At 44.5% G+C, this 140,868-nt stretch overlaps 14 protein-coding genes across 26 annotated transcripts; 7 read left to right on the plus strand and 7 right to left on the minus strand.

Moving 5' to 3' along the window:
* Window positions 1-3,085: 3,085 nt before the first annotated feature.
* On the minus strand, window positions 3,086-18,462 carry sirt3 (sirtuin 3). 6 transcript variants are annotated; one of them, XR_013844075.1, is made up of 10 exons: window positions 18,415-18,449; window positions 18,176-18,300; window positions 18,036-18,093; window positions 16,349-16,531; window positions 15,984-16,216; window positions 15,733-15,833; window positions 15,460-15,621; window positions 15,026-15,238; window positions 13,475-13,527; window positions 3,086-3,185 (listed from the first exon to the last, which is right to left on the minus strand). XR_013844075.1 is itself a non-coding variant. In XM_079997786.1 (9 exons), exons 2-9 carry the CDS (start codon window positions 18,291-18,293, stop codon window positions 13,525-13,527), a joined length of 1,071 nt encoding a protein of 356 aa, XP_079853912.1. In that variant the 5' UTR covers window positions 18,294-18,300; window positions 18,415-18,449; the 3' UTR covers window positions 12,284-13,524. The 6 variants fall into 6 exon arrangements, 5 of the variants coding, with proteins under 5 accessions (XP_079853912.1, XP_079853911.1, XP_079853909.1 ...); XM_079997786.1 differs by lacking the exon at window positions 3,086-3,185 and having other exon boundaries at window positions 12,284-13,527; XM_079997785.1 differs by lacking the exons at window positions 3,086-3,185; window positions 13,475-13,527 and adding an exon at window positions 13,962-14,810 and having other exon boundaries at window positions 18,194-18,300; window positions 18,415-18,462.
* On the plus strand, window positions 4,238-8,108 carry LOC307228211 (D(4) dopamine receptor-like; the record flags this gene model as incomplete). The annotated part of the gene is made up of 3 exons (XM_079997788.1): window positions 4,238-4,338; window positions 4,722-5,320; window positions 7,906-8,108. Exons 1-3 carry the CDS (start codon window positions 4,253-4,255, stop codon window positions 8,106-8,108), a joined length of 888 nt encoding a protein of 295 aa, XP_079853914.1. The 5' UTR covers window positions 4,238-4,252.
* Window positions 18,463-18,704: 242 nt separating the features above from the next.
* On the plus strand, window positions 18,705-26,651 carry psmd13 (proteasome 26S subunit, non-ATPase 13). The gene is made up of 13 exons (XM_079997026.1): window positions 18,705-18,926; window positions 19,508-19,586; window positions 20,916-20,950; window positions 21,054-21,109; window positions 21,204-21,247; window positions 21,379-21,465; window positions 21,778-21,949; window positions 22,569-22,648; window positions 22,792-22,917; window positions 23,436-23,498; window positions 24,465-24,545; window positions 25,029-25,145; window positions 26,271-26,651. The coding sequence occupies exons 1-13, from the start codon at window positions 18,826-18,828 to the stop codon at window positions 26,364-26,366; spliced, it is 1,137 nt and encodes a 378-aa protein (XP_079853152.1). The 5' UTR covers window positions 18,705-18,825; the 3' UTR covers window positions 26,367-26,651.
* A 3,242-nt stretch (window positions 26,652-29,893) lies between these two features.
* On the plus strand, window positions 29,894-39,510 carry jph3a (junctophilin 3a; the record flags this gene model as incomplete). Of its 2 annotated transcripts, none has more annotated exons than XM_079998120.1 (5): window positions 29,894-30,275; window positions 35,727-36,507; window positions 36,896-37,053; window positions 37,925-39,192; window positions 39,430-39,510. In XM_079998120.1, 5 exons carry the CDS (start codon window positions 29,894-29,896, stop codon window positions 39,508-39,510), a joined length of 2,670 nt encoding a protein of 889 aa, XP_079854246.1. The 2 variants fall into 2 exon arrangements, with proteins under 2 accessions (XP_079854246.1, XP_079854247.1); XM_079998121.1 differs by having other exon boundaries at window positions 36,896-37,020.
* Window positions 39,511-45,741: 6,231 nt separating this feature from the next.
* Window positions 45,742-50,010, plus strand: znf319a (zinc finger protein 319a). The gene is made up of 2 exons (XM_079997405.1): window positions 45,742-45,861; window positions 46,845-50,010. Exon 2 carries the CDS (start codon window positions 46,964-46,966, stop codon window positions 48,743-48,745), a length of 1,782 nt encoding a protein of 593 aa, XP_079853531.1. The 5' UTR covers window positions 45,742-45,861; window positions 46,845-46,963; the 3' UTR covers window positions 48,746-50,010.
* Window positions 50,011-51,041: 1,031 nt separating this feature from the next.
* LOC307228075 (casein kinase II subunit alpha'-like) lies at window positions 51,042-59,037 on the plus strand. 2 transcript variants are annotated; one of them, XM_079997578.1, is made up of 13 exons: window positions 51,042-51,685; window positions 52,083-52,232; window positions 52,996-53,107; window positions 53,425-53,526; window positions 53,682-53,732; window positions 53,963-54,022; window positions 54,136-54,219; window positions 54,946-55,056; window positions 55,146-55,247; window positions 56,370-56,470; window positions 57,033-57,181; window positions 57,720-57,807; window positions 58,565-59,037. In XM_079997578.1, exons 2-12 carry the CDS (start codon window positions 52,129-52,131, stop codon window positions 57,791-57,793), a joined length of 1,050 nt encoding a protein of 349 aa, XP_079853704.1. In that variant the 5' UTR covers window positions 51,042-51,685; window positions 52,083-52,128; the 3' UTR covers window positions 57,794-57,807; window positions 58,565-59,037. The 2 variants fall into 2 exon arrangements, with proteins under 2 accessions (XP_079853704.1, XP_079853705.1); XM_079997579.1 differs by lacking the exon at window positions 53,682-53,732 and having other exon boundaries at window positions 52,081-52,232.
* A 2,495-nt stretch (window positions 59,038-61,532) lies between these two features.
* On the minus strand, window positions 61,533-64,461 carry kiaa0895l (the record flags this gene model as incomplete). The annotated part of the gene is made up of 6 exons (XM_079997974.1): window positions 61,533-61,694; window positions 62,048-62,145; window positions 62,315-62,620; window positions 62,760-62,892; window positions 63,452-63,595; window positions 63,691-64,461. 6 exons carry the CDS (start codon window positions 64,459-64,461, stop codon window positions 61,533-61,535), a joined length of 1,614 nt encoding a protein of 537 aa, XP_079854100.1.
* Window positions 64,462-73,426: 8,965 nt separating this feature from the next.
* Window positions 73,427-76,333, minus strand: LOC307227658 (gamma-aminobutyric acid receptor-associated protein-like 2). Its single transcript, XM_079997047.1, has 4 exons — window positions 76,133-76,333; window positions 75,110-75,165; window positions 74,822-74,994; window positions 73,427-74,073 (listed from the first exon to the last, which is right to left on the minus strand). Exons 1-4 carry the CDS (start codon window positions 76,164-76,166, stop codon window positions 73,983-73,985), a joined length of 354 nt encoding a protein of 117 aa, XP_079853173.1. The 5' UTR covers window positions 76,167-76,333; the 3' UTR covers window positions 73,427-73,982.
* A 5,843-nt stretch (window positions 76,334-82,176) lies between these two features.
* Window positions 82,177-87,536, minus strand: LOC307228253 (NAD(P)H dehydrogenase [quinone] 1-like). 4 transcript variants are annotated; one of them, XM_079997871.1, is made up of 7 exons: window positions 87,277-87,536; window positions 86,852-87,056; window positions 85,060-85,227; window positions 83,839-83,969; window positions 83,338-83,361; window positions 83,086-83,187; window positions 82,177-82,615 (listed from the first exon to the last, which is right to left on the minus strand). In XM_079997871.1, exons 2-7 carry the CDS (start codon window positions 87,024-87,026, stop codon window positions 82,274-82,276), a joined length of 942 nt encoding a protein of 313 aa, XP_079853997.1. In that variant the 5' UTR covers window positions 87,027-87,056; window positions 87,277-87,536; the 3' UTR covers window positions 82,177-82,273. The 4 variants fall into 4 exon arrangements, with proteins under 4 accessions (XP_079853997.1, XP_079853994.1, XP_079853995.1 ...); XM_079997868.1 differs by having other exon boundaries at window positions 83,338-83,451; XM_079997869.1 differs by lacking the exon at window positions 86,852-87,056 and having other exon boundaries at window positions 83,338-83,451; window positions 85,060-85,583.
* Window positions 87,537-94,494: 6,958 nt separating this feature from the next.
* Window positions 94,495-98,580, plus strand: LOC307228288 (beta-1,3-galactosyltransferase 1-like). 2 transcript variants are annotated; one of them, XM_079997925.1, is made up of 3 exons: window positions 94,495-94,604; window positions 95,370-95,508; window positions 95,793-98,580. In XM_079997925.1, the coding sequence occupies exons 2-3, from the start codon at window positions 95,438-95,440 to the stop codon at window positions 96,823-96,825; spliced, it is 1,104 nt and encodes a 367-aa protein (XP_079854051.1). In that variant the 5' UTR covers window positions 94,495-94,604; window positions 95,370-95,437; the 3' UTR covers window positions 96,826-98,580. The 2 variants fall into 2 exon arrangements, with proteins under 2 accessions (XP_079854051.1, XP_079854052.1); XM_079997926.1 differs by having other exon boundaries at window positions 95,796-98,580.
* A 1,385-nt stretch (window positions 98,581-99,965) lies between these two features.
* Window positions 99,966-102,517, minus strand: paqr8 (progestin and adipoQ receptor family member VIII; the record flags this gene model as incomplete). Its single annotated transcript, XM_079997975.1, has 5 exons — window positions 99,966-100,277; window positions 100,796-101,011; window positions 101,255-101,411; window positions 101,597-101,709; window positions 102,227-102,517. The coding sequence occupies 5 exons, from the start codon at window positions 102,515-102,517 to the stop codon at window positions 99,966-99,968; spliced, it is 1,089 nt and encodes a 362-aa protein (XP_079854101.1).
* Window positions 102,518-111,967: 9,450 nt separating this feature from the next.
* LOC307228338 (interleukin-17F-like) lies at window positions 111,968-112,833 on the plus strand (the record flags this gene model as incomplete). Its single annotated transcript, XM_079997976.1, has 2 exons — window positions 111,968-112,122; window positions 112,590-112,833. 2 exons carry the CDS (start codon window positions 111,968-111,970, stop codon window positions 112,831-112,833), a joined length of 399 nt encoding a protein of 132 aa, XP_079854102.1.
* A 2,000-nt stretch (window positions 112,834-114,833) lies between these two features.
* stmn4l (stathmin-like 4, like) lies at window positions 114,834-117,283 on the minus strand (the record flags this gene model as incomplete). The annotated part of the gene is made up of 5 exons (XM_079997978.1): window positions 117,190-117,283; window positions 116,851-117,056; window positions 115,983-116,174; window positions 115,397-115,585; window positions 114,834-114,860 (listed from the first exon to the last, which is right to left on the minus strand). Exons 1-5 carry the CDS (start codon window positions 117,266-117,268, stop codon window positions 114,834-114,836), a joined length of 693 nt encoding a protein of 230 aa, XP_079854104.1. The 5' UTR covers window positions 117,269-117,283.
* Window positions 117,284-129,449: 12,166 nt separating this feature from the next.
* Window positions 129,450-138,082, minus strand: gpn1 (GPN-loop GTPase 1). Of its 2 annotated transcripts, none has more exons than XM_079997639.1 (13): window positions 137,902-138,082; window positions 137,689-137,782; window positions 136,791-136,897; window positions 136,393-136,430; window positions 136,035-136,113; window positions 135,647-135,741; window positions 135,288-135,333; window positions 134,609-134,755; window positions 134,375-134,457; window positions 133,834-133,873; window positions 133,505-133,595; window positions 131,914-132,015; window positions 129,450-130,191 (listed from the first exon to the last, which is right to left on the minus strand). In XM_079997639.1, the coding sequence occupies exons 1-13, from the start codon at window positions 138,079-138,081 to the stop codon at window positions 130,085-130,087; spliced, it is 1,209 nt and encodes a 402-aa protein (XP_079853765.1). In that variant the 5' UTR covers window position 138,082; the 3' UTR covers window positions 129,450-130,084. The 2 variants fall into 2 exon arrangements, with proteins under 2 accessions (XP_079853765.1, XP_079853764.1); XM_079997638.1 differs by having other exon boundaries at window positions 131,914-132,018.
* Window positions 138,083-140,868: the final 2,786 nt, after the last annotated feature.

A 140,868-nucleotide genomic window follows, 5' to 3' on the forward strand; every position in this document is an offset into this window, starting at 1 on the left:
AGAGACTGATCGTTGATCTGCATACTTCTGTACTGTTCCGCAGTTCCAACCTGCTTCCATTAAAGAGACCCAAAGGCAGCTCCTGTCTCCCCGTACTTTTTTGGAGAGTGTTTAGCACGCTGCGTCCGTAAGTCTTCACATCTTTGGTTTAATACCGGTCATTAATCTAATTTTAGCCTTATTCCTATTGCTGGTGCCCATGACTATTATGACTTTTCACGTTATAAACATTCCCATTTATTTCTGTCAACGTTACGTCAGGAATCTTTAGCTTCGTTAATATAATCCCACGCTTACGCACATCAAGGCTTTGGTTCAGATGTGCTGAACTCAGGGGACGTTGGTGGGAGTTTTACAAAACTTTTAATTGTGGCACAGTCACTAAACAGCGTACCACAGAGCTCCACAAGCCGAGGACTCGTCTATGTGAATAAATCAAAGTGGGCCATACAGAGGTTCATGTTTATTTGACAAAAGCTTGGTATAGGATTCGTTTTCCTTCTTTTTACCATGAGGAGCTACTGCCATTAACTGTAATGTTATTGACAGCTAAAGGTAATAGAATGCTAATGCAGGTACCCATGTGCTGGTGTTGTTGTGACAGTGAAAAGGAAAGGTGTACGCAGCCAGATTTTAATTTGAGGATAATTAGTGTGGTGGCCTAATTCAGTGCTTCGGTGCTTTGACTGAAGTTGTCAGATTGTAATTAATATTTTAGTTTAGTTTCCTAATTGCCGGGACTAGGCTGGAGGATCGCTGCGACTTGGCATTGAAGAGGTAAAGTAATGACACATTGACTGGTCTCATTTAAATAACGCTGGATTTTCTTTACCCGTTGCACCGCCACACCGTTTGAATACCCTGAAAGTCAGCGATGCTGCAGCCTTATTGGAGTTCCAGCCCAGGAGTTTCTCTGACTCCACCTCGCCGCCCCAACGAGGATTTTCTGGGGGCACTGCTGAGGGTAATGGAGTGGGATGGAGCGGACGGTACCAAATTGAACTGAAATTAGTAACAAGAGAAGAGTCTCAAAAATACACAATATTATACAGTGTAGGGATGATCTGGAGGAGTACGGTGTGGTTGTTTTGCTTTAGGGAGCTCATTCAGACCCAGGAAGAGGGTGAATATTACATTAACGTTATAGGTTCCTGCATGATATCGTAATGGAGATTGTTTGCGTTGCAGCTTTGAAGAAATGTTGCATCCCAGTTATGTGACTTTGTAAGGATTTTTAAGAGACTCGTGTGGTTTGATTTGGAGCAGAGGAGGATTTCATGGTTTAAGTATAGTATAGTATATAGTATAGTATAGTATATCTATATCTATATAGTAGTATATATGTAGTACATCAAAAGCTAAACTGGTGTCTTTGGCATTATAGTTCTTCTTACAAAATATCTCCAGCGTGGGAAACATACAGACATTTCAACAGAAGGGGTTAGAGAGCTACATGCTGCTCCAAATTCTAATAAAAATACCAACATAATAGAAACCAATAACTAAAACTGTTGTAAACTGTTGTTTTTACTGTTGTAAATACTGTATATTGCAGAAGCAAAAACAATTGTACACAATTTAATTCAAGAATTTACCGCAAATGGCATCATTTACATATTTTGTCATGTTTTTCTTCTGCAACAGAGACAATAGAACATACTGAATTTAGCTCAGAAATTGGGCATTAAATTCGTTGCAATACAAGTCCGAGCCACTGTGGCAGCACTGAGCGCTTTCTATGGGATTTAATGGTTTGTGGAGTATTATTCTCCCAAAAGCGTTCCAAATACATTTCTGAACCTTCTATTAAAAATAAAAATGGAAACTATATGTATATCAAAATATTAATGAACAGTTACTCTAGTGAACCAATCGAAGTCCAGCAAAAAATCGCGCTAGGCCCTTACTACCCAAGGGCCATGAGCAATATGCGCCAAAATGATCTTTTTTTTAATTGGATTTTGGCCTGAACAGTGTCTGTATCAACTGTCATTGAGAGGTTTTCCTCAAATAATGACAACATTCCCCAGCCAACACCACTCCCAGCACCAGAGCCGCGCCTGGTGCCGCACGCGTTATGTCATTGAAATTCCTCTGGTGACGCCCTTGCGCAGCTGTGGACGCGCAAAACTTATTGGGGGAGACACGCAGGTGACCGTTCTGACCGTGGCCGTGGGAAGGCATGGTCAGGTCGGGAGCTCCACAAACCAGGAGACCGGTTCTCCTGCCTCGTCATAAGCGGCTTGCAGCGGGTTTAGGATTTCTCACTTCACTTCCCCTTCAGCAAGCAGAAGGCAAGCTGTCCACAGCGGTGCGGGACATGGACCTCTGTGAAATATATTCATTTGGGATATTACCCGATCGATTAAGAAAAGCCAATTAGTCGACATTTTTTTTAATGTATTTTAAGGTTTATGGGTAATTCAGGGGGCCCCTGCTGCCCCCCCTCCTTGAAGAGAAGCGCACGGTGCGCTCCGTGCGCGGAGCTGTCCACTGATCCGGTGCTGATCCCTGCGGAGCGTCTGGGATGCGCTCCCACCACCGACCATCGGTGCCGAATCTGTAGACTTTAGACTTTAGTAAGAAGGAGTAGAAGGAGCAGGAGAAAGAGAAGGAGAAGGAGAAAGAGAAGGAGAAGGAGAAGAAAACGTATTACACATGCCTGCCGGACACAACACATCGATGAAAACTTTGGCTGAAGTCGGAGGAAGACGGCGCTTCTCACTCTGCGGCGCAGGCGGAGCGCAAAACTGGCGACGATGACGGGGAAGTCCACGAAGTTCGGCACCAACGTCACGGGGTTCGACACCAACGTCACGGAGTTCGGCATCGACATCACGGAGTTCGGCGCCAACGTCACGGAGTTCGGCACCAACGTCACGGAGTTCGGCACCAACATCACGGGATCCGCTGTTTTGGACACCGCACACAACTTCCCAGCCCTCATATTCGGAATACTGCTGATTATCACCATCACCGCCGGCAACGTGCTGGTGTGCCTGAGCGTTTACCTGGAGAAGGCGCTGAAAACCACCACGAACTACTTCATAGTCAGTCTTGCCTTCTCGGACCTGCTGCTGGCTCTGCTGGTTCTGCCCCTGTTCGTCTACGCGGAGGTAAGCACAAGCCACCCGGCCTTGGAAACTTGGATCTGTGTGATCATCATGTAACTGCATCATATTGCCCTGTCAGAACAATAATAAAATAAATAAATAAAAATAATAAATAAAATAGAACAAGTACCACGGCTACAATCTGGGGAATTGTTGATAGAGGATGTGGGTGGAGGGTTCTATCCATTTAATCCCATTTATTCAAAGTGTAATAGGTGAAGTTCACCACACAGAGAACATCCTGTCTATCTATCTATCTATCTATCTATCTATCTATCTATGTCTGTCTGTCTGTCTGTCTGTCTGTCTGTCTGTCTGTCTGTCTGTCTGTCTGTCTGTCTGTCTGTCTGTCTGTCTGTCTGTCTGTCTGTCTGTCTGTCTGTCATCTATCTGTGTCTGCCTGTCAGTCCGCCTGTCTGTCCATCTATCGGTCTGTCTGTCCGTCCGTCCGTCCATCCGTCTATCTATCTATCTATCTATCATCTATCTATCTATGTGTCTGTCTGTCTGTTGTCTGTCTGTCTGTATCTATCTATCTATCTATCTATCTATCTATCTATCTATCTATCTGCCTGCCTGCCTGTCTGTCCGTCATCTATCTATCTATGCGTCTGCCTGTCAGTCCGCCCGTCTGTCTGTCCATCTATCTGTCTGTCTGTCCGTCCATCCGTCCGTCCGTCTATCTATCTATCTGTCTATCTGTCTATGTGTCTGTCTGTCTGTCTGTTGGTCCATCCACCAATTTGAATTCTCAAGAGATTCCTTCAGTCAGTGCTGGTCTACGTGTCTTCATAATTAGCTTACACTTGTGATCTCACTATCTGAGAGATTTTCTCCTGAAAGTTAATCTGGTGTCCACTCCAGCGTCTGTGTTGGGTTATGGAGGGCGCTCTGCGTTTCCAACATTCCAAACATGCTGCATTCCTCCCATCCAAAGGTCAGGCAGAGAGAAATTAGTCAGGCTGACTAAATCAAGCAAGAGGAATGTATTTCTCCTGGATGCTGTAGGGTGACTCAAGTGCAAGAGGATTAAGAATGTTAGCGACAGATTTGGCAAGCTTAATGAGTTTGAGCAAATGTTTGCGTGTGTGTGTGTGTGTGTGTGTGTCCAGTTCCAGGGCGGAGTGTGGTCCCTGAATATGCTGGTGTGTGATGGGTTGATGACCATGGATGTAATGCTGTGCACCGCATCCATATTCAACCTGTGCGCCATCAGCGTTGACAGGTCTGTAGTTTTCCAACACTGTTTCCAACAGTTTTCAGTGTTCAGTTATACGTTCTTTCTTCGACTTACTACGCAGGTCAACACATACTTGGTTGACTATTTTAATACAAACTGCTGAGTAAAATCACAGCCGGGGTCAAGCCCACCTCAAATGTAGACATGAAAATTGAATGAACGATATGGTCTCACATGGAGAATAACTGTAATGGAGAATATGAGGAAAGAATGAAAATTGATCTGAAGGCTGTGCACAATTATGTGCACGGTGCTCTCTGAAAGAATGAAAATAACTCAGCTCTTATTTAACTCAAACCTAATTTAACCTGTGTATACTCATTCACAATGTTTTTATTTATCCCTTCATCTCCTTCTCGTTTTTCCAGGTTTATTGCAGTGGTTATACCCCTGAATTACAACCGTAAGCACGTGGACCACCGCCAGATAATCTTGCTGTCGGCCACCTGGCTGCTGGCTCTGGCCGTGGCCTCCCCTGTTATGTTCGGCATCAACAACGTGCCTCAGCGGGACACCAGCGAGTGCAAGTTGGAGGACAACAACTACGTGGTCTATTCCTCGGTCTGCTCCTTCTTCATCCCGTGCCCCATCATGCTCCTGCTCTACTGTGGAATGTTCCGCGGCCTGAAGAACTGGGAGGAGGCGCGCAAGGCCAAGCTGAGGAGCAGCATCGAGGCGTGCAGGAAGCTGCAGCACGCGGCGGCGGTCACCATCACCATGCCCACGCTGGCGGGCACCATCCCCGGCCCCCTCCCCATGCCGCTGCCCCGGATCATCGAGAGAGACTTAGCCCAGTCGCGGCTGGGGGAGACGGAGGACTATATGCCGCCCGAGATCCCTTACCCACGGCAGTACAGAGAGAACTCCGTCCCCACGGTGACCTACAACCAGCTGCAGCACAGGAGAAAGAGGGCAAAGATTAACGGCAGGGAGAGGAAAGCTATGAGGGTCCTCCCAGTCGTGGTGGGTAAGTGGCACTACACTCGTCCCGCTTGCTCTCGTGAAAGCTCATAGAACTCCTTGTAAAAAAGGTCCGTGGCGATACCCTTAATGCTAATTGGGCTTCCAAGCGTGTGCAGGAGATAGAGGCTTAAGTTTGAGGAGTAGAGCCGATTGTTGTACGTGAGTCGGTGATTCGATGACACCTAGAATAACTGAGGGACTTAAAGCAATATGGATGTTTTGTGGAAAATCTGGCTGTCTTTATTCGACATGAGTCACTTTTAACGTCAGCTTCTGTCGTCACTGTGTGTAGAGTGAACATTTCCTTTTTTCCTGTTGTCCGTAGACATTTATTGCTTTTACAAATGTGAAATGTTGACCATTTGTACATGCAATGACAAATAGTCAGAGGTGTGGGGAGTTGGGAGTGTCTGAGAAGTCTGGGTGTAAAACAATATATCAAAGTCTCTGTGGCTGTTATCCAAATAATGGTTCAGGCTGTTGTTTTTATATTCTAGTTCTATTCTATTTCTCTTTGTAGTTTATTTGTTTGGTTGTAGATTGTTGCCATGTAATGCAGGGTTTTTCCTACCTGAAGGGCTCCTGCCGTTTCTACCATTTAAACTATAAAGCAAGCTATAAACCCTAAAGTGGGTCTGGATTTGACTTTTAAAGCATTTAAGCAGTCTAGTCACAAGTCAACAGTCAACATAAAAGGATTAAATGGCCTAAATTTGTTGGTAGAATTTTATGTTGGGAAATTAGTCTCATCATTTATGAATAATTAGGGGGCTGAGTCATCTACTCTTCGTCATGGCTGATGTAGGGAATTTCTAAGGAATACTATTCTGGTGGTATACATTGTTTTTTTCCTTTATATATACTGTATATACTGTATATACTGTATATATATATATATATATAAGGCTTGTGCCTCTGGGTCGGCTATTCCACATAATCCTGACTTCATTTATTGTTTTCAAAAATATGATTCGTATGTATAAAGCTGCTATTAAGTATGAAATAGATAGAACATCTACTTCTGTGTGGTGTGTAAATGTAAGTTCAGATTGAAAAAAAAATCTATTAATTTTAAACTGGTGAGTATTTTGTTGAATCAATTAATTAAATATTCTACAAATTAGTAATATTTTCCAACATTTACATCGCTGACAGATGGGAGATAATTCATTTTTATGTCCTTTTTTTAATCGCGCAATCCAAAGAAGTGAATGAAGTTGTGCCCGACTATTCAACCTGTACTGAGGAAGGAGTTTGCGCGCTTAAGTGGTCGGATAAAACTGTCACTTTAACTGAGCATTTCTCGTGAACCAGCGTCATTATAGTGTAAAGCTCTTTCAATCCAATTATGTAACACTTGATCCTCCGCCAGTCGAGGCATCCCCTGCCTACCAGCGCTCCGACTGGGACCAGAGGTGGAGGCCTTCCCGAAACGGGTCCATCCACTCTTCACAGTGTATGTGAATGGTGTCTCGCCCATGGAAGTTGCGTTCATTTGAAAAAGAGCGTCAAATTCCTCCATATTTAGCGGCAGACTTTGGCCTTTTTGGTGCCGTGCGGTTGTAAGAAATACTCCCAAGTTGGCCGCGCCAATGAGTGGGAGTTGCAAAGACTGTAAGCGTGCACGGAGAGACCTCAGTGGCAAAGGACAAGCTTATGCCATGCAATACCGACCGACTGGGAAGTTTGTTAGAGCTTATTGTTAATTCTACCGTCCAGAAACAGCTGACCTGTAGTTTTTAAACTGGTCACTGAAATCCTAACGATGTAATACTCAGCGACCAACTTGCCCGGAATGCATCTTATGCATAGGGATGAGGACGCGCCGCCCTACTGAAAATAGGTTTTTGTGGCATATTATGCAAAGTCTGCTCAACCCCACTGGAAGAAAAGACATGAATCTCATCCGTCTACCTCTGGAAAACCAAGCTAATAAATCACGTCTGCGGGAAGCACTTCATCAGTAACGTGAGAGGACAAGTGAGGAAAAAGTGGTGGCTTATGAATAAGTGGTGTGGATGTACGCTCTGACAAGTTGTTAAAAAATAACAAGCCTCGAAAATACAGATAAATACAATCAAATACCATGGCTCTACAATATAACAGGCAATGCCTTTAAATGTAATTTCTCATATTTTCTTTTTTTTTTTTCAAGATTATATTGAAAATAACCATAAGTGCAAGTTAGCCTGGAGGAAAGGAGGACCAGCCAAATTATTTTCACAGCTGACAGTTCACTTGTTTAAGCGTTTGTCTTGATTTATAATAACAGAGTATTTATCATGATTAAGTAGAATCTTTTCTTCTAGACTATATATACAGTATATAATTTTCTTCCTTTTTTACATGTGATATAAACATATATAATATATGTTGTTATATTAAACAGTAGTTCCCTTCCAATTCAGGAAATTTGAAATTTCAGCTGTTATCAGCTGCATGTTATCGATATCTTCAATGAGTGGACTCTTCTGTTCATCTGGATTGGGTTTTCAGTACATTTTGCCATTTACAGACAACAATTCCCAGATGGGATGCGTTGATGCGGCCTGCCACTTTTCTTCAACCCAGTGATGTACTCCCCTGCAGGTTGCTTCCTGTTCTGCTGGACACCGTTCTTCGTGGTGCACACCACCCGGGCGGTGTGCATGACGTGCGACGTGCCGTCCAGCCTGATGAGCATCGTCACCTGGCTGGGCTACGTCAACAGCGCCCTCAACCCCATCATCTACACCGTCTTCAACACGGAGTTCAGGAACTTCTTCAAGAAGTTCCTCGGCAGCTGCTGCTGACGCGACGCTTTCCCCTCTGCGGACGAGAGACCCCCGAGGAGCCCCGAGGCGAATTGGTGAGGGGGGAGGGGGGACGCCCGGTCCCGCGATGAATGGTTGCGCAGCGAGCCCTGCGCTGCGTTCGAATGTACGACGGGACCGGCAGGCCCCGGCCGGAGGGCGGACGACGTTCGCCACCTCGATTAAAGAGCTGCGCTGGAACCCGCACGAAACGAGACGTCTGAAAAGATCGGCCGAATACAAAACCGCCCTGTCTCATCCTGCAAAGCATGTTAATCCCTTCTCGTAAATCAAACTGACCATATCATCTAGAATCAGAGTAGGAATACCAACAGGAGTACGGCCATCAACATTGAACTGTGTTTAGATTCCTGTGTGTGAACGTTGTATTACAAGGTTTACAGTCAAAGCCGTCCATAGGTGGAAAATCAGATCGTGTGGTTATTGTAATAGGTATTATTTTCATTTTTTGACCATATTTATTATGTCAGTGGTTGCTGAATATATGAATACATGCCTTCAAGGAAGTCTGTTTTTGTGGAAAACAAATCTGAGCCAACAGCAGAGGCTTCCATTTGTAAAAAAAAAAAAAAAAAGATGTAAACAAAAAATAGTTGAAATCACAAACTTTGGCAAATAACAGTAACGTAACACAGAAGTAAACCTTCATTATGCTTTTGTTGAGAATAAGAAAGACCCTGCCAGTCATCTATCATGTTAAACCAAGAAACAAGATGGCAAATGCTAAAGCACACCATGGGGAGTAATGGTGTGAAGTTTGCATCGTTAAAATTAGAGTGTTTGTATTTATATTGCAAAAAAACGCTTCCACCATTTTAAAGCTTGAGGATTTTTGAATGGCTGCCAACGATACAGAACTGAACATGAATAAAGCTATTTATTGTCTTGAACCAACCACTCAAACTCTGAAGAGCATTTAGTAATGATCTGTGTGGATAGATAGCACCACATAAAACATATTCAACTAATAAAGTAGGCTAAACAGCTCACTGTTACTATTTACTATAATACATTAAATTCTAGGCTCTACATTAGAGTAGTGGTGCAGATGTATTTTTTATAAACTGTGTTGTCAGCATGCTGGGCATCCAACAGAGAGTATTTGTATGCCATTGCATCTAGGACAGAGTTAATCTGCAAGTGGATCTCAACCTGCAATGCCACTTTCTATTGGAACTTTAATCATTACGAAATTGCTGCAATAACTCTGTCCCGTGGACGACCTGTGGGATGATGAGAGCACAGCTTTTTGGTTACACAAGACCCAGTGGCGGTGCAGCTGGAGACTGCATCTTAATGACGTCACACATTAGAGTCAGGGTCCGTTGTTTTCACTTTGTTGTTGTTGTTTTTTTTTTTTTTATATAATTCATGAGTTGTCCAAGCTATCAATTGACGACAGGATTTATTACATTGAGGGGCATCGCCCTCTAAGCCAACACTTTTCCTGTGACAGCAATATGTATATCCGGTTGTTGACAGTGCCTACTGTATACCATGTCCACGTTTTATGTGGAAAGCTTTCTAATAAAGAGTATCATGTTTTAAAACACTGAACACATGTCACTAATATTCCATTATCCCCAATTAAAAGCTGGTGTAAAGCAAGACGTTTGGAGTCAGTGGCATTCCTGTGGTGGAAACCTGTCTTGTGTTTTTAGAACCAAGCATTTGATGTGCATGGACACCTCCAGCAAGGCAAGAGACTGGATATTTTGTTAAACCTCAAATAGTTATTTTTAAACGTCTCGCATCGAGGCAAATTGGCCCGAGATACAGTTGGTTGTGAAATTCCTTTTCACAGTTGGGCGCCCATTGTGAAAATCCCATTAACACGGACAAAACTTGGGAGATTTATGTGTTTTTCAGAAACACTGGGGAAATGATTGCCTATCAAATAATAAATTGTCTTGAAAATAGCATTATGAATGACCACATTGTTCTGTGGAATACAAGCTGCAATTAATTGAAACTCCAAAACTAGCTCTAACAAGCCCGGAGTGCCTGCACAAAACATCTCATCTCTGGTGAGGAACCACAATTTGTATGGATTTACACTGTCTGAGCTGCTGCTCTGGGTCCAGGCGTCCCAATCTACACATTTAAATGAGAGAGAGAGAGAGAGAGAGAGAGAGAGAGAGAGAGAGAGAGAGGGGGGGGGAGCGAGCAAGAGAGATTCTCAGAGCCGTGTCATTTATACTCTCAATTTATATATTTTTTTTAGCGTGCTGTATTGTGACGAGTTTACAGAAGAAGAATTGTCAACCCTCGCTGTGGTAGATTGAATTGAGTGTGACTTGTAATTGGTTGGACAATTACCATGTCTGCTTTATTATTTTCCATTATATGTTGAGGACAACAATTTAATAGTTTTGTACCCCATTGACGGAACATTTTGTTGTAATACGTGTATTGCTGTAATACGTGTATTACGTATATCGTTGAGACGTGTAAATAATGCATTTGTGGTCTGAATCGGGGTAGGGAGTGGGGTAAGGACAGGTAAAGGAGAGTGTCATCTGCATAACTGTGATGGGAGAACGGCGAGTGTGTTCAGGGTAGAACCATAAGGCCCCCAAGATCGAGACATGGGGGACACCACTCGGTATTTTTAAGTGAGAGACAACCTGCCCAGTTTTAATTGTGAAGGGGTTTATTGGATTTATATGACTTTGCTTTTCTCATTTCTTTCCGTTTGATCAGTGAGCTTGATCGCATGTTCATTCAATTTCACATAGCAGGACAATAAAATCATTACGTTTCCATACAGCCTATACAAGGCTATATACAGTAGATGTATGTACGTGACCCATAAGATGAATTGGGAACTGTTTGTTAACGTCACACCAAAGGACTTTTATATTGTGGATATGCTGATTGGTATATCAACTAACATAAAAATACATTTCAAAATTAAACTATAATATCTTGTTCCCTGGATCAAATGGTAAAGCCAAATTAGACTAGCCTATATATTTTAGAAAACGCTACGTCCAATATCCCATCTTTTAACCAGACAGATTAAGGATGGTAAGATGGAGGATATCAATGATTAAAGTATTTTTTCCTCCTGTCACAGAGATTAGTTAATTCATTCATGTCAGTCTCATAAGGCTTGCACAAAAAATGAAACCCACAGAGATATCCAACATCGGGATTTGGATTTATACGAAGGCCTTTAATTATTTGAGAATATAGCAGATAAAAACATATTAAGATTTTATGTAGAATCAAAAAATTGGGAAAAGTCTAACGCTAGTGGTTACCAGTGGGATCAACAGTGGGTAGAGTTCAGCTCTGTGATCTATTCTGAGTTGAACTTGTTAGAGCCAGGCACATAAAAAAAAAAAAAGGAGTTTCTCCTACTCAATGGCCTTGCCACCAATCCTGGTCCAGCTTGGCTTTTGCTCCAGTGATACTATTATCAGATGGGAAATTATGTGTGTAATATGTTCTATAAATTTTGTTATAGTTCCCTGAAAGTTGGGAAAAAAATGTGAAGTGTCTGTACACAGAAGCAAAGTAAAACAAAACAAAACAAAACAAAACAACACAATTAATAAAACCATATTTAGAGGTATTTAAAATGAAAAATGATAATGTTTTGCCTTCATAGACGTCCTTAAGGCGAGCAATGCATAACATGTCCCAGAGCACAAAGGTCGTGTCGAGAATAGAGGAAGAAAAAGAATAGCTGTTATTAATAGATCCCCAGAATAGAAGTAGAGTTTAATTTAAACTGGTGATTGAAGTGAATAAAACTCTTTAAGGCAGGATTTGAACAGTAACAGGAGCTGGAAATGGGTGAGACTACAGCAATTTTGGGATGGTCATTGACAGGAATGAACCAACAAGAACCTGTTAGGTTTGATGAATTTGTTTGTTAACCTTTTTTTTTTTTTTCCAAACAGGGTGTCCAACAGAGAGCAGTAGCGGATAGTTACAATACAATACATGTAAAAAAATACATAATAAAACACATATCTAAAAAGCCATTTTAGCCAGGATATTTTTTTAATTGTTACCATCCTCCGTAATTGGTTTGGTAACCTGGACCGTTCAGTCAGTGAATTGCAATACTCGTTCTTTTGTTTTTTAAAGCCAAAACACTAAATGCATCATTAGAAGCAAGTGTCGTGCCATCTAGTGAAAACTTTAAATCATCAAGGACATTTTAGCACATTCAAATTTGTCAAGTCATGTTCATGTAAAATTCTATCGTGAATTCTATATTACCTTTCAACCTCAAACAAGAGTAGTAACGCCGTTGTTAAGGTTACAGTTGGAGTTTCTAAATTTTCTTCACTCACCTTTATATTGTTGTCATTCATGTTGTTAATAACAGAGAAAATACTATGGGTGATCATTGCATTTATTGTTATTATTTGCAAGAATTTCACTGTGTGAAAGCGAGAGAACACATTTTATACAAAAACAGGGGAAAAAAACGTGACAAAGTTTGCTGAATTCACACGCTAATGAGCAACGGTGGCATTTGGAAGCGATAACCTTTAACCGCAGTAACAGAACTTGTGTAAAGTTCCGATACGATCAGTGTTGGAGTGAAGAACCATTTTATTCACCGGAATAACAATACCTTGGCCCCTTGTATTGAGATCTGTGGGCAGCATGTTGTTAATCCACGACTTGCATAACCTTGTCTAAGCTGCCTTTTTAAGTGGGTTACTGGAGAAATGCAATGCCAGCCTTTTGGCTCTCAAGGTCACTGAAGTTCCTACTCGTTCGACTGGGAACTGCTGGAACTTTGTGTAAAATAAAATGGATCTAAATTAGATCTCACAGAGGAAGTGTATGTATATGCAGTATACAGTGTGAATACAGTATACACAGAACTTTGGATACTTTAAAATGTTCTCCAATAAGGTGCAGGGTTAGGGAGTATTATTGTTGCGCAAAAACACATGATGAGAAAATCATTTTATGGATAAGGAACCCCAAATAACAAATTGATAAAATATATGTAATTAGCTGTTGGTAGAAAATGTTGTTCTTATGAACTTTATATAATAAATTAGAATATAATAAATAAATTACCATATATAATAATAATAATAATATAACGTATCATAACGGTAGATGTCAACATAAATCTGCAGCTATAAAAACATTACTGGAAAAATCTGATCCGCTATGATCAAATACGCAATTACAAAATATTGTATTTGGTCCTTTATCTATTTAATGGATCGGATAAAGCCAAAAGCTGTCTTTCCTGAGGAACTATACATACATTTTAAAATAACACTACGTGCTCACAGATCCTCGAGTCACCAATTAAAAGTGTGTGAAGTCACATATACTAAATACTCTCTTGAGCTTGTTACCTTTTTCGATAGCCAGATATACAGTGACGGAAGCACGGATCGCAAGAGGTTCACTAGGGTAGAAGAAACAGAAACACAGATGAACAGTTACAAAATGTCAGGTGCATTTTAAAACTGGAGGGGACACAATACACGGGGGAAAAAATAACATATTTTGGCTTTCCGCGTTTATGAGGCCAATCAACATCAGAGGTGTTCAGTGGCCTTTACCACACGTCCGGACTGTGCAGGAACTGTCAGCAAGCGTGAGTGATAGCGAGAGGTTTGTCCATTTTTCAGATAAGCTACAGCAGCTCCCGTAACCAGGTATCTCACAGAAGACAATCATAACTGATTAGCAATTTATGATCCATAATGACTTGGCTTCGGGCTGCAGTGGGAGGTGCGGGAATCTCTCCCCCAGTAGACTACCCATTAACTCCCACAAATTGATGGGCAGATGAATGGATCGATGGATAAGACGGCCAGAGAGATATACACGACTGCATACAGACTGATAGAGAGATTGATTGATTTATTTTATGAGACAATGTCATTGAAAATACAGCTCTACTGCAACAACCAAAAGCCGTACATAGCCAAAAAAGTAACTGTTCCCCGGGTGTTAACACATGATTCATCTCCACAGAGACTGGTCTGTTGGTTTTGGGTCATTGTCTGCAACAGAACCATAGAGCATCTTATAATAACAATGGAGTCTGTATCCCACCTATGGGAGCTACACAGCGGCACCGGGGAAGGATAGGGTATTGAGGTGGATGATACATGCTTGTTTTCTTTGGCTCCCTCATGTGGTGGTTGGTAGCAACAACACAAACAACACCAAGTTGTCTCGATCCTTCACGTTGATATGGAATTTATAAGAAAAAAAAAAGCCCAGGTGAGAGTACCTACGTATAAAATTAAGCGATCCTTTCACGCTAAATAATTTGGGAAGTTGCAATTCATTTCAGATATACTTTTTTGGTGAGGGTGCCATGCCATGGCGTTTGGACATAAGGTGTATGGGGTTCCATCAGTCCAGCTATTTCTACATCATGTTGGGTTACACCAGTGCCTCTCTCCTTGAGCAAAACACAAAACACAAATAGGCAAACGTGCTACTGTACACATTACAGCTTGCAAATTAAATTATTCTAATAATATATTAGTTAATAACAGTCCTCCCTGTTTGAGAAAATGAGTTGTAATTCAATATTTTACTTCTTACTTTCAGAGGCAGAGAAAATTAATTTACTATTCTGAAATGAAATTATGTATTAGGTGAAGAACAGGTGTCGGTCAAACTCCAGATCAGATACAGGAGTTGTTCTCATTCTTCAATCTTCCAATCACCCTTTAGATAAAATAAACACATTCAACTCTTTGGTCATTTCTAAAATAGAGGGGAAAAAAAGTTTTGCTTTATTTGTGCAATCAACAATAAATTACTATCAGAACAAACCCTTACTTTCAATCAAAATCAAATGTGTGCATTACTCCATGTCCAACCTACTTTCACTACTGGTTCACGTGCAGTTGAAGTGTTGAGTTGTGCACCAGGACACTCACTTTTTTAGCGCAGTCTGTCATTAGAGCGTCCAACTCCTGAGTCCAGCCGAGAGCCTCGGCTAGAGCTCGAACCCCGCCGACCACATCCCCCAGCTGAGCAACATCGGTGGGCCGTGGCGACCCCCAGGCAAACGGCCCGACCAGATCCCTGTTGATGAGCAGCCGAGGAACAGAAGCGCGCACAGCTCCTGCTAGACTAGCAAATGGCTCCACCTACAGAACAAAAATACAACAACAGCAAGTCAGGGTTGCAGACAAAAATAGACTGACACACATAACATAGGTGATACACATAAATTTAATCTGAACACAATACATTTGTTGTTATAATTTACATTGCTGTATAATCCATGACATTTTAAATGAACAATAATAATAATCAATAATAAAAAGGAGTATTGCTACCTCAGCTCATTGAACCCAGTGACTCTCACCTCCAGTGAAGTTCCCATGACGATCAGGAGGTCTGCTCTGGGGAAATCGGTAATGTACTTGAAAAAGTTCTGTGGGAGTTCCTCTCCAAAGAACACTATATCCGGCTTCACCACGCCTTTACATGTTGGGCACTTGGGGACCGTTCCCCTCATCACATCTGCCTAACCATGGACATGAAAAAAAAGGAAGCAAAAGAAACAGAGATAATGTGAGTGGACAGAGCACGATCCCAGCGTCGCGTGTAACTGCAGGTCAGTGTGCCGGTAACTCACACGAAGGTCCTGTCCCTTGTAGTTCCTACGGCAAACAGTGCAAGTAGCAGTGGCGAATGTACCATGAGCCTCGACCAACATCTCAGGAGGAATCCCTGCCACTTGACACATGCAGGTAAACAGGGAAACGAGCATGAATACCTGCACATGCTGGTTATTTCTGTTCTACACAAAATGTGTCCTAGTTTGTTATTTATTTGCTAAAATTTGAAGTTTATAACATAAAATAGAACTACTAGTATTTAACTTACATCTTTCCAAGCCGTCAATATTCTGTGTGTACATTCTGAGGAGCTGGCCCTTGTCATGCAGGAGACGCACAAAATAGTGGGTCAAGTTGGGCTGGTAATTCCCCGGGTACAGCTCCTTGGCCAGAGCAAAAAAGGGGTTGGGGTTGTGATGGAAAAAGTTGATCTCAAATATGGCCTCCGCATAAGGCAAGTCGTACTGTTGGAGGTTGTCATAGAGACCACTGCCTGGGGATCTGGGAGGTAAAAAAATTAAGTCATCGGAGACATTTGGCAGAGAAAAAAATACAGGGTACTTTTGACCTTAAATATGTTTCCATAGAAATATGAATCATCACTTATGACGGAAGGAAAGATTCAAACATTACCTGAAGTCTGGGATGCCACTGGGGGTGCTGATCCCAGCGCCGGCCATCACCACGACTCTGTTGTATGTTTTCTCCTGGATGTTCTTAGCGACGTCCTCCAGGGTCTGCTGCTTGACGTCTGCACCCCCCCCTCTGGAGAACAGCCCTCGGACCCCATTCCACCTGGGAGACTGCAGACTGCGACTAAACAAAACAGCTTTACTACTCCTTTCCCTCTGGGGGGGAACGCGACAGCACATGCGACAAGACTGTTTGTCTTGTCGCATGGGTGGCTGTTCGTACCCTAGGGGTACGAGTGGGTGCGTGGGTTGCACCTGTCACGTCCCAAATGTGCAACAGGCTCCCAAATGTTAGTGTTCGAGATTGTGAAATGTGTCTCCAAGACACCGATTTCAATAACAATCTGATGAATTAAGAGCAGGAACAGCAGCCAGTACTGGATGTGTGCCTTAAACCTACTGCATCGAAATTCTAAGAATTCAACCGAAATAATGGTTCACATCTCTGTGCAAACATTTTGGAATTAACTGTGATCTCACCATCACAGGTCTTTCTTTCGACCGCTTTCAATTTACACCTCGTGTCGTTTGCACCATTGGTAGATCCAAGTGTAATGTCATTGCCACCTCCTTGTTATGTCAAGGTGTTGTTTCTAAAAACTGCACCGCTCAAGCCGTTTTCATTCAAACAGCATTAGAAGTCTGTATATGAATCGACAGTTTATTGATTAATATTTATTGACATTCTAGGCACAACTCAGGATTTGTGGTTTTGGAATAAAAGAACCGGCAATTGGTTCACACCGAATTGTATTATACTAAAATAATTAATAAAAAAAACAGCAATGTACATATTTACACTTCTTTTAAATCACTTCTCAAAACCCATGTATCATAGATCTGCTTTAATGTGATGTCACCCCCTTTCTTTATCTATTTTATCTTTTACTTATTTATTTATTTGTATTTTTTCCTTCTATTTCTTATTATCATATTGTATTTATCTATTTTTTGTCATTTTATCGGCTTTTACTATTGAATGAATTAATTGACTTCACGTGTGCCTTTGCCTTTTAAATTCATGATCTGAACACGCTGCTTTTATTTCATCTGTCAAAGCACTTTGTAAACTGTGTTTTTAAAGGCACTATATAAACACAGCTATTATTGTTATTATTATTATTATTATTATTATTATTAATAATAATAATAATAATAATAATATTATTATTATTTAAGACCAAGATTGTATAGGAGGAAGTGTAAGAGAAAGGGCAAACAATGACAGCATGAGAAACACACAATAAACAGTACAGTCCGTAAACCAATGTTTTCTTCACAGTGGGTTTCACTGATGTGCGAGTAGGGGGGTCCAATTGTCACGGCGGAAGGTATGATGACTTCCTAAAGTTCTGATGACAGTTTCAATAGGTCAAAGCAACACAATAGATAAAAATACCACGGGCCTCTCTTTAACTTTTGGTTTCCTATAGGAAATCTTAAAGAAAATACCAATCAGACAACAGACAATAAAGCAGGCTTTGATTTGCATTTACAGAGCTGTAGCCCAAATGTGCATGGGCTACATCACACCCCAAAGCCAATGTAAACATCTGCATTATCTACAGACCATGCTTTCTCTACAATAACAACAACAGCAACAACAGTCCAGTGTTATTGTGTCATACAAGTTCCTGAGGAGAGCTTGCTTCAGGGCTTGGGGTTCACAGGTGACACCAGGTCGCTCTGGGAAGTAAAAATAAACGTGTCACCTCCATGTATTTTAGTAAAGTCACCCAGTATTAAGTAAGTAATAATCAATAATCACCCCATTGTTGTTGCTGACCTGCAGCAGGGAAAGGCCAAACTCCTCTTGACGTCAGAGTGCGACGTAAACAAGGTCTGCAACAGCCGGGAGGGAATCTTAACACTGACGAAGAAGCCATAGCTTACCTAAAATCCATTAATTTAAAAAAAAAAAACGAAATCATAGCTATTTCAAATGCAGAAGGACGTTGCACTTTAGAATTGGAGAGAAACCTGGCAGTGACATTTAACACAGCAAACCTGCTTCGTCTCCCTTTGACCTCGTGACAAAACCGCGCATGCCCAGACTGTATCGCTCTCATTCATCTGACCGCGGCGTAGCACCGCCAGTCCATAATAATAATAATTTAAAAAAAAAAAAAAAAAACTAGAAAAAAACCGTAAAAAATTTGTTTTTATCGCGAAAGCAAATTTTAATAAATATACACGTAAAATAAATGGACAATTCAAACGACACAAATGAAAATAAAAACGAAACAAAACCAAATACGCCCACTTCGTTTCCCGTCATCCCTTGCGTCCAACCGAGCGAGCAGGGGAGCGTCGGAGCACAAGCCGCCCCGCATTAGCTTAGCCAGCGCCTCGTACGGAGCCCAGGCGGACGGACGGACACCAGCACACCACACCACACCACACCACACCGCGGCCACGATGAAGGACGTCAGCGGCTTCCTCAAGCAGCAGCAGAGCGCCAGCTCCACTCCGGAGATGGCGTCCGAGTGGCACACGCTGGAGGAGCTGTACAACAAAAAGTAAAGCGTGCAGGCTGCTAGCCGTTAGCCGTTTAGCTTCGGTTAGCCCTTTCATTGGAATTGCACGCTGAGTCACTCACAGAGCTAACGCTAACGCTAGCGTAGGGGCTGCTAGCCTCCGACACTGTGGCTACCAGTCAGTGTTTGGATGTTATGGTCGTGGTGAAAAGTTGGGGGCGACGGGGCGCATTAGCTTGTGACAGTGTTTTCTTGCTAATAATTGGTTTCCATTTGTTTCATAGTTTGTGCGCCAGGCCACAGGAGTATGAACAGATTCATGAGCAGTTGACAGGGTGTCAGTTGTTTTTACATCACAACACTGTCTGCAGACTCCTTCTATGCGTATACCATAAACAATTATGTGACTTCATTTCTGAATCCTATCAAATCGGAATCATCTACAGTCGAATCTGATATATCTAATATAAACTGTCCGTTGATTAATTTGGGCAAATATGACGGGACAGATTAAGCATACTGCTTTTTGCCCTTGTGCGCATCCTGTGGTTTTTGGGTGGTTGATTATGTTTGATAAGTGACCAAAGACACCAGCTTAACACAATCTTTGTTTTCCTTCACAGGTTGTGGCATCAGTTAACACTGAGGGTGACAGACTTTGTGAAAGATCCTTGCTTCAAATCAGGGGATGGCCTCATACAGGTAATTGCTGCAAGATGAATGTAGTGCATGTTTGTTCGTTTTGTACAAATACAATTGAAACAACATAATACCGAACACGTATTTCCAGCTTTTCGTTTATTTATTTTACCCTCTAAAGTCAGTATAATTAGTCCCCATTTTCAGCATCCCCTGATGGGTTAGTTTGGAACAAATGCTGGTCAAATTTACTTGGGTCGGGATTGGCATTGGCTAAACAACAAGGCTAACATATCTAACACTTTTCACTTGCTGCAATTTGCACATTGATGTCGTCATATGTCACCGGAATGATTCAAATGGAATGCATTATATAGTTGAAAGTAGCTGAAAATATCCTGAAGATTCATAAGAACTTATCTTATTAACCCTCAGGGATTCTCTCCACTACACCTTGAGTGTAATTTGTCATCCACATTCACGTATTGCTAATAATCTGAGTCAGTTATTGGTTATTGTAGATAAGGAATTGATTGATTAGTCAACAGCTGTTAATCAATGTGATCACTTTAGAAAAAAATAGTATAATAAGTAGCCTGGGAACCAGACAAGTCTGTGAGCTGATGTTTTATTTGCTCTGCGCAGTACGTCTGACCACCCTTCCATTCAAACAGATTTTCACCTGACCGTGCCAGGGTCGGGCCAATCACAACCGTTTCCAATATCACAACCATCTAATATGGGGCGTTTGATACAATGACGATACAGAGGAGCGCCATTGGTGCATTTTTGTAAACAACCAAGATGGCTGCTGCTGACGTGGAGCTGTCTGTTGAATCCGCTATCGCGAAAGTATTAAACGAACTGGACGGTACACTTCCTCTCTAAAGCTTTGCGTATAAGAAAGATGCCTTTACCGTTCTTCTGACAGGATTTGGTAAAATTTCATTTACTAACTCACTCGCTCAGTGCTACGTCACAGGTTTTGTTGCTGTGATTGGTTGTAGGCCTAATCAATTGCGTCTAGAGACATTTTTTGTCTGCGCCCCTTGGTAACACCCATAGAAAATACAAAATGAACGGAGAGATTCCATACAAATACGCATTTGCGAATTAGTCTGGTGATGACAGGTTATAAAATAGGCTTATAAGGAACAAAATGACAGTGCTAACACAGACAACTTGGAAGTACTCAATATATTCAAGCACCAATATTTTGACATGGTAAAAAACAAAAAAAAAGCACATCAGATGATATGGAACTGATTGATTCTTTTTTGATAGTCAAATAATCCCCCCCCCCCCCCCCCCCATTCATAAAATTGCTGATTTTCTAACATTAACTCATTGCAGCCTAGTTGTGACCAGAGATTTCTTGTTTCACTTTTTCAGCTCTATGACAATTTTCTCAGTGACTTCGAACACAGGTGTGGTGAATTCAGTCTGACCTTGTAACAATTCACAAACAATATTGACTTGTTTGTTTTCTTTGATGTTGATGCTAATGTAGTTATTTTCATCTCTTAACAGAATCAATCCGTTGTCCTTAGTGGAGATTATACTCTATGTAGCCAGACAGATGTCAGGTAAGAACACCTTAGTGTAACAAGAAGTGGATCGCTTCTTTTCCCCCCGTTTTTCATATTTTTAGTAGTTACACTTAAATGATTTTGATTTCAGATCCTAAAGATGCCATCACTTTCCTCGAGAAGACCAGGGAAAAAGTAAGCTAAGATACTCATATTGTCACAAGTGTATAGCAGTATTAGATTTTGAAGCTGCCAGCAAATCATTTTATAAACTACAATAGTTGAAAGTTAGAGATGTTATATGCATGACTTTCTATCAACTCCAGGTTAAAAGCAGCGAAGAGGCGGTCATTCTCTGCAAGACGTCTATCGGCAGTCTCAAATTAGAGATCAATGACCTTCCAGCCACAAAGGTAAAAAACCCCTAAAGAGGAAACAAAACACACTGGGTTTGGAAGGGTGGGAGAGTGAAACCCCACACAGTCTGAGGAGAGACCTGCCAATCAAGGCAATAGCGCCCCTAGATATACCCCCTTATCAGCCTCAACATCCTCTTCATGGAACAACAATTTTCAAATATAGAAAAAAGGGAAAAAGCATTTGAAAAAGTAAACTTAGATATTGAGACCCTGTGGTCTTGTGGAAATGCTCTTGAAAGGCTTCTTCTAATCCTTACAAGACTAATATATTGTTGTTTTTTCCCCCTTTGCCTCATTATTTTTTAGAAACTGATTGAAGAGGTTGAGGAAATGTTGAACAACCTGCCTGGGGTAACATCGGTCCACGGACGCTTTTACGACCTGTCTAGCAAATACTACCGCATCATCGGGAACCACGCCTCCTACTACAAGGACGCGCTGCGCTACCTGGGATGTGTGGATATCAAGGACTTGCCCGGTAGGAGAAGCTTCGTACGCCTGCTCCGCTCCGTTAAGGATCACAGTCCAAAGCGCCAATGTTCTGGAACATTCTCCCACCCTCTATTACAGTGGTGGGGAACCTTTTTCATGTTTGGGGCCGGATTAATAATTACATATATGATAGTGGGCCATAGACTACTGACAACTATTGAAGAAGGGGGGAAAAAACTAATAATGTTACTATGAAATATCAAGAAAAAGTTTGATCGTTTTGTTTTTTGAATTTTTTATTGAATAAGAAACAATATAAATAGCTATTTTTTTTTTTTTGTTTGTTTTGTTTTGTTTTTAAACAGAGAAAACATATGGACAGATGTTCTCCAACCCTGCTCTCTAAAATCTGCTACATCTGTTTTTTTGCATTTTAAAGAGCTCTTAGAAAGTATTTTGTTTGAATGAGCTTCTTCAGTTCTGTTCTAGGTTTTATCATTTTATGTGACTATTATGTTCTTGAGTTGTTTTACATGTGCGTTTTATTTCTGATTTCTTTGACACCTTGATACTGTGAAACTATGTTTTTATTTTTTTGTGAAACACTTTGTAAGTTATGCTTTTAAAAAGTGCTATGTAAATAAAGTTTATTTTAAATCCAACAGAGACAGAGAAGCAGGAGAGGGCATTCACATTAGGTCTGGCTGGACTCTTGGGAGAAGGAGTTTACAACTTTGGAGAGCTGGTAGGTTCTTTCGGGCTTCTGAGCTCCCCGCCGCCAGCTTTTCTTTTCTATATTTGTAAACGGATATGCTGTGTTCAGTTCATGTCCAGATATCTCGTTTTAGCTCTGAGGTGCTGAAAGTTGCTCTCGGTGTGTCTTTCCAGCTGATGCATCCGGTGCTGGAGTCCCTGAGGAACACGGACAAGCAGTGGCTCATTGATACTCTCTATGCCTTCAATGGAGGAAATGTGGAGAAATTCCAGGGTTTCAAGTCTGCCTGGGGCCAACAGGTGAGCAATATTTACATAAATATCTATAGAAACATCCTTCTAGAGAAACAGTTCTACAGATGGAAAACAATGACGAACGACAGAATAAACATTTGTAAGAGTTACTTTATCAATGACAGACATAAATGAGTTGCATTTTAATGATTAAGTTAACCCTTCCATTTATTTACTCAGCTGACTTCTTGTCAACTTTCTATAGCTAAACAATAATATTTGTTCATATTGATGCAGTCTTACAGTATATAGGCAAATGTTCAAACAACTTATTCAGATGTAAACTTTTTACTTATGAAAGCAAAGTTTCCCTGCTAAAACCTGATGTCTGACAGGGACCGGCTATGACATCAACATAAGTGCTATTCAGTGAACACAACCTATTTTAATGACAAGTAAAAAACAAGCCTTAATGAGCTGAGGAGGAGGGAAGATTATTAGTTTCAGATTAATTGAGAATGCAGAATTTAAATGGTTCATTTACATATTAATCATATTTATCACACGTTCCCTCTCTGTCCTAGCCTGACCTTGCAGCACATGAGCCGAAGCTTATGCAGAAGATCCAGCTGCTCTGTGTGATGGAGGTAAAACAGCATGGCTAGTTTCCTTCCTATCTATATATATTTTTTCCCCGATTGTACATTCGCTGAACTGTAAGACGACGAGTGTATTTGTTTTTAAATTGTTGGCATGTGCACAGTGACATCGAGTGTCCCTTCTGCTCAGGAGGCAAAGAAGCCCTGACGAGAAATACCAGCAAAATGGGCTGCGGTCTATTTTTACAAAGGCGTTGATTAGCAACGTCATGTGACACAGTTGACTACAACAGATTGTCTTTCCACTTCAAGAACAGTTGTTTTTCTAAAGCCAGGCCCTATAAAAACTGTTTTATTTGCATTTCAGTCAACAGAAATTTATTAATTTCTATAAAGTTACGGTCTCCGAAAGTGCGTTTTCAAAACCCTGTTTGACTGCCAGAAAGTGGTCTTCATGATTCTACCATTCAAATCTGGTCTGTGTGACTATAGCTGAGTTCATGTTTTAAAGAGGGCCTTAAGAGCACCAATTGCATCATCATGCACCTTATTAAGACTTTCGGATTTCTGCTCAATCTTTCATTTTATTCTGGCGTTGTGTTATGGGTCTTGTAAATGTTCACTTCTACGTTTTGAGATAACAGCCTCGCCAGATTGGTGAATTCACAGTTTGATCATGCGTCACAGCTCATACATATTAGGAGAAGAATCATTCATTCTTCATCATTCTTCCTCAGAAGGGCACAGTATCGTCTCCTGCTTTCTAGCTAAACATGTCAAAGGGGAGCGGTTGTGTTCAACTGTAAAATAAGTAACAATTGGAATACTAAAGAGGGTTTTTGACTCATCATTTTGTCCTCGACGGAGGAAACCTCTGGCGCTCAGTGATCTCACTGGCTTTTCATAATTGCTCTAATGCAAGTAGACTCGGCAATTGAATTATTGCCGTAACCCGATTATTCCCATTAGTATTGGCATCCATCTATGTAAACGTGCTCACTGTTCCCGCTCCAGATGACGTTTACCCGACCAGCCAACCACCGGCAACTGACCTTCACTGAAATTTCCCAGAGTGCTCAAGTCCCTGTCAACGAGGTCAGTGGGTATTTATAATCTGTACCAATCAGTGATTTTCAGTGATTAGCGTGGCAGAGTTCAGTCATGGGACAAAAGCCCTCCCTGCGTGTCATTTACAATGTTGTATTTACAGACTGCAAATCAGTGTAGATGTAAATTATTACAAGACCTGTTGGAACAATACACATTATGGAAGTAATTGCCTTTTGCCATATGTCGTCTCTAGAAACAAGATATGTAATTTAAAATCTATTTATCAATGCTACGCCCGATGAGTGCTTTAAAAAAAAAAAAAAGAAATGTATGTACGATTAGAATTTACATTATCAGTTAATAATTGAATTAATTTACCCTACTTTACCCGCCCGGCCAAGATGCATCCATTAAATCCCAAGAAAATATGGAACGCTCAAACGTCTCCAGTGTCCAGACAAGGCAGGGAGCTCCCACTCTACAGCTGGTGTCGTCAAATTTTACCGGTGGACTTATTTTGCGCTGCAGGTGGAGCTTCTGGTGATGAAGGCCCTCTCGGTGGGCCTGATAAAAGGGAACATTGATGAGGTGGACCAGAAGGTGCAGATGACCTGGGTGCAGCCCAGAGTGCTGGACCTGCAGCAGGTAAACACCAACAAGAGGAACATGTCTGAACTCCTGTAATTGTTTACATTCAGTTCTGCTAAGGAGATGTACTTGTTAATTACTGTTTTTGCTCAAAACATACGAGACGAGAAAACTTGGGTCGAGCACAGTTGGGAATGGCTCTCGCCGCCGAGGAACTCTCTCAGGTTCCTGTGTAATGACAACAATATCTGCCGGAGTTAAAGGAGCTTGACAGGACAGAGTTGATTATGTGCGGCTTTGCCGATGCATTTTCTATTGTAAGCAAAGACGCCTGTAGGACCTCTGTGGTTCAACTCCACTCTGTAATGACATGACGAGGAGCTCTTAAATGTTAGAGCAGAAATAAAAAATCTAAAGGCTGCGGCATGGAGCACCGGGTGCCTTTCATCACGTTTTGTTGTTTGAGTGGTGCTATCAGACTTGGATTCAACAATTCCACACGGCGGAAGGGGGAGAAGAGCCTTCAAAGGAAACATTTTTTGGGGGGGGGATAAAATTGAAAAAACATTTCACGGTTGCGGCGCTGTTCTATGTTGATTTAATTCGTCAGTATTTATTGTCTTGTTGTCATTTTAATCGTGCATTGAATTGCCATCTGCCGGTACAGTGGTGCCAGATGTTGTCGTTAAATGAGTTGTTTTCATCAGAGGCGTTGTTTGTGTGCCAAGCTCGTCTTCCCTTCCTGAGGTCCGAGCGAAAACCTCTCTTCCTCAAACACTGGTGTCACGTTGAGTTTTAGGCTTTTTACTCATCAGCGCACACATACTTTACATACACCCCTGACCCTTTTCCTCGTAGGTTACATTTGCTAATATTGTCTGTTTCCGGAAAATGTGAACGATTATTATCTCCTGTTCTCAGTGACAATTACGGCAAGAATTGTCATATTTCTGACAAATTTTCAAATGGAATAAACAAATACAAAATACTGGAAAATTGAGTAACTTAGACAAAAATACATCCTCTTTTAAAGAAAAAAAAAAAACATGTTTAACTAAAGGAAAACTACACTCCACATTTAGTGTTGCTTAATATTTTATTTTTGGCTGGCTCGCGTTGAAGCGGGGTGGTGTTGTGATTTGTGGCGGTTCACAAGCCTCACCTTCTGGGATGTGCTTTCAGATCAAGGGCATGAAGGAGCGGCTGGACTTCTGGTGCGGCGACGTGAAAAACATGGCCATGTTGGTGGAGCAACAGGCCCACGACATCCTCACCTAAAGAGGATCCCCCCCCCGGTGTCCTTACTCCACCCCGCGTCCTTACTCCACCCCCCCGCCTCCTTCCCTTCCTCACCTTGGTTCTCTTCTCCCTTCAATCCCTCTGTTCGCATGTGCAGCGAGAATACAAATGTCTGCTTTCCTCCTCCACGGGAGGAATCTGGTTCCCCAAAATTTCAGTTTTATATTTTGGTTGTTGTTCATTCTTGCCCTGTTGCTGTAACCATTTATATCCGAGCAGTAAATTACACTGTATTTTACAAATAAATCTGGTATGAAAACATAATCACATAATTGACTGAAATCCTTGCTTTGAAGTTATTTCCAGACATTCTGCATTTACTTGACCCGATGCCGTTGTAAATCTTTCCTCTTCACTGTGAATAAGCTCTTAATTTTAACATTTTTTAAAAATGTCTTTCAAGGAATTAGTTGTTGTAGGGATTTTGAAGCTCTGCTCCAGTGGGTTCTTGACTAATTTAAATGTATGATGTGGTGAAAATAGCGGCAGCAGGTGGCAAAGTAAGATGAATAGTACCTGAGTTTCGGGGATGCTTTAGCGTTCACTTGCAGTAGCCATTTTGAAATTAGAATATTCTTTGTATTTCCATTTAGGGGTTGACTCGACATGGAAATCTGGAAATTGCTCGTGTCTCAAAACAACCACCAAATTATTATCACGAGGACTATTAATTAAATGATTATGGCCCTGGATTTGAAGGAAGAAGCCATCACTAAAGTAGTATTATATATGTTTATATAAAAAGTTAAGATGTCCCTTTCCTCCAATGTTTTGGAATTTCTAAATCAGTTGACATTTAAACAAGATTACATACTTTTTTTTTGTGTTTTGTCAGCTTGTCAAAAAGTGTTTTGCTAGCTTGGTCTGCACTGCAACATAGAGCTCTATCCTACAGACAGGGCTAAATCCTTTGAATAACTATTGAGTTTTAATAATAAATATATAAATAAAATATTTTACAATAATTTACTGTTTACAGTTATTCCGTTTTTTTTCCTTTTCCCTTGGCCCACACATGCCCTCCCACACAATTGGTCTGTTTGATTGGACACTTGTTAGTTTATTGGCTTTTTGGAGCTACTTTTCCTCTAATGTAATAAACTAATGGCTCAAAAGTGATAGACTTTAAAAGAGTATATGAAGTCTTATCTCTTATTTTCTAAAGGGGACATCACAGATTAGTCTTTTTTTCATTTTGGATACTTAGCAAACTATTTTAGAATAGAATTACCTATTTTAATGTTTCCCTTCAAACAATGAAAATGATTGAGTTCTTTGGCATATCAGTGGGACACATCAATTCTGAACTTGTTTACCAATGGAATACTAACATAGCAGCGTGTGTGAGTGTCCCTGCGATGATCTCATCGAGGTGTTCCAATCCTTCGCGGCCTCAGGGATCTGAGAGGATTCTGATGGATGAGAAGATGGTAAAGAAAATATAAATGGCCAAAATCATTTCTCTTTATAAATAACACGCCATGCGGGGCTTCAGGTCTGATCTCTCATTTCAGCAGTTTAATTGAGAGCATTTTGCTCGTCCAAGCATCCTGATGGGCCTTAGTGAGTTAGTGATGAGCTAGTTTCATTTCAGTGTAATGTTTCATATTTCATAATATCTCACTGTTTTAGGTCGAAATACCTTTGGCCCGTGTCACTGTGTCATCGGGCCAATGCCTACAGTACCCAAAAAGCATCACCTAGTCACAGCACCATGAGAGCCAACGGATCAGTCGTTCAATAAGAAAAGGATTTCCAATACCGTCACTTCGCTCATTTTCTCTCTATTTCTTAGTTATCTCCCGTGGGGATCGATCACGTCCACGAACTCCCCCCCGCAAACGAAGGCGACCGTGGGCAATCTGTAATTCTGTAATTGTCGTACACGTCCCATGTCATGGCAGCAGATGGGGTGGACTTTGATAGAACACGTAGACATTGGCCTGTGGGTTATGAGCTACATCACCAGATGTAAGCCGGACGATGCGTTGTGACCGACGTGGGGCAGGAAATGTTCTGTCTGAAGATCAACCCGAGTGACCGCTGCGGCTGATTGGTTTGCTTATCAGACAACAATCGGAAAGGCTGACATCGATCCGACCGAGCGAGGCCTTCCCGAAGGGATCGATAGACGCAAAAAAAAACAAAAAAACGCTACTTATCCAGGAACAGAATGCTGACTTCCGAGGGTTTTTTCCTCTCTGGGAGGTGGAGTTATAAAGAGAGAGCGCAAAACGAGGCTGGATAATTAGGAAAAAGCAGGCTGTGTCCCCCAAAGGGAGAGAGCGGCGAGCTCTACGCATGCCGTTCCCTCCTCTCCCTCCCTCTCTATCGCTTTAAGAGCCGAGAGAAGGAGTGTGCATGTGGGGGAGGGGTATTGGCTGGGGTGGAACGGTCCTGTAATGAGCGGATTTTAGAGAGAGTGGGTGAGAGAGATAGGAGGGGAGCGAGGGAGGGAAAAAAAAGGGCAGAGCAAGAGAGAGGCGGAAAAACGAGCGAGCACATACAGTATGATTTGGTGGAAATGGGCTGTCTTAGCCGTCCGACTCTAGGCAAGCCCCGTAATGGAGAAAACAAAGGGACGAGAAATGGAATAACAGAGCTGTTGTTTTGCACGTCTGCCCGCTGCATCCTCGTCTCCAGGAGAGAGCCTCGTCTTCGGATCTGAGCAGGGCTGCAAAGGGAAAAAGGAGAAGGAACGAGAAGAGCATCGGGAATATTCATACACAGTCATTTATTCCAAGGTGTGTGTGTGTGTGTGCGTGCGTGCATGCGCGAGTCAACGTCTGTGTGTGTGTGTGCATGTTCATGGATGTGTGTGTGTTTGATAGCTGCCAGGATCGCTTGTTTCCAGGCCATGCTATAGAAATATCCTCAACTTCTCTGCTACTCTGTGTATTTGTGGCGTACCGGTGCAGTATATTGCCATCCTTATCCTCTATTTCTCTCTCCATTTGTGTGTGTCGGTGCAGCAGGAAAGTAGGGATGGTGTAATGTCTAATTGAGCTGAGCGCGGTCGCTGCCGCCACCACTGCGCGGGCCGCTGGGACTACAGGAAGGAGCCTGGGCCTAGCGTGTCTGGAGCATCGCACCACACGGCCGAGGCAGCGGATAGGTGAGCTCCCCGGCTGCGAGGCTGTGAGGAGCCGGAGCGTGGAGGAGGAAGAGGAGGAGGAGGAGGAGAATGAGCATGAGAGGCACTCTGAGCCTGCATGCCCATGGGAAGTAGCTTGGCCAACAGTTGCCTCCGTCACAGCAGACCCGATGCTGAGGCTTAGATTGCTTCTCCGGCACGAGGTGAAGCTCTTGGGACCCCGTCCTGCCCTTTTCGAGACCCACCGCTGGTGTTTCACATCCTAAACGGACAGAAGAAGGAAGCACGAGGGCTCCACTGCTCCATGCCAGCGCATACAGACGAGGCCTCTCCCCACTCTGCTCTTTCTGTGTAAATCCAAGGCTCTTTCTTTTCTTGACATTCTGAGGATTTGCCTAAACCTGTTTCATGCATGTCCACTGGAGGCAGGTTTGACTTTGATGATGGGGGGTCGTACTGTGGGGGGTGGGAGCAGGGCAAGGCTCATGGTCGTGGGGTCTGCACGGGGCCCCAAGGCCAGGGTGAGTATGCAGGGGCCTGGAGCCACGGTTTTGAGGTCCTGGGCGTCTACACCTGGCCCAGCGGGAACAGCTATCAGGGCACCTGGGCACAAGGCAAGCGCCACGGTGTGGGAGTGGAGAGCAAGGGCCGCTGGGAGTACAGAGGCGAGTGGACCCAGGGATTCAAGGGCCGCTACGGGCAGCTGGAGAGCACAGCGAGCGGAGCTCGGTACGAGGGCACCTGGAGCAACGGCCTCCAGGATGGATATGGTACTGAAACCTACTCCGATGGAGGTAAGGACACCATATTCATGCTCTTTGCACCAGTAGCATGTGATGTTCTTTAACTTCTGTTTTCTCTCCATTGTAGCTATAAGGAAGACACAAACATTCGCTGTAACTTTAATACTTTGTCACTACATACAAACACAGGCTTGTGATTGGACCTGCTTGACCTGGCTAAAACACTACTGCTTCTCATCTCAACCTGGTTTATGTCTTTGTCTATTCGGAGGCCAATTCAACTAATAAGTAATTACATTTTATTTATAATAGCACCTCTCTAGACACGGTCACTAAGTGCACTTCACAATAAACAACATAAATATATAAAAGTAGTCACTTACAAAACAAATATAGACACAATCCAAAGACAAGTGACACAGTGTAAGTTAAAAGACTTGTTAGGAACACATCTTCAACACTAACAAATATCATCTCGGGATAAATTAAAAGAGGTTTTAATAATAAGGCTAATAGCACATTAATTATCTCTATAACAAAGTGTGGACATTATGGGCAGCCCAGGCATCCCTGTTGTGAGCCTAATATTAGGTCCTGTACCAGCATCTCCTCCCTTCAGAGGCACGCATGCTCCCTTCCTCCATCCCCAACCTGCATTCAACCACAGCCCGTACACTGTATATCTCCATGGCAACGGAGAGACAGCGGGTCAGAATTTCACCAGAGACCGTCTCTGCTCCTTTTCCCTGATTGGCGCGTTGTGTTGTCGCCGACGCTCTGTGTGACTTGGCCTTTCCGGGGCGGTTGACCAGACCCGGGTGAGAGGGGGACGGACCGAGGTCGGTGGGCGAGGCAGGGAACCATGGCAACGGTGTGTCGGCGCTGCTGCATTGAGGAAAAAAGCTTTTACGAGCGCCAACCACATTTGAATGGCGGCTTACCTCTCTGAACCCCCGGCACGGTTTAATTTGGGAGTCAGCTCGTACTCCAAACTAAAGTGCAGGAGAAGAAAAAAGACTGCGTCACGCGATCGCTCCCCGCTGGCTCACGTGGGAAACGGACAGATGAATTCCTCACGCACGAGCTGATGCATTTGGCACAACCCAGTAAATGTGCAGTTTATCAAGCACATACTCCAGCCTTCAATCAAGCCAAGGTGAAAACAACTATTATTATAGCTGCCACTCAGTGCGGCCTCATACCTCCAGGCCTGGGCTGCTGCTACTGAGCACAGGCCCGCACTTCAGCACTTCAGCACCACGGACAGCTCCTCCACTCTGAGCCCAAAGGTTATGTCCTACTATTAAAGTTAGTTATGAAGCTTCACCCGCCCATTTTCAGCGAGGAGTAGGACTTCTTTCCAGTGTAATAAAAAAAAAAATAATAATTATAATAATAATGATGATAAAGATGTCTGAACACCATCCGGTGGAACTCCTGACAGGTTAGGACAGCTCCTGGGAGTAGTTTCCGGGTTAAGACGGTTGTTAAAATGCTTTTATGCTTCTTATTGCGTCTTGCTTCTTAATGCTTCTTATGTCTAAAAGTAGGACCACACTTGTGTCACTCTGAGAATTTGTAGCCAGTTACGGAGCGAGCGAGTTGAGTCGCTTGGTAAATACGGGCCCTGGAGCTGCTTCTACATTGTTCCAGGACCTTGGAATCCTGCACAAGGCTAATGCCAACTGACTGGCGCGACACAAAAACACATCTCACTTCAGTAGGATGCAATAAAGGTACAATACACAATACTATAAGTCAAGGCACGTTTACGTACAAGTTTAAAATGTAATCACATTATGTTTGCGGAAATTGCTGAAGTATTTTTATGTTCTTCGTAGCACTTAGATCATATATGCCAAACTGTTTTGCTTTGAAGCCATAGAGCATAGTTCAAATTCAAGGTTTTTATCATACGCATAACAAAACATCTTATATATGTGGAAAAAAAACTAAGAATAGTATATATTGTAGAATATTAAGAATATAAATGTCGGTGCAGCTGAGTAAAAATAATATATTTACAGTGCAGGGTATATACATTACATTACATTACATTTTGTCATTTAGCAGACGCTTTTATCCAAAGCGACTTACAATTATTCAAACACCGACGGACGCAGCCATCAGGAGCAATGAGGGGTTAAGTGTCTTGCTCAAGGACACTACAGCATGCTAGCAGGAGCCTGGGATCGAACCAGCAACCTTTAGATCACTAGACCACCAGCTCTACCTCCTGAGCTACCACCCCCATATACAACATGGTGTAAAATGAAGACTGAGGTAGAATGGAGATAAAAGTGGCAGTGCAACATAACAGTAAAGTGCAGTGGGATTGTTACTATCTTAGATTTCTATCATATTTACTATCTTAGAGTGGTTACTCTCCAGCCTGCCAGGAAAGCCAAAAAACTGAATCAAATGTATGACATAGCAAATGGATAGAGGGAGAGAATGGGCAGAATGCAACAAGCTCTTGGGAGTAATTCAATGAGTTCAATATATACTGTGTGTGTATGTGTGTGTGTGGGTGTGTGTGTATATGTATATGTATATATATATTATAATTTTTTTTCCCTTCACTATCCCACAGCCAGCTTAAATAAACCTCATGTCCAAGTTCAAGAGAATATTTGTCACATACGTACACATTATATTGTGTCTGAGTCTGCAGATAAGAGGTCGCCCTTAGAAGGGGGGGTCACCATACACTCCTAATCTTTACTAAAATAGTGATATTAATTTACTTTATAAGTGGAACTTATGCCAGGGAATCAACAAGGTAAGAAAGATAATGTGTTGTGTTGTGTTTGTATATTCATGGTTAGTTACAGTATGTAGGCCACCTTTGTAATGCTATTGGAGCCTCTGAGGAATTATTAGATGACTTCCTGCTTTTCTATTTCCATCCCATAGTAACAGTAGACTCATACATACTGTAAATGTGAGGCAGAATCTATAGCAAGTAGCAAAACTACTTTTAAAAACCACAAAGGAGTGTTTTTCTACCCCATCAATGTCAAGATGTCAAGATTATTTTAAACAGATTGTACTGAATAACTCCAAGTCGTGTACTAGAATTTGTTTACTGTGGAAGTATCTGTGAAGGATGAATGAAAATGATAATGAAGCAACACAATTCAATTCAAGCCCTCATGGCACCGTATGAATTAGCATATATTTTCTTCTCAACTCTGTGATTGTTTTCCTGTCATGCGTTGCTTATGGGGCCGTACCTTCCCAACATGAATTTATGAAGAAAGTATTCAGGAAAAACACAACTTGAATGAATGATGCTGGTGGTTGTGTTTCAATTGGGACAGTATGAACCTTACAAGCATATTGGAGGAGAGTTTGTCAAAATGCTATCCATGACATTTAAAGTTCCCAGCCTCTTCGGCAGGAATTTCTGTTGATGGTCCCTCATCAACATCGACCTGCGGCTCCTTGGATGCAGGGGTCTGGTTGTATTGTCGTTTATTTGGTTTGAGTGGTGTCTGTGGAAGAAGGGATTAGGGTGAGGACACATTCCCGTGGGGAGCGGTTTGTTTGAAACTAGGTTGATAGATTTAACTTCTTCCAAAACAGTGGGTGTTATTATTTTTTAAAGGTACAGTGTGTAGAATTTACCGAACGGACTTGCCAGAAATGGAATATAATATTCAAAGTGCATTTTAATTTGTGTATAACCACGAAAATAAGAATCGTTGTGCTGTCGTTACCTTAGAATGAGCCGTGTTTTATCTACATAGTGATAAGGTACGCTTCCATGGAAACCGCCATGTTGCACCGCCATGCTGACTTCAGGAGCCCAGAACGGACAAACCAAACACTTTTTTGGGCCGCCATCTCTTCCACGGAGGCCGCCGTCTTGCGCCGCCATGGGGAGGGGTATTCAGTTGGTTGCGATCTGCAACCTCCCCGCTAGATGCCACTAAATTCTACACACCGCACCTTTAATTATAATTTGCCGTGCTTTTCCGGTGAGCTCACAGCGGGGGTTTGAAGAGACGGGTCTCTCCGGAGCTCCAATTTGAGATGCACATGCAGACAGAGGGGAAAAAATAGCAGTTATCGCAGAGAAGATGGATTACAAGAGTTATTTTCCATTCAACTTTTTCCGCTATGGCAGCAAACTACTATATTGGCAAAGGGCGATACCTTGTATGTTTAATAAACAAAGAGGAACACATCTGATATGTATTTGACCCTGTCTGAAAAAAATCAGTTAATGCGTTATAGACCAAACAACTTTACTCAAAGAAACGTATTTCATTGTTTTACCAGCATGTTACGACATTTCAAAACACTGTAAACACTTTCTCACACGGCACCGTCCAGATGTGTCTTCTGCCCTTTAGCTGTGGTGTGTAAATGAATGTGTTATATTTAGTAAAAAAAGCAAACTACTGAATGTACGGGCAAAGATTTGATCGCTTTGATATAGTGTTCAGGATTCAGGCTCTGTTCTAACCTATTTGCAACTCAAGGATTTATAACGACATTTAAGTGACATTTTATTAGTGGACATAATTGTTAGACAATTAGACTATGTTTATCATTGAAGCAAAGGCAAATGCATTCTTTCAAAAAGGTTTAACAAAAGATGATGGAATTCTGCATATAGGTAAGTACATGGGTCAGAAGAGCACAGGGCCCTTCTGTTTAGAAAAACTGGAGTGGCTCTCGTTTTTCACTAAATAATCACTATAGACCACAGGATCCCAAACCTTAAGTTATGACCCCCCACACATATTTGTGAACCAAAAAAATGGATCTTAAATGAGCTTAAGTTTGACCTCTGTTTACTATATGACACTGTTCTGTTACTCATTTGAGCAGGCCAGATGTTATAGATGGAGCGTTTCATCTCGTGACCCACCTGGCTGTACACGATCCACCAGAGCAGGGGTTTCAATCTGTAATCTAAAAACTATGCTCATAATTACTATAACCCGCTTTAACCTCCACAGGCTTAGTTCGCAGGGATGAAATGTGTGTGAAAGTTGCAGACTTTCCTTCTTGTATTTAAGGACATTGTTTACTTGTGGCCAAAGCCTGGAGGGAGATGACAACAAGAATAGCTGTGTCAGTTAATTCTCCTGTAAGACACATTCAGCGTATCCCCCAAACGCTCTGGTGCCTAAGCAGCCTTCTGGGATCTTACCGTCACCATGTTGGGACCTTGTTGCAAGAACGTCCCCTGCAACGCCCGGCTCTACAGTTTGATAGTGGGCTGTCATCTCTGAAATATCTCTTTTCTTCAGTTTCAAAAAACTATTTTGACAAGGACAGCTAAAGTAAAGTCATTTTGAAAACACAATTGGGCACCTCTTTTATGTACTTTATTTATTCATGAGTAATTTAGTAAACAATCTGGGGAAATTTCGATGGAATCATGTTTTAAAACCACATTGTCATGGCTGTGCTAAACCTCGTTGTCGGGAACTTCATTATTTTCTTTGTCTCTAACCGTGATGTTGTCGTCTCTCTTTCTCTCAGGGACCTACCAGGGCCAGTGGCTGGGGGGGATGCGTCATGGCTATGGCGTGCGGCAGAGTGTACCGTACGGTATGGCCGCTGTCATCCTCTTCCCCCTGCGCACGTCTATAAACTCTCTCCGCTCCGAGCACAGCCACGGTGCCCCCGCTGTGCTGGAGGATGGCACCACCACAACGCCCACAGATGGGGTGGTGGCTGGGCTGGCCGGCAGCCCGGTGGGCCGAGGGGGGTTCGCTCTGACTGCGCCGAGTGAGGCGGACCGCCAGAGGAAGAGGAAAGGCCGCTTTCGCCAGTCCATCCTGAGCGGCCTGAAGCTGCGGCGCTCTGAGTCCAAAAGCTCCCTGGCCAGCCAGCTCAGCAAGCAGAGCTCCTTCTGCAGCGAGGCTGGCATGAGCACCGTCAGCTCCGCCGCTTCTGACATCCACTCCAACGCCAGCGAGAATGAGCAGGGTGCCCCCGTGGATGCCACTGTCACTGAGACCTATGCCGGCGAGTGGCGGAGCGACCAGAGGGCCGGCTGGGGTGTCAGCCGCCGCTCGGACGGCCTTCACTATGAGGGCGAATGGGTGGGGAACAAGAGGCACGGCTACGGATGCACCACCTTTCCCGACGGCACCAAAGAGGAGGGCAAGTACAAACAGAATGTCCTGGTGAGCGGAAAACGCAAGAACCTGATTCCACTAAGAGCTAGTAAGATCAGAGAGAAGGTGGACCGGGCGGTGGAGGCTGCCGAGAAGGCGGCAGACATTGCCAAACAGAAGGCAGAGATCGCCATGTCTAGGTAAGACAATCACTCAAAATATCGGACAAAGGGGGCGGGGGACACATTGAGGTTGGCTGTGAAGGGCAATGCCTGCTCCAGTCTTCAGGAATCAACTTGTATGCAGACAAAATAACACAGAATGCATTGAAGACTAGCTGGGAGCATGCGCTGTTTGTTATTACTCCCAAAATCTATAAAATGTTTAATTTCTGTAAATAATTGATTTCTTGCGCTGAACTTATGATCCCACCAGTCATCACAAATAACATGGATGATTGGTGGCAGTCAAAGCAGGACTACAGAACCAACCTACTCACTCAAACATTCAGATGGTTACAGCATGATTGATCTACATGGACTGACTAATGACTTATTGATGACTTATATTTCCACCTGTCACTGTTAGGATGAGCCACGCCCGCGGAAAGGCCGAGGCCGCTGATGGAGTTGCACAGAAAGCCATGGAGGAGTGTCGACTCGCCCGGATCGCTGCTAAAGAGCTCTCTCCCTCTTTTCACATCTACGGGAATGGTGAGTTGAAGAGAGAGGGGAAATCATATCAAAGTGAAGTTCTTCTTGATTTTGGTATTCACGTATTCCGCAAAGACTTTTGTGATCACAGGAAAGATCATTTTTAATCATTTTTTCACCACTCGCTTCTGTACTGTATTCTTCATTGTGAAGCTCCAGGTGAATGTTCGCAGCTGTGAGAATAATTGTAAACCTTTGTGGTGGTTTTGACAGAGGAGTTGAAAAGTTTTTTCTAAAAACTAAAACAAATTTAGTTTCCAAATTTCAAACACCATTTTTTGTCTTACCCATTGTAATTGATTTCTGAATACTGAAAAACTTGCTTTTTGTATTATATATTCAAGTCATTAATATGAAGGTTCGTTTTTAATATGAAGCTTTCTAATGTACCTGTTCCCACTTGAACTTCAATAGCCAGGGTGCCCAAACATTTTCCCTGGATGGGACAAAAATGGCACAACATCGGAAGATTTAATCTTCCTCAAGCATTTTTCATAATAATGTCAAACTTTATTATCAATAAAACAAATAACCAATATTGGGCGATTAAAAGTGCAAAATAGAAAAAAATGTGAGATGTATAAACAGATTATTATTATTATTGCCTTTTTTAAACACCTCTTGCCATCCAAAATAAAGGGTTCTGGCAGACCAGGGTATGCAAATTGTTGCTCCTAACTCCTAAATAGAGAGGATAAGCCTTTAACAAATATTAAGTGCATCCTTTTGTTAAATCCTCTTTCACATTCCTTTTACCACTGGAATTGTCTATCCAAGATGAAAATGCACTGATTTTTATTTGTACATACTGGTGAAATGGAGACATGCAGTGTTCGTATGCTGCACTTGGTGTGGCTTGGTGCCAAATCACTTCATTGGTGCTATTCTCTCACTGTGTTTCTAGGGCTTGAATGTCAAAGGCCCAAGCACCAGGACGCCAAGGACAAAGACCATGAGGTCATCTCCACGGGAACAGACAGTCCTGAGCTGTGCACTCCGGACACCACGCCGCCTGTAATAACACCTGATCTCAGCCCTGTGCTGACCGTGCCCACCTCGCCCCCCCGCACCCCACCCAAGCACACCCACCGCCCCCGAAACGCCTGCTTCATGCGGCAGAGTGCTGTGGATGACCAGAGCGGGGCAGAGATCCAGGTGCTGGTGGAGGGGCGTGGCATGGATCTTCCCAGGGGCGGGGCCAACACTTGGACGGATGACGTGTATCCAGACAGAGGAGGCAGCAGCCGCTCCACCACGCCCTCCCTCCTGGAGGAGCAGGAGGGCCAGATGAACGGCCACGAGCAAGCCCCTAATCACAAACCGCGGGAGAAATCCTTGCCTAACCACAAGTCCCGGGAGCACTCTTCTTCCTACAGAGGGTGGGAGCACTCTTCATCCGGCCAAAAACCCTCAAAGCATGCCTCTTCCAATCACAAGTCCAGGGAGTACTCCTCCTCCAATCACAAAACATGGGATCATTCTTCAACCAATCACAAAGCCTGCGAGCATGCCTCTTCCAATTACAAGCCGCAGGTGCACATTTTATCCAATCACAAGGCCTTGGAGCATAACATGTCCAATCACAAGACTTCCGAGCATGCTTCCAATCACAAGCCCCAAGATTATATCTGCTCTAATCACAATGCAAAAGACCACATCTCTTCTAACTACAATCCTCGAGAGCATGTGTACTCCAACCACCACCCAACAGAGCATGTCTACTCCAACCACCATCCAAAGCAGCACATCTCCTCCAACCACAAGCTTAGCGAGCATGCATCGGTCGACCAAAAGCTTGACGGCCTCGCCGGGGGCTGGACTGCCGAAAGCACCCTGAGGTGGAGCCCCGCCCACTCGCGCCTAACGGAGCAGGACGAAGAGCGACTAACTGACTACACGGTCGACATGAGGCTTCAGTCCTCGGACTCCTACCCGCCGCGCGGCCTGGGCCAGGAGTCCCCGGCCCCCAAAAGCAACAGGCTGCGGTCTCGGGGCCTGCGACTCGTGCGGGACGGATCCATGGACTCTGTACAGATGCTGGACAACCTGAATGTGGGGGCAGAGTTGGAGGAATGGCCGCTGCACAGGGACCTCACCCTCTCCCCGCCCCTCAAGTCTCAGCCTATCATCCTGGAGCAGGAAGGAGAGCATCTCACCCTCAAATCAAACTCAGTGAGCGGTTACAATACATATGTTCCTTTTTCTGTTTTGTTCCACATATATGTCATATAAAATATAACATTTCTTTGTCCTTCTGTGTAATTTCTAAATCTGCACAACAGTACTTAATGCAGCATATGCGACACATGAACTGAGCGCTTATATTTATTCTATTTTCAATTAAATATACTCAATTAACTGTGTGATTTGTGTCATCTAACCCCCCTTTCCTCCTGTGTTTTCTTCCAGGGCTCCAGCTCTATTCTGGTGGTTATGGTCATTTTGCTCAATATTGGAGTAGCCATTCTTTTCATTCACTTCTTTATTTAAGCTTCTACAGGTACGATCTATTAAGACTTATTGTTACCTACAGTATACTATATTATTACCTGCTGAGACGGACATTATGCCAATTCAACTGGAGCCCACAGCCCATGTGACGGACACAGCAAAGCCTTTTTATCGTTGCGACTGGTCTTTTAACCTTTGTTGAAGCCCATTTGAGTTTCTCTGATACCATTATTTATTTTGAAAGGCGTGAGGTCACAACCATAGCGAGAGGTATTTGTTTAGTGTCACGAGAGAGCAAAGTGTGCAGATCAGAAATAGCGCGGCACAGCGGGACACGCGTGCACGTGTGTCGATCACCTGCTGTGAGACGGACCGGTGACGGTGCAGACAGTCCTACCGTTTGTTGCCACTCTGGGTGACGATCCAGCATCCCGGTGCCCCACTTGTCACGACTTCCATTGAAAAACATTCTGGCTCACAGCGTGGCCAACGCACATCAATAATCCTTTTCGTTGCCTTTTAGTCTTTTCCGTTTGGCCCCATCCACCAATCCCAACCCCTATTAGCACTATGCGCTACAGAACTATGCTGCAAGAGTAGATCCATTTTAAAGGGCTCCGTCATTGTTTTTTTCCTTTCGACACACAAACATTGCATGAGGGTACATAGGTAAGAAAGTGCATTTTCTATCCCTTTAACATTATTGTTTTGTCTTCATTTGTACACACGCCATTCAGATTACAAATTCCGGCCACCCCGATCTGTCGACGGAGGTTCGGCGACGGCGCCATTTCACGTCTGATGAAATCACAGAATCTCAAATTCATATTCGATTCATGAATTGAACAATAGTCGGATCCATGAATCTAATATTAAGTAATAAGAAGCATTATCCTGGATTTATTGTAAATTAGGTGGAATTTATGTCGACCCTGCCACTCACACATTGACACACGTCCAGTCTCGATGCCACACACGTGCACACATAGACATGGAAAACACTTCTATCTACTGACATATTAAGGAGATTTCAGCCTTGCCCCTTTGTACAGCTTTGAGACTGTTATGTTATAACCACTAATTCTGATATACAGTATATGTGTATGTGTCATTATTATTCAAGTTTGTTACTTTTTGCAATTTGCAAGACAGAGAGAATGCTGAGTGCCTCGTATTTATTCATTTTTTGTCTGAACTTAATTTCCCACCTCTCGTGGTCTGGCAAAGGGGAGATGAGTAACCTCCAATATTAGAACGGGTGAGCCCACTCCCACCACCCCTCAAATGGCATGCACTGTTTTGTCTCTCTCTCTCTCCCAGTCCCTCTTTTGGACCAGACGATAAAGGGAAGACGGGGTTTCTATGGTGTCACTTCCAGACACTTTGGGCCAGATGAGATTTTTTTAGCATGTTTGTTTCGCCTGCTCAATCTGGTGTCGGTTTGTGAGTTTCTGCCGCGTGTCTCCTTATCCAGCAACACAAGCTACATGAGACATGGAGAGCAGTGTAAAATAAACGCTAGCTTTTAACTCTCAGTGGATACTGAAATGTCATGAGTTTATGAATGATATAAAATGAAACTCTCTGCTACTGTATGTTTTATACTTCGCACTCGGTGGCATCATCATGTTGTGACATCATTGCATGCCCAAGCATGCTCTTTCTTACTCTTTGGTTTATGAGGTTGTTTCGAAGTTAATGTGGAGAAAATAATGAAATGTTTGAAATTATGAGCTTGGTGTGGTTATTACTGCTTTTACACATACTGAAACAAAATTTCAGATTTCCAAAATAAAATATTTTCATGTTATTAATATGTAATAGGTGGGTAGGTATAACACGAGAAGAAAACATATATAGAACCAAAGCATATTTGCTTGATGAACAGTCAACGTATGTATAAAGACTGGACCTCCTGTTTCTCATGTTTTTACATTTTGTATACCAAGCCCACAATGTACAAATGTCATCTGTGAAATTCTGAAGAACAGAGCCCTTCTGAGGTGAGCATTGGCCCCTGGAATGAGAGTGGTGGACTGGGACATGTCATCCAGGAGACATCTTTATGCACTCTGTCTATGCACTAGGATGAGCTAACATAAAGCAAGTAAGTTCTCCATGCTTCCTGCTCATGGTGTGTTTTCCATTAAATTCTGAAGGGAAGCGGGCCCACTGTTTTTAATGACGCCCAATATGCACACACACGTGTGTGTGTGTGTGTGTGTGTGTGTGTGTGTGTGTGTGTGTGTGTGTGTGTATATATATATGCTATGAGAGTAAAACTTTTCATATCCAGTGCCCTAATATAACAGAGCCTACATATAATACTACATAAAGCCCTGCTGTAGTCTTTCTTCTGCAGATCATGCATCCTGGTTGGAATTTACAAAATAAATAATATAACAATGTAGACCTAATGAATCACTAATGAGCAATCCTAAATCAGCAGGTCGATAGACCTTGATATATATATCAGGACAGACAGACAGACAGACAGATAGATAAGCTAGGGGGGTTAATAAATAGATAGATTGATAGATTGATAGAGCGATAGATAGATTAAAAGATATAATATATATATTAATAGATAGATAGATACAGATGGACAGATAGATCGATAGATAGTGTTGGAGAATATAATCCTCGAGGATCACCTAGTTGTTCCGTTGTAGAAAACCTGTTTCAATCAATTACTCTATTCTATTGATTGAACAATTAAAACCTGTTTTGATCAATTACTCTATTCTGTTGGTCAATTCAAGTATGATAACTATTAAGACCTGTTTTAATCAATTACTAAACTTCTGTTGATCAATTCAAGTATTACAATTACCTTCGAGGTTCTCCGAGTGGTCGTTGATGGGTTGGAGCGTCAATCAGAAGACGTAACACAAATTTAGAGTTGGTCATATTTATTGTCAGGCAGAATCAGGAAGTGCAGCAGGCTCAGTTCACGAAGTCTGAGCCCGGGCTACAGCAGCCAAGCTCAGCCAAGCCCGTGGAAAACCCTGGAAGCCCGGATCCTTCTTCCCTGGGTCCTTATATAGTCTTATCTAAGCAAGTGGTCACAAAAGGACATATGGATCACAAAGAACTGACTCCAACCAGAGGCGGCCAACATGAACAACATCTATACAAACGGAAAAGTACAGGAGCAACATGTGCGCGACTGGTCACAAAGAACGGTTTTCAACCAGAGGCGCCATATTATTTTAACAAGCGCCATATTATTTCTAACAATCCCCCTTTACATGAGGTCAATCTAAAACAGTAATCAAAAAGTACAATACAGTGACAATGCATGGCTCCAGGAGTGATTGGCAAGGAAAACCCCATTTGTCTTAGCGGGAAAACCTGCCAACATCCGTATTATTGAACGTGCGGATGGCATTCACTCACCACCTGGACCATGTACGATAAAAGAGCAAACAAAAGTACATAGTAATTTCTTAGGAACAATGTCTCCCTGGTTGTGATACTGGATCTCGCAGCTTTTTAGCTTTTAACCTCACGCGAGGTGTGCTGACTTCGCTGTTTAGATCTTTCTCTCTTGAACCCTGGTCAACGAGATGCAGTCGTCGTGGACGAGCAAAGCAACACATTGGTTAATCATAACGGTCCGGTCCACCTGGCCTCCGTTCACTTCCTTTTCACTCCTTACATCTGGAGTTTTCTCTATCCATGGCCACGGCTGTCCCTCCAGGGCGTGCCACTTAGGAATCGGTCCTGTATTTTTGAGGAGAGAGGCTACCAGAACAGTTAGGATACCATAGTACAATGCGTGATCCACGCGGGTGAGGTCTACGGGCAGTAAAGAGAGAGTTTAGGGTGAGGTCCAGCAGGTGAGGTCCAGGGTAAGTAAAGGGAAATCAAAAAGTACAAGAGACAATGCATGGCTCCAGGAGTGACTGGCAGGGAAAACCCCATTTGTCTTCGCGGGAAAACCTGCCAACATCCGTATTATTGAACGTGCGGATGGCATTCACTCACCACCTGGACCATTTACAATAAAAGAGACACAGTCATTTACACATAACTAACTATGACAGACAGATGACAGTCCTGTAGAGACTGTCTAAAGTTAAGAGAGCCAGGAGAGAGAGAAGGGTAATGGATAAGTTGAGGAGGGGGAGAGAAAAACATTTATGCCGTTTTTGATTCTGCTTTTATTTAAAAACATCTGTTCCTTATCCAGACATCAATAATTTGATGACAGTCCTGTACAGGCTGTCTAATACTTACCTAAAATTTATACCTGTCTCATTTACCCAACCATGACAACCTGGCCTATTGAACACCTAAAATGTAGTATTCTTGTACCCAAAATCTAGCGTTTCCTTGAATACCCAAAATCTAGCATTCTTGTACGTTTCTTTCACCTGGCGTCATTTACCTATGACAGTTATTTGATATAGTCAATATGCACAGTTCTGTTTAAAAGGTTTGTGCTTACCTTGTTTTTATGAGGCGTCTCTCGGTGTCTGGACAGATCTGGATGTTGTTTAGGGAACTTCCAATATCCCCATAACTTTCTTTTGTTTAAAACAAATTGTAATTATTTCATTGTATATAATTAATTTTGTAGTTACGACCTCTGATTTAAACTCCTTCCCATCACGTCGGGGTCACCAATTGTTGGAGAATATAATCCTTGAGGATCACCCAGTTGTTCCGTTGTAGAAAACCTGTTTCAATCAATTACTCTATTCTGGTGATTGAACAATTAAAATGTGTTTTGATCAATTACTCTACAATAGATAGATAGATAGATAGATAGATAGATAGATAGATAGATAGATAGATAGATAGATAGATAGACAGACAGACGGATAGACAGACGGATAGACAGATTAATAGATATAATATATATTAATAGATAGATAGACAGATGGACAGATAGATAGATAGATAGATAGATAGATAGATAGATAGATAGATAGATAGATAGATAGATAGATAGATAGATGGATAATAAAGCAACAAAGCAACACAATACAAATATAAAAAAGGAGAATAAGAATACATGGAAAGTACGCAATCAACCTAACAGTTAACTCTACACGCATTGGGCAAAAAATAAAGTAACGTTACTGACTGTGTTCGAAATGCAGCAGAGTGAGAAACAGAGATTTATTTGACATAGTAGTTGAGCAAAACACCAAAGTCTCCAAAACGGAATAAACTTCAGTAACTGCTTGAAAGATGTGCAGATAGCTCCAACTTCCACCACTGCCAGTCTGGAGTGAAATGACGTTATTGCTGTATATTTGTATATGTACTTTTGTTTTGTTGTTGTTGTTGTTTTTGTTGGGGGGGGTCAATCGGGTATCAAACCATATCATCTGTTTCACCTTGTGTTTGCCTCTAATTGGACTTTTAATGAGCTGCTCTGGGTCCGCGACGCGCCGGCTCACCGCGCCCTCTGGCGGCCGCCCACGGTGTGTGTTTTCGGGCACCGGCGGAGAGGGCACTCGGAAGGAACCGACCTGAAATCTCCCCAAATGCCGGAGGCATATCCACCCTCCACCCTCCGCCCTCCGCCCTCCACCCTCCACCCTCCGCCCTCCGCCCTCCGCCCCCCGCCGGTGCGTGTGCGCTGCCCCCTCTCTCCGCCGTGTAGCCGTAGAGCGAGAGGAAGGCGCTTTCGTCTCAGGGTTTTCCGTCGCGACCCGTTCGCAGGGCTCGGACCGGGGGGGGATCCAGGCGGGCTGCACCGGGCTGCACCGGGCTGCACCGGGCGGCACCGGGCTGCACCGGGCTGCACCGGGCCGTGGCGGCCGCGGCGGGCGGCGTGGGCGGCTTCCGGTGTCCGCGGCGCCGGAGCCAGGTCCGTTCTGGTGAGGCGAGCCGCGCGAACGATCCGTCCCAAGCGAACGGATCTTCCGAGGGACTCGGGAGGCGGTCGTCATTCCGCCAGGAGCGTGGGCGAGCGAGTTACTGTTCGACTTAGAAACTGAAAATTACGACCGGGGACTTGGTTAAAGTGCAACGCAAGACGCGTTTGAGCATTTCCTATAGTTTGTGCTGAGCGTGACTGATTTACACTTTCTTAAATTCTTTGAACTTTTTAATTCAATGATATAATTGTGTGATTCTTGTGAGGTTTATATTCACAACCCCGCACAGTCAACTCAGCCCCCCCCCCCCCCCCCACTTCATTACACCAATTTTACCAAACGAACGAAGAGTCGACAGATTAGAACGAATCTTTTTTTTTTTTACTGGGTGACTCGCCGAGGACCGAATCCCCAAAAAGACACTCGAACCTCTCATCGCTAGTCCATCGCATCTCTCCCATCGTTCGTTGATCTCCAAGGGCCAAAAAAGCTCCGGGGTGGTCGACTCCACGTCCGGGGAGGACGGCGATAAAAACACCCACGGTCCGATTGTGTAAGTTTGCGCGTTGTATTGCCACGCCTTTAGGGCACGGGGTCTGTGTTTCACGGGAGTGAGAGGCTCGGCTCGGCTCGCTCGCTCGCTCGCTAGGGCAGGGCAGGGGAGGCGGAGGCCCGGACCCTGGGACCCGGAGCTGGGCTGCTCACTGCGGCCCAGCGGCTCCCAAAGCGGGTGGTGTGGGCGAACTGTCATTCGTTCTCTCGAGAGGACACGCCCGGGCGTATTCTCGGCGTTACGACACCTGTTCTAATGTCGGTGTTAATTCTAACACTAACTAGCTGCCTGCTGGAATAGAAGCTAGCCATGCTAGCACCGCAGCCACAGGGCTCAGACTATCACCTGGAGGTGTTTCTACGGATTACTAAATACCAATTTTCTCTCTACCCTTATCAGTTTTTATTTTATTATTTTACGTGCACGTAGGATGACGCACATCTGCTCATTGGTGCATGAACGTAGCACAATTGTAGTGAGAAAATCGACATTTATGCTATTAAGTTTCTCCGGGAATTAGACGGATTCGATGTCTCAATACGAAGCGCTGCCTGTTTGCAGCTCTGTCAAACACCAGATGATTTACCTTCTGAAAAGCCTTATGTACATGATGCTTTCCACGGACATACTGCAATATAATACGTTTTGCAATTTTCGCGATAATTTTATAGCAAACGGCATATAACTATGGATATTAATACTATCGAAATGACGCTTTAAAATAAGTTCTCATTTGATTGGAATGCAGCTGATGAATGTCTAGCGCTGTTGTGCCTTTTCCCACCTAAAACCCTTCTATGCTATTCCATACTGTTGTTTCCTATACTATTTACCATGCTTGTGCTCTTGAAGTCCATTGATTGAACTGTTAGTCTACAGCTCAATGAAATCAGGAATGTTTCATTGATTGTTTTTTCTAATATGATAATGATAATTGGTTACTTACAATAAATTAATGTATTTGTTTCTACCTTTTCATCCAGGTAACCTCCACCAATATTAAAGGAAGCTTGTAATCTGGGATATTACGCTTGGGCCCTGACAATTATCTGATTAAAGAAACTCGGAAATAATATTGTTCGGTTCTAAACTGAATCCATACATGCGAAGCGGAAGGATGACAGAGGCGTGGCAGCAGCAGCATGCGGTGGCTCCACCCTCTGTAGTGCACACCCTTCCCCAAGGTGCCGACAACCCTCTTGGCTGTGCTGTGTATGGAGTAGTCCTGCAGCCAGAGTCGGCCCTTCAGCAGCCCCAGCATAGCCAGCATGGTCAACAGCATGCGGTCCCGGCCCAGCAGCCCTCGTTGCAGGTCGGGGGTGAGAGAGGGCATAAGTGCGGTGCCTGTGGCCATGATATATCCCACTTGGCCAACCCTCATGAGCACCAGTGCATGGTGAGCCAAGATAGATCCTTCCAGTGCACTCAGTGCATGAAAATCTTTAGCCAGGCCACGGATCTCCTGGAGCATCAATGTGTGCAAGTGGAACAGAAACCTTTTGTGTGTGGTGTATGCAAGATGGGCTTCTCGCTTCTAACCTCACTGGCCCAACATCACAACTCGCATGGCAATGGAAACAACCCGATGAAATGCTCAATCTGCGAGAAGACCTATCGTCCAGGGTCAGGAAATGTTACTCCCACCTCCTCGGCCGCCAACCCTCAACAGCCCTCCACTGGCGAGACCTCTGGTGGTGGTGCAGCAATTAGCGGTTCGTCTCCCCCAGCATTTGAGGCTTCTGCACCCGACAGGCCCTATAAGTGCTCAGTGTGCCATAAGGCTTTTCGACATTTGTCAGAGTTGACCCGCCATGAAAGAGTACACACAGGTGAGAAGCCATACAAATGTGACACGTGTGATAAAAGCTTCAGCCAGTCTTCTCATCTGGCCCACCACCAGCGCACTCACAGTTCTGAGCGGCCATACAAGTGTGCGGTCTGTGAGAAAAGCTTCAAGCACCGCTCTCACCTCGTGCGCCACATGTACGCCCATTCGGGTGAGCACCTTTTCAAGTGCAATTTGTGTGAGATGCACTTTAAGGAGTCGTCTGAGCTCCTGCACCACCAGTGCCAGCCTATAGGGGAGAGGCCCTTCCGCTGTGGCTCTTGTGGAAAAAGCTTCAAACGTCCATCTGACTTGCGGCAGCATGAACGCACCCACTCGGAGGAACGGCCTTTTCAATGCGAGGAATGCCAGATGAGCTTCAAACAGCAGTACGCCCTGGTGCGCCACCGTCGCACGCACAAAAATCCCGCCGATCGTCCCTTCAAGTGTAACCTGTGTGATAAGGGATTCCTGCAGCCGTCCCACCTGCTTTACCACCAACAGGTCCACGGCATGGAAAGTCTGTTTAAGTGTGCGTCTTGTCAAAAGTCCTTCAGCCAATCGGGAGAGTTGCTGAGGCACAAATGTGGCGGGGAAGTGGAGAAGCCGTACAAGTGTGATGTGTGTGGCAAGGGTTACAAGAAGAATTCAACACTGCAACGGCACCAGAACTCGCATTGCACAGAGAAGCCACTGAAATGCTCCCTGTGTGACAGGCGCTTTGTTTCGTCCTCAGAGTTTGTTCAGCACCGCTGTGACCCAACTCGTGAGAAGCCCCTGAAATGCCCCGACTGTGAAAAGCGTTTCAAGTACTCCTCCGAGCTGCAACGCCATCGCCGCGTTCACACCGGAGAGAAACCTTTTAAGTGTGCCAGCTGTGATAAGAGCTTCAAGCAGCGCGAGCACCTGGCCAAGCACCAGAGCGTGCACTCCAGGGAAACCCAATTCAAGTGTGTTTGGTGCGGGGAGCGATTTGTTGACCTGACTGCCCTGCAGGAGCATACAGTCCAGCACACGGCGGAAGGAGATGGTTTCCCTGCGGCTCCCTGCATCCCCTGAATTAAAGTCAAAAGAAAGTGTTGATCCCCTGGTGGTAACATGCAGTGTTGCCCGTCGGGTGTAGCGTTCTCCCCTCCGCCGACCCCATTTATAGCTTATAACATGCACCTATTATTTGAATTTTTAATATTTATTGTCACCTAATGTTTTAAAGATCAAATCCTTCCTATGCCACAAACCGTAGATTCCTTGGGCGTATTAGCTACATCTTGTCCATATCCCTTTGTTGGGAACTCGACGATAACCTTGAAATACAACAACGTAAAAGTAAACACCTGTCGAGTGAAGGCATGTTACGTTAAAGGAAGGAAGATCTTATTTTGTTTTTGTAGTTAAGCGTGGGACCTTTTTCTGTGATTGCATGTGATTGTCTGTTTTGTGATTGGTGATTTGTTTATTCAGTAAAAGAGCAAGAACATTTTAGACTGTAGAAGGCGATCTCTGCCCACGTATGAGCTCTTAAAATTTTCATGTGCCTTTTACTGATTGATCTGTTTGTATTTGATTACTTAACATTTTCACGTCTGCTACAGCCGAAACAACCCTCAAAATATAGTGGTTGGCTTGTATAACAGTATCCTTTCACATAGGCCTAGATAGTATCATCTGTTTGTGCATGAATATTTATCATACTTTAACATAACTGCTGTATTATAAGTTTCCTTCAATTGAGGAACCCTAGGAAGAAGGTAAAAGTCCAATTGTTAAACTGTATAGCCTGTGTCCTATGAAATGTGTGTTGTTGCATCTTTGTATTAAAATAAATGGCATCTAGGTAACTAACCCTTACATATCATGTCGTACAGACACTTCACATGTGCAATAGATAATGCACAATGTAATATTTATGACTACTGAATCATGGTATGGTCTACTCTATTTCAAAATACTATAGATTGTGTGTATAAGATAATGTAAACATTGCAACATGTATAGTGCTTCTGTTACTTGCTTTTCTATTCACTATGTACAAGCTTGCTATATTTTGCGAGCATATCGGAGTTGGGATTTCAAATGAACTATCGCACGAGTATATCACGAGTTGAATGGTTATTTTTGCCCACCTGCCACAAGTTAGTTACCGTTGGTTACCGTGCGACAAAAAGTAATGCTGGTTATGCATAATAAAAGTACATAATGCCACATTTTTTAAGACCTGGCCTTGGTTTGAAGAATATTCTCACAGGATCACAGCCTCATTTTGGCTTAGAATAGGAAGTTTTTTCTTTTTTTCTTTTAAGTTGATTTGATTCTCAGTTGCCTAAAAGTTGTGACTTTTGTGTGGTGGCTTATGCTGGGGGGGGGGGGGGGGGTCAAGGTTTGTATTTCTGTTAATTATGTACATTTCTCAATTTAAAGCAGTCCCATTACACATTTAAAAGACATTAAAGCAATTGACAATAAAGGAGAGCGGTAGTAAATGAGACTGTTAAACCTGCTCCAACGCTTTCTCTTGTGGGAGAGTAAAGTGGGTGAACGTATTAAAGCTTTGACTATATACATATATATATCAATATAAATAGAGACCACATTATCTTCATACTGTATACAGACCATTAAATAAACCACACTATCAAAACAAAGATGTCCAATTGTTTTCATCCATGAAAATACAGATGTTTGTGACTCAAACTGAGAGCCAGTGTTTTAATACTCGTGGCCATGACAAATAAAACCGAGACATTGGTCCTAGGAAGGTGAAGCGTGACGAGGCCTCTGGGTGAAGGCTGCAGTAGAATATCAAAGATTCATTTTTTTTTTCCTGGGGGAAACTTGGGTGATTCTATCAATCAAAACTTTTGGTTCGCCAAGTGGGAGCGTGTTCGGCTGGCAGGGCGCACATATCACAGCAGCTGCATTAATAATGCATCCATAAAACAAGGTCAGAGTGGCTCAGACAATACGAGCTGGCTAAACTGAATAACTTCCTAAAAATACAAGTCAAGAACGTTCATGGCTGTGTATTGGTGTTGTGATTAATTGTGTTGAAAAGGACAAACAACCATGATATTATTACTGTTATAATGTACAGTATTATCATCTCACGTCGAATCATTTGACTTCAAAGTTCAAAGCGTTGCGTTCATTGTGTGCAGCTGGGGGAATAATTACAATTTAACGAAATGTATTTCCAAGGCAGAACATATATGTATTATTATTTAAAAAGTTTTTTTTAATCGTTTATAATAATAATAATAACAATAATAGATTTATTTTTGTAAAAAAAAAAAAAAAAAGAATAGACGGTTGTGGCTCGACCGCGCCACCGAGTACTTCCGGGTGATGTTTACCGCAACAGAGACCATCATCCCGGACTATGGCTCTGGAGAAATAACCCGCTTTTAAAATCCACTCGCCCGCCCGCAGGAGCGTATTAACGCAGTTATATTACCTGATTCACACGCACCAACCAAATCACCTCGTACCTGGCGCGACTACCGCGGCGGACGGCGAGCTACGCATTAGAGAAATACAAGTTGTGAGCCAGCAGAAGGCTAAGCTAACGCTACATGTCGGCTGGACTTCCAGCGGCGGGCTAAGCTAAGCTAAGGCTACATGTCGGGCGGGTACTGCAGCGAGGTAGCGTTAGCTAGCTAACAACATCGGCTGTACGGATCCCAGTCGGCGGTTTTGGCCCCACGCCTTTTAATACGACCGTATTCTCGTGTAAAAAAACAAAAACAAACAAAAAAAGAAAAATGACGAGATTCGACGTGTCGGTGAACACAATTCGTTAATCCTAAACTGGCGGGCCACCACCACCTACTTCCCAACAGGCTGATCCGGGCGCTCAGACACTCCCTCATCATAGCTCTGTCCATCCGCACCGCAGTCACTTCGGATCGGCCTGATCTGACGGCGGGCTCCTGTCGGCGAAGGGCGGACTCAGCCCAAACCCATGCGACGTTCTACTCGGAGGTCATAACAGCGTGCATCCCAGTGAGTCGTCCCCTGGCCGCCTCAGACAGGGGGATGTTAAAACACTCCGCTTTTCTGAACAGTATATATGTTCTATTGGCAAAACCATTTGGTTTCCCACCCTGGTACATACAGTGTATGTACAGATTTTATTTTACGTATAAATTCATGCACACTTCCATAGTTTCCTATTTTGGACGGTGTGAATTAGTGATACAGAGGTTCATTGTTCATTTTTAGGTTTGTTATGTATTGCAATTTTTTTTTTTTTGTTAGTTTCCTATCCCTTTGTGAGCTGTTGTTAAACCGCAATTTTCCCCCTGGGTACGAGTAAACTATCTGTCTCTCTCTCTCTCTCTCTCTCTCTCTATCTCTCTCTATCTCTCTCGCTTTTTTCTTTTCAACCCCCCAATAAGAGGACTGTAGCGGAAGGTGAACCTCGACATCGAGCGCCCAAGCTCGCCATGCCCGGTTCCACGGCCAGCAGCAAAGCTCGGGTGTACACCGATGTCAACACTCAGAAGAGCAGAGAGTACTGGGACTACGATGCACACGTGCCAAGCTGGAGGTACAGTCACACATTGTTCTGTTGGAGGAGTTATGCGTGGAATGTAGAGTTTCGGGTTTTGGTTGGGAAATCTGTGTCGTTTTGGTGGAAAAATGATTTGTAGCGTCACAATTGTGAGGGGTACCTAATACAGATGCAGGTGTCGGGTCTTGGTCCAGTACCAGGCTGAATTCTCAATTGAAGAATATACAAATATTCAATCTTGCACGAAAATCTGAGCTTTCGAGGTTTTAAAAAATTGTGTTGACATTTCACATCAAACACGCCTTTCTTATTTTGAGTGGGAGACCTCAGTGGGTTCAGGACATCCTCTTCCAGAAATGTATGAATTTCAGAGACTTTTGATTGATTGATCGAATCTGTAGTTTGTATTGGCCAAAAGAGATTATTTAGGATTCAGAATTGGCATAGCAAACAAAAAAAAGGGGCATCAGTCCACCCCTATATGGGAACAAACGTTGTCTAGTCATGAAGGGGGAGCAGAGACTAGCCCTCGGGTTGTGTTGCATGTGAGGACTAAGTCTGTTTTTATGAGCAGGATTTGGGATTTGGATCTACGCCCGCTGTATGGAATACAGCTTCCTCTTTTAACTTAAGATACCTTTTTCATTTTGACCTAATTATAATCTGGCCAGTGGTACTGGAGAAAGAGGCCTCTATTTGGAGCTCCTTATGCACAAGTTTAATTGTGACAAATATATTCTCTATTCAAAGTTGATATCCTTTTTTCAGTGCTCATGAATTACTCCACTTTTCTCTACAGCAATCAAGACAATTATCAGTTGGTGCGTAAATTGGGTAGAGGGAAGTACAGTGAAGTATTTGAAGCCATCAATGTGAGCAACAACGAGAAAGTGGTGGTGAAAATCCTTAAGGTAAGCCTCTATCATTGTTTATTATTGTGATTAGTAATGTGGCGATCATAACCAAGCAGGTAGAGGCATTGATAAGAGAAATCTGAAGTTCTGGAAATGGCAATGCGTTACTGTTATACAACCTTAAAGATAGCGTTTTACTACATCGCCATATTACAGTAACCAAAATCCCAGATGATATCTCATCTCACATCACAATGATAATACTACAACCTCAAACCAATACATTGCTCAGCGATGTCAAAGTTTAGCTTCTGCAAATCTTTATCCAATTGCTTTGTGGATTCTAAAATTCGACAAATTCTCCTCCTTCGCAGCCTGTCAAGAAAAAGAAGATCAAACGGGAAATCAAAATCCTTGAAAATTTGCGTGGAGGAACTAACATCATCCGTCTAGTTGATACAGTTAAGGATCCCGTGGTAAGTCGACATCTTCGCATCTCCTCGCTACAGGTTGGCAGTTCTTGCAATGTAACGCAGGCCATGCTTGTGACCGTTTTGTGACGATGACCCCGTCCATCTGCTATTTTCATAAAAAAAAAAATTGTAAGCATTCTGCTATCCTCTCTTTGCAGTCCAGAACACCAGCGCTTGTGTTTGAGTGCATCAATAACACAGATTTTAAGGTACTTATGTTTGGCTGACTGTACATGTGAAACCACTAGAAGGTTTACCTCCCATATAACACACTGATCTCCATCATTAGTAACTTGCATGACCTTTTAAGTTGTTGTTTGATTTACGTAGCAGCACCATGAATAATGCTGGCATCATGTAAACAATAGCCTACCATTCACCACGACCTAAATGCACGGATATTTTGTGTGTTGTTCTTACTTTTGTCTTTTTTTCCTAGGAGCTTTACCAGAAGCTGACAGACTTTGATATCCGTTACTACATGTATGAGCTTCTTAAGGTTTGTTTATTTTAATCTATTGAAATTAAATTGCCGGGGCTGGAAATGAACTGAGAACCGACGATAGAATCAGTTTATTCAAAGTTAAGCGTATGTTTGCCCCCCCCCCCAAGGCTCTGGACTACTGCCACAGTATGGGGATCATGCACAGGGACGTGAAGCCCCACAACGTCATGATCGATCACCAGCTAAGAAAGGTACCGCCCATACACACCAGCTTCATTCTCTCTTTAATCACTCCATCAAGCATTACAATAAATGGAAACATTTGTTTTTGTTAATATTGACTCTTATTTACTCAGTTCATCGTTTATAATTCATGATGGGTAAGATAATATACAGTTTAATCCAAATACACTACACATTTTATGATATGCAACAAATGCTGACATTGAACATATTGTGTTTTTGTGTTTTTAGGTATTGCCATGATTTTCTTAAATATCGCTTAAAGGCAGAGGTCAAAAAAAAAATTTGATACACTTTATTGATTCCCAAGGGGGAAACTGGGTTGGTCACCCACACATAAATTATGAAATGCAGTTCCTACTCACATAGAGTGAAAGTGTTTCCAAAGAGGACATAAATACTGCTTAGGAATCAGCCTCGCCAATGTAAACTGACAGGAATAAAATAACCAATACAAGACCCCACGGGGTCCGTACAAAGTTTGGGGTCGTTGGGCCCAGCGGCGTCAGGGGGGCATGGTCCTGGACCTACGCCGGCTTTGACCGGATGCTGTGTCCCGGCCTGAGGGTCTACACCCACCAGACTAGGAGCACCTAATAAATAAAAAATGTGTTGTTGCGCTGGTATGGCTGACTTTTTGGGGCAAAAATGTTCTCATGCTTATTGGGGGAATTGCATCAGCGAGAACATTCTTCTTGTAATAATTACTTCTTCCTTTCCTTCCTTTACCACAGTTGCGTCTCATAGATTGGGGGCTGGCAGAGTTCTACCATCCAGCTCAGGAATACAACGTCAGGGTGGCTTCTCGCTATTTCAAAGGCCCTGAGCTGCTAGTGGACTATCAGGTAAAAGGCAACAAACAACAACCACAACAGGAAAATATCAACAACACACGATCCTGTTTCTGACTCACTGATTTTTGTCTCGTCACCAGATGTATGACTATAGTTTGGATATGTGGAGTCTAGGCTGTATGTTGGCAAGCATGATCTTCCTGAAGGAGCCTTTCTTTCACGGCCAGGACAACTACGATCAGGTAACGCAGCCGCATGGGAGTCCCAGTGAGTCCCCTTGTACACACTCCACTTTCAGGAAGGTTAATGTAATCCACTTGGAATCTAAAAGCACTGACAATGTCATGACCGGCTTCTCTTTACCCTTGATCCGCTTGGAGATGGATGCAGTGCCGTCTTATTTGTATTTTTTCACGGCATTTAAACGAGGGCCATCGCAACAGAGGGGTTTTGGTTTGTGATTTATTGCAATCACCCATTGCGATGAACAATTTGGCTTTTTTTGTTCATTTCATGCCACTATCGTAGTATAAGCTTATAATAATTGGATAATGTATGTCTACCTATTGCAGAATAGCCATATATATTTACTATGAACATTGGAGGATAACATTTTGAGGAGACAGTTAATTTGCCTTAACCCTTAAATTTGTGTAGAAACCTGATTGTGGAATCTAAAGATTTTCCAAAAAAGATGGTCAGCTCAAATGTGTCTTCATTTGTTGGTTTGTTTGTTTGTCTGTTTATTTGTTTATTTATTTAGAAGCTTAAAGGATACTAGGTGTTTGCATTTACATGTTCATCTTGTTGCAGAATGTGCATTTGACTATCAAAATTAATATTATAATATTGAAAATGTCAAATCAAAGTATGCAAACAAAGATGAGAAATGGGGGGGAAAAGGCTTTATTTGTGTTAGATCCAACTTTCCATATAAAATACCCTTTTAAAGTACGAGCATGTGCACCTCAGCATTCAGTACAGTCGCCTGCACAGCTTAGAATGTCTGACATTTTCATTTAGATTTCCCAATTTTAATTATCATTTGAAGTAAAGCTCCATAAATGTGTCCTCATATCAATCAAAGTACTTTTATGAAGAACAAATTGGTACAAGTGTTCAAAGCAACTTACAATAACATTTTATTTATTTATGTTAAGTAAAAAGCTCCCTGCCATTCCTCATATTCCATAGAGTTTTGCTTTGGTGTACCTTTGTGTGACATAATTCCGTCTTACAATTTAGTATTCGTGTTTGGTTTCCGTATGAATAAGTTACAATATCCGCATTTATGTGATTTTATTTTAATCCCATTTAAACGTGAGGGGAGTTTTCTTACATTGTTGTTGTTGTTGTTTTTGCAGCTGGTTCGCATCGCTAAAGTCCTTGGGACTGATGAGCTCTTTGGTTACCTGCACAAGTATCACATAGAACTGGACACTCGTTTCAAGGACCTACTTGGACAGTAAGTAGTAGGACCGCCGTCAGTGGTAACAGTGAAATTTGTAGGTTGGTAGAAAATAAACGGATACCTGAACGGCCTTTCAATAGCTGATCCTTTTTCAAAACTATTTTAACCAAAACATCGGAAGAAATTTGGAACGGTTGATCGGTCATCAGAGGTTCAAACATCCTCTTCAGTCGAATGTGGTGCGGCAAATCATGAATAAGAAGCTCTAGTAAATATTGTAAATTCCACGCTCCTCTGAAATTGTTTCAATGAACAAAAGTGACTTTCTATAGCACTATATCTGATGAAGAGCTGGTGAGAGAAATGCCGGATTAAGGAATCTATTATTAGTTTCCAGATACAGACACACTTTTTGCTTCCAAACTTCTTAAGATGTTGTGCTTCTTTTCACTTTCCATCATATCAAGTAAAAACCATACTTAATTTCTCTGATTTAACATTTCATTTCACTTAACTGGCATGTGACATTTTTGTGCCGGTGTCACTTTTGCGATAACGACAAACCAGAGCGTCCGCGTTGATCTCAATCACCTGAAGTGGCGGTTGTATTTCCCAGGCAGACGAGGAAGCGTTGGGAGCAGTTTGTCCAGACGGAGAACCAGCACTTAGTGAGCCCCGAAGCCCTGGACCTGCTGGACAAGCTGCTGCGCTACGACCACCAGCAGAGACTGACCGCTGCTGAGGCCATGCAGCACCCATACTTCTGTTAGTACCTCTAGCGTCTTTAGGGATGATGCAGGGATGATGAAAACAATATGGAGATAAATCAATATTGATTATCTGTGAACATGAACAGCAGCATCTGTAGCTACAAATGGTTATGTCAACACGGGACTGGGATGCACCTTGCTTTTATTTCCATAATGAAATGGCTGTATAGATGAATTGCCATAAATGTGCCTTATTCTTGCGATTGGCATGTTTCCACTGCAAATATGGTATTAAATTAATTTGAAATGGCGAGAAGGTCTTTAAAAGATCTCAAAATGAACATGAGGGTGGGAGGGTTTGCTGCTGTTTACAGTGAGAATAATTGTCATAAAAGCAATTTGGTGCAGAAACCATATTGTTAAATCATCTTGATAGAAAGTAGAAACTGAAAAGCGTGTAATCATCATGAACTGACCTGTAAATAGACACAGTAAGAAAAACCAAACAACAACATATTTGCACATTTGACTTGAAAGGTGTTCAGAGATGATTACGACTGAACGTGTTGTGATGCGGTTTTTGTTTCCCTTAGATCCTGTTCTGAAGGAACAAGCAAACACCAACACGGATGGCACAAAGGCAATAAGTGGCTCCAATGCAACATGATAAGCAGAAAGGAGGTACCACACCTGTTGTTTATTCATTTTATTTTTTATTTATTTTTATTTTCTCCTTTTATTTCTATTTCTTGTATCTGTGTGTTTGTTTTTTTGTCTCTATCCGCTTTTACAATTTAATGAGTGAATTAAATTCCTCTTTATTGATGTTCCTTTGCCTTTTAATTTCATGGTCTTATTTCATTTACCAAGGCATTTTGTAAACGCTTGTTTTTAAAGCTACTATTTTTATTATTATACATTAGGAGGAAAACCTCAAATATTGTAAAGGCAGGATCACAATTAAATTATATACACATCTCTGGTATATTCTCTATTATGTGTGCGGCACAGCATTAGTTGGGTTGTTTTAAGCCGTTCAATGTCTCTGAGAGAGGTTTGGAAAATTTGTAGATGGGACTTAAGTGTTGTCCAAAACATATAATATGCCATTATTAAACAAATTGAATTTGGTGTGTTTTTACTCTTTAGCTAAGGCTTGTGTGAGATATGACACATTAACACCCAGTTGAAACCACTTCTTATTACTGATGACCAGTGATCAGCACAGAGATGAGTGCGGAGGGAAGTTAATGACATTATTTGTGTATTTCTATTGCTTCAAAAACATGCACAGTAAAAAGGTTTCAAGGCTGTCAGTGAACCACGATGCCAGTCAAAAAGTGTATTTTAACAAAATACATCCAAGTTTGCATTTTGAAATGCTGTTAATAGATGTGTACCCGATGACCTGATTCTTTTCATTCCTCATCCATTCCAGGAAGAACCTTTTGTTACCTCAACGTGACCTTTTTGCGGCAGAGCCCTCTGCCTCCACAACAACAGCCATACTGGAGCAAGATGTCAATTTGCAACACACACAAAACACACATGGACAAAACCCTGACACCCCCCTCGCTGAAACAAAAAAAAAAAAAACGGGGTGGATACGGCTTTGTCCATGCCAAAAATGCATCAGATATGAGTTTTGAAGTGCCCCCACCTCCTCCCTTTCCCGCCCTCCTAAAAACCTGTTTTTAAAGCAAAGTTGTTGGACTGTCGACTGATGTTGGTTCTGTATCAAACCAGTGTTGTACCGTAGGGTGTGTGTGTGTGTGTGTTGGTCATTTTGACGCTGTGGTGACCTGAGATCCGTTCCAGGTAATAGCACTGACTGGCATGGAGGCTCTTTTCTGCTATGGATAGAATATATGCTATATTGAAAGAGAATAAACCATTTTTATTTAAATGCAAGCTGGTGTGACTGGTGTTTTGGCTGAACTTGAATGAGCACTTTGAAGCATCCAGAACGATATGGCAAGAAGAGATGTTTTTTTTTTATTATGGGATATTAATCAGAACTTTTTTAGAAGGGAAAACTTCAAAGCAAATAAATAAATGGATTTATAGCGGGAGTTGACAATAAAATAATCTTTGACTGGTTAAATTGTTTGGGTGAAGCCAACTGTTTTTTTTGGGGGGGGGGGGGGTTGTTTTGTTTTTTTGCCTTTGTTTTTAATGACCTGCAGTCTCCATCATCCTGTTTCAAATGCATTTAGAAAGTAAAAATAACTTGAGTTCGTAGGTCAATCCATCGGTCTTGTTCAGGTCTGCGGTCTGTTCCCAAACTGGTCTCCAGGACGTCTTGAATGGCCGGAAGGTAGGACCTCATTTTCTGAAGTCATTTATTTTCACTGTTATATCTTCATGGGCCGGTCAATGTACGATTTTTGTTCATTTGACGATGTATTGACGTGTTTGACGTGTGAGGAGTCTGTAACCGATACTCATGATTCAATCTGTAAGAGGATCAACGCTGATTTGTTGTCGGTGGAATGAGAAAAGGAGCAGTTTAATGACAACCTCCAGAAGTACAGTTTTCTTTTTAATAAATAATTTGGAAAATCACGGCAATTTCCCAAACAAACAAAACAAAACAAAAGTTGTTGTGCATCATACGTGCAATACAAACGGGTGCATTCATTTAGATAAAACTGGGCTGAGGTTTGTTCACTGTTGGGTCCAAGCCAGTGAGGTCCTTGGTCAAATTTAAAATACATCGGCTTACCAAAAGAGATTGATTACAAACAAAGCTCCCCGTGTATTTTAAAACGGCACATCAATATTTCAAATGCAAATATTCAAAATGTCTAACAGATGTGAATTTCACATGTGCTACCTGTTGCTGCATATCAAAACCTAATCGGACAATTACACTTTGCATGCATCCATTTGAAGAGAAACAAGGTCTCCACGTGTGCCTCCCGCCTCATTAATAATACAATATTTATACGTAGCGTCTCCTCGTAGACGGCCTGGCCCCAGCCACTAAACGAACGCATTGACATAGAAGAGAAAATACCTTACGAAAGCAGCCTACGATTACAAATACTAGCTACAGCGGATGAGTCGTAAACCCATCAAAGGCACGCCCACAGCTCCTCCTCGGCCGTAACAAACACATCTGACACGGGTGGGAGGTTTACAGCGACTCGGGCCGCCTGCTGTCGGGGCTGACGGTGTGTCGGTAGCAGCGGTGGCTCATTAAGCTGCTCCGTCCACACAAGCGCTCCAACAGAAAGTTTGGTTGCTGCGCATGGAAGCTTGGTCACATCACAGTAGCGTTAATATCAAAGACCACCAAGGACCCTCTTAAGACAGCTGCAGTGCAGTTGATTGTGTGTTTTTTTTTTTTTTTTTTTTTTTGCAACACGCAAAGCTATTGAAAAATTAACCCAGGGATATTTTAATACCCAACTGAGGCCACTGGCACTTCACATTTGAGAGATTCTGGATCTCAGCTCTTACTTTCGCGGGGTTCTGTGACTGAGACGTCCTTGGTGCCCTTTTTGCAGATTCAGACAATCTAAGGCAGTGGTGGCCAACCTGCTTTGAACCTCCTGCATTCCTAGCTCACAGCATACCAAAATACAGGTACACAAGCTTCATATTTATTTAATCTATTTGACCAATATGATCTTCACATGAAGAAAATCTGAAATGAACGCTTAATTTAAGAAAATATATTTTCGTAAAAAAAGAAAAGTAAATCAAAATTTTTTTTTTAATTAATTTTGAATAAATCTCAATTTCTTTATCATCTGTTGGCAGGCCGCACCACGGCGGTCCACAGGCCGCATGTGGCCCCTCGAGCCGCAGGTTTGCCACCACTGATCTAAGGCATAAAACAATCGACTCGACAAAAGACCAGGTATAAAGCTAATACCATCGACATTCAATTTGTTTTCTGGTAAGAAATGAAGAAAAATAAATAATTGCATAAATTAATGACACAATGAATATGAATGCTAAAAATGGTACAGACACACTCGCCTTGTGCTGTACAGGCGTTGAATGCGTTGATACCATGTTCACAAAGTCTCCATATATAGTGTTACATAGTGGTGCAGCTCTGAGGTAACTTCATGGTGAGAATACAGGCAGGGCAGGGGGCGGGGCACTTGGCGAATACTTATACGCATGTGGAAAAGCAATACTGACATGCATGAGACACGTGATATTAATATGAAATGTGATATAGAGGTGATCGTGTACGTCCCGTAGCTCCTATCGTTCAAGTTTGTTTTTTTCTTTCCTTCGATTTCATCATATAACTTACAAAATAAGCGCTAATCGGTTGCATGTGTTAATGATATTCCCGAGCTCCGATACAATCCACATGCTGTTACCTTCCTGTGGCAGCAGTGATGCGATGAGGTCGGGGGTCGGGGGGGGGGGGGGGGGGGGGGTTAGGGCAGGAGATGCTGTAGACTCTCGTCGTCCAGCTGGTTGACAGCCACGATGTGGTCCAGGTGCTGCAGGTAGCGCTCCGGGTCCTGCATGAAGTGCGGGATCCGGGTTTTGCGGAGGACGGCGCGGGGCCGCAGCCGGTCGACGTCCTCGTAGGAGACCTGCGGCGAGAAAGGGGGAGGGAACGTCGGCGAGGGAACGGACACGCACGTCACACAGGTACCGCTGTCGTTAAAATCTCACCGAGCAGTTAACCCGGCGGAATAACACTCATGAAGAGGAGCCGTGACGGGACATAAAACTTAGGGGAGACGGTTAATGTGCCGAGACCGATGAAATGCACCAAGTTAGCGTTTCATTTGTACACAATTTCTAACATTGAATTAGGATTCCCCTGGAATTGGGATGGAAACACGTGACTGTGGAATCTCACCGTTTCACACAACGTTCCGGGATCAGGCGTTCATGCGATAATTGTGAGAGCTCAACTTCAAAAGCCGGAAAACAGACTGACCTTGCCCAGAGAGGTCAACATTTTGAAGTCGATGGTCCGCCGATGTCGGAGGATCCTGAGAATCCCGTCCAGGTAGACCTGGTCTTTGCTGAAACAACCTAGGTGTCCCCATAACGAAGGTAAGTAAGGTGTGTGTGTGTGTGTGTGTGTGTGTGTGTGTGTGTGTGTGTGTGTGTGTGTGTGTGTGTGTGTGTGTGTGTGTGTGTGTGTGTGTGTGTGTGTGTGTGTGTGTGTGTGTGTGTGTGTGTGTGTGTGTGTGTGTGTCACCTGGCCTGGAGGTGTCCGTCTGCCCCCGTTTGGCTCGCAGGCAGTACTCCCAGCGCACGGACGGGTCCTGGACGAAGCGGGCGATGTGGCTGAAGAGGCGGCCGAAGCTCATGCTGCCCGCGTGGTAGACGGTGTAGTACAGCAGCGCCGCCCGCCAAAGGTAGGGCTGTTTCCGTAGCAACACGCTGTGCAGGCTGGCCAGGCCCTCCTCCGTGGGGTTGGCCGGTTTGAGGCCGAACTGCTTCCGCCCGGCCGCCGTGGCCCACGGCTGCAGGTTGTTGTTGACGCCGCGCAGATAGTGGGTTCCTGAGACGAGGGGGGACGGAGACGGCACCGGTCAGTATTTTCTGGTATTCTTTTTTTCCCCCACACTTGGGGCACCCCATCATGCACGCGGCACCACACGGTGATGGAAACAGCTGTGAGGCGGAGCGCTGTCGTGCACCTATCTCATGCCTCAGCATCCCCTCCAGCCAGTGCTGCCGAGCGCCGGCCAGGTTGATGGTCAGAGTGGGGCGGCAGCTCTCCACCATCATCACGGCCTGGGACAGCAGCTCCTCAGACAGACACACCACCACCTGCGACGGGGTTCCCATCCACAAACACATATTTGTCTATGGATTACAATCGCACACACCGTAGTGGATGTGTGGTTAGAAGGAAGACACTTGTAATGTTTACATCATGTCATTAAAATATTAAATGTGATTGTCAGTGGCAGTCAAACCAATTGTGTATTTACGAGTTAGAGAAACTTTGTGTTTATGGATTTTATATTGACTCATATTTGTTATTATATTAAATAGCATATTTATACCTTAAAATACCACGTGCTACTAGTACTATCATTGCATATTATTGCCACATACTCTTGTTATGTACTTATTATGTAACATAGTTGTACTTTAGCGTACTGCCACCTGTCACATAGTCAGTTGTACCAATACTACTTCCTGTTAACTTCTGTTTGTATGTACATAAGATTTTATTTTCTCTCTTTTTTTTTTTTGATTTGCTGTTCCGTAAACTTCCGATGCCAAAACACCCGCATTTGTGCGCAGTGATGTGCGTATTATTAAAATATCAATGAGTTATATTATTAATATATGAATACTTAACAGGTGATCCATAACTCACCTCCCCCACGCAGCCCTCCTTCTGCAGGTACTTGCGCACCGACGCCCACACCCGGCTCTTGGGCAGCACGCTCCCCCCCGTGACCTCCTCAAAGTTCTCGTAGGAGCCAAACTTCCTGAGTACACATTCCATGATTCCGACGGCCTGGAATCGGAGACGGGAAGGCGTGGGTTAGTTTGAGTGGGAAACCCACGGGGAATCGCATATTTTTCACTGTGAAACCTCCGACCCGCTCCTACCTGCTCCAGAAAAAGACCCGAACCCTCCTTGTACTTCTCCAGGACGCTGCTCGGCTCGGGCTGCGCGTACTCAAACTGGGGTTCGTACTTGTAGTCGGACTGGAAGAATCTCTGCCTCTCCTGCTCCAGGTTGAGGGGCCGCAGGGCCACCAGCAAGCAGGGCCTGGCGGACGAGGGCATCGAACCGCCCCCCGCCCCCTTGGCGATGTGTGGCAGGGAGGTGGCCGGTCTCATTTGCCCTCGGCTCGCCCGGGCTCCCAGCGAGTAGTTGACGGAGCAGGAGCTCTCGCTGCGCCGCATCCAGCCGCCGGGGCTGAGGCTGGGGCTGGTCAGGCTGCGGGCGGGGGGCGAGGGCGCTGCGGCACCGCTCCGCCAGGGCGGCTGCAGGATCCGCCTGTCCGCCACGGGCTCCAGGGACCCCCGGAGGCGCTGGGGGGTCACTTCCAGGCTGAGGGGGCGCCGGAGCGGGGGTCGGGGGTCGGCCTTACCCCTCGCCAACCTCTTGTCCACCGCCTGGACCGCCGGGACAGGGAGGTGAGGGTCCCCCGAATCGGGCCGGACCGGCAGGACCGGCAGCCCGTTGCGAGGCGCCTGCGCCCCTCTGACGTTGCCGGTTTTACTACGAGGCTTGGGGGCGGCACCGGAGCGGGTGGTGGTTTTTGGCGGCTCCGCTCGGCTCTCCGGCGCCAGCGGGTCCACGTTGCTGCCGCCCCCTCGCACATTTTCACTCGCCGTCTGATCCATACAGTCCTTGCCGGGATCCAGAACCATCGCCACGGCACCGCCGGCCCAACCTGGCCACAGCCCTGACACTGTGGGTGATGGAGAATTCTTAGATGTGTGTGTGTGTGTGTGTGTGTGTGTGTGTGTGTGTGTGTGTGTGTGTGTGTGTGTGTGTGTGTGTGTGTGTGTGTGTGTGTGTGTGTGTGTGTGTGTGTGTGTGTGTGTGTGGGTGGGTCTCCACTTCCGGCCACACCTTTAACAAGATCAGCTTTCGGGAAAACAAATCAAGTCTGACAGGGAAAACCTGGGAAACCGTTATTAAACACTGTGCTTTTAACTGAGATGCTTATCGGATGTGATGACATTTTTTAAAGTCCGCCACGTGGGAATAGCAGCCCCGGCAGAGGTCTTCGGCGAGCGTCCCCTGGAGAGGGCTCCTCAATGCTCAACTTAGAAGCCAAATCATCCCACTTTGTGCTCCGCGTAGACACAAAGACTTGACGCGCAAGTTCAATAACTGTAGCCCAAACAATGGGGAGGAAACAACACGTTAGCACCTCAACCGGACGAGCCGTTGTTTTTCACGCTTCTTAAGCCGGAGCCGACGCCGAACAGGGGCGGAAAAAAAAAAAAAAAAAAAAAAAGACGCACTTGCCTGGTCGCGCGTCCCGGGGCGTCAGCGCGGATCTGCGGGAATCAGAGCTTCCCTTCCATTCATCCCGCTTCCTGTTCCGTGGGGAGGACCGGCGGGGCTTCCGGTGGAGCGGCGGCTTCTGCCCGGACGGAGGAGCGCCGGGGCCGGGGCCGGAGCCGGGGGGACGCCTGGGGAGGGAGGGAGGGGGGGGGGGGGGGAGGGAGAGAGGGTCGCGTTGGAAGATGTGACGCGCCGGATCGGAGCACGTCGTTGTACGCGGCGTGCGTAGTCTACGCGCTGTGCGTGGTTTACGCGGCGTGCGTGGCTCGAGCGGCGTGCGGAGCTTACGCGGCGTGCGTAGCTTACGCAGTTCTCGCTGGCGCGACGTAGCCGTGCGTATGGAACGCGTCTCCAATTCGTCACAGCGACGAAAACAATATTAATAATAATAGTAAATAATAAATGATACCAATAATATTAGTGATAGTTATGATAATAATAAATAAAAACAATAATAATAATAATAACAAATGATAATAAGTCATAACGGCGAGGAAAAATAAATGAAAAAATGTCAAGTTACTGCAGCAAAAAGTAAAAACTATTACTATAAACTATTTTCTAATCTAATAGTGAGAAAAAAAAAAAAATATATATATATATATATAAATCGTTTTGGTTTTTTTCATTTTTAAGTAATCACCGCAAGGACAAGATGCAAAAAAAAAAAAGAAAGAAAGAAAAACATCATGGTAAGGAAAACATGAACGGGGAAAAAAATATATATAATACATTTTTTTCCACATTAATTACAGCGAGCAAAATAGTAAAATACAATTAAAGAAAGTATGACATCTTAAAGCCACACTTGCCCCATATGCCTATTCCTCAGTTCCTCACACTGTGAAGATATTTTTTAGATATTTCAACTCATGAATGAGGTTAGGGTAAGAGCTTCTGGCTTCATGCCAATAACCATGTTCCCATATTCAAAGGACAGAAGGGCGTTTCTTCTTACCGGGACGACTCGATCTCTGCTCCCGTTGCCGGATCGCGACAACAATAAATCCCGCGGCGGGGTGGGATGACGATGACGCTATGGGGTTTTCTGTGAGGTATCAGTGTGCGGCTGAAGTTTTACTGAACAACTTATGAGCGGTGGGATTTGCTGTTGTTGTGATTCGGCTACCGGGGAAGCCGAACCGGCCGCCCGCCCGGCATGTTCTGGATCAACGATTACAACACCATCACGCTGCCAAGACACCTTCATGCTCCACCCTGGCCGCTGGACGCCTTTTATACATGCCCTCAGGGCGCAGCCTTTCAGAAGCTTTCCAGAAGCTTATCTCTTTGAGCCAGTGGGTCCTCACTGAGCTTGGTCATCTCCTCCAATCATGAGATTAAAGAGTCCTCTGTTCAGGAGAATCAGCACTTGAATCTGTGAAAGGCAGTGTCTGAAGCACCATGGCAACAGGTCGCCTTCACGCCCGGCCCTGCCCTCCTGAGCGCCCTCCGGATGCCGCCTTTCAAAGGACTCACTTGACATTGAACCTTAAGGTCCCCTAGCCCTGAGATTCAGACAGCGGCTTATCTCTTTGAGCCACCGAGTCTTGCCGAGTGAGAGCGTCGCACCACAGAGTGCTGTAGGCTCCAGCTTGTCTGAGATAATGCCAAGCGTTACGTGACCCCCTCTCAGGTGCCCTTACAATAGAAGAAGAAAGTAAGTCACAAGTCTATTGAGGATATATCCTGAAAATATATGCATATATGCACTTAATTGTAAGTCGCTTTGGATAAAAGCGTCTGCTAAATGTAATGTAATGATTTGATTACAAACATACATCACACATATAAAAACACCAATGTGTATTTTGACGTCCATTTGCTACTCATCTTATCTGATCTTATCTTATCTCATCTGATCTTATATCTTATATTAAGATGCAGGAAAACATTTTTAAATCCACAAGAGACCTGTTTGATGGTTGAAGAAGTTGTCCAATGTGCATGCATGCTTACACTGCTAAGAACGGTTTAGACTTTAGTTCTTACCCCTACTGTATTTAAAAATGTATTACCAAGACCAAAACTATCCCTATAATTATAGTTAAGAATTATAGATAAAATGCTGGATATTGGCATTATAAGCACATTCAATCAAGGATGCCTCAGTTTGTGATATCTTTGGAATAAAAATTAGCCCTGACAGTGAATGTGCGCAAAATTGTTTTCTTTTAATGCTGCTCATGAAAATATTTCACGATGAAGAGAAAAAAAAAAAAAAGAAAAAAGATTGTTCGGGGATGCGGATATTGTCACCACAAATGGTGCTCTTCTGTCGCACAATGAATGTAATGTAAAGTTTGTAGAGCTGACTAGTTTTCACCTCAGTGGTAGCAGAGTGGATTTACAAAATACGGTTCCATGTCACATATCAATCAACAGTTCACTTAATACAAAAAATGTGTTTAACTGTAGATTCAAACAATAGCAACAAATGCGATTTTCTTCAATATACATATTTAATCCAACACAAAATTATTTATACAGTAATATAATACAATACAATAAATTGCAGTGTTTAATAGTGATAAATATCTTTATCTATAATACATATTTTCCTTTTCACAGCAAATACTCACTGGCAGTTAGATTTTGGCGTTTTTCTGTTTCTATAGGTGGGTCTCAGACATTGTGGTGTTTACACCGGGGATTTTCTTCGGTCTCTTCTCTATTTCCTTCACGTGATGTTGCACCCAGGCCTCATTGGGATCGACGCACACCACCCCTCTGTGCGCCGTGGTTAACCTGAAGGAAGAGACGCCGCACAATGCTTGCATCTTAATCTACAGGTGATGGCTTGTTTTGTGGAAAAATGGCAGGTTGCCCGCTAGCAATGACAATTGGAATTGGCTTTGTGAAGCCCAAATAAAACCATTAACGTAAACTTAAGCCCCCTGAGTCACAGCAATTTACTACAGCAGCTACTACTACAATACATGCTCTGCTGAACACCTGGAAGTCAGAAGGGAAGGGAATGGAAGCGCCCCTTGTGGGGGTGGTGTGGTTTGAGCAGCCACACCTGTCCTGGATCTAGGTGATTGGGATCAGAGTGGCTGCATGCCTTGTACTCGCTGGTTGGTCTAAAGAGCAACAGGTAAAACCCCATCCCCACACACACTCAGGAGAGGAGCCCGAGTCATGACACAGGTCCATCTGCTCCTGGGCTTATTCCACTGAGCCCACTCTCAATAAACCGTGTGTCTGAACCCCGTCGTCTGTGCCGGGGGGCCCCTGAAAAAGGCACTTCACTTGGGTGACTTGTGTCAAGCGAAACTGCCACACCCATATATACATGTGATTTGTATGAATTGCAGAAAACATTTGCATTGATCTGAGGGACTATGCACACGGCAAACGTATCCTATTCGGCTATAACTGCCCCCGTGTCACGCAATATGCGATCATAAATGCTGTGATTGATATTTCTATCCGACACAGCGCACTCAACCTACCTCAATGCTTTAGATTCACAGTGGTCAGGGTTCGCGGAAATGTCCTTCACATGTCTTAACGGAATGGCTTTTTGCGTACTCATCTGGGACAGTATGCAGCAGGATACCCCGGAGATCGTTCCCACTCCATAGGATCCTGTCAATGCATTAGCGTGCACTCGTCAGCAGCAAAATGTGTTTTATAATTTAACCCTCCAGCTTGAATCTGAGATGCTGTTCAGCCGTCGAATGCGACTGGAAGGGACAGACTCACCAGTGCAGGTGACATGGGAGCAGCAGAGCAGTCCTCCGAGCAGCAGAGACATCAACATCTTCCCACACGACGCTTCCTCAGAGTGTTTGCTCAAGGTCCCCTCGGATGATCTCCTCTGGTCTGAGATGGAGAGGAGCTCTGGACTTTTTATGTGGAACCAGAAACAACGCTTGGACATTGCGTTATTTCCTGCAGGTTCCTTTCTGCGAAGCGCTCCCCGAGTCCCCTTTCCTCTGCGTATTATCAGTTCCAAGAGTTCTGTGTGGACGTGGACTTCTAAGAAAGAAAAGCATTCCCACTCAAGGAATTCAGAAATCCCCTGGTCAATGAAATTATTTCTCATTCAAAATAAAGTGAGGCCTCGTGAATATCAAGTATTTTAAATGGTCCCCGGGCGCCGTTATATGGCAGCCCACTGCTCCTAAATACGTCAGTTAGTAGGATGGGTAAAATGTGGAGAAATGCATTTCGTTGCCTCAGCACGTGCACTTTTATTAGTTGAAACTAATAAAAAAATATTAATATATGTTACTGGCTACGGCAGCAAAAGATAACCAAGACAAAGTTGGGTGAGAATTGAATCACTACAGTTTCACTTCCGCTATAATTTACAGCCACAGAGTAGTACAGACTTTCTGCGAGTATTGTTTATGTTTGCAACACAAAGTAGGTTTTCATGGATTATTGAAATAGAAGGCACGTTGGGGCCTCTCATCTTCAATAGAGTAATAAATCCCTGACAAGCAGACATGCGACAGACAAATTACACAATATTCCAAGGGAGGTCTTGCTTTCACAATCAGAATGAGTTCATTCCGGCTGGTCCGTACGAGGAGATTGTCATGATGAGGATTGATGCGTAATCATTTAAAAACCTGCAGTATGAGGAAAAAATATTTAAAAAAAAAAGAATATATATATATATATATATATAATAAAATAGAATACAAAGTAAAGTAAGAAATAAAATGAATAAAAATAAAAAAATTCTAAAAGTACACAAATAGCTGAGAAATACAAACAGTAATGATCAAATATATAATAATATACAGAATATACAAATGTCATTCTATGCACAGGAGAGGTTATTGGTATAGGTATATAGGGTATCAATTATAATTAGAAATCATCACTGTAGACCAACAATTCCCAACCTATGAGCCAGGGTATTGCAAGTGGGCCGCCAAATCATGGGCAAAACACAGGTTTTATTGAGAAAAAAAAAATATATAATTATATATATATATATATATATATATATATATATATATATATATATATATATAAATATAAATATAAAAAACAAACACACACCTCACAAAAAGTTAGGGATATTCGACTTTCGGGTGAAATTTCAGGATAAAGATAAAATGCACTATAATCTTTACAGGTGAACTTAATTTGACCTTCTCTAAACTTTTGAATGCACATGTCCAACTGTTCAATGTTTCAGAACTTTTTGCACAACTTGCTGTTCTCTAACAAGGAGCTGAACGGCAAAATTCACAACAGGTGTTTGATCCATGAATCGACCGATGTATTTCCTGGTTCAATTACAATTGGTATTTAAACAGTCCTCTTCATCATGCTGTTCACGTTTTGACATCATGAGACCAAGACGACACCTAACAACTGATCAACAGCACCTCGTCATTGCGAGGATTCAAACAGGATGTTCTCAGAGGGAAGTGGCCACTGAGCTTAGAGCGTCACAGAATGTTATCAACAGGTTGCAACAGAGATACAGAGACTGGAAGAGTCACAGAAAGGCATAGAAGAGGACGTCCTTTGGCCACATCCCACACTGATGAGCGCTTCATTGTGAACAGTGCCCTGCGGAACCGGATGATGATGCCACTCAAGTACAGGCACATTTAAGGAAGGTGAGAGGCACCAAGTGTCACGTCAGACCATTCAAAACCGTTTCCATCAGCGTGGTCTGCGTGCTAGACGACCTGCAAGGATACCTGACCACACCACCAGGCACAGCCATCATCGTCTTGCACGGCCAGGGAGCATTTACGCTGGACGAGGGACCAGTGGCCTCAGTGCTGTTCTCTGATGAAAGTTGATTCACGTTGAGCAGAAATTATGGCCGCCAACGATGTTGGAGACGTCAAGGAGAGCCCTATGCATCAGCCACTGTTGTCACCAGATGAGCCTTTGGTGGTGGTGGTGTTACAGTGTGGGCAGGTGTGTCTAGTCAATACAGAACAGCCCTACACTTTGTGAATGGTACAGTGACAAGCCCACACTACCTGAATGACATCATTCATCCAGTCATTGTGCCCCTGCATGAACAACACAGGCCTCATTTCATCTTCATGAGCGACAATGCTCCAGCTCATGGAGGTGGCATCATTAGGGAACGGCTGCTGGAGACTGGGGCACCTCAAATGGAGTGGCCTGCACTTTCTCCAGACCTGAATCCCACAGAAAACCTATGGGATCAGCTGAGTGGCCGTGTAGAAGCTCATAACTCTGTACCCTGGAACCTCAATGACCTGAGGGCCGCCCTTCAAGAAGAGTGGGGGGCCAGGCCTCAGCAGACAATAAGTCGACTTGTGAACAGCATGAGACGTCGTTGTCAAGCTCTACTTGATGCTCAAGGGCACATGACAAGTTATCGAGACATTGACATTTTTTGTTGTGGTCTAACCACCACTGTGGTTGGCTTTTGTTTCAATAAATTGTTTGAGATGAGGAAATCACCATTGCATGCTTCTACTTAAATGCTCTACTTTCATGATATAATATCACTGTAGCGTGAACTTTTTACGTTTTCCATACATTTCACCCGAAAGTCAAATATCCCTAACTTTTTGTGAGTAGTGTATAAATCAATTTATGGTATTTGTTCTTTAAAACCTTCAAAAATGCGTCATCACTGATAGATCGCAACCTATGTTAGGGCGTTCAACGTCCAAGCCGGACCACGACCGACGTGCACTGTCCTGAGTTTTAACCCACCTGTTGTTTTTTTTAACGTTTTACCATGACTGGACCCCATGTATGAGAACGCATATGATCATTGAAATATACGACAATCGTATGTACTGTACGTCCTCTGAGAATGCATGGTTTTGGCTTCCGTGTGACGTCTGGTCGGGTGTGGGCCCCGAACACTTTTGAGAGGTTCGAGCTGGCCCCGGGTCCGAAAAAGGATGGGAAACGCTGCCGTGGACGACGGTGTGGTACGCAAGGTACAGCTGCGGAGGACATAAGTGCAAAGCGTTCACATGACAAGTCATCGCTGGGATCCGGAAACAGTGGATGATCAAATCAATCATCACCCACCGCGTCATGCTGGAAGGTTATATTTCCTATTCGTATTTTTATATATTTTTTTATCTTCCTTCTCACTTCTTCTTCTGCAGCCAAGAAATTCAAGTGATTCCTCGAATTGGTGCAGAAGAGGCTTCTGAAAACGGTGGCGAGACACGAGACGTTTCCCGTTGTGCTCGGAGTTCAGCTCGGAGTTCAGCTCAGAGTTCAGCTCGGAGTTCAGCTCGGAGTTCAGCTCAGAGTTCAGCTCAGAGTTCAGCTCGGAGTTCAGCTCAGAGTTCAGCTCGGAGTTCAGCTCGGAGTTCAGCTCGGAGTTCAGCTCGTCGCGTGGGGAAGTGAGAATTTCAGCAACAAGATGGGTCGTTTTGCAGCCGCGCGGAGGCTTCTCTGCTTAATGATTCAGGTCTCGTGACAAATAATCTCTCGAATGTGAACGCGAACTTACGGCTCCGTGATACAGCCGACGAGTCTTTAACTCACACTGACAACGATGAAGCAGGTGAGTCACACCGTGCCCATGATGTCAGACTGGTTGTCTGCGTCCGTGGGGTGGATATAGCTTTGGGTAGGGATTGGGTGCTGCTGGTTGCTGCTGAGGGTCACCGGGTCACCGCTGTGTGGATCAGATGGAGTCTCTTATCCATACTGTGCCGTTGGCTGTGGGCTATTGGGTTGATACCGTTGTCATGGTGACGGTGCTGGTGAGGGATGAGCTCTTGGCCTGTGACCAGTGCACTCACCCGGGTTGTTTGAATTTCTTCAAACTCATTTTAATTCACCCATATTGCTATATCTTCAGCTCACCAATCGTTTATTTTGACAGGGTATTCTTTTTATTTTATACATTGGATTTGATAGATTTTTTAGGTGTTTATAGTACGTTAAATATTGTTTTTGGTGGGTAATAGGTTTGAATAGAATCTGTATTAATATAATCTGTTGCCTATATTAAACCCCCCAGTTATAAATAGGTCTCAATGTTTTCACCCCTTTATTTGAATGTCAATCCGTCAGTTCACTGACTAATCTAAAACTAAACTAGTACAACAAGACATCAAATGCAGCACAGGTTTGATTCCCTGCATCATTACCAACGTCTAAACACTTTATGCACTAGCGAGAAGTATTCGTTTCACTGGCGCCACCTGGAGGCAACGGCTCGACAACTTCCATAAAGATTGATACCAGTACTACAGTAGCATGGCCAGAGAACTACTAATAGTTCAAAAACACAAATATCCGACTTACATTTCAGCTCTCCCCGATGAGGAAGGACAGGACAAAGCCATTATTTTGGGACAGAAAGCCAGAAATAAAGCAACAGTCTTGAATTTTCGATTTTTTATTGGTTCGGTCATCCAGCTACCTTACCTTCAAATAAGTATTTTTTCTTCTTTATTTTTTAAATAGAATCCTCAAAAGAAGAAAGCATAGCTAACGCAGAGATCTAGATAAAAACAACGACAGAAAAATCACTGGTGAAAAGAAAACCTAAAAAAAAAAAATAATAATAATAATCCTTAGTTCACAAAAAACATTAAACAGTAAAGCAATTAAAACTGTGCCACTCTATACATTATAACTTAGATCAATCGACTCTATAGTGCAGGATGGGCCAAAGCAAACACACAAAGTGCCCTCACTGATTATTATCCAAGTCAGAACTCAGTCATTTCCTTCATGCCATTAAAATTCTCTGGAGGGGGTTTTTTCGGCAGTTTTCTACAGGATGGTGATCGAGTATTGTGATCGGATGTAGGCGTGTGTTGGCGTGGCCGTGGGGAAGCCGTGACGTTCCACTGGCAAGGCCACCCAGGATCTGTTGTTTTTTCGTTTGTTTTTTTGTTTTGATTTCTATGTATTTTTATTTTTTTTTGTTTTTTTAGAAACCAAAGGTGTTCTCCCCACTGTATGCCACGTACAGGAAGCCATCCTCATCCTTCTCCTTGTCGTACAGCTGTCCCATCGTGATGCTGGAGAGAGAAAGGGTGTCACGTTTTGTAGGCACATGGAAGCGCTTGTAGGATGACGCTCGACCGTCACACACTCTAAAAGTGGGTTTGTGGGGAGAATGTTGTTCGACACGTTGAGCAGAGTAGTGGATTTAATACATTGCAATGTACGTAAAGCGATCAATTTGTCAAGTTCCAGATCGGGGTGGTAAAGTAATGGTGCAGGAATCAGTTACTGTAAATAGGTTATTATTGTATCATACAATTGAAGTACAGTTTAATAAGTGAGCGATTTCTTTTTTCTATTTTCCCCCCAATGGCAGTGGAGGGCGTGCACGTGCACCGGCATGGAAACAGCTGGAGAGGAATTAAGTCCTGCACACGTACCAGCACAAAGACGGCGAGGTTATTTTTTGTTTCCATGATAAGTTAAGATAACGCTTTATTAACAATCAGTCAAGGGAGGAAAACGAATTAAAATGAGATAAGAAATAACACGCATGTACACATCTATCCACACAAAAACATTCAGTTGTCGCAGAAAATTGGGAGCAGGTTTACATTAAATCTGCCATTCTCCGGTTAGTATTTTTCTATTTTTACTAAGTTAAACCTAAAGAAAATGGATTTCATCTATCTAGATGTGCATTAAAACAGTCTTACTCATGGGTGAACATACCACCATCATTTCTATGCATGCATATATATATATTTTTTTTCCTGACTATGTGAGACACAGTCTTCCGGTCCAAGCCCTTCAAGCACTGACCTGGACTGAGGCACGGTCTTGTCGACGAACAGGAAGATGGCCTTCTCGGAGGGAAGCTGGATGCGCTTCCTGATGATCCACATGAACTGAGCCACCGTGATGTCGGAGGGAACCAGATACTTTCTCTTGTCGATGTCCACAATCTGCGACCCAGACACCTTCTCCACAATCACCTGGCACAGGCACGGCACAATCACTCATATTTCAACAATTATATATATAAATATATATATTAAAAAAACAAACAAAAAAAAACAATGGATGTGCGTGCACAACAGGTGTACTCACCGGGACCCTGTCAGGGTACTTGTTGCGGATTTTGTCTGACTCTATGCGCCGATGTTCTTATGGACAAAAGAAAAAAATATTTGGATATCCAATTCAACTAAATGGGCAATGCAAACAAAACATACTGCGGGGGTCACATGCCGCTGATAAGAGCTGCACAGAGCGGCTGTGTGGCGAGATGGAGCCTGAGAGCATCTAATCACACACTCACACACACACACACACACACACACACACACACACACACACACACACACACACACACACACACACACACACACACACACACACACACACACACACACACACACACACACACACACACACACACGCACACACACGGGGGGGGGGTAAATAAAAAAGGAAATAAACCCTGCGTGGGACCAAAGTCTAATCATCTATTATATCATCTAACTCTGAAATCAAGTGTGTAGAGCAAAGCGCCCAGAGGCCTCTCGGTGAACTGCCAGGGCCAACTGGTTTGTTTTCACCGGGGAGAGCTTGGACTCCTTTTCTGGGATTCGGCTCCCGACGAGTCACTCGAGGAGTTTATCTGGCAGAGTCGCCCTTTTCGTTCGTCAACAATAATAATAATAATAATAATAATAATAATAATAATAATAAAAAGAAACAATCGAGGTTTGACTCCGTTGGGTGAGCGTCCGGGCTGCGGTTCCCGAAACTCTTTCGCCACGAACGAGTCGTTCGTTGTATTTGTTTTTTTTTACTGACTCACAGGCCTCGGGTCGGGGTTGGTGATACAGCAAACGGCAGAACCACAAGACGCGGTGCGCGGGGGAGGTGGGGAAGCGCCGAGTCCTCCAACCCCCGCCCCCTCCGCCTGCTTGCGGCCCCGGTGTCACACGCCCGCAGCCGGTCCTCTCGCAAGGCCGGTGACAACACAAACACAGCCCCGCGCCGCGCCGCGCCGCGCCGCGCCGCACCGTCCCGTCCCTTCCCCGCGGCGGGAGGCGGTGACAGCGGCCGCCGGCAGCATAACGCGCCCGCCCGGGCGGCCCTTACCCAAGGAGTGATCCTCTTTGAACATCCATTTCATGTTTGCCGTTGCCGGGCTCTTTCACTCGATGCGGGAGGAGGTGTTATCGGGAATAAAAGGCGTCGGGTCCCGGGGAACGGGCGTCGGGAGTGCGATACGAAGCGGCGGCGGATGTGACGGTCACGGTGGAGGAGCCGTCACAAAGCAAAACAAGCGGAGAGCTGCCCGACTGTGACCTCACGGGCTGTTCCAAAACACATTACGGGGGGGGGGGGGGGGGGGGTAGCTGAAATAGGAAAAGAACAAAATCAGATGTGACTAGAGCACACACACAGGGAGCGGCCGCAACTTCCACAATGCTCAATGGAAGAAAAAGGAATAAATAAAATAAATATCCTTCAATGCACATTTTCCTTAAATCAAAATTTAAAGTTCCAATATATCTATTTTTTTTAAATAAATCAACCGAATAAACATTCAACGTCATAGCGTGGTTCAACGCACGTCTCTTTGAAGTTATACGTGATTTTAAACGTAAAACTAATTTGGGTGCGCGGGCCAGGATGACGCCAACTGTGACGTCACGACCGGACTGTTCCAAATTCAACGCGGGGGAAAGAAAAAAAACCAAAACGAAATGGGCCCAGTATCCAACGTTTGAAATGATATTTAACTTTTATTAAATCAGCATTACAAGTCAACATCGATGTATGTATACATAAAAAAATACATATATGAATTTATTTATTAAAATGTATAATAACAATTTTAGTAATAATGGCTTTATTTATATAGCGCCTTTAAAAACAAGAGTTTACAAAGTGCTTTGACAGATGAAATAAAAGCGGAATTTTCAGATCTTAACGTTAAAAGGCAAAGGAACATTAATAAACAGGAATTAAATTCACTCATTAAATTGTAACAGCGGATAAACAGGGAAAGAAAACCTCAAAAACGTAATACAATATGATAGGAATAAGAAAGAGATAAAATGAAGAAATAGTAATAAATAAATACGTTTAAAAAATAGATCAAGAAACGGGGCAACATCACATAAAAGCAGTTCTATAAAAATGGGTTTTGAGAAGTGACTTAGAAGAAGTCACTGACTCCGCAGAATCTCCTCAGGAAAGTTATTCCAAAGTCCAGGGGCCCTGATAGAAAATGCGCGGTCACCTTAAGTCTAGACTTTGGAACAGCCAGTAGGGCCCCTCGCCTGAGGATCTGAGACGGCACTCTGGCTCATATGGGGTCAACATATCTGTTATGTAGCTTGGAATCAGACCCAGACGTGCTTTAAAAGTGGTCAGTAAAATGTTAAAATCGATTCTGAAGCGAACAGCGAACAGGGAGCCATTGGAGAGAAGCCAGGATCGTGGTGATGTGATGTTGAGGTTTGGAGCCGGTAAGAAGGCGAGCCGCTGCGTTCTGAACTAGTTTGAGGCGGGAGAGTGACTTTTAGGTGATGGCAGAGAGGGAGTTAGTCATTTTAGTTTAGTAAATTTGTTGTTCAAAGTTTTGGTTAGAGTCAAACAGTACTGTAAGCAGCATGATTTCTGATTTTGAAATACTGAGTTGAAGAAAATTCTGTGCCATCCAACGGTTGATATCATTGAGACAATCTCAACAGCAGCGAGGCTGTTTGGGTCACCAGGTCTCAGGGGAAGGTATATCTGTGTCGTCGGTGTAGCAATGAAAAGAGACGTGTCTTTGGATTCCAGTGTTGCAGCAGCAGTGACATACAAGACCGAACACACATAATTAACAAAAACAAATTGTTTTGAACAACATGTTTTTATACATATAAAAGACCTTTAAATAAAAGACTGAAATAATAATAGAAATAAATCGAAAACAGAATTTAACTTAGTGAAAGGTAAAGCTTAAAAGTGGAAGTTAAATGTAAAGTAAAAATGTGCCTTGTGCATTGCCATTCAGAGGAGGAGTTTCCGCTCATGGCACAGGGCGGAGTCATTGTAGGTGGCTATTGCGGTCGGCAGGAATTACCCCCTGTAACGGTCCTTATTGCAGCGGAGTTGAAGGAGCCTCTGGCTGAAGACATTCTCTTGTCTGACCAGTAGGTTGTGTAGGGGGTGGCAGTGTTGTCCATTATGCTGAGCAGTTTGTGCAACATCCTTCTCTCCACAACCAGCTCCAGGGGCTCCAGAGCAGTCCCCAGCACAGAACCAGCCTTCTGCATCAGTTTGTTCAGTTTCTTGGAGTCGCTGGCTCTAATGCTGCTGCCCCAACAGATGACTGCAAAGAAAATTGCGCTCGCCACAACAGACTGGTAGAAGATTTGCAACATCTTGCTGCACACATTAGGGACCTGAGCTTCCTCAAGAAGTGAAGTCTGCTCTGTCTGTTCCTGTAGACAGCCTCAGTGTTGCATTTCCAGTGCAGTCTGTTGTCCAGGTGAACACCCAGGTACCTGTAACCATCCACTACCTCCACCTCTTCTCCCAGGATGGAAACAGTATTCGGCTTAGTCCTGGTCCTCCTGAAATCCACAACTATCTCCTTCGTCTTGGTCGCACTTTAGAGGAGGTGGTTGTTTCCACACCACCGTGCCCCAAAGCGGTCCACCAGTTGCCTGTACTCAGTCTCCTGTCCATCAGTGATACAGCACACAACTGCAGAATGATCCGAAAATTTCTGCAGATGACAGGACTCCGAGTTCTATTGAAAGTCTGAGGTATACAGGGTGACGAGGAAAGGTGAGAGTACAGTCCCCTGCGGTGCTCCTGTGTTGCTAACAACCCGCTCAGACAGGCATTCCCTCAGCCGCACAAACTGTGGTCTGTCCGTCAGGTAGTCAATAATCCAGGAGGTTGTGAAGGCGTCCACCCTCATCTTTTGGAGCTTCTCCCGCGGGATTGCAGGCTGGATCGTGTTGAAAGCACTGGAGAAATCCAAAAATTTGATCCTCACAGTGCTGCCTGCTTTGTTTAGGTGAGAATGGGCTCGCTGAAGCAGGTAGATGATGGCGTCTTCAACAACATCCTTGGGGCGAGAGGCAAACTGCAGTGGGTCCAGAGAGGTACTCACCTGAGTTGTGAGATGGGCCAATATCAGTCTGTCCAGGACTTTCATGATGTGTGACGTTAAAGCAACCGGTCTGTAGTTATTGAGGGCAGATGGAGAGGACTTCTTAGGTACTGGAACAAGGCAGGATGTCTTCCACAGCACTGGAACCTTCCCCTGGCTCAGGCTGGGGTTAGGAGGTGCTGTAGAGTCCCACATAGCTGGTCCGTGCAGACCTTCAGGACCCTAGGGCTGATGCCATCCGGACCTACAGCCTTGTTCTGGTGCAGTCTCTCCAGCTGCCTCTTCACCTGACTACAGGAAAAAGATAGGTGGGTGGTAGAGGGGGGCTCTTGTCTTTTGACACAGGGGGACACAGTCCCTCAGCCTGATCCCCTTCACCTCGAAGCCTGTGATCTTTTTCATTCCTGACCACACATCCCGCATGTTTTTTTGCTAGAGCTTGCTCTCCAGCTTTTGTCTGTATGCCACCTTGCTCTCCCCAGTCTCACTTTCAGCTCCTTCTGCACACTCCTCAGTAATTCCCTGTCCCGATCCCTGAAGGCTCTCTTCTTGTTCAGCAGCTCCTTCAGGTCGCTGGTGATCCAGGATAGAGTTTCAAGTAAAAATGTTGGTGACAGTTTCAAAACTGCTAAGTTTTGTCAATGACAATGACAGTCAATTACCCTACTAGCATCTCAGGGGGCGTAATTTCCTGTCTTATATTCTCAGCTTTTTTTTGCAAAAAAGTTTGTTAACTCATGTTACGACCAGGGCTAGGAGGGACTGAAAAGCATGACACAGAGGCATCTGGTAGACAGGGTAAACAAAGGAGTTTCATTAAGAGTCACTGACGTGATGACGGGAGAGACCCGGTCGGGCTGGATTGGGCGGATATGTCCTGGAAGATGGGACTACCAGACAGGGCGAGACAAGACATGACAGGGACAGCGTGGACGAGGAAGCAGGGATCCAGGTTCCAGACGGGTGGACAGGGAGCCAGGCTTGACGAAGCAGGACAGGAACGGCTTGGGCATGGAAAGGGAAACAGGCAGGTTAATTAGGAGACTAAACAAACGCTCAGATTTAGACAGTGCCAGGAGAGATACCAACTGAGGTAACTTAGCTGACAATCTGGCAATGAGTGAATGGAGGACCAGGTAATAAATACAGTGGGTTCTGATGGTTGATGGATCTCAGGTGTGTGGGGAGTTGCAGGAGGAAGGAGTGGCAGAGGAGATGAGCGACCCCTAGTGGCACTAGGAGGCTGTGGGCTTGAGACCTCACTCATCTCTGGTGAGGCCTGGCGGTAGAAAAGGCTGCTCTTTTTTCTTTGACTGCCCTTTGTTAATCGTGCATAGCGTCTTTCCAGATATCATAAAATACGTTTAAACCACTCTTTTTCAATTTCCGTTCCTTTCCTCTCTTTAGGTCCTGGGTGGATTCATTTAGCCAGGGCTGCAATGTTTTATTTGACTTTTTGTCCGTGTATGGGGCTACAAAGTCCAGGGCAGTCAGACACGTGTCAGCAAAATGTGAGATGAGCTCCTCTGTGTTAAAATCTGGATAAAAGGCCGTCAGGTGGTCAATGCATTGCAGGAGAGCATTGTGGGTCCAATGTTTATGGAAAGTAGACTGGCTCCTTCATGGCTTGGATGGATGCGATCATCCTTAAAAAGTTCCAATCTATTGTCGAAGGTGGTGAAGTTGTCCACGTAGGGGATGCCTCTGTTGCAGCAGTAGCCCTCCAGCCCTATGTGCAGTTGCCTCAATCGGCTAAACTTTACGTCTCAACTGGGGGTAGGGCAGTGGGCCTGACACAACGCACTGCTTGTTCGTATTTAAAACACTGTTCATGAGGCTGAAATCTTTAAGTTTCTCTGATTGCTGCATTGTAAGGTCGTTGGTGCCCACATGCACCACAACAGCAGAGACTGACGGGTGAGGGTTAAGCAGCTGCAGGATGGTGATGTTAATGTTCTCGACGCATGCACCTGGATGGCAGGATGTGCGGCACCCAATGACCAGCACGGTGGAACGGCCAGCACGACTGTTTTCCGCAGCCGCCTCGGAGGATGTCCCAGGGTGCGCACCAACAGAGAAGCGAGGCAGAGGTCCTGCGTGGTGAAGAGAAGACTGGTGGCGGTGGAGGGGAGCGTGCCTCCCTTGGTGATGGATGGACAACTGTATAGACCATCCAGGCATGGAACCAGAGGAGGAGGCGGAGGATGGTGGTGGTGGAGATGCAGCTGACGGCGGTGGAGACGAGGCTGGCGGCAGAAGAGAGCGTCTCGGTGCCCTCAATGCCATGGTGGACTGTGACCCCCCCCCCAAAGGGGGAAACTCCTGCATATCCCTGACATCAACTGTGGGCTCCAAGGCTTGAAACCTGTTCTCCAGCCGGAGAGTCTCTGGCATAGAGCTACACAAAGAGCACTCTCTGGCCACCGCTCGCCGCCAGGGTCCAGGACACTGGGGTGAAGCAGGTCCAGGACTTGGGCCATGGCTCCTCTTTCACAGCTGGCAGGGCATCAGATGGACCCGACCCACCGACAGCGAGAATGGATCCGGGCCAAGGGAGAGTGGTGTCAAAGTCTGGTCGGATCACAGCCGTGGACTTGGCACAGAAGATGTGCTTAGCCTGAGCGCTGGCGATGGAGGTCCGCCGCGTAAACAGTTTATCCTTTTTCTTAACATCATCGCGCAGGCTGTGGATGTCTTTAAAGACCGACTTCTCTAGAGCGCCGAGTCTGTCGACGAGGAGAAAGCAGTTCTCACGGTCCGAGGAGGTAGGCAATATGATAAGCTAACAGGCTAAATTGCGCTACCCGAGCGCTAGTCAAGCCAAAGTCCACATTCCAAAATCGAAAATCGGGTGAGGATCTCAGCCAAGAAATAGTAAGGATATCACAGTGGGCACAATCAGAAATCTGTAATCCAAAATCAGGTAAACTTATCAGGTAAAGTTGGGAGCGATTCAACAAAGTAATGCACTGACGTATATTATGTAATAACTTTGATCTATGTTGAAACTTTGTTGATCCAATAAATTTATTTATTGTTGACAATTTATATTACACATGTTGGATTAAATGTGATTTATTTCTAATATAAAAGGTTAAAATCCATGTGCCTAGGAGTTCTTAATTATTGAGGTCTTCTTTAACACTGTTTTGATCTGGGGGCAGAGCTTTTATCTGGTTGTCAGGAGGAAGGGGTTTGCCCAGGTGGTGGCCGGTGGTGATCCCATACGAGTGCAACTTGCGCTCCTCTCTCACTTCGGGCCGGAGCAGAAACGCTCCTTGGAAGCTGAGGTCGAAAAGCTCACATGGGGCAAAGGTCAAGGGCTCTTCCGCCAAGAGTCCTCCGATTCTGGATCGCCACTCTTCCAGCATTGCAGTACGCACCGTCGGAGGACTGTGAGCTGGACACCAGAATATCTGTGGAGCCAGGACCTGGAAGCCACAGAAGTGGAGAGTGCCGTTCTACGGGAAGAAAGAAAGAAAAAAAAAAAACATACAAATGAATAACTTGTTGGACACTGTGGTGTGGGGGTGGTGTGGTTTAAGCAGCCACACCTGTCTTGGATCTTGGTAATTGGGCCCGGGACCAGGGTGGCTGTAAGCCTGTTGCTCATCAGAGCAATCCACAAGCAACAAGTAAAACCCCCCGTACCCACAAACACTCAAGAGAGGAGCCCTTGTCACGTCATGCTTTCCATCTGCTCCGGGCTTGTTCCACCTCGCCCACTCTCTTCAATAAAACAGGTGTGTTTTCAACCCCATCACCTGTGTCTCTGTGTCAGAGGGCCCTAAAAATGGCCACTCGGCTGGCATGTGGCAGGCAAAACTGCCACAGACACTTAATACTACCACCAACATTCTTTTGAACAGCCATGTTTGATTATCAGTCAACCTGTGCCATCCGTCTCACCTTGACACTCCGTGTTACTCACCTGTAAAGGCCACAAAAGAACATTGATGTCTCCGTTGAGGCCGTCAGGTCTGAACATTGTCTGGGTCGCTCCGGTGCTGAATGCTAACATGGCTTTCTTATCCTACAGGGACAATTAAAAAGAAAATGTAGGGACTACAAAACAAATACTGTCATGATGCTGTGAATCAACGCAGGTTCTTGTTGTTTATTTACAGATATAAGTGCATTGACAAATCTCTTTGACTGTTTGTGCGATCTGAATGAGACGGACCTTGAATATGCCATGGTTGTACATCTTTTCCAGAGAGAAAGCAAAACCTTGTGTTAGGACTCTGTCCATCCAGCCCTTCATGATGGCCGGCACACTGAACCAGTACAACGGAAACTATCGAAAGAAATGGATCAGGTCATACAGGAATAAATGGCAGTTGCAATTGCAAACATTTTATTCAGAAAATTCTGTGGAGATGTGAAAAAAATGGTCTATTAAATCATTTGACAAATCAAGAACGGCGAGCAATACGCTTCAAAACACAGAGAACCTTTCTTTTTTCATCATGTATCTAGGTGCTGTTAGTTTAAAGGAGTTACTTTTAATGATGTCATGACGTAAAAAAATATGTGCCATCGAGCTCATCTGTTTTGTGCGACTGACTTCTGTCGTCACATCCCACCCACCACCAAATGCCCCCCCCCCTCGAACCCGGTTTCCCAAGAGCCTCAAGTTATGCTGCTCATAATGACATAACCGGAGACGCGCACGACCTCCGACCTGGAAGATAACGAGGTCGGCCTCTTCCACTTTGCGCTGCTCGGCCACGATGTCGTGGCTGAGTCGTCCCTCCTTCCACGCGTGCATCGTCTCCTCCCCGTACCTGAAGAGCTCCGGGTCCTTCAGCTCCCCTGCGGCGGAAAAAAAACAAAAACCAAAAAAAACAAACCAACAAAAGCACGGCGCCGTCAATGCTGCGACTGTGCACACGGCTGCAGGTCACTTTACTTTCAATTAAAACAATTAAACATGGAATAAACAGACTGTGTGCCGTCCCCCGGCTAAGTGTGTTTGCGTTTAATGTGCACAGCTGCTACTAGACTTTAACAAACACGCAGCTGAGAGCAGAGTTACCGCTCCTCGCCTGACCGAGGAGAAATTCACTCAGCCGACGCACATATTGTTGCACACATTAAAGAGCTGCTGCCGGGGCTTGGTCAGGAAAATTTGGCAGCTTCTACATCAGATCTGTAGCGGCCGCACGGCTCTACCCGCAAGCTCTGCTCCACGACATCCCTCCGTGTTTAAATAGAGAGAGGAGACGCCGTCTCCCACGCAAAGCAGATGCATTTATAATTTCGACCTTTTCTTATTCCCCTTTCCCCCTCGAGGTTTGACAGTTTACCTGTGGAGCCTCTACAGTAGGATTTAAATGGTAAATGAGAATTTTTTTCATCAGTGTGGTACTGTCTGACCCTCGTTTGTTCATGTGCCTTTTTGGAATTTCATTTGAAAGATGTGTTAAGCGCTTGGTAAGAATATTATTGTTTGTTTGAAAAGCAGGCTCGACGTGTTTGGAAAAAACCCACATTCACTGACATTCACACCTTGCTGGAGCGACCCTTGATATTTTCATACGAAGGAGGATGTGCATGGTGTTGTGCAAGTGACACTACAAAGAGGAAATGGAGAGACAGGCGTCCGAGCAGGCAGACAGAAAAATGGGGATGCCGAAAGACAGAAATGCAGAAAGACTTTACCTAGGATAGAGCGACAGATAGACGGATAGAAAGAAAGACAGAGAGACAGAGAGACAGATAGACAGAGAGGAAGAGAGATAGATAGATAGACACAGAGAGAGAGAGAGAGAGAGAGAGAGAGAGAGAGAGAGAGAGAGAGAGAGAGAGAGAGAGAGAGAGAGAGAGAGAGAGAGATTTTTTTTTGATTTTTAAAGCATCAGAGAGAGAGAGATAAACAGAGACAGGGAGACAGACAGATTACCCAGGACGTCGTTTCGGGTGCAGCTGGGTCTGAAGTCCATGGCGTAGAGGTCAGACACGGTGACCCTGTATCCCTGCTCCTCCAGAACCTTCATCGTCACGTCCCGCACTGCGGCGTTAAAAGAGCTGGCGCTCTGGTGAGCGTACACGATCAGAACGTTCTTTTGAGCTGCAACACAAGCGCGCACACACACACACACACACACACACACACACACACACACACACACACACACACACACACACACACACACACACACACACACACACACACACACACACACACACACACACACACACACACACACACAAAATAAGAAACACATGGTGGAATAAGTGTTGAATTGATCTTTTCCAAGTTGTCAGATCAGCTCTTGGATAGAGGCGGAAGAATTCCTGAAAATTCCGAAAGATTCCTGTTTCCATGTGCTTGTTCCATCACTGGGGCCTCTGGCTTGAACACTTTTAAGCCCTCACAGCATCTCTGACACGTGTAAATCCTGGATAAGTCCGAAAGGAGCCACTCTGTGATCAGGAAAAGGGAAAACAAAACCACTTTCCAAAAGTTGAAAAGCATGCAACACAACAACGCTGTTCTCAATAGCGCTGTATTAATACAGTATATTATTAATTTACCTAAAACAACAGTGATGCATGTAAATAGACTCATTGGGACACTGACAATAGTATAATTTTGTGTAATATTCCTTCATGATACCGCTATAAAACAATTGCTTGCTATTGCTATTTTCAAAACGCAAAAGTGCCAAATGCACATTTTCAAAAAGTCAAAAACAACAGACTGTAGCTAAACATTTGATCTGCAGCTTCTCTGTCTGCCTCCCATTGGAAACGGCTTGTTTGTGCTGCAGCAACGACTTTAAACGAATAAATATAAAGTCGCTCTCAGAATAAAACCCGGTAGTCGGTCAGCGGGTCGTAGGAATATTTGGTACAATTCCGGTCCGAGTACCGGTCTGCTCTGTCTGCCTGTCTGTCTGTCTGTCTGTCCGCCGAGGTGTCTCTCTCCACATCAGCAGAAAAAACGATCTGAACGTTGAACCCGGACGGACGCAGGCGATCTACACCGACTCCAACCGCAGCCACAACCACAACCGCACACAAAAGGCTGGAATTGGTAGTCACGTAGGAAGTGTTTTGTACTGTTATCAGTGAAGCAGCAGCGCAGTAGTTTAACATTATTTAAGTGAGAATGATGAGCAGGCGCAAATAAAGTACAACGAGGGTATAACGCAGGCGGACGAGTAATTACAGGAGCGTCTTTTTGAATACTTGATACTTTTGATGTTTCAAATTCAAGATGCAAATGTAAAATCTTGTCAGACTTTTGAAACGTATAAGCTCGTTTATAAATATGATTTTTTTTTTTTATGGAAGTAAGCAAATGGTGATAACAAAGAAGGACAAGGAAGGGAGAAAACAAATTGCTAAAATGCCAATTTTCCAAGGGACGCTCGTCCAGAAGTAATCACAAATTCAAAGTAAAAACACGAAGGAAACATCAATACGCCTTTTTTATGTATTTATTTGATGACCTAACGTTGTATTTCCCTCGTTTTGACACCAGCGGAGACGCGCGCAGAGAAGGGAGATAACGAAGTGACCCTTTCTAAAGTGATCACACTTGGAATAAGAAAGCGAGTCAACTCTCTACCAGCGACAGTGGAACTCAGTTCAGAGAGAAAGAGATTCGGCTTCGGTTTCGGCTTCGAGAGCAGCGGGAGCCGCGGGGACCGAGGCCGCTCTCTGCGGGCGTGGGGGGGGGGCCTCACCCATGTTCGGAGTCCGTCCCTCAGCTCGGTCCGTGGCTCCGTCTCCGGCGTCGGCTCCGCCCGCCGCCGCCCGCTGACCGCGCCTCTTATAAACCTGCCCCGGTGCCTGAGACCGGGACGGGAGCCTGCCATTGGCTGAGGCGTTATCCCCGAACCGCGGGACCGGTTCGGGCATGTTCTCTGGGGGAGAATGCGCCCGTCACGTCTGGCTTCCGCGAGAGTGAAAAACAAAAAACAAAAAACAAAAAAAAAAAAAAGGTGAGACGCCGGCGGCGCCATCTGATCCTGAGAAGAATGTTTTGTGTCACTTTCAAGGGATTATCCCATCGAGTCATGTGGCTGATGAACGTTTTAATCCCGTTTAATTTGGCTTCGCTGGAGCGACTCAAAGAGAGCGGTGGAGGCGACGGGCTCCGGGTACTTACCTTGAACACCCGGGGGACGGGCTCACGCACTCAGATCAGAGACGGGTGACGCTACTCCAGGAACCATGCGCGGCCGGAGGCGGAATGTCACCCGCACACTCCTGTCACGGCATCTCCGGAATTTTTTTTTCTTCTCTTTTTCTCTCTCTCTCTCTCTATATGTCGCTTTCAATGTCTTTCTTTCTTCGCTATCTATCTATCTATCTATCTATCTATCTATCTGTCTGTCTGTCTGTCTGTCTGGCTGTCTGTCTGTCTGTGTCTATATATTTGTCTGTCTGTCTGTCTGTCTGTCTGTCTGTGTCTATATATTTATCTATCTATCTGTCATGATCTCCGCCTTCTTCTACCTTCCCCTCCCTCTCCTTACCTGTCCCATTAGCCCAACTCCATTCACCTGCGCACACAGCTGTTCCCGATCTGCAATCTAACCAGTATATAAGCCTCTCTCACCAGTCACCCATTGCCAGATTGTCTTCGATGCTTGTACCAGACTCTCCAGCGTTCTCCGGATCGACCCCCCCCCCCCCCCCCTACCGACTCTGCCTCGCCCCGACCACATATCCTGCCTGCCCCCCCCCGCCTGTCTTCTGTCGGCACTCCCCGTTATCGAACCTGCCCGTCCCCGACGACGTATCCTGCCTGCTCCCTGCCTGTCTTCCGTCCGCTCTACAAATAAAAGACATTACAAAAATATCCCTGTCTGTCTTTGTGCTGCAATTGGGTCCTAACCACACCTGTTACAGTACAAATTGGCCAACAATGGACCCAGCACACAACCCCGAGTCGCTGGCACGCCTGGGAAGGGTGGAGTCACAGCTCCAACACCAGGAGGCTGTCCTTGCCTCCACCTCAGTGGACGTTCGGCTAGCAGCGGCTAGCCAGGAGCAAGGGCTCGCCACGCTAGCTGCCCAGCTCCAGCAGCTCGCCATCGCTCTCGGTCAGTTCATCCCGCCGCCTGCTTCCCCGGACCCACCACCACCAGCACAGGCCCAGCCTGGGTACTCCCTGGAGCCCTGGGTGGGGGTTCCAGAACGCTACGCCGGAGACGCATACGGCTGTAGTCCCTTCATCACGAACTGTTCCATCCTCTTCGCTCTGCAGCCCCACACCTTCCCCTCCGAAGATGCCAGGGTGGCGTTCACCGTAAATCACCTGACGGGCCGCGCTCGGCTGTGGGGAACAGCCGAGTGGGAACGACGCACACCAGCCTGCTCCTCCTTCCACGCCTTCGCCGCCGAGCTCCGCAAGGTATTCGGGGTGACATCTTGAGGTCCCAATGCTGCTGGTGGTCTCCTGGGTCTCAGTCAAGTGTCCCGCTCTGTGGTCGATTACGCGATCGACTTCCATACCCAGGCTCAAGTGAGCGAGTGGAACCCGGCAGCCCAGATTGACGCGTTCCTGATGGGATTAGCAGAGTACGTGAAGGATGAGCTAGTTTCCCATGACCTGCCCACCTCTCTCGATGGCATCATTGAGCTTGCTTCCCGTATCGACCGACGCATCCAGGCCCGGCAGCGAGAGAGGCGCCAGAGGCAAGTGGAGCGCCGCCCAGCAACCCGTCTTCCAGGTTCCTCCGGGCCGCCAGCTCTTCCGGCCCATCAACCCACAAGTGAGGCCTCTCCCATGCGGGTTGGCCGGGCCAGCCTCACCCTGGAGGTGAAGGAGAGACGCCAGGTGGGGAAACCTTTGCCTCTACTGCGGTCTAGCTGGACACTACATTTCCGGGTGTCCGGTAAAAGGGCCAGGCTTGCTAGTGAGGGAGGAGGTCCTGGTGAGCCACACCTCCAAATCCCCCTCCAACCTACGCCCCCTGTGCCAGGCTCGGCTGCTGCTGCCCCAATGCTCACATTTCCTCACCATACTTATTGACTCTGGTTCCGATGTTAACATCATCGACGATAACCTAGCACGGCAGCTGGGTGTTGTTCGAGTTCTCCTGCCTTCTCCGGTTCCTGCCACTGCCCTGGATGGGCACCCACCAAGAGACGATACAGTTCTGCATCCTGCACTCACCTCGTCACCCTCTCCTCCTGGGGTTCCCCTGGCTCCGGTGTCACAATCCACACCTCGACTGGACCACAGGAGCTATTCTGGGATGGAGTCCTGCGTGCCATCAGGTCTGCCTGAAGCAAGCCGTCGCACCTCAGCCATCCACCAGCTCCAGCTCCGCACCCGACATGTTGGGGGTCCCCGCCAAGTACCTCGACTCCAGGGAGGTCTTCAGCAAGGCCAAGGCGAAATCCCTTCCCCCGCACAGGCCATACGATATTGCCATCGACCTCCAGCCCGGCTCCACCCCCCAGGGGCTGCCTGTACTCCCTGTCCGCCCCGGAGAGAGAGGCCATGGACACCTATATTAACGACACTATGGCTGCCTTCGAACTCCTGGAGGGGGCCACAGTGTTCACCAAGCTCGACCTACGCAACGCCTACCATCTGGTCCGGGTTCGAGGGGGGGGCGAATGGAAGACGGCGTTCAACACTCCATCCGGTCACTACAAATATCTGGTGATGCCCTTTGGCCTCACCAACGCCCCCGGCATCTTCATGGCCCTGGTCAATGACGTGCTCAGGGACATGCTCAACAAGTTTGTCTTCGTGTACCTCGACGACATCATGATCTTCTCCCGATCCCAAGCTGAGCACGTCCACCACGTCCAGACGGTCCTGCAGCGCCTCCTGGAGAACTCACTCTTTGTGAAGGCAGAGAAGTGTGAGTTTCACGTCCCATCCGTCTCCTTCCTGGGGTACGTCATAGGGAGGGGGGGGACCATCCAGATGGACTCCACCAAGGTCTCCGCTGTCACCACCTGGCCCGCCCCGGACTCCCGCAAACAACTCCAGCGCTTCCTCGGTTTTGCCAACTTCTATCGGAGGTTCATCCGAAGCTACAGCACGGTGGCTGCCCCTCTCACAGCCCTAACTTCCTCCAAGGTGCTGTTCCTGTGGTCCGCCAACGACGCCTTCCTGGCCCTGAAGGCACGGTTCACTTCAGCCCCCATTCTGGTATTGCCTGACCCCGAACGGCAGTTCGTGGTGGAAGTGGACGCCTCCAACGTGGGAGTCGGAGCTGTCCTGTCCCAGAGAACCGCCTCCGATCAGAAACTTCATCCCTGCACCTTCTTCTCCAGGCGTTTGACCCCGGCCGAGAGGAACTACGACATCGGGAATAGGGAGCTTCTCGCCGTCAAATTGGCCCTGGAGGAGTGGCGACACTGGCTAGAGGGAACCCAGCTGCCGTTCCTGGTGTGGACTGACCACAAGAACCTGGAGTATATCCAGTCCACCAGGAGGCTGAACTCCCGTCAGGCTCGTTGGGCGCTCTTCATAACCAGATTCAATTTCTCCCTCTCCTATCGGCCGGGGTCACGCAATGTCAAACCCTACGCCCTGTCCCGGCAGTTCCAGGAGGAGGAAGATGCTGCTGACCCTGACACCATTCTACCGTCCTCCCGTCTAGTCGCCACACTCACCTGGGAGGTGGAAGAGAAAGTCAGAGCCGCCGCCCAGGACCAACCCGGACCCAGCGCATGTCCGCCCGACCGTCTGTTCATCCTGCCTGACCTCCGGTCCGAGGTTCTCCAGTGGGCCCACAACTCCCGACTCACCTGCCACCCGGGGATCTAGCGGACGAAGCTTCTGGTGGCCCTCCCTGGGTGAGGACGTCCAAGGGTTCTTCAATGCCTGCCCCACCTGTAACCAGCACAAACCCTCTCTTCTTGCTCCTGCTGGTCTTCTACACCCACTGCCGGTTCCTCCCCTGGTCACATCTCCGTGGACTTCGTCACCGGTCTGCCACCGTCTAGCGGAAACACTACCATCCTGACTGTGGTGGATCGGTTTAGCAAGATGGCTCACTTCGTGCCTCTACTGAAGCTCCCGTCAGCCAAGGGCACCGCCGAGCTATTGTTGTATCACGTCGTCCGCCTCCATGGCATCCCGGTAGATGTTGTATCCGACCGGGGTCCCCAGTTCACCTCTGTCTTTTGGAGGGAGTTCTGTTCGCTCCTGGGGGCCACCATCAGCCTGTCCTCAGGGTACCACCCCCAGTCCAACGGCCAAACGGAGCGGAAGAACCAGGAGATGGAGACGGCCCTTTGCTGCATGACGTCACAACACCCGTCGTCCTGGTCTGAGCAGCTTTTGTGGGTGGAATATGCCCACAACACCCTGACCAGTTCGGCCACAGGCCTCTCCCCCTTCCAGTGCGCCTACGGCTTCCAACCGCCTCTGTTCCCAGCCCTTGAGAGGGAGGCTTCCTGCCCGTCCGTCCAGGCCTTTATTCGCCGCTGTTGCAGGACCTGGACCCGGGCCCGGGCCGCCCTCCTCCGAGCCGCTGGCCGCAACGCCTCCTCCGCCAACCGTCGCCGCTCCCAGGCCCCCGGGTACCCCTGTTGTATTTGACTGAGCACAATTGTTATTATTATTATTATTATTATTATTATTATTATTATTATATTTTAACCTGTGCTCTCAGCATGCTGGGCATACAACACAGTATTACACAGAGTATTTATATGCTATTGCATCTAGGGTAGAGTTAGTCTGCAAGTGGAGTTCAACCTGCAATGCAACTCTTTACTAGTTCTATCATATTTCTAACTCGTGTTAATCAGGTCTGCTGTTTATTGTAGGCGGGGGCGACATAAAGGAGTTGACGTATAGGGAGGAGAGGGTGAGTATGGGGCACTTATTCCTTTGTTGACTCGCTATACATACAATCACTGCTCAAACACTGCACAATGCACCTTTGATAGCCGTTCAAACGGCACGCTATGCTCCACACGACTACAACACGCTCCATCCTGCGGTGGAGTTCTGCCTCCATCACCCGTAGCTGAGGCTGATGAAAGACTCGCCCGCTGCCCGTCCACTGCATGTCCCGTCTTGTGGTCTCAAGGGGAGCCTCTCAGACGTTGTTGATTTTTGTACATCTACCAGGTGTACGTCCTTCCTTCTTCACCTTATTTTGGAGAACTTCTTTTTTATTTTTATTTTAATCTTTTTCTTTTATGTCAGTGACAAACTGCCTTTTTTTAAATGATAACAAAGCTGAACAAACAGATCCCAGAACTCCAGCGGTGACAGTTCTTCAAGTATACAGTAGATGGTGGAACTTCTTCAGCAAGAAGCTTTTTTTTTTTTTTTTCTTTTTTTTTTTAAGTGAATCTACCTTTACTGGAAAATATGTGTTACACGAAATGATATTATATTATCATGTGATGCTATTATCATGCTCTGACTATAATGGCACAGCTATAATCATTGTAGAGTAAATTACATTTTAAAATGAGCAGTATGTGTTCCTCACGTGTTTTACTGAATAGGGTTAAGATTCATGTTCAAAACTCTTCTCTGATTTGAAAAGGGACACTGGTATCAATCATATTTGCATCATTAGTAATTATTTTGGAGAAAAAAAGTAAAAATTGTAACACAAGTCCAAGTTGACGGCCCTCGCAGTTCAGAAAAAGGCAAAAGGTGTAAATGCTAAAATCAGGGCGGAAGACTTTTCTGTTTGCCGCTGCCTTTTACTAAACCTCATTTGCTTTTGATTCATTTCTTGCACTGTGCTGTAACCTTTTTGACTTGATTGTGTTCTCTTTTTTAAACTTTTCTTTGTGTTTCTTTTGCACTCTGTCTCAATGCTTCTGATGTTTTATGTGAAGAATTTTGAATCGCCTAGTTGTTGAAATGTGAAGCGTATCATTTCAGTAAACTGACAGATCTCCAGACTGGTTAGGTAGGCTTGTGAAGGCTAGAATATCACCTTGACAAGTTTAAACGCTTTTCTGGGAATTGGAGAAACAATTGTTCACAAAGAGTAAAACAAGGTTTCTTTGATTCTTTTCTTACACTGCGTTGTAACTTTTAAGCATTCTATGTATTCTATTTTTTAACTTCATGCATTCTTTGCCTATGAAAGGCCACAGAAGTGACAAATATTATAAAATAATATTATGTCATGTAGCAGAATGTGATTAATTGTTTGATTTTAAAGCCTCAATCAGGAAGCTGACATTGACATTCAGGTGGTGCAGCTTGATGTGTGACGCATCCACACGCCCTGAACTTAAATCAAAGCGGCTGCATTATTTAAATATTAACATACGAGTACGGTCCTTCTTTAATAACTCTGAGAAATCCAGTGGCCTGTGAAGTAATTATTTGCTTGTGAAGGCTGGAACAAAAAGTAGTTTGCACAGGATTTTTCCCAACAATGTACATTTACTCTTTTGACCGTTGAACTTAATAGGAAACGGTTGTCACCATGAAACACAAGCCCTGTCATTGTTCTCACTGGTAAACTGATCCATGGGGCTTTTGCCACAACAGAACAACGCCTCAGTTAGAATTTCAGTTTTATTTTATTTATTTTTTGTTTATTTATTTTTAGGGTAGGCCACTATTGCTATTATAACTACACACACAGACAAGCGCGTATATACACACACACACACACACACACACACACACACACACACACACACACACACACACACAACCACTAACTAGTACACTGCCGCTGCAATTAAACAGTGGAATTGACATTCTAATATGTACTGTATGTATACTGTACATGTACTGCCTGTTATGTTCCGGTTTATTTTATGACTGAGACATGCCCAAGACACACCTCACCCACATTTTCAGGTACAATAGGTTGCTACGTAGTTAGGGTGGCCTAAACTCAGAAGATCTAAATGCCATCAATCAAAGTGTATCCTGAACTTTTTATTTATTTTCTTTCAAACACGGCTCGGCACAACACAATGTGTTGCTTCTATGAACCAAGCCGACCGACTGTATATAGAAGCAGTCAATTAGGCACTGATAACAATGGTTAGTAGGTATTACATAATTTACTTTTGGCCCCCTGAGCAAAGTTACCAAAAAAAAGGTGTAATAATCAGTCAACCTCAATGGTATTGTGCGTGTTTGTGGTACATGAAAGCACACAGGTATACATGACGGGGGGCTGAAAAATGTGACTTTTCCTGAAATCCGACACCGGCACAGAGAGGCGGCGAGAGGAAGAAGGCGGGGGTGTGATATAGGCAGGTAGGTGGGTGAGGCAAGGCTTTTTTTTTTTTTTTTCCGTTGTCATAAAGTAAACACGCTGCGAGCTGTAACCTGCTTTCGGACCAATTGGGGAGGCTTTATTGGCCATATTTGATAAGTCTCACAAAAACTGGTTTAAACATTAACTGGGCGCAAGGAACCTCAGTGTGATGGGGAACTTAACGGCTGACGGATCACACGCTGTTTGATCTGCGGCGTGTGCTTTCTTACCCCGACTGGAAGGGATGTACCTTCAACACCAGGTACGTAGGACACTGCAGGACACTTTTTATTTTTTCTTAATGTTTATTTTTGTTTTTTCCGGACTACAAATATGAAACAGAAGCGGTCGCGTGGCATCTGAATTCTGTGCGTAGGTTTTTCGATCGCTTTGAAAGTAAGTGGGTGGTGGACTGGAGAGCGTGTTAAAGAGGTAGAGGAGGCCGGGAAACTTTTGTTGCGGGATAGTGAGTAAACATTTGTGTAAACGTGTGGTCGAGATCCTCAAAACAATGGGATGCCCCCAACAAGCAGCGACAAGAAAGCGATTCCCGTGGAAGCGTCCAAAATCGGTCGCGAAGACTCTCAGCTGTCTGAGCCACTGCAAGGTCAAACGGACTTTCATCAAGGAATTTTGAACTGAGGTTAAATGTAATGTTCTGGATCGGCGTCGACGTTTTGCTATTGTTTTGCGAAAGTAATGTTACCGATAGATAAATTAAATTCTTGCTGAAAGACTAGGCGGTGATTAAAAGACGTTTTTTTTTGACACATTTAAATGTGTTTTATTTTCAGTGATAAAACTCTGATCCTGCTGCAAAAATGTTGAAGTGCGGCGCGACAACATTGTGGCTTTGCAGACGTGTCTAGACACAGTCACTGGAAAGCAAAAGTGAACGGTGCTTTCAGGAACATGCCAGTTAAGAAAAAAAAAACGTCACTTACGCGATCACCTCACTCTTACCCACATCACTGTCAACAACAACAACATTGTTTTTTTTTTGTATTTTCTTCATTTCAACGTCAAGGGCTCATCGGGAGACCCTGGCCCTGTGAAGTGAGAAGCTGTGGACCTTGGGCCACGGCCTCGTGGCCGATGGCGCGTTCTTCTTGGTGCTGCCACAGAGGAGCCCCCGGGGAGTCGGCAGAGCTCCTCGCCGAGGCGTGGTAAGCAGAGAACAGCAAGCCCCAGGAACGCCACAGGACGTCCCCCGAAAAATGTTACGTTCAGCATGTGTTATCCGGCATCCGCTTCACATACATTTTAAGCACTTCTGCCCCGTCGCTATATACTTATTATTTCATTTAACCCCTTGATTATTTTTTCTCAAATGTATTGCAAAAATTGATATAATATATTTATAAAGCACATAAAAACTGTAAAAAATGACTGAATGGCTGTAAATGATCCACGGTAATGTGACGGCTCATAGTCGCTTCTTTCAATCCAGCAGGAATGAAGGCAAACTGGGTGTAAACAGGAGAAAGACCTGGAGGAGGGTTTGCTGCCGATGCCTCACCCTGTTTCTGTTTCTAATCCTCACAACAGCCATCATCATAGTGCATACCGATTTGGGTTTGCCGTTGTTTACCCAAACTGTTCAGATTTTTGACTTTTCAATCCAAGAACTGCGCAATTATGAACAGTACTTTGTGAAATATCCGTATAAATACCGCTTTGTTATTAATGTTCAAGAGAAATGCAAAGACGAGAGTCCCTTCCTGGTTCTGATGGTTCCAGTGGCGGCTGTGAACAGGGAAGACCGCGACACGATACGCAACACCTGGGGCGGCAAAGGTTTGATCCTGGGAAAAGTCGTGAGTCTGGTGTTCTTACTGGGATTGCCCACCGGAGAGGGGTGGGAGCAAGTCCAGCAGCAGGTTCTACAGGAGGACAAGGAGCATGGGGACCTGGTGCAGAGCGACTTTGTGGACTCCTACAGGAACCTGACCATCAAGACCATGGTGATGATGGAGTGGCTGGACGCCCACTGCTCTGGCGCCTCCTACGCCATGAAGATCGATTCGGACATGTTCCTCAATGTGCACAACTTGATAAAGATGCTGCTAAAAGCGCCAAAGTCAAACTACCTGACTGGATTGGTGGAGAGGGCGGCTATGGTAATGAGAGACCCACAATCGAAATGGTACATCCCTGAACAAGTGTATCCAGACTCACAATACCCGGTATATGCTCTGGGCCTGGGCTACGTTTTGTCCCTGGACATCCCACGGAAGCTTTTGGAGGCCTCCAGACACGTCCGGCCTATTTACATTGAGGACGTGTATTTGGGATTGTGCATGAGGTACCTGGGAATCGGTCTCACCGACCCGCCGGACGGGAATCAGTTCAAACTCTATCCTGTGCCTTACAATCGCTGTGCCTACTCCAAGCTCATAGCAACCACAACGCAAACTTATACCGATCACATCTGGGTTTGGAGGGACTTTAAAAAGCCTGGACCTTTCTGTATAGATACATGAGACAGGATACATGAAGACACAATACATTAACATACGGCTCAAACTGCCGAATCCACAAACTTGCGTGGGAAGTTTCCAGTCTCACGCTTTTTTGTGCTCAGAGTCACAAAAATGTATCTATTGAATCGTGTCGCGAGTACGATTGTCCGACTTTTCTCGTGCTACACATTGGAAAATTTTAACCAATTAATTTGAATGGGGAGATTTTCCAATCAAGCCCTGCCATCGCAGTGGGGTGCCAATTGTGGATTCCAAGACCATTAACATTCGAAATGTAATAAAATCATATTTTTCCTTTTTTTACCTCGCCGTAGAACAAAACCCAACACATTTTTGCAAAGATCTCATCTTGTAGGTTAACATATGGAAGTTTGAGAGATTTCAGGGGACACTAAACTGAGATATTGACCTTTGAACCCTGACCAGAGGTCACCTTTGAAGCCCTATATCAACAACAACCAAAATAAGGTCAACTGTTTTGGACAGCTCTGGACATGTGCTTTTAGAGGTGTGGTAGTGTCAATAGGGGTGCCACTTAAAATGGCCTAACATATAATTCAGGGCTTTGCAAATTACATATGTAAATTCTGACAACGCAGGTATATTCCCCCACCAAATCAACCCCTAGTACCACATGCATGTGTTAAATAAATTTGTTTCATTTTCCGGTTTATAATTATATAACTACTTTACCCATTCAATCAAGATGCAATTGAATCAAGATGAATAAAAAATGGCACAGAATTGTCATTTTTAGGGTTAGAGTTTCACGTTAGGGTTTGAAACATTTATAAATAATTGTTTAAATATTATGCAATGTATATAATTCCTTTTTTTTTTTTTTTTTTTTTTTAATAATTCGTTTTTGCTCCTGCAGAAGCCACAAGTGTGTACGGTATCAACCTTAGTTTAAGAAAAAGGTGCTTAATTCACAATGTCATGGAGACTACACTACCCATGTAAGCGTAACAGCGATGTCTCTGATTGGTGGAGCTCGCTGTTACAGTGGAAATGTTTAACGCACTGGCTGATGGGTGTATTTAAATTTTCAGCCAGGTGCGCAAATGTTGACATTTATATCCAGTTAAGTTGTATCTATGAATTTAATTCAAATTATGACCCTCTATCCCTTGAATTTAATAGACCATTCAATAGAGAAAAAGATAAACCAGAATCCCGCCATCAATCATCTTACTATTAATCAATAGATACATTATTCGTGACTACGAGTATGAAAACCATGAGACCGGGTTCATTTGCTACATATATAATATTTTAAAAGTACACTGTTAAAATAAAAACAAAAAAGAAGTTTCATTTCTGTGGATGTTTGGGAGGAGGGGAAGCAGAATGAGTGGGTTGTTTTTAGAGGGAGCATAGGGGAAGGCACAGTGACCTTTTTCAGGTTTTTCTGGTTTGTATTTGTTCTCCATTACCCCTTCTCTCCCCCAAGCTTCATAGTCATACACGTCACTTAATCCAGTTAAAATGGGAATGATCCTTTGAAATAGTACTTGTACTAAAACTAAAAACACTGTTTGCGCTTCCTGGGTATGTGAACCCATAGCATTGCATTACAATTGTATTTGTAAGTCATTAAGTTGGGGAGGATTTGCTTCAAATGTATTATTACATTACATCCATCCATCCATTATTTGCGCCTTCTTTTCCGGGTCCCGGTGTAATATATTCAGTATACTGTATAGGCAACCCCTATTGTTCTCATTCATGAAAAATTGACGTCAGTGGTGTATCGATGTCATGGAGCTGGCGTACCCTTGGATAAGATGAATAAAATTTGGATACAGGGCAGTTCCGGCACGCCCTCGTCCAAGTTTGATCATAATCGGTCCATTTGTGTATGAGAAGTTAATAAAAAAAACTCTGCGTGTCATTGCGTCACTGGTGACGTGTAATCAGTTTGTGCATGTGCATCCTCCCATCCCGGTGTGCAAAGACTGCCTGACATTAAATCTGGAATTTGTAAATATACTGTACCCAAAATATTTAATCTGCTCACAGGACTCTTCGATTGGACTTTAACCAAAGTAATATAACACCCAAACTCTGACAGACTGTACATACACAGAAGCAAAGAAGTGCAGAGGTAATAACTGTTAAACACAAGGTAGGGGTTGCTTTTGGAATGCGGATAATGTAGTTTACACTCGCTGGCTTTTTCTGTTATTTGGGCAAAAGCCGCGCAATCACATTGTGAATTAGCCCCACTGCTTTTACTAGTTTTTTTTTTTTTTTTGAGAAACGGCAAACGGGGACGCCCAGAGGGTAGATCGCGCCCTCTCCTACTTCCCTACACCAGCCTGTTGAACCAATTATCAGTTTAAATTTAATCACGAGTTCAGCAGAACATTTAAACGTGGAAGTTACTTCAATATAAACGTTCAACACGATTTACGCGATTGGGCTCGGCTTCAGCAGCTTCAGCGGCTTCAGCGGCTTCAGCGGACACGCCCCTGGTCTCTCAGAGCGGAGGGGAACTGCCTTTTTTCAGGATTTTGAAACCTGGTTTTATATACTTGGCGATTTTTTTTTTCATTTAAATTTCATTTCAGTTTGGCTGTGTGGTTAATAACACACTGTTCTGTGGTGTGACAAACTCAGAACACAATATTTATTATTGGTTTACAGGGACTTATTTGGTAAGATGGTGTAATATGGTGCTTAAAGGAGAATAATGGCTCTGTCTCACTGCGTCTTGGAAAAAAAACTAAATTCCTGTTTGTTCATCTGTAAACAGTCAATATTGGATTGCTTTTGGTGTAAGAAAGAGCATCTATGCCAGTTTGAAATAGCATCCACACCATTGGACACGCTGAAACAACAATAACTTGTTGTCATTGTACATGCACATTCATGACCAACATATTGTTTTGTCCCCTTCCAGCATAGTGGAAGGATTTGAGAGATTTCGACTGTGTTCCATGGCATGGGAGTGATGTTTCACTGAAGAAAAGTAATACACAAGACCTGAAAAACAACTTCAATATGTTTGTATTTCAACCTGTTAAACATAATACAGCCTGTGTTTGATGATGTTGATCGAGAGTATCTCTATCTTTGTCCCTTTCTGGGCTCGACAACATACTCATATTTTTAAATAAGAAAAATAAAATCTCGTGCTACGTCTGCTCCTTGCTCAGCCGCGTTCGAGCCCGCCGCCTCAAGGCGACGGCTGTGAGGGCGCTGCAGAGCGCCAGGCAGGGGAAGGAGGCGCAGGCCAGCAGGAGGCGCTCCTCCCCAAACTCCCTGACCAGAGCCGGCCTCCTGGAAAGGAAGTCCTGGAACAGGGCCTCCTGTTGAGCCAGGGTGCAGAGGGACAGCAGGAGATGGAAGAGCTGGTGGCCGTGGCCAATGATGTCATAGCGGCCGGGGGCAAAGCGCTCCGGCACGGGACAGGAGAAGAAGAAGGAAGAGAGCATGAAGAGCGCCACCTGATGGAGGATGACGGAGTAGTGGGTGAATGGCATCGTAGGCAGCTCAAAGTGGACCCTAACGGTGGGGCCCTATTAGTGGAGCCCTCTGTGCAGCAGGTGCCTACTTTTATAGCAGGCATTTTTGAAGTATGTTGAAGTATACATCAAATTATTAAAACACATTTTGAGTATTTGGGTACTTGCATTGAAGGGTTCTCTCCAATTAATGAATTATAGTTGAAATAATTGTAGTCAATACAGGAGTATTAAGCAGAACGGTTCATAAACAGATAATAATTGGAGCTCTTTGCCCGTGCAAAGTTAAACAGATTAGTGCTTTGGAGTCAAATAAACAGTTTCAGTTTAAAAAGTAAGATCTGCGCATTAGACTGCAAGGTTAATTGAAATTAACAACATGAAGTTAAAGATTGAGAGTAGATGCATTTGGATTTAGGTGTGTACCATATGGGAAGTATTCGCAACATATCCATTCACCCTGTGCCCATCCCAAAATGGAATATAAGAAACAAAGCTACCTGCAGGCCATGCAGGGGAAGTGCAGAGTTGCTGGCCCAGCTCTTTGTGGCGAGGCGGTGGGCGACAGGACTGATGTCCAGCAGGTACGCCAGCCCAGTGGGGACCACCTGGCAGAACTTCCGATGGAGAGGGTACGGCCGACGGTAATGCAGCTTGGCAAAGCAGCAGCTGGCGCAGGACAACCACGCCAGGAGAGCAGCAGCGGGGAGGTAGATCTGGCATCCGAGAGGACATAAAATGAGACAAAGGGTGGGATGGGAGGAGAAGGAATGACAGCAAAGAGCGATCTCAAGGGAGGTAAAGACGACCGCCCAGCAGGAACGTTGCTGCAGAAACGCATGCCAGAGGTGAAGAAATTTGATGCCCAAGTGTCCGAGCCTGCGCCCGCACACGCACACGCACACACACACACACACACACACACACACACACACACACACACACACGCTTTCCCTCACCTCTCCCAACCCACTGTGTCTCCATGCAGGATCAGAGCTGTAGAAGTAGAGGGCCATTGCGCAGCCATATTGGTAGATGGCCACTCCCAAATAGTCCAGGAAGAATAGGGAGTAGTGAGCCAGCTCCGAGTGGGACTGGAACAGGTGTGCCGCTGTGCTGCAACATTTATAGCAGTTTTGTTAGAGAGAAATTAAAGACGCTGCGGTTGTGCAGGCATTGTAAAAAAGGACCAACTAAGGGCAGTGGTAGATATTAATAAAAGCCGCACTTGCGCCGACTCACAGCAATATTTATGTACACCATGTTGACCTTTTAACAATGAATCTGCCTCCCTGACCCACCTGCAGGAAAGGTACGAGAGGGAGGAGAAGACATAGATGACCAGAGGGAGAGACGGGGGGTCCAGGGAGAGACCCTGTCCCTCTGGGCCTTGAAGTCTCAGGCCAAGGACACCCTGGCCAGGATGAAATGAAGATATTAGTCAATTTCAATTTAAAGTTATAAAGACAATGCTTCCCCCCCCCAAACAAGGTGTGCGGAAGGCTGTAGCATTGCAGCCATGGAGCATGTAGAGAATACGATTTGTACTTGCGCAGGTGGCATGCTTACATTCCTTCTTGTGGGATAGACGACAGGAAGTAACTACACATTTAGATGCATATGTTGTGTCGATACACTACGGGAACCAACATTTTACACAATTTACAAGTGGGCAGGACTATGTTATGTTTGTATGGTCAAGGGAGATCCCCCCCCCCCCCCCCCCCAAAAAAAATGCAACCATTCATAAGGATGGGTGTCAAAGACACAAACTCAGGCAAAAAAGAAACGACACTAAACAGACATATGCTTTCATTCATATCTAAACATAGACACTAGCGATGCATTCCATAAAACCATGGACACACACACACACACACACACACACACGCACATGTACAGGTAAGTCCAATCAAATATGTTCACAGTACCCCTCCTCGAAACACGGCAAACGCCCCGAACCTCAGTGCTATACAGACTCCGGCCAGCAGGTGGCTCCACACGTTGAGCGTCTCATTGTGCATCTGGAACAGGCTGTAGAAGTAGCACCTCCACGGCAGCCCCACGGGACGGTAGCCGGACAGAATATAAGGCTCCCTAAACAGGGTGGGGACGTCCGTGTCCCTCACGGGCTGGGGGAGAGGCGGTAGGCGGCTCAGGAAGGGCCGCAACAGGACCAGCGCCGGGTGGAGAGAGGGACAGGACAGGGACACGCGCGGCATGATGGGATGGGAAATTGGATGGGACGGCGATGGGAAAACCGGGGAAGAGGCTGTCGTTTTGGCTCTTGGGGAAGGATCCGGGAGGTAGGATGGGAGACCTTGCAGAGCGGTGATTCGAATGCAGGGGAAGGATGTAAGTCCAGGGTACGGAGGCGTTTATTGCTCGGCGGGTGGGAATCTGCTTGAAAAAGTAGGTAAGAAGCTGGGGAAGAGGCCAGTTATAAATCTAGTTAGTTGTTATAAGTGGAGTTTCGGTACAATATTTTGTATTGTATGGCTTTCTAGATAGAGGCAGGTAGTTCAGAAAAGGTAAAATAAATAAATAAATAAATAAATAAAAAGATGGTAATGTGTTCTGATGGCGTCAAAGAGTAACAAGTGTGAAAAGGAGGAGGGATGATTTGGGGAAGGCCGGGTAGTGGAGGGTAGGGGTCTAAGAAAGGGTAGAGAGCGGCGGAGAAATGGTAAAGTCGTTCATCAGAATCCTTCTGCAAAAGGTCACCAAAACGCATACAATAATACTGATTGAAGAGAAAACTCCTGGTAGGTTTTATGAATTTGCATCTTTGGTGTGTTGCTTTAAACCTATAAAGGGTAAAAGTGTCTTTTTGTCTTCCCTCTACCTGTCCAACCTAAGTCCAACACGGATAGACAGCTTCTTCTCCTGTCCATGCAGACCTTGTTTTCTCTTTTTATTTGTTCTGGAATAAATGCACTCTATATGAAGTGTTTCTGCGACTTTGTCCACTAGGCCAAATGCATCTCTGACCACGTTTGTTTTTGGACAATGACTATACGTGCGTCAGTGTGCGCCAGCCCTGTGTTTAATGCACCTTGTACAACCCCCTCAACAATCAAGTTAATCAGGTATGTGCAGGCCGGTGCAACGCTCCGTTCTTTAACATGGATGAGTCAACGTCATGAACCAAAACGGTGTAATTATGAGCTGACAGTTGTGCAACTTTCCATCCACATGCATGCCCACGAATTAAATTCAACGGGGCTTACGAATAGGGATTTCAAACTCATCCCGCCTAAATAAGCATCTCGAGATTGTTTTATTGACGTACAAATTTAGCTATTGACCCAGAATTTCTGACAATAAGGGTGAAAAAAAACCTACAAAAAAAATTCAAAATCCAGCAACCAATGTCAAAGATAGGAAAAAAAATAATAATTTAACCTACCTGAATTATTCTCCTCGTGGCCTCCTCTTCGTTTGCTGACTAACCACACAGTGTCTGTCTTGTGTTCATCCTGGCCCGAAAAACTCCAAACTCATTCTGCTTTGGAGAGACTCTGACCATTGTTCAGTTCCCTAAATCTATCAGTATCACATGCAGGGTCACACACATACAAACACACACACACATGGGCACACGGGCACACGCATGCGCATGCACAAACAAATACTCACTAACACATTCACACACACTGTCACTCTGTGTACTGCACAGGGCACACATGGGCGTAGGAGCACTTTTTTAAACACCTCAGCATACACCCAGGCATACACACACATACACACACGCACACACACACACACACAAAACATTTAAATACTGGTTCCTGCTCACACACACATCCAGATGCACATGCACGTTGCACATGTACACTAATGCACACACACGCACAAACACTTAAAGGCTGGTTACCGCACACGCACACATACACACACACACACACACACACACAGCACAGTGTGTTCTTTCAGTGGGCTCATTAGGAGCGATTTCGCAGCTGAGTCGCAGATTCCTAATGCGTGTGAGAATGGTTGTGTGTGTGGCGTCCAGGCGGCCGACGCAGGGCTCAGCTCATTGAGGGGATTAGGAATCATGGGACATTTCTCAGGATATGCAGCTAATGGCCAAAGGTTCCACAAGACGGCCGCCATCGGCCACAGACTCACCGGCAGCAGCCAGCAAATAAAAACACCTCTTTTGAGTTTTGTTACTGTTATTGTCTGTTTTATTCTGGTGACGTGTTTCCTTTAGATGATAATAATAGGTTGTGCACGCTGGTACTGGATTGTTTCTTATTTGCTCATTATGTTGTACAACTGAGGCATATTCTGCAGAATATAGTCCACAATAGTACAATATACACATTACTTAAAACTCAGGGATCACATGGACAAGCATTCAACTAACAGAATGGAATAGAATGGAAATATTTGCAATGGTACTAAATTGGCAGAAAATGGTACATAATTACATGAAATATGATATATTTCATGATTTCATGACAAAAGTAAACTATTACAATTTGTTTAGGAAAAACATGCTCGGAAAGTTGTATTTTGTTTATTTATTTCAAGGCCAGAACTTAACAGAATAAAATGAAATCTAATTTAATAGAATAGAATAGAATAGAATAGAATACATTAGGATAGAATCAAATTGAATATAATATAATTAAAATATTTGCAATGGTACTAAATTGGCAGAAGATGGTACAAAGTTACATGGAATATGACATATTTCATAAAAAAAGTAAACTATTACAATTTTTTTATAAATGCTTTGGACATCAAATGGAAATGTGCCATGAATGAGGTTTTACTCCTTCTTGTTTCCTAATTCCTGTTGAATGTAACTATAACCCAAATGGCCACCAGGGCGATACATCACAGAGTGAGCAGCAGAGTGTCTTGTACAAGGAAACCAGGAAGCTCCTCCGGATCTTACAGGGTTTGGGCCCGGACACAGGTGCAGCCCACGGCCACAGACAGGTAGGAGGCCGTGTGGCACCTCTCCGTCCGGTTCCTGCTGAGAACCAGGATGTTCTGCATCACGGGCACGGAGTTGTGGACCGCCCCGTCCGGATCGCCGGGGGTGGAGCAGTGGCCGCCGACACACTCGGCCTCCCAAATGGTGTGGGGGATCCGGTCCTCCACCGTGTTGGGTCTGGGGAGGGGGAATGACGAACAGGAAGTTCCATTTGAGAAGATGTTTGAGGATTTGTAAAACGGTGAACGCCAAGCACAAGTGAAATATACAGTAGACACAGGAATGTTGGTCTGAATTATTAGCCCAATTATCAACCCTGGAAGGAGGAGATTTGATGTCTGTTGTTGCACCACAACAGAGAGACAAGGCAGCCTACTCTTCCTCTACTTTACCTCTACTCTACCTCTATTCCACCTCTATTCTACTTTTCCTCTACTTCACCTCTACTCTACCTCTACTCTAACTCAACTCTACCTCTACCTCCCTCTACTCTACATCTACACTACCTCTACTGTTTTTTGTTTTGTCCCCCGCCCAAAACAATGCTGGATGAAGCGTGTAAATAAAAACATGGTCAAACACCTTAAAACAAAATAATAATAATGAAAGCTCTCTACTGACGTCCACGTCCAGGGCGACAGCGACCGCGTGTGGATGTCTCCATTTTTGTCGGACTGGGGCTGGAGAGGGGAGTTCATGGAGAGCATGGAGTCACAGCCGCCGCCGGCCCGGCCTTTCCTCCCCGCGACCAGGAGCACGGGGAGCAACGTGCAGCACACCAGCTGGGCGAGAAGGGGTGTGCGCGGGGAGGAGGGTGGAGGAGGAAAAGGGAGGAGGTGCGGGAGAGCAGAGAGAGAGAGAGAGAGAGAGAGAGAGAGGAGAGGTGTCAACTGTGACATCGAGTCGGTCGGGGTCTATCAAGGTTGACGAGACACGACAAAACACGATTAACGCAGCGTACGCTCTTAAGTAGTACACGTTTTCGTCTTACCGGGTACTTGAAAATTCTGCCTCCAAAAGCCATCTCTGCGTTTCTCCTTCTGCTGTCGTGTGGAGCGGGGCTCTATATACCTGCCGTCTCCGATCATCTGATCGCTGATTACAGAGGCTGATAAAGCGGGTTTCGGTAACTACTGTGTAGACTTGTGAAACCACCAGCACCTGGTTTCAGCAGGCCTTATCTCTCTTGTCCATCTACCAAATGTTGCCAACGAGCACAGAAGACGTGTCACCGGCGGCCCAGATGAAATGGATATGTGTCCTTCTTTGTGATAACGTCTCTTTGAAAAATAACGCTTATGAAACCATGTTGAGGGGGTGGCGGTAGCTCAGGAGGTAGATAGGCACGTTAGCTCTGGTTATCGTAAGATTGCGGGTTCCATCGAGGGCCCCTCCTCCCTGGGCAAGACTCTTGACTCCCTCACTGATCCTCATCTGTATGGCAGCCCACTGGTCCTAGATACTTCACTGACTAGGGTTTGGTGAAATGCATTTCTTTGCCTCCGGACTCTGCAATGGCAATTAATAGAATCTAATGGTATGAGTAGGTCCAGTGATCTTTATATTTCAGTATTTCTCTTTTGTATTTATTTTGTATTTTTTTGGCTATTTATTTACATTTGACGATTTTATTTTAATTGTAATTTTTAATTTATTTTATTTTCACTTTATTTTTACATTTTTATTCTATTTGATCTTGTTTTTATTTATATTCTCAAATTTTTCGGACTGTTACGATTTTTTTTTTTTCTGATAACATCCACAGCGTAAATGTGCCTGACACATTCAACTGTTTCTGATTCTGATTAAACTTTGTTGTCATTCTATTGTACTGGAGTAGATATATTTTTCTTGTGACTTACTATTGGTGCAAATAGGCAACAACAACGAGTATCATAGAACAAGGTGAAAAAGAGTAGCAATAAAAAAAAAACAAAGAGATAGAAAATACAGTAAGACAATACAATTAATTTAAAAAAACCCCCCAAAAAAACCAGCTATACAAATATACAGCTGTTTGTACAGCTTTGAAAACATTCAAGATTCAAGATTCAAGAGATTCGGAAAATTATTTGAATTATCCAAATATAAAGATTTGTATGAGAGTAAAAAGATACAGTGCAAATAAAGGAGCAGTCTAAAACACATATGCACTGTACTATTTATGTCTCAGGCAGGTTTCACAGGTTTCACAGTCATGTTTTCTGTCAATGCCCAGGGACTACAGATGCAAATTAACTAGAAGCAAACTGTAGACAATTCCTTTTCAATTGTGCATTATCACTGTAAAAAAATTATAATAAATAAATAGTTAAAAAAATGTTTAAATACACAAATAGATAAATAGATTAAAAAATCATAGATAAATAGATAAATAAATAAATTGATTAATAGATGAATAGATAAACAAATACACAAATAGATAAATAGATTAAAAAAATCATAGATAAATAGATAAATAAATAAATTGATTAATAGATGAATAGATAAACAAATACACAAATAGATAAATAAATAAATATAGAAATAAATAAATAAATGTATTCATTAATTAATTAATAAATAGATAGATAAATAGGTAAATATAAAAACATGAATGGATAAATAGATAGATAAACAAATTATGATAAACAAATAAATTAATAAATAGATAGATAGATAGACAGATAGATAGATAGATAGATAGATAGATAGATAGATAGATAGATAGATAAACAAACAAACAAACAAACAAATAAATAAATAAATAAATAAATAAATAAATAAACAAACAAACAAACAAACAAATAAATAAATAAATAAATACATGAATAGATCAATAAATAAATACACAAATAAATAAATGGATGAATCAATCAATCAATCAATCAATCAATCAATCAATCAATCAATCAATCAATCAATCAATCAATCAATAAAATGAACAAATGATTATTCCATGATTGCACAGTCAAATAACTACACTACATCTCAGTCTAAGTGTCCTCTTCTCCTACTCAGCCTGCAGCCTCCGTGTGGTGACCTGTCCTACTTCACACCCACACTGCCACTTGTGTGAAATGGCTGCGATGTTCCACAGATTCAGCTAGATTTGCTAAATTCAGTGCCGGTCTGCCATTATAATCACAGTTATCAAATATGGCGTGGTTAATCTTTTAAAACACTAACATAATGGCCGAACACCCTTTGACATGTCCAGTTGATTGCAGGGATAAAGAAATGATAATCTGTCGGAATTGTGGGAATCGGTTGGATTGATGACCCACAACTGAAAATGGAACTATTATATTTACTTATGTTTATTATGCATTTTGCTTGTTTGTTTTTTGAATTACCACTACAGGGTAGGATCATTATTATTATTATTATTATTATTATTATTATTATTATTATTATTATTATTATTATTATTATTAGGGTCATTATTTCACCGTTCATTAAATGTATGTTGAAAAAGCAGCGTCCCTCCACCTTATTATGTTTTTATATAATTTATATATTAGGTTTTAGATTATTGTATCATTATTATTATTATCTATTTCTGAACACGTATTTTATGTCTTTACGACTTTACTAGTTTATTATTCAAACCTCTATCGTGTAATTCTGTCAATTTAGAACCGCAAAGTGTACTATACTTTCGTACAATGCTTAAATGAAGCCATTTTATTTTAATCTATCTGGGTTCCTCTTGTCATATCGCAAGCATGATTATCTCCTGATTATCTGATCACAGCTCTCTCTCACATCCTTCCTCCGCATTCCATGAAACGAGGTCAGAAAAAGTGCTGACTGCTTTTATCAGCTACACAGGTCGGTTGCAGCCTGTTGCAGCAGCGACTCTGCAGGGTAGACACGGAATCCAACGTGTGATGTCACGGCGCGGGCAACGTTTAGGGGCATTCTTTTTTCGCTCAGGGACCCCACCGATGGAAGGGAGAAAGTGGTGTATAGTAAAACAGGATTAAAAATAAACAGTATTTACCATGTTTGTGTTTCATTAATCACATCACATTACACATATGTTACTTGGTAGATAAAAATAAAATACTAACAAACTTACAAACAAGAGATAATAATTACACCTGTGCAGTGCACATTGTCTACATCTGCTTAGGTCCAAGTGATCTACTGTCGACTGACTCACAGCGAAAATGTTGACAATGTACGGTTAGGTATACATTAAATCACAGCATCACTTCACAGATAAGTCTCTGAATGCAGACACATACACTTTAATATATGTAATTACTGGTAATTTAGATTTCCAATAATAATAATGATAATAACAATATAAAAATAATAATCATAATAATAATAATAATAATAATAAATAATAATCATAATAATGATAATAATAAATATAGCTACAGGCAGCAATACACAGGGTCCAGGTTAGTCGTGTTATGTACAAATAACAGTTTTCCAAGTTCCATAACACTTCCTATTATTATTATATCTATATTATTACTATAATAAGAATAATAATCATAACAATCATAATAATAATAATAATAATAATAATAATAATAATAATAATCATAATAATAATTATAATAATAATAATGTATACCTGAATGTCAAATATTACCCTTAAAACTTCCACGAAATTTATAACCTACTCATCTACTATTACTATCACCACCCACATACGTCTGTTCCTGGGCGTTTAAGAGGTTAGGATGGTGCATGCTTGCGTTGCGGTGCCAGCCATATCAAGAATCACTGGGGCTTTTTAGAAAAACCTGCAAGTGACCTCATACAGTCCTAATGTACACATCCTCCCCTTTGATTACACTGCTGGCCTAGATTAGAATGATAGCACGTCCCCCAAATTCATGGCGATCAAAGCCACCTTCACAATTTTAATCAATACAATTGCAATGTGAATACTCAAATAATAAATAATATCTATAAATGTTATTTCTGCTGAGGCACGTGTATCACTTGTGTCACTTGGTTTGTTAAAATGACGTTTGGGGCAGAATGTAGAACTAGTACATGGTGTCGTTTATGAGAATCTTCTCCTCCACACAAATTACACAAACCAGTGAAAACTCAATCATGATTTTATCATGATTGAGTTTTCACTGGTTTCACCGGTTGAATCAACAATAAAACTGATGTAGCGATATCATACAGGAGACTGAATGTGAAATTTAATGTGGGTTAATGAAATGTACAGTGTTGTAGATGACAGATAGATAGATAGATAGAAAGATAGACAGACAGACAGACAGACAGACAGACAGACAGACAGACAGACAGACAGACAGATAGACAGATCCACATTGGGGCAGAAGAGAGGTTACATCAGATTTACATGCTCAAGTGGAGGAGGCAAAAGGAAACCATGACAACGGGTTTTGAAGATGGAAAGTAAAGATTGCGACGTGCTGTCACAGAGCGTAACCCAGAGTCAAACCAGGTCAAGGGACGGAAACCGACCCAGAAAGAGAATACACCCTGCTGCAGCTGTTACGAGAAGAATAATGATGCGGGGATTTTTTTTTGTCACATATATTTTACAATGTGATCTGATATGATATGAAAACATATGATATGGACTTAAAAACACTCTCAACACGTCTGGCTTTGAGTTGTTGAAGAGGTTCAACCTCAGATATTCGACAGCAAGTGTGCTAGGTCTAATTAGGTAGAAGCAAAAAGACAAAAAACATTCAAGAGCGTTTGTTGGTTGATTTCCGATTTGAGCGTCAAACAGGGCCAACCGCGTTATGACTGTTTGTTCTGGTTTTGAAGCTTTTCCCTGCGTGTCTTCGCGGTTTGGACCGGGGCCCTCACAGGATGAGGGCCACGTCACCGGGCGACGCGGAGGGCGGCGATGTCACGACATCCCGATCGATATAAATCCCAGAGCGTCAGCGGTCAGGTCGCACACATCTCCGGCAGCGTCGGAAAAAACACACTCCGAGGCCCTCCAACAAGAAACTTCCGAAAGACCCCCGGACGCCTGACAGAGCGAGGGAAGGGCCTGCCGCTTGGAGAAAAAATAAAAAATAATAAATAAATTTAAAAAACCTCCCCCGGGCGCTCCAGCAGGTTCAGCCGCTTACAGCATCGCCGGAAGGAACAAGGAACCGGGACGATCTCCCAAAGACGCCAAGGGAAGAGAGAAAGGACCTACGGGGAAAAAAAAAACATGTCTTCAGCCGCAAACTCCAAACAGTGGGTAAGAGGCGCATAACTGTGTTCTTCAGAAATGTTTGTCGTACTGATTCTCATGGGATTGGTTTGTTTTCTTTTGGATCCGAGTCCAACCTTGAGCCTCTGTAGTGATGAGCAGCTTTACTGGCATCCACTCTTCTAACCATCTCGGTTGTACAGAATGCAAACAAGCAACGGCTTAAAAAACGCTCATAAACCACTACAACTGCAAAAATCCTTCGTTCCTTGGCCTGAACACACTCGTGGGACCGGATCCACGGGTCCGATCGCGGCGTTCGGGAAGGAAATAGGCCTGCGGGGACTTCAGCTTCTTGTTCTAGCGCAATACACTGTCGATTCACCGTTCAAGATGTTTATTCGTCATATACGTACGATTGTACATGGATGTAGTGAAATGACATTGCAACGCACCCGCACACGGTGAATGCAAACCTGCAGGCAGGTTTGATCTCGCAGGCAAAGACAAATCAATCGACGAGGCTTGGTCTGAGCCGCGTTCCCTATCTCCCAGGTTGGGTGTGCGGTGGTGATGATGACTCTGGTGCTGATGAAGAGCGCTGGAGCGATGCCCCATCCGGAGAAAGCAGCCGAGAGGTTGGTGCCGCTGCATCTGGACGCCAACTCCCTGCTCCCCTTCCACTCCGTCAGGCCGCTCTACAACCACTCCATCTCCCCCTGGACCTACAAGTAAGGACCAGCGCGCACGCCCTGCACGCGCACACTCATTCACACACACACACACACACGCACACGCACGCGCACGCAAACACACACACACACACACACACACACACACACACACACACACACACACACACACACACACACACACACACACATACACACACATATACACATAAAAGCATACATGCAGATTCCCATGTATATATGCATCCCTAATCAAGTATGCTGCACATTGCACACACACCATGGATATATGCATGATCACACATGCACACACACGCACTTTTATTTATTACAACGTGTTTGTGTTCCGCCATTCTTAATTCTTCTCCACCCCTCTTTCTCCCGCCCCCCTCTCTCTCTCTCTCTCTCCCCTCCCTCCCTCCCTCCCCTTCTCTCTCTCTCTCTCTCTCTCTCTCTCTCTCTCTCTCTCTCTCTCTCTCTCGCTCTCTCTCTCTCTCCATCCACAGCACTTCCTACGACGTGAACCGCTACCCTCCCTTCGTGTCCGAGGCGCACTGCACCCTGCAGGGCTGTCGGGACGCCAACGGGGCCGAGGACCACAGCTTGGAGTCCAAACCCATCTGGTACCAGATGCTGTTCCTCAGGAGGGTGAAGCCGACCGGGGCCAAGAGCTACCACTACCGCTTGGAGACCAAGGTGGTGTCTGTGGGCTGCACCTGCGTCCGGCCCAGCATCCAGCACCAGCACTGATCCCCGCAAAATATGGTCCATGTCGGGGATGTTGGTGAGCAAACCACTGATGCTGCAATTAGATGCACCCGAATTCACAAATGATGATACAGTTTTTATTCTCAGTTATAATTTGATTATGGTTTCAGGTTAAATTGAGAGTTTGATAAAATGAGAGTCTTTCATGATGTCATTTTATATTTAAAAAAATTCTTATGATGTTTTTAGAAAATTTTGTTTATTGTATTTGCGGAGGTTTTAGAAAAAATGTCAAGATGTTTTGTCGTAAATCATAGTTAAGTGTCAGCAAATGAGGTTTGTGCCCTCAACTTTTACCTAATCTGTGTTATTAACAATGTTGTCTTGTTTTACTTCTCCAAATGATGTTTAAATTATTCAAACTTTTTTTTTAATTAATTTATGTATTATTAATAATAATAATAATAATAATAATAATTTATTTTGTAAGGACCCAACTGCAGGTATTCCAGCAATGTGTTTTTGTGTTAAATGATACCCGATGTATTTATGGTTTAATTTGATTCATTGTGATGCTTTTGATACTGTGGTAATTACTGACGAGCTTGTAACCGACCATGTTGCTGATTAAAACAGAAAGTCATGGAAAATGAAATGGTCATTTTAATTTTGGTCTGAAATTTAAAATAGAATGAGATTTCTTTACATCGTCATCATCATCATCATCATCATCATCATCATCATCATCGTCATCATCATCATCATCATCTTCATCATACCCTGACAGCCATTTCTGTCAGGTTTACAGTCAACAGGACGACAGTATTTACAAAAGCCAGCCTACATACACATGCACGCACGCGCACACGCACACACACACACGCACACACGCACACACACACACGCACGCACACACACACACACACACACACACACACACACACACACACACACACACGCATGTACACCCACATCGACACACATACTCACAAACACATGCCCAGACAGACACGCTGAGTGGAGGACAGATACCCCCCCCCCCCCCCACACATACACACACACTAAACATTGGCACTGTCGGCATGGCATCGAAGTGCAGAGCGGCGTCTCTGAGCGCGGGGTCGGCGGGGGCATCGCGCGCGTCTCCTCGGGGGCCTCGGGCGCCGCGGGCGACGCTCCTCCCAATTTGATTCTCTACAAAGTCTCGGGTTTGGTTGTGAAGGGCTGTGATCTAAGTCGGCGCGTTCCTCTTGCGTGGGCGCGGTCACCTCCGCCCTCGCCACCTTTCAAAGCCTCCGCCTCGCAATCCTACAAGTCCTACAGTAAGCAAAGACTCAGCTCCTGGCTAGTCTAGCCGCCAATCCTTAGGTGGGTAGCCTCCAAAAATGGCTTCCAAAATAAGTTCAGCTCGTGTTGTGATCAGGCCGTCATGACACCTATTGAAAGTAAACGGACAGAAGGGGGAGGGGGTGGGGGGGTCAGATTAGCTCACATGCTAACACGCGATGCACACACAAACCACAGCGACGACAACAACGACAAACCGCTAGCTACCTTAAAAACGTCCACCGCTCTACACAGAACGCAAACCATACAAACAAAACAGGATCTCTTGTTCTGTTGGAATTGTTTTTAATAAATTTCAAGTGAAATGTGTTTTACACTGAACATCGTTTGTGTTTATTAGACGTAAATAAGTAAAAGTAAGTATGTAACTGGCACATAAAATCCAATCATTATGATGTTAACCTAGCGCTACTAAAGGCGGCCACAATCACATAGAAATACATAGAAATATCACAAGCAAAGCTAGCAAACTGTCAGAGTTGGACAGCACAGCGACACATCACATCTACATCCAGAAATAGGAAGGAAGCCATTAAAGGACATTTCGCCTTTTTTTGCAACGCGGGGGCCTCGTCAAAAACGTGGCCCCCGGCGCGCTTAAATAACGCCCCGGGTTGAGAGGTGAACGTGTCCTTCAGTGTGTGAACCAAAACACGGCCGTTTAACACCATCCCAAAACAATGCAGGGGAGTGACTCAAGCTTTCGGGGGTTTACTTCGCGCCTGAGAAACGGCCGCGAAAGGGACACGCCCTTTAACGGAATTGAGGCCCCAAAGCCTCCGAGAGGCGGGGGGTCGACCCCCGACCCCCCGCCTCTCGGAGGGTTTGGGGTGGAACCCGCCGACCCTCGGGATGAAGCGTCCCCCAGAGAATCCACGGGAGCTTCGTCTACGGCCGGAAACGGGGGATAAGCTCTTCCAAAAAAAAAAAAAAAAAAAAATTATTTTTTATTTTTTGATTTTATTTTATTCTTTTTAGGTCTCCTCTCCTTCGGGCAAAGTCTTTGCCCTAAATCCAACGGAATATCCGGGTGGAAGCGGTACCCGTCCAAAACTCCTGTCGCTCCGTGCTTGTCCTTTTTTTTTTTTTCTTCTTCTTCTGTTTCTCTCGGTAACAAACGAGAGGCCGCCTCATTTCTTTCCTTCACTCCCTCCCAGCGTCTCTACCCAGAGCTCTCCACCCCCTTGTCCTCCTCCACCCCCTTATCCACCTCCTCGTCCTCCTCCACCCCCTTATCCACCTCCTCTTCCTCCTCCACCCCCTTATCCACCTCCTTGTCCTCCCCCTCCTCCTCATCCTCCTCCTCCTCATCCTCCTCCTCCATCTCCTCCTCCTCCTCCTCCTCCTCCTCCTCCTCCTCCTCCTCTTCCTCCTCCTCCTCCTCCTCATCCTCCTCCCACTCCTCCTTCAGTCCTTTGTTTCTCCTCACCTCCACACAGTGCTTGTCCTGGAAAAGAGGGGAGACAGAGAGGCAAAGGTGTTTTAGGGGCCGGCCGTGTCGTCCTCCACCCCTCATTGAAAGTCAGAAAAAGCCAAGTAAAAGGTGGAGCCAAAAAACAGGTCCGGTACAACCCCATTCATCCCAAACCCAGCGGACTTGACGGGCGTTCGTGGGCCATTAAAATTGTTTGGTTGCCCGGGGACGCACTGTCAGTGAATATCAACGCAAACGGTTCCTAAATACAGAATTCTGAGAAACGGGCGGAAAGCCGCAAGTTCGGAGACCAACGGGGTTGTACCGGATATCGACTCCTCAGCGAAAGGGAAAGGACTTAAGAAAATAAAAAAATTAAAATAAATAAAATAAAGGGACTTCTCCCCGAAATCGTAAAAGGGAGGTTCACCTTCTCCTGCAGGCGCTCCAGCATGGCGGTGAGGTGCGCCTGGCGCTTCTCCTTGTTGGCCTCCATGCGGTGCTCCAGCTTCTCCTTGGCCAGGCGGATGAAGTTGTTGTGCTCGTCCAGGGCCTTCTGCACCACCTCGCGCTCGTGCTCCCTCTTCTCCGCCAGGTGCTTGAGGAGCTCCGCCTCCTGACACTAGGGGGGTGAAAAGGGGGGAAAGGGAGGGGGAGCGTGGGTGGGAAGGGGAGAGATGGCGACAAGGGCAGGGAACGCGGAGGGCACGAGAGGTGAGGGACATAGGTCAAAGGTCGAATGGAGGGCGGAGAGGGGAAAGGAGAGGGAAGGGAGAGAAAAGGAGGAATAAGGAGATGTAAATCTGTGGCTTATCTCAGTTCTAACCATTGATAATAATCTCTGATGTTCATTTCGAGGGTCGGCCTCGACACGTTGTGCGTGAGCTCCAGAGGACACCAGATGGTGCTATAATTAAAAAAAAAACCCTGTTGCCAGGCAGACTTTGATGCATTTTTTTTCACAGGTACTTTCCTGCACACCGTCGTAGGAAACGCAGACAATGCTCAAAGGCAACGTCAGAACTCATGAATTGGGGAAAAGAACAGAATACCTATTTCATAGTCTCACAGATTTAACGGTCAAATGCTGCTTTAAAATAAAACCAGTTTTCCCTCTAAACCCTCTGATGAAACGAAAATGACACTACACACTGCACTTCATTTCCTGTGTCGCTGTGGAAGCTTCGGCTTGTCTCACCGACACAGAGGAGATCGAATACTTCAATAGAATGTGAACGTCACGGAACTTCAACAGAGTCTGGTACCGCGCCGGCCGCCTCGCCCGTCTTCCCTCTTACCTTTCTCCGCTCCTGGGCGGCGTCCAGTTTCTTCTGGATCTCCTCCAGGGAGGGCTCCCTGCGCGGGGGCGTGGTGGCCCTCAGCTCGGGCCCCCCGTCGAACGACGGCGGCTTCAGGATGACCTCGAAGGCCTGGCCCGACGCCCGCTTGTTCAGCTCGATGACCTCCATGTCCCTGATGATGCAGAGGTTGAGATCCACCACGCCTGAGCGGAGGAGAGGGAGGGGGGCGGGGGCAGAGTGAGGGGGGAGGGAACGATTTCGGCCTCGCGACACGGCCCCCAGAGAACCCCCCCCGTACATGGCGTGGTTGCCCTGGTGGGGGGGCGGCCCACTCACCCTCTTTCTTGTTGGACGGTTTCTCTTTGGGTGGAAGGATGCAGGAGCAGAAGAGGGACACCAGGGGGAGCTCCCGCATCTTCTCTCTGTATGCTGCAGAGGGGAGGGCAGGGGAGAGAGAGAGAGAGAGAGAGAGAGAGAGAGAGAGAGAGAGAGAGGGGACAGGATCAGCGCGTGATGTCATCTCCTCCATCGCCACCTCCTTCTCCCTCTTTGTGTTCCCCCTCCAACCCCTTCTTCGTCGCTCTGTTTCCCGAACACCCCCCGATTAACAGACGGCCGAGGAGACACACTGTACCTTCTAGAGTCATGGTGATGTGCCTGTTTTCTGCCCAAGACACTTCGGTGAGATCCAAGTTTCCGAGAGGTTTCCTGGTGAGACAAGACACACGGGCGACACGCAGACGGCGTTAAAACGACAAGCAGGTGCATTTCAGGGCGGCGTTGCAGCGGGTACGCCCATCGAAGCCCCTTTCTTCACGCAATTCTGCATCTGCCCCTTCACTTTCCGCACATAATTTCTTTAAAGTTCCGGATCCTTCGGTGCAATGGCGGTGCGTCCTCAGGAAGCGCCGCGAGGCTGGGGTTTTCCATCCCCTTTCAGAAGCATACGGTAAATACGGTTTCAGTTCAACCTGACGAGATCTAGAGGTTGAGGTTGGAGCTTTCCTCAATTGGGCAACGCGCACGCAGATTGATCGGGGGGGAACACTTTTTGTGACCAGCCGTGGGTTTGAGCACGTGTGGGTGGCTAAAAAAAAGAAAAGAAAAGAAGGAGAGGCAGGTGCGGGGGTGTGAATAAGGTCGGAGAGATTCTTTCCAGATTTTAAAGAAACAGCCAGTCAACCAAAGCCTGTTACACCGAGGCTGACAGAAACCGCTCAGTTGCGTTTCACACGCACATACACGTACACACATACACAAGAAAGGCCTTGAAAAAAAAAAAAGCTAAAAATGACGATAATATTAATAATTGTGGTAGTAATAATAATAATACAATAAAATAATAATGAACAAAATGATTCCGACAGTAAATATCTGTAGAATATTTTCACGATGGCCATCGACAATATTTTGGAACGACAAATGTCATCACAGTATGCAGCACGAATAATGCAATTCTGCATAGCAACAGTGGTAATAGTTACACCCTCTCAAAGGAAGCACACGTCTGATCATAAATAACTGGCTTCTCCTAACAGTACTACAGGTTGCAGAGTAGTTCAATACTCCCCTCTTTTTTAAAAAACACACTATGTGGTTCAACATATTACAGCTTGATCAAACTGGAATCAACATAACGGGTTGGGATTGTTTGATCCAATTACCTCTTGTTTTTATATTAAGTGCACAGCTAGAACAGGATGCTTGAAAGCCAAGACAGCGTTGAAGAATTAAGAGAGAAACCTTCAAAAGAGCCTCGCTGTCACGGTCACGCTTGCCCATGCACGTGTTTCTACATGTCCAGTGTACACAATGTACTGTTGAATTATTGGTCAAATTTAGGAAGTTATTCCATCATGACTTGAATCCTATTTGTCTTTTTTTATTTCACTGCAAATATATTTTGCATGTGATGTTATGTTTTTAACATATTTTATATGACTCTGCATCCTTCAAGGAAAGGAAAAGCAAACAAAGCAAAAAAAAACCCCAAAAAACTTTAAATGTTCTATTATAACATTGAGGATCTCTCCATTGTTCCGCCGCCTGTCTATCCTGATGTATCAAGGTAATTATCCGATCCAGAAACAATGACGACATCACCAAGAAGGATGGAGACTCTCTGGTCCCCTGGCAAACCCAATGATGTCATTGACTGGAACAGGGACGCATCACGTCATCTGCAGCAGATGCTGTGCTGTCTAGGTTGCCATGCAGGTTGAACAGTATGTGCAGACGCAACGAATTTAACCGACACAAATGACTAGTTGTTCACACAATACAGCGACGACAACCACAAGAAGAATCCCGGAGTGACTTTAAATGAAAACAAGTTCCCAGAATAAATTAAGGATAACAAGATACGCTGCAAAGGGGGCAATTTGCACATCAAGAACTCCACAGAGAATACCAGAACAGGAACTAAAAAATTGGCGTATATGAAATACACCATCACCATTTTTTTTTTTTTTTTTTTTGTAAATATCAACAGTTTTCTTACTAAGCAAATCTGCCATCCGGTTGACTTTAAAGAGTTTATGAAAAAAAATGAAATAAAAGCTCCTTAAAATCGAAATAAGCTCCACTTTGCAGATTGCAAATGAATTGCAATATGCAATTGACGTCTCCGGAATGATTCTCTACTCACCCTGCAGGTGTGGATGCTGGTGATGGAGGTGCGCTCTCTCCTCTTTGTCTCCGCTCTGGAGTCGCAGCCGCTCTGTTGCTGTTTGCTGCTCCAGCTCAGCAGCATCAGGACCAGCATCAGCCTCGTTACATGACATCACCTAGCGGCGCTCTGATTGGCCGGAGCGGATACGGGCTCCTGATTGGCCAGAGTGGCAGGCAGCTAGGGAGGGGACGGGGGAGGGGACCCTAACCCTGGGGGGGGGGGGGGTTTAACCCCTTGTGTCCCGCACCCTATTATTGTTAATATGTTAAGAAGGTGTTTTATGTTAAAACTGAATGTGACAATGTGAAATTAACCATTCACAATATATTCGTTCTTGGACACAGGATCGGATAAACAGGATACAATTGTTTGTAATTGTGTTTATTTATTAATTTTTAGATTAAAAAAAAAAAAAAAAAAAAAAAAAAGCTCCAATACAAAAAAAATGTAAAAAAGTTAAAAGAGTAAAAAAAAAACTGGCAAAAATATAAAATAAATAATGACCCTAAAAATAAACCATCAAATGCCACCGTCTATTGCACTCTGGATTAAGGTAACACCCAACAGACATGCCTGGGAATGAATACTGCACTGGGTAAGGACGATGCCATTCCACTCAGAGACACTGGTTGGAGCCCCCGTGACGTCAGGCAGCTGCTGTAGTGTCTCTGAGCAAGGCATTAAAATCCTGCTGCCACTTAATGTCTGTATGTAAGGAATCACATCTGACCCCGTGCATTGGCCATAAGGAGCATGTGGAACAGTAGAGTAACAGAACTATCTGAAACACCAAAAACAACAACAATTCAGAAACTGTTCGTCAAACGTTGCAAACTTGGGAGAACCGAGGAGTGAGATTCTGGTTTGTGCCGGTTTTTGTGCAGTTTGTGCTTTTTCTCAGCAAATGTCAGCTCTAAATTTAAAAGCTGAGATTGAGACGTTACTCATCCTCCTCTCCTGTCTGCGCCTCGCATGACTCTCATCCCTCCTTCCCACCAGCCCGCCACACACGGCTGCTGCACGTCCAGCACACGCACATGCACGCGCACGCACACACACACACACACACACACACACACACACAATATTAGATTGATATTAGGTCACATAAAGACACACGTCTTAAGGTTTTTATGGACAACCATACATATACAGTATATTCAGGTAAACACACGCACACACACACAGGCGCACACACACACACACACACACACACACACACACACACACACACACACATACACAATATTTGATTGATATTAAGTCACAAAGACTCACGTGTTAAGGTTTTTAAGGATAAGCACACATACATATGCAGGAACATGCACACGCACACGCGGGCACACACACACACACATGCACACACACAGACTGCAAGATTCTCTGTCGGATTCGCTACCAGCAGGCTGACTGTTAAACAGTCTGTCAATGAAGCAGTAAAGACGTCCATCTGTTGCGCTGGTTCACGGCCAAACCTCTTCATCTCCCTCTCTTCACATTATCTGGCCTTTAGTTGAATTATGTATATGTGTGTGTAACTCATATAACAGGAAAACCTTTTCTTATTATTATTATGGCACACAAAGTCAAATGTTCTATTGGTGATACTGAGCTAAGGGATAAGGGAAGGTCGTGGAATTTATTCTGTGGAAGTTATTAGATCAGAAACATTTCAAAAACAATGAAAATACATGTTGGAAAATCTGAAATGGAGATGTAGTTTGTTGACGATGTAGAAATTCAGGATTAAGCATTTTAAGCAAAGCCATAGAATGAGGTAGAATAATGAAGTTGAATAAATCGCAGCCCGTTTTCACACACTTCTCCTCAGGTCTCAGCTACGACACATTTTGTAGTCTTCCTGTTTGGACATTTACCTGATGGTCTCATGTTGTGCTGGAGGACACGTTGGAGCAAAACATTGGGGTCTGATGGGAGACACACACACACACACACACACACACACGCACACCGATTCCCAGCCTGGTATGAGGTGAGACAGGTAGACCGCAGAACAAATAAAGCAACAAGTGGAGTTTCAAGTGAAGAAATGAACCAGAGAAACAACAACAAGAATTAAGAAAAGAAAATCATATTTTATTCACAACTGAAAAGTGGGTCAAGTGCAGCCCCATTACTGCATTATTAAAACGAAAAAAAAACAGATGTCACGGGCAAAAGACAAGCTTCAAATAAATTATAGAGAATTACTGGAGAACACTAAATACTAAATACAAGATAGAATGAAATGATAAAATGAAAGGTATACTTGAAATGGAGACAACACTGTTTTACAGTGACAATTACACTGTAACACAAATACACACATACACCAATACACTGTTGGACAATTAGTTTTACTATTTCTATCTAGTGTCTGTGAAAAAGTATTCCCGAATATAGGAACATAAAATAGAAAGAGGCGAAAAAACAAATTATCAAAATGAGATGAATTGGTTAAGAAATAACAGGTAGAAACGTGCACTGAATCAGTATTAAACTCATGGTACAGTGTGTTTTTGTGTTGGGGCTCTGTGTGAGGCGAGGTCTGCGTGTGAGGTCCTGATGTCCACGCACCGCGTGACAACCTTAAGCGTAAAAACCTTCCCGCCGCTTCCCAAATTCCCTTACACACACACAGTTATTACAGCCACGTTAGATTTATGATGTTCAGGATTTGTGTGGCGGCAGACGGAGCGCGAACGTTCTCAGATTTGATTTATTTCGCGTTGGATTACGGCTGCTGGCGAGGGCCAATAGGCAGGTGCAGCACGGTGATGTCATAGTGAAGTAGAGCGGCCAGGAAGGGGCCGGGGCTTACATCCATAATGAAACTCACGCACGCACACACACACGCATACACGCACACACGCACACACACACAAACATACACACACACGCGCATGCATACATACATAGGTTTGGGGGTAACTGCGGTTCAAGGGTTGAGCTTCCATTTGGCTTCCTGTATGTGTTCCATTAACCTCAATGCGTGCGCACGTGTGCGCACACACACACACCCACACACACGTAGCCCTTATCAGCCATTCAGCTCACACCAGCCTAGATGATGTAATGCAGCAGTTTTATGTGTGGAGAGAGAGAGAGAGAGAGAGAGAGAGAGAGAGAGAGACAGAGAGAGAGAGAGAGAGAGAGAGAGAGGAGGGGAGGCCACAGGAATCAAAATAAAATGGGAATCTGCACAAAGGAGAGGGAGAGACGTTTAGAAAACAATGAATGAGGTATATGAAGCAGACAGTGAAAGGAGGGGAGGGGGGTCTCTGGAAACACTTTTATCTAACACATGTGGTATTGTAACAATAAATCTAAATCTATGTAATCACATAAACATATATGTGCACACATAACGAAGTGCACAACCTCATGTGTCCCCAGTCACATATTTCTTATTTTCCAAACCGTAGCCTTTTCGGCCTCCTCCCGCCGATGCAGCTGCAAGAGCAAGAAGACCGTGTCGAGACCTTCTCCGGAATATCTATAAATACCTGTGACGCCAAACTGAACATATATTCTCTGACACCCTGAAAACAAACAGTTCGACTCAGAGAGCCGCTCGAGAGCACATCTCTGACCCGACCCTTGTACAAATAAAACCGGCGTCTGTCTGCCTCTTCATTTAAACCCACCGACTGACAAACCGCGGATTAAAGCGACTTTCATTTCTGTAACAGTATCTACTGACTCCAGTGGCACGTGAAGCGCAAAAAAAACTGGACGGCAATTCAATTGAACAAAGCAATAAAGGAACAAATACATATTAGTAATAATGATATAACCACCATAACACTAATAGAAACATTTAACTAAAGAAATAAAAACGTTAGAAACCAAACCACGCAAGAAAAAAGCCTCAAAGGGGGAAAAAAAAACCAAAACACCCATTTAAATCCACCAAGGAATCAACCAAACACACAAAACAGAAAGAGAGAGAGAGAGAGAGAGAGAGAGAGAGATGGACGGGGTGTGGGCGAGGCTGAGCTGTGTGGGTTGTAACATGATGTGTGTGTCTGTTTGCAGAGAGGCCTGCAAACCAGCGCCGCATATCGCCGGTCAGCAAATGATTATCTCACCCGCGAGGGATGTGGGCTGGCAGCGCGTGTGTGCGCGTGTGTGCGTGTGCGTGTGCGTGTGTGTGTGTGTGCGTGCGTGTGCGTGCGTGTGTGCGCATGTGTGGAGGTAGCAAGGTGAACGCCGAGTGGTGTAAAGGAGGACACGACGCAGGACACTGTTACGGGAGCCGAAAGAGGGGGAGGAGAGGAGAGGAAGAAATTGAATAAAAAGGGAGGGAGAGAAGGGAGGGGGAGAGGGAGGGACGGAGGGATGCAGGGGGAGATGAGACGAGGGCAAACAAAAAAACGCGGGCGGGGTCGAAGGGATACGGAGAAACGGAGGGGAGATGGAGGGGAGCGTGTAGAAGAGGGAGGAGAAGGGCAGAAGCAAAAATAAAGGGGGAGGGGGGCGAGCGGAGGAGAGGGGAGGGAGAGAGGTGGAGGGGTGGGACGAAGAGCAGAGGAGGGGAAGAGGAGGAGGAGGAGGAGGAGGAGGAGGAGGAGGAGGAGGAGGAGGAGAGGGGGATCAGGGTGGAATAAGGTCCCTGCGAGGAATCGACTAACACCCCGATGATGTCATTTCCAGCCAATCCGGTGAAAGCTCCCTCAGATGCTCCTCAAGATGCTGCAGCCTGTGTGTGTGTGTGTGTGTGTGTGTGTGTGTGTGTGTGTGTGTGTGTGTGTGTGTGTGTGTGTGTGTGTGTGTGTGTGTGTGTGTGTGCGCGTGCGTTTGTGCGCATGCCTGTGTGTGTGTGTGTGTGTGTGTGTGTGTGTGTGTGTGTGTGTGTGTGTGTGTGTGTGTGTGTGTGTGTGTGTGTGCGTGCGTTTGTGCGCATGCCTGTGTGTGTGTGTGTGTGTGTGTGTGTGTGTGTGTGTTTGTGTGTCCACGGATCACTGGTGCTCACAGATCAATGAGGAGGACAAACAGGATAAACTATTGCGGTGTGCAATGTCAGAAGTCGGCCCAAGATATTGTGTCAGCAGAGCAGGAGCAAAGCGTCCGAGTCAGCGCAAAGCCTTCCCCGCCGCACTTCACGCCAGTTTCGGAGGGATGTGTGCAGGGCTGCCACTGGCGTGAAACATTGTACAGACACACATGCGCACATAGACGCACACACAGAGACACACACACACACACACTGGATTTCTATAGTAGATCTGCAGTAAGATGAGCTCATCCCAGTGATGTCAAGCTGTCAATCACGTGATATCTCTCGCTCGCTCTCACACGTGCACGCACACATCAAAAAACTTGAATCCATTATTCATGTGCTGTAGAGAGTTTACTCCACAGCCTCTGCAGTGGTGCTGTTTTGGACACAGCAGCTCCGTCAGTACAGAGGAGCGCCGGGCGTCACAAACGGGGAAAGGACAGAATACACCGGGAGAACTGGGATAAAAACGAAATCCGCACTCTGCAACGCTACTGTACGTGGAATATTAAGGACGGGGCGAAACAAAAGGGCAGGGACGCCACTTTATCATGTCCCTCCACAGGAAATGCATTGATTTATTTTTTTTGCAGCTTGTTTTGTTTTGATGTAATATGCGGAGGTCTGATGGAGGTCCCGCCCATCTACATAGTGCCTCCACCATTACATGGAAAGGCATTACACACTAACCTCCTGACACACACACACACACACACACAAATAATATCCAAACAGCCAATATGATAAATTGTGGTATATCTTTTTATCGCCAGTAAAAACTCTCCAGTTATCTGTAGAATCTCTTTTATTTGCACTTTATTAAATCCATTTTAAAAATAACCGCACTCCAACTTTCGCGACACTTCCAACCGCTCTAACCGCACCCGTCCATTTAGGACGATGCGATGAACTTCAGATAACGCCTTTCATTTCCCTTGTTTCCTAATACACCTTATCGCTCCGGCAGCCGGTCCGCGCTGCCCGTCCCACTTAAAGGGGGTGACATCAGTCCTTAAGCCGGGGCTTCTGGAGAGTGAGGTCACTTCACTCCAAGTCGCAGAGTGATGTCATCTGCATGGGACCGAACACGGCCACCGTGGAATGAGTCATGCAGTCGTTCAGGAATCACTCTAATGGACTTAGAATGACCCATAAATCCCATTAGAAGGATGGATCACGCTGAGCCGGCTCCTCGTCTTCTCGCCGCTCTGATGCCGGGGGCTCTGATTCCGTGCGCACGGCATACAAGATGGCCACCCCGGTGCGCGTGGGCACCGTCGTCCGCTGCGCACTTCAGCGCGCAAATAAAAACGATTCCAGTTGCCGGACACACTACGTCGTCATGGAGGGTTGATGGCGACGTCGCCGGGAAACCTTTTCCCGGCTTCTCAACCCTCGCGATGCGCCGTGGGATACGCTCGCCGGGCCTAGTGTGCAGGGTTTGCGATGTTAAACCTACGATTTTTTTCCACCGGATGCAGTGTGGCGTCCTGGTACCACTTTGCAGACTATTTGCTATGGATTCGGACGTAGCGATCACGCTCTTGTACCAATTTGAGGGGGGGAACAGTGCGTCGGCGTGCCGCCACTTGGGACACGGGGCTTTTGTTCCTCTCCAGAGAAGAAGAAGAAGAATCTTTATTCGTCACATGACAGACCGCACTACAACAACACATGCATATATACACACGCACACACATGCGCATGCTTTTTGGGTGGTGCCCAGTGAAATGTGGCCTCTGCATTTTGGTGGTGACGATGGTGATGTGGGCAATTTTTTTTTTTTTGGCGGGGGTCCTTACTGATGTTTGGTGGAGGAAACCCCATGTGCGACCCCAAAGTCCGCCGTCGTCACCCCGTCACCGCAGCTGTTCAAAGAGAACCTGTTTCTGTCTCATGGGGTATCAGGACGTTCTATCGCACGTCGCACCGGAATGCCGGCTGGCGGTTTGGGAGGCGAGTCCTTCACCTGTAGTTTGCAGGTTCAGCAGCGGGATGGGCAAAGTGAGGGCGAGCACACACAGGCTCAGCTGCTCGGAGACCAGCGGCGCAAAAACGCAGTGTCTCCTGGGTTACTCCATGGCATTAACGTATTTAACCGAAATAATGCACGAAATGGAGGTGACTGAATTATCTGTGTGAATCAAGGCGTTTTCCCGGAAAAGCAGCAGGCATGCTCGGCGCCCCCTGAAAGATAAAGCCGGAGCGGAATTATTTCTGCCCCGTTCTTTCTGTGAATCCTGACAGCTACATTGTGTTCCCTTCCTCCCGGCGCCGCGTGGGCGGCGTTGTGTGTGTGATAATGTCTCGAGCCGTGAGCTGCCTCGCAGATCCTGTTTGCTTTTTTGTTTTGGGGGCCCGTCTGCCGGCGCTTCCAGCCCCCGGCGCGGCGATGGTTGGGAGGTGTGAAAGGGAGGGGCGGAGAGCGTGTCGGAAAGACAGAGGGAGAGAGACAGAAGAAAGGGGGGACGGCGAGGAGGGGAGCGCCGCGACGGAGGTGAGTCACTGCTGGACGGACGGGGGAAGCGGGTGGAGGCGTGAGCTGCTCGAGTACACGACCTGAACGCATCCAGATGGACCAGCAGCAGAACATTTATTGGACTTGGCTGAGTTAGGATTTTGGTCAAGGTTCAATTATAACGGCACAGTCATTTTTTTTTTTAAACCCTTGTTTCTGTACAACAATGAATAACATGTTAAATGATATATATTATGTGCATATTTGTCTAAATTATTATTATTAGTATATTGGTATTTTAATGCAGGAAAAGGTAGAATATGTAACAGTTCCCAATATTTTCCAAAATTTCCGAACTTATGCAACATCTCCAAGCCGTCAAAATGATGCATGATTGGTGCATGCCTGATTTAGTTTTACTATATACTACTCCTGACATATTACTAGCAGACTACTTGTCTGTCCTGAGCCTTCTGGATGTGTCTGCTGCCTTCGACACAGTTAACCACCAAATCCTTCCCTCCACCCTCTCTGAACTTGGAATTTGTATCTGCACACACCTGGAGGACATGATACTTGGCCAATCGCCAATGGAGATCCTTGGAGCCCAAACAGTCCCACAGGGTTCGCTCCCGGGGCATTTACTGTTTTTCTTGTCGACTATATACCTTGGTGACGCGACCCTTCAACCTGGGAAAAGACTGCCCTCACACAGACTTCACCATCACCACTGATCTCCATCTCAGACTGCCTCACGAGGTACAAGTTCTGGTTCAGATGCTTGTCAACTCTCGTCTCGACTACTGCAACGCTCTTCTGGCTGGACTGCCTGCCCGTTCCATCCGAACCTCTACAGCGCATCCAGAATGCAGCAGCCCGTCTAGTGTTCAACCAACAAAAGATTTGCTTTCCTTCAACCACTTCACTGGCTTCCCCTCTCCGCTCAGGCCAAGTTTAGGACCCTGGTGCTCTCCTACGAGGCCTCCCATCGAACTGCTCCTCCATATCTCCGATCACCGGTCGGGGTCCAGACTCCGACTTGTTCTCTCCGCTCCTCCACCCTTGCAGGTCTCCTCGCTCCTCCCCTGCTACGGGGTCTCAAGGGTTGTTGGTCCCAGTCGCGACTCCTCTCATCCCTGTCGCCCCGATGATGGAAGGAGTTCCCCCCGTGTGTCAGAATGGCTGAATCGCTCCCCATTTTGACCCTACACCTGGACCCTACTTGCACTGGACCTGTCTACCCCATAAGCATATTTTTGCCCTTTACTGTCTGACAACCTTTCAGTACAAAAAAAACCTTCAACTCTCCTAATACTGCAGATTTGTAAAGAACGTTAGGCTGACTATAATTGTGACGTACAGTTGGTTTGATACTGTGACAAATGTACTTATTGTAAATCTCTTTGGACAAAAGCATCTCATAAATGACAATGTTATGTAATATTACTATAATTTTCGGCAATGCTATTCCAACTTTTTAAGAGGAGCAGCCCAATTTTTTAAGAGCATATTTTTCCCCAGGTTCTCTTATGCATGAAAACACTAAATATGTGCAAGATCAGCACGTTGACCTGTCCATGCTACAATGCAATAAAATAAACATAAAGTAGACTCAGGAACCTACTATTATTTTAAATTTGACTTTTTTGGTTAGATGACAAAAAAATCACAATACAAATTGCTGGTGTTCGTGATTGAGCATGAGTTGATGAGGTACACTTTTTTATGCATCACTTTGAATAGTAAGGCCTTAATTGAACCACTATGTAAAATTTATTATTTATTTATATTTAACTCTTAAAAATAACATTTCTGTAATTTCTTAAGAACCTCTGATACAACGGACTCCTGGGGGGGGGGGGGGGGGGGGTCCACGGAGGTGGGTTTGAGAAGCATTGCCTTACAGCGTATGAGAGAGCGAAGCAAAGAAGCGTGATTGTGGGCGAGGCAGCTTGAGTCTCCTTCCAGATGGTCGGGGGCGTTTGGAGTCTTCAGATTCCCGTCTGCCTTTGTTCCACTTCATCCAATTCACATTAATTTCACTTCTGGCTCCATTCACAGGTTTGTGCAGCTTACATTCAAAAAGCAGAATACTGGACTTATGTTGTATCGTAGTAGTAATATTCCTTGCACCACGGTCTCTGGTTTGATGTACACTTTTTTTTTCCATTTAGTATTTTCTTAGAAACAGGGAAACTGTGGAGTTTTTAGGAATACGGACAAACGGATAAAACATGAGATGGAGTGAGTGTAAAATCTTCCTCTTCCTTTAACAACTAAATGATGAAGTGCCATTGAGAAATGTGCAGGAGCCACGGGATCTCCTACGGATGAACTGTTCGTAGGCACGCTGTGTGCAACGCTGCCTCCCCCACAGCAACAGCTCGCCAAGAGCGCTATGAAGTCATTCTACAAACCGGACATGAAGGCAAATACACGAGAGAAACAAATGAATGAGGAACAAATCAACGTATTAAGATTTATTTTTATGGATGACAAAAGGCAAACTTCCAATGCTATCGCAAAAAAATAAATGGCATGGAAATGTAAAATAACAATTTTCTTTCACGCTATATAAAAATAGAAGCTATAGTCACAGAAACTAAACATCATAAATGGAAAAGAGCCTTTCACGCAACCATATATTTACCATTACATTTATGACAGCAACAGTGCTGCTTTAGAGAATGCCATGCAACAGGAGCAAAGCAAAAGCTGTGCTCCGCAAATCTCGAGTGGATGCCGTTCCTCATCTTTGGGGAGAAAATGTTAGTTATCGTGCGTTGCAAAATCCATGCAGGAGAAACGCATCGCAGCCCTGCCTGAACGCAGATGAAGCGAGAGTCACCCTGAAGGGTCCCCGGTACACCTCGTGCATTTGTTCCTGGATCTGGTTAATAAGAGGGTCGTGTCGGGGGGTAGAGGGTTTCCTTGACTTTAAATCAGAGCACCATCCATGTCACCCAAGTTCATTTGGAGCCGGAATACGGAAAGATAACTATCAGGCAAAGAGTTCCGCCACCTTCCTGTCCTCCGTTCTCCAGGGTGTTGGTGCATTCAGTGTCCCTTCTCCTCGTGAGGGTCGGGGTGGAGACGAAGGTCAGGGGGCATCGGGCAACGCTGACTTCCTGTTTCGAACCTGAACCACCTCCTTCCTCTCTTTCAGAAAGTTACCAAATGAGGCACATTCTTTGCTCTCCTCAGTCACTACAAGAAAAAAATAAAAATAAAAAATAAAACTCATTAAAAAAAAAAAAAATCGTAAAAAGAGTAGGAGGATTTTTCTTTACAGTTTTTTTTTTGATACAAATCATAAAAAAATGATTTGCTCCCTTATAATGAATTAATATTCATAAAAAATTAATTGTCTAAAATGATCCAATAATTTTTACATGCAAAAGAAAATGACAACAGTGAATTTATGATGAAAGTGGTTAGGGTTAGGGTTAGGGTGAGTTTCTTCAGATTGTAGATCATCTGAAGCCCAGGAAGCAGAGCTGTCAAGTATATTTACAAATCGCCAAACACATTACAATCTATAAGCCATTAGTAGGCCCCCAATAGCCAGTTCTGATCAGTGAAAGTTGTCTGCAGGTCATTAAACCAACTCCTTTAATGAATGACTAGCTCGATAGTTCTCGATTAGCTATGCAACACTTTTTAGTCCCTTCCCTGTGCAGGCTAAAAAAAAAAAAAAAAAACAAGTGATAGTGGCACAGCTATGAACCTGTTAAAAACTTTGGAATTAGTCTTATTATCCCTGAAGACTGGAATCAATAAATCTGGATAAGAGCAATCAAAAATCACAATGGAATAATTCAGCCAGTTTTTAAAGCCATTACACACAAGTATTCATGAAACCTGAGGACTTTATAGACCGATCAGCCACAAAATTAAAACCAGTGACAGACATAGTGAATAACATTGATCATCTGGTTCCAGTGGCACCTGTCAAGGGGTGGGATATATTAGGCAGCAAGTGAACAGTCAGTTGTTGAAGTTGATGTGTTGGAAGCAGGAAAAATGGTCAAGCGTAAGGATCTGAGCCACTTTGACAAGAACCACATTGTGATGCGAGACGACTGGGTCAGAGCATCTCCAAGACGACAGGTCTTGTGGGGTGTTCCTGGTATGCAGCGGTTAGTACCAACCAAAAGTGGTCCAAGGAAGGACAACAGGTGAACTGGTGACGGGGTCATGGGCGCCCAAGGCTCATTGATGCACGTGGGGAGTGAAGTCTAGCTCGTCTGGTTCGATCCCACAGAAGAACTACTGCACCACAAACTGGTTTAAAAGTGAATGCTGCTAAGATAGAAAGGTGTCAGAACACACAGTTCATCACAGCTTGCTGCGTCAAAGTGCCCAGGCTGACTCCTGTCCACTGCCGAAAGCGTGTACAACGGGCACGTGAGCGTCAGAACTGGACTATGGAGCAATGGAAGAAGGTGGCCTGGTCTGATGAATCACGTTTTATTCTACATCATGTGGATGGCCGGGGTTAGAGTCCGATCCCATCGAGCATCCGTGGGACGTGCTGGAACAACAAGCCCGATCCATGAGGGCCCCACCTCACAACTTCCAGGACTTAAAGGATCTGCTGCTAACATCTTGGTGCCAGATACCACAGGACACCTTCAGAGGTCTTGTGGAGTCAATGCCTCCATGGGTCACAGCTGTTTTGACGACACGAGGGGGAGCTACACATTATTATTGGTTATAAGTAGTGGTTTTAAGGTTGTGGCTGATCGGTGTATATATCTATATTAACATATGTATTGAGATTCTATAAATAATCTTAATTAACCCCCGGGATCAATAAAGTCTTATTTTATCAGGGTGTGTGTTTATTGGTTGCCCTGGTTGGTATCCTTTAGTGTCCTGATGTACCGCCTATTTCTCAAGATGAAAAAACAAACCGATCTCACTCACCACTGTGGTCGATGTCGTCTGTGTCGCTGTCCTCTTCCTCTTCCTTGTCGTCGGGGTTACCGCGTGTGAAGATGAGGTCACTGGGGCCTGCTATGGCGGCTTCTTCTGTAACCAGGAAGTCAAGTTATGACCTGTTTAGTAGGGGTGTCACGACTCCGATTCGAAATTGAAAATCGATCAAAATGAGCGTTGGATTTCGAACTCCGAAAGCACAAATCAGGTTCGCGATTCTGCCTGTATTTTTGTGGGTGATATTGTCAAACATTGTTCGCCATATTGGGGCACTCAGGATCCGCCAGTGAACAAATGCAGTGCGGGCAGTGCTGATGGGAGAGCTGCGGTTAGCTCCGCGGAGGGGTCTGCTGTGCCACATCCCTCAATGCCCTCTGTACCTGCCCACCTGGCAATAGGGCTACAGGAACTAAAGTTGAATATTACAAAAAAGATTCCAATAACTTTCAATAAAAGTTCATCCAGTTTGTTGCATAGTCAAGGCACATTAGAGAGAAATGTTCCCGGTAACGATGTGTGAAGTCTGCGGAGAGATGGAGATGCATTAGAGCACCGGCGCGTCTCCCTCTCCTCCGGCGTTTCATTGTGTGTACAAGGGAGAGTGCTGCTTTGACCAGCATGTCCATTAATTCCACAGATGCGGCGATGAAAGTGGGAAATAAACACCATCATCACCGATGGAATGTCCTCTAGTGCAGAGGTTCCCAACCATCGGCACACGGACCGTGCCGGGCAGGGGGGCGTTTACCCGGATGGAGAGAACACGGGTGGGATTTTTCCAGGAGCGATCTGATCCACAGAGGAGCAGCAGCAGGAAGCTGAGTAAATGAAAATCATCTATAGTTTTTATTTGCTTTGTATGGAGAACAGATCGCTCTGATGGAAGCTGTGGAGCTGCAGGTAGTCATTTGCCTTTTACTACCAGCGTTCCCCTCTGGCAAAAATTGCATCCATTTTTCAGCGCTTTTATTAGTGAGTAACTTGAAAGTAGTGTAATAAGTAACTTATGTTTATTATTCTAGAGTCTAATTTTACTAAAGCGCTTAACTGTTTAGGTGCGTTGTTTAAATATTTTTATTATTTATTATTTTTGATTTTAAAATCAAAGTAAGTTCTTGAGAAACAAAGTGTTTTTCTTTACAAATCAAGACTCGGTAGTCTGACAATGGCATAGCCGTCAGTGCTGGAAAAAAGTATATGTTTGAATCGAAAATCTAATCAAGTCCTGACTTTGAAATCGAAAGTCAAACCTAATGGCGGTTTTTGAGAATCGTGACACTCCTAATGTTCACTCATCAGACAACCACAGAGAGATTACAACAAAGATCCACTTCACACATAATCTTTTGTTTTCCTCTTGTTGTTGAACCTCACACCCAATGGAGTGTGTGTCTGCAATAGTGAAAAAAGCTATTCTAGCCATTGCAGTAATTCATACCTTTTATTTTGCATCCGTGTTATCTTAAACACTATACACTTCTTAGATAAATATTGTTAAAATACTGGTAATAGATGATACTGATATTAATTATTCTACATCATGACATTCTAGTACATGTGATGCTCTGAGACTTCTTACCTGTACGTGGCGCTGTCTGTATGCTGACCTCCCCCATGTCCTTCCTCAGGTGGTCAAGCTGTTCCTGCTGCTTCTTGCTTTGAGCTTCAGCCTAAAAATACATCAGCCGCGTGGGAGCAGATTGCAGCGGGAGGATTCAAGATTAAAACGCAAGATTAGAATTAAGACGGTAAAAGATGCCGACAAGCTTGTAGAGAATTCTAAAGAAAAAGCAGATTATGAAGCAAACAAAGACATGCATATATCGGGCCAATTATGAGTGAACTCAAACACACTCAAGTTCAAGCATATACTCAAGTACAATGTAAACACAGCTACAAAGTACTCACCAGCTCTTTGTGCAGTCTTTCATACTCTGGACGATATTCCCTACAGACGACAGAATGGAACGGACAAGTTTGAGTTACTTGATATCATGCATTTCATATCCAATAATAATTTCAAAGACAGCAGGCAAGTTGATATACCAGTGTACTACACCAAGGGTCCCCAAACTGGAAATGACAGTCCTCTAGTGGTCTGTGAAGGAAGTGCAGGTGATCCGCATGGTCGTTTTCTTTTACATTTATTTATTATTTGACTCACTAAATTTTAATGTGGGGGGAGTTTTTTTATTGTGTGATTTGGACTTTTTGTCAGTGAGGTTTAAGTAACAATTGTATTTGTTATCATAGGCAGTTAAAGTGTGTACAGCTCTTCTTTTTGGGGCAGGGGTTTGCCATAAATAAATAGGGAATCCCTTTACTACACTATCTGAAAATACTAATTGAACACAGTTTGGCTTGCTCTGAGAAGTTTCTAGTCAAGATTTCTTCAGGCCAATGTGAACTTCTGTGTTATATTTTGACATGGTATTGCTGCTCCACTCACGTCTCATACTCCTTGGCAGCCTCTCCCACCTGGACAAACAGCTCATCCAGTCCGCTGCCCGTCACTGCAGACACACCCACCACCTGCAGACAACTTTCACTGATCAGAACTGGCTATTGGGGGGCCCACCAAGGTTCATGCACACTCACCAGACTACACAACTGAATGAAGGTTATAATATTAAATTATTCTCCCAGGCGTAAACCCCCCTTATCCTTTTTCCCAGTGTCTTACCCTCAGGTTGGTGTAGAACTCATCCAGGACCAGGCTCATGGAGCGGGTCAGGTTGCTAGCATACGAGGTCTCCTGGTTCAGAGCATCCTGGAACACCTCAAAGTCTTGCATCCATTCCACGGCAAAACTGTGATCGATGATGTCCGTCTACAGAGCACGCAAGGAAACAAGTAAACCAAAGGCTCCATTCAATGTATATCAATCATTTAATTTGGCAACTACTATAAATGGAAACAAGCTTGGTGACACTGCTGCACTAACATATTGGCATATTAATATGTTTCACAATACCTTTTGTAACAAACAGAGCTCAGGAAAAGAGAGGGTAAAATACGAAGCATGGACGGTAGACTTGAGATTTAATTTAGCAGATTATACATGTATTGTATGCACTGTGTTCAAGTTAAGCTCAATAATTGGTCCCAGGGAAGAGATGCTTATACTCTGAGTTCTTCATGTTGACAGAAGCTTTGGTTTAATACTCCACTTTACTCAGCCCCTGCAGTGCTGGGACTGCAGGGGGTATATTAATCGCGAGAGCAATAGTAGGTTAATCACTGAAATTAAAAGAAAGGGCTAAGAATAAAAGTTGGTGTGAAAGTTGTTCTATTTAAGTCAGTGGTTTGAAACATCTTCTCATGAGAGCCATTTTAAAACCGCATGAAGGAAATTAGCTTACCTTGTTCATGGCAACAATGAAAGGAAGCTTTGTCTTGTACAGAATGCTGAAGAAACACAAATAAAGACTCATGAGTGACGATGCTCACTCTCCGGCATTATTTTTCCTAATTAAATGTAATGCTTTTAATACCCTTTAATGACCAATGGACACCATGTAACAATTGTTTTATTGTTATATATTTAAGTTTAAAATATAAAATCAACATAATGGTATAGTATTGCCAGTGATACTGATATAAACAAGACTACTTAGCAACCTGCTTTTGCAATGCATTTCACCTTCTTCCACCAATACACTCACTTCCACTTATCCGACAAGAACATGACCTTGGATTGAGTCCAATGTGATGCGCTCACCTGCAGGCGTACAGCATGTTGGACATAAAAGTTATGGGGTTGACACTGCGAGACGTGTCCATCACATACACCACCACACAGGGGAACGAGGAGGCCTGCACACAAACACAGGGAAGTTTTACTGCACTTTAAAAACTAAAATTAAACTGTGTATAATGTATCATAGCTAGGATTTGGTATCAAGACACTGTATAGGAAAACTGGGGTAAAACTGTATAGAACCGTGGATGAAATATGAACAAATACATTTGAATTTGTATAACATAAAACTAAAATATTTATATAAGGACAATGGGAGTCAGCCTTGGAATAAAAGGGCTTATAGTCTCTCGTAACAATATGAAACAGGTGTTCGCTTTGGGTTTCCAATAAAGTCTTAAAGACCCACCAAGCTCTCTGTGATGATGGTCCCTGACGCAGACCAGGTAAACACTTCAATCTGACCTGGGGTGTCAATCAGCACATATCTGAAAACAAGATCAGCAGGTACACAATGTAGGAGAACAGTTTCCAGATATTTTTCCAAATGTAACACAAAAACATTGATTTCTACCAAAGTTAATGTTAATGTGGAAATAATCAGGACTGCCATATCTCAATGTAATTACTTAAAAGAGAGTACAGTATTTATGAAAATATTCACCAATAAGAAAATCAGTACAAACAGCAATAATAACAAAAAGTAATAAAAAATAAGCATAGGGAATTACAACAGAATGATATTAAACCTGTGAGACTACACTTACTGGTGATTATGCTGTTTCTTCTCAATGAACTTCATAACCTGAGAATGTTAGCCAACAAAAGTCAGAGTAACTCACATGCATAATGATCCTTTTTATGCTGGAACAACTTACTTTGCACTGCATTTTTTAAGGGTGCAGGTTCAATTGCATAGAATCATATACGCCTCTTTTAGTATTGGCAGTTACAAAATTAAACTTTGAACAAACAATTGTCCATGCAAAAAATGAATCAGTGGTTTTTGACTTATTGAGACCCCCCCTACAGAGGTCTGGGTTGAACCCCAAATGCTGAAGAATTCTACAGATGCCCTTCTACAGCGATAATGTTGAACTGGGATGCCATATACAGCCACTTCACTAAAATGTGTTTGCGTAACACAAGACATAGATGATGTCACCTGATCGAAACGTGTTGCAAACAGGTTGAGAGACGTCACAATGCCTCCATTGGGTCCAAGGCCATACTGCTTCATAACTTCCTTATAGTTGACAGTGTCACGGATATCTGCACCGGGTGTGAATGGGACAGGGAAACAACCAATATATTACTCAGTCAACTGAATGTAGGCCTGAACCTCTCTCTCTAATGGTAATAATAGTAATAGCAGTAGTACTAAGGGTTGCGCCTATAATAATAATAATAATAATAATATATAAATATAAATGCAGGCAGCAATACATGGGTTCCAGTTTAGTTGGGTTTGGTACTTATTCGTTTTCCGGGTTCTCTGAAATGCAGCACAGCACATTTTCTGAGTTTACAATGAACACTGCATGGGCTCCCCCGGTCTGTCGCCTCCTGGTTGCTCGTCTCGTGGACCAACCACTATGCGGTCTACACAGCGCAACCCTCTGAACGTGCACGAGCAGCCAGAGACGGAAAACCGGACTTGAATAACATCAGTTAATGATGTCACAAAGTGCCTCGCTTCACAAACTAATCAAGGGACGCCAACATTTTTCAACTTCCGGTTAATTGTCGACGTTTTTTGACTAATTCCTGCTCCAAATGTAGATTGATACGGAACTAACTTGAACCGCAAGATATTTGAGACATCCCGGTTCTAACGAGACCCCAACCATGTCCGTGGGTTCAGCGTTTGTTGTGTTCCATAGCCTTTTAGCCCCAAAAACGCCAAGGAGAAAAATAACAACAATCAGAGCAATAAACTGCAAAGGAAAATAATGTTTCCCTTCTGAGTTGTAAACCTAATGCGGCTTATCTCAACCACACATAGGGATACACAGCGTACACAACCCAATGAACCAAATAATTCCGCCCAAAAGCGGTCTTACCGATGTTGGCAGGGAAAGGGACTTCATGGACAGCAGGATCTAAGTTAATGACATAAGGAGGGGACTTCTTGGTGTGCAGGTGAGCCGTGAGTCTCTGGAAAACACAGTTCGGACAAGTTAAATCAGATGTGTGCGACGCAAGCTCGAGTCTCCAGACTCAACATCAAACTAGCTCAATGTACTACTGCAGTTAGCCGCACTGCCTCCCGTCACCTGCACGAAAGTAGTTTTTCCTGAGCCCGCCATGCCCAGAACTATGAGACACACGGGCTTCTGTGGGGAGGCATCCCCGGAGGATGACTTCTGAGCGGGACTACCCTCCCCTGAATCACCACGGTCCTCATTTTCCACAGAAACGCCGTCAGCACCCGCACCGGACCCGGCAGCCGCCATGTTGCTCCACGCCGTAAACAGGAGTGCCGTAAGGCCATCGTGACTGTCGCAAAATGCCTGAGTCCATTGATCCGGCTCGTGCGTCTCTTCGCGCGTCCAAACATGGAAGCAAATCATCTGTTTTGTGATTGAATATTAGTCTTCGCTTTTATTTTTTTCAAGGAGACAAATCATCTGTTTTGTGATTGAATATTAGTCTTCGCTTTTATTTTTTTCAAGGAAACAAATCATCTGTGATCGAAATTAAGTATATTTGGTGAGTACCGTCATTCGCCATGAGGGGTCAGTGTTGTTTTCTACCGTGCCGTGCCGTCAGAGGCCGCTATAAAATGGATGGTTAATGGAGATATGCGTTTCTGTTTCTTTTTTTTAAGATATTTAAAAATGTCAATACCGATTTGCAGATTGGTAGTATTTATTCACATTTGCCAGCTGAATTACAATTCGCTTTTCTGTCGTAGCGGGAAATGACCCCAGGACGGCCTGAGTAGCACCCCTGAGGTGATCCTATGATCCTAGAACAGGTCGCAGGTCAGTTAGTGTGTGTGTGTGTGTGTGTGTGTGTGTGTGTGTGTGTGTGTGTGTGTGTGTGTGTGTGTGTGTGTGTGTGTGTGTGTGTGTGTGCGTGCGTGCGTGCGTGCGTGCGTGCGCGCACGCTTGTGTGGGTTGCAGCTGCCCCCAATGACAGGACGGGGTTGGTCATACTGACAGATTTACCACTGTTTACTTATGCAGTGTCAGATCGAGATGTACATTACAGTCTGTCCAACATTCTTTCCAATACATACATCATCATAACCACATTTGTCACTTTGCTGCTACACCACCTCGTTACTCGACTTTTTTAATGACAAGGTGTTTCAGCTTTGTGACTGCTGTCATTTGGGATGGCTCCGCGATCGCAGACTGTGGAAAGGTCAATTTGTATTTTTTCCCCCAAAACAATAATATCTGTATTGGGAAAGCGTTTGACTACCGCACCGGAGTACCGGCAATTTACCCCACGGCAACTTCACTTTTACTCAAAAAAGCGAGCGAATTCCAATGGACAGTTCTTCAGGGCCAATTTCGATTATTTTTAACCCCAAATATAATTTGTCCATGGTTTTCGAAACAAAAGCTCAAATTGTGACCATGGTTGAAAATACAATGTGCTATACATATTTTGCTCTTCACGATATTTTTTGTGTAAGCCTTTTCAATATTTTAACAAATCCTGGTTTTGGTTCAATTTTGAAATCAGAAGGACTGTTCATAATTGAGCTGGCTGGATTGGAACATTTTCTACCTCGATATCAGCATGTTTTCACACACAAGGGCGCAGCAAATATCTGGAGTGTGATTCTTTAAGGAAGTTTTCCAGTGGCTGGATTCTGCGAACGACAGCCAGCGATTCCATTATTTTCTTGTTTATTTTGGGTCTGACCATCACATTAAAAGAGGCCAATAAAGCAAGAATAACTGTTAATGTCGTGAGAAAGGGATAGAAATGAACTCCACAAACCACTACACTCTTCGGGGGCAAATGACGGCTGGATTGCGATGAAAATCGTACATAAAGTGAATTCATGAATAAAATCAGTCAACTCATTTAGAAAGGATGTATTAACAAGAAATAGGATAACAAAACAACGTTTCAACTCATAATGACAACGATATCCGCAATCATAGTAATTATTATCAACAATGTGTTAATAGCACTTCTGAACAGAGTTTCTGAGCAGTTGAACGTTGAACTCTGTTGAGTCATTACACTGTTTTGGTGTCGCATAGCTGTGGGCAGCAGACGACTGAGCCCTCACTTCTCACATGTGTTTCTGATTGGACAGCTGGAGAGGTTTCCATGGAAACCTCACGATCGCACCTGGAGCCAAGCTGTTGGTCTTTTTCTCTCTCTTTCTTCTTCTCTTTCACTCATTTTCCTCACTTTTAGCCCCCGCTATCGTTGATGGTTTTTGGGGGGGAATAATAAGAATTTCAACATTTTCAGTCTGAACATTTTACTTGACTCGTACAATATATGCGGTAAACTAAAGAGGTGAGAAGGGAGCTGAATAGCGATCAGTTATTATTTTTTTTGTCACTTTTCTATCACGAGAAAGTCAAGAGCAAATCAAATAAAGGCCAAGATTATAACAAAAAAAAAATCCTCACCGATCTATAAAACAGTTGTCAATATGAAAAGCACAGGTAAACTCTGGAAAAAAAAAAAAGAAAAAAATTCACATACATTCTGGATTGCATCTGATAAAAATGAAATGCATGTGTGTTATGTTGTGGGTTTTTTATTTTTTCCTGGCAACAATCCAAAAGGAAGATATATTATTATCAAGGATTCAGGCGGTAAAATAACTTTCTCCCTTCGAGATTAATTTTCCATGTTTCAACATATCATGCTGATGTTGATTATGTTGTGGTCTATGTCCATAGATTGTTTACTATTTCTTGTCGTGGCCGGAGCACAGCTTCGGGAATCTCTCGAAAAGGCTTTTCACTTCGCAAGCCGCGTCTGTTAAGGTGATTGTGTTGGTGCAAAGCAGCAAGACGGCGCTTGGTTGTTTGTCCTGGAGTGAACCGGGCCTGGTCAACACATAAAGCATGTTTCAAATATTGTTCCATTCGAAGAATGAATGTACTCTGTGTTTATGCTTGTGATTTATTCAAGGCTTTGACCCTCAGCTGTGTATGCATTTAGAGCTACGCTTACGGTACTTAATTCATGGTGCACCTTTAAAACATTACGCTTTTGGGTAATGTTGGGTTGGTTATTCCTCATGCGACAAAATG

Source organism: Zeus faber (assembly GCF_960531495.2).
Source record: "Zeus faber genome assembly, chromosome: 3".
Taxonomy (NCBI): domain Eukaryota; kingdom Metazoa; phylum Chordata; class Actinopteri; order Zeiformes; family Zeidae; genus Zeus; species Zeus faber.

Excerpts from the sequence above, each read along its gene's own strand:
- sirt3 (XM_079997783.1), bottom strand. The coding sequence starts at position 18,293 with ATGGCTTCTTCGTCAGTGTTAAGATTCCCTCCCGGCTGTTGCAGACCT. Across the intron at positions 18,094-18,175 it reads AGGTCAGCAACAACAATGGG|AGCGACCTGGTGTCACCTGT; the intron begins GTGATTATTGAT and ends TTTACTTCCCAG. Across the intron at positions 16,532-18,035 it reads CAAGCTCTCCTCAGGAACTT|TCGCAGTCTGCAGTCTCCCA; the intron begins GTATGACACAAT and ends TGTTTTGTTTAG.
- psmd13 (XM_079997026.1), top strand. The coding sequence starts at position 18,826 with ATGAAGGACGTCAGCGGCTTCCTCAAGCAGCAGCAGAGCGCCAGCTCC. Across the intron at positions 18,927-19,507 it reads GAGGAGCTGTACAACAAAAA|GTTGTGGCATCAGTTAACAC; the intron begins GTAAAGCGTGCA and ends TTTCCTTCACAG. Across the intron at positions 24,546-25,028 it reads CTCAAGTCCCTGTCAACGAG|GTGGAGCTTCTGGTGATGAA; the intron begins GTCAGTGGGTAT and ends TTTGCGCTGCAG.
- znf319a (XM_079997405.1), top strand. The coding sequence starts at position 46,964 with ATGCGAAGCGGAAGGATGACAGAGGCGTGGCAGCAGCAGCATGCGGTG.
- LOC307228075 (XM_079997578.1), top strand. The coding sequence starts at position 52,129 with ATGCCCGGTTCCACGGCCAGCAGCAAAGCTCGGGTGTACACCGATGTC. Across the intron at positions 53,733-53,962 it reads TCAATAACACAGATTTTAAG|GAGCTTTACCAGAAGCTGAC; the intron begins GTACTTATGTTT and ends TTTTTTTCCTAG. Across the intron at positions 54,023-54,135 it reads ACATGTATGAGCTTCTTAAG|GCTCTGGACTACTGCCACAG; the intron begins GTTTGTTTATTT and ends CCCCCCCCCAAG.
- LOC307227658 (XM_079997047.1), bottom strand. The coding sequence starts at position 76,166 with ATGAAATGGATGTTCAAAGAGGATCACTCCTTGG. Across the intron at positions 75,166-76,132 it reads CAAAGAGGATCACTCCTTGG|AACATCGGCGCATAGAGTCA; the intron begins GTAAGGGCCGCC and ends TTTGTCCATAAG. Across the intron at positions 74,074-74,821 it reads AAGACCGTGCCTCAGTCCAG|CATCACGATGGGACAGCTGT; the intron begins GTCAGTGCTTGA and ends TTCTCTCTCCAG.
- LOC307228253 (XM_079997868.1), bottom strand. The coding sequence starts at position 87,026 with ATGCCCGAACCGGTCCCGCGGTTCGGGGATAACGCCTCAGCCAATGGC. Across the intron at positions 83,188-83,337 it reads ACAACCATGGCATATTCAAG|GATAAGAAAGCCATGTTAGC; the intron begins GTCCGTCTCATT and ends TTGTCCCTGTAG. Across the intron at positions 82,616-83,085 it reads TTCTTTTGTGGCCTTTACAG|AACGGCACTCTCCACTTCTG; the intron begins GTGAGTAACACG and ends TTCTTCCCGTAG.
- LOC307228288 (XM_079997925.1), top strand. The coding sequence starts at position 95,438 with ATGGCGCGTTCTTCTTGGTGCTGCCACAGAGGAGCCCCCGGGGAGTCG. Across the intron at positions 95,509-95,792 it reads GAGCTCCTCGCCGAGGCGTG|CAGGAATGAAGGCAAACTGG; the intron begins GTAAGCAGAGAA and ends CTTTCAATCCAG.
- gpn1 (XM_079997638.1), bottom strand. The coding sequence starts at position 138,081 with ATGGCGGCTGCCGGGTCCGGTGCGGGTGCTGACGGCGTTTCTGTGGAA. Across the intron at positions 136,431-136,790 it reads TTGCAACACGTTTCGATCAG|GTTATGAAGTTCATTGAGAA; the intron begins GTGACATCATCT and ends TAACATTCTCAG. Across the intron at positions 134,458-134,608 it reads AGTTCTACACCAACCTGAGG|GTGGTGGGTGTGTCTGCAGT; the intron begins GTAAGACACTGG and ends AGTTGTCTGCAG.